This window comes from Clinocottus analis, unplaced genomic scaffold (assembly GCF_023055335.1).
Source record: "Clinocottus analis isolate CAN_PGR_092001 unplaced genomic scaffold, fCliAna1.0.p SCAF_7, whole genome shotgun sequence".
In the NCBI taxonomy this organism is placed as follows: domain Eukaryota; kingdom Metazoa; phylum Chordata; class Actinopteri; order Perciformes; family Cottidae; genus Clinocottus; species Clinocottus analis.
In genome coordinates, this window is record NW_027176229.1 from 5,341,078 (window position 1) to 5,461,077 (window position 120,000).

A 120,000-nucleotide genomic window follows, 5' to 3' on the forward strand; every position below is an offset into this window, starting at 1 on the left:
TTGGCGTGGGATTTTGTCGACGAGTGAGGGGGGACGATGACGAGAAATACGCGCCGCCGCACATCTGAGTGGCAGGAGGGCGTGACTTAAGACCGAAATGAGCTCAATGCGTGACACTTGAGAGCCCGGTACTTTCGTCTCTCTGCTCCTCCCGAGTTTCTCCCGCGGCTGTGTCTCTTTGGGGTAAACAGGATGTCAATGCAGCGAATAGGTTGACAGATGCGCTCCTTAGCGCCATCTATCGTCGGGGAGTTTGAAAAGAAACGAACGCGTCTCAGACTTTTTTTTTTGCCGTGAGATATTGGTTGTGTGGCGTGTGAAAACATGAAAAAGCGTTGTGTCACACGGCGAAAGCGTGAGAGTTGGTGGCTCTGTACCTTTTCGAGTTGTTTCAATTCAGGGGCCTGCAATTTATAATGCAATCGATTGCATTTATATTATATATCTTGAAGATATAAAATGCACATTTAGCTCATTTCTTAAAGATATAAATTGTCTGTCAGTATTTTCACTTTGAATGGAAGATATTGGATTGTTGAATTAATATGTGGACCCAGAATCGATGTACCTTTGTTTGAGTTTGGTTATTTACCTTAATTTGTAAAAAAAAAAGTATTTTCTAACTACTGAGGACACAAGACCAATGTTTAATGGGAGGTTTTCAGAGCCAGAGAAAAGGGAGTAGCCAGGTCAAGTGTGAGCAAAGACTCCACAGTAGTTTAATAAAGTTGAGCGTATAAAGAGAAATGTCCTAGAAAGAAATCGCTAAATCACTTCAAAAAGTGCTCCAGCAACAAGAACACAAGTACAGATTCTCTAATTTACCATTTCTCAGCTGGGCAAACCAGTATACACACATCTTATCTGCTCAGATTGACCTCGGGAGGCCGAGAAACTGTTTGCAGTGAAAGACGGATGAGTGAGAGCAGCACAGGGAGCCGTCTGATGTGTTCCTGTACAATTTGGAGATTAAGTCGAGGAGTTGGTCTAAAAATGTTACAATACTTTTCATTTTTACATTGGTATGAAATTGGCTGAAGATTTGCAATCAAACGAAGTTATGCTATTCAATTAAAACAGTTTTGAAGTGAAAAGGAGACTGTGGCCGTGTGGGTAAAATGTTGGGAGAGCTAAAATTAAGCACAATTTCATGGCCAACTTCGATATTTGAATATGTAATATGTATTTTATGTCTTTATCAAGCTGTCCTACACAATATGTTGTAATCTACACTGTCAGTATATCGTTTTATTTTAAAAGAGTAGTTCAACATAGTGAAGCGCTTGTCCACAAGCATGTATATTGTTGCATAACAATTCACCATAATTTGTGAATAACATATTTATTTCGACAGGGACAGTGTGAAGCCTGTTAGCTGTGTCAGTTAGCTTGCACATGTGCAGCAAGTGCTCATGGTCTTCTGAGACAATAATTGAAAATCATCTACCGCTGATCTTGTACTGTAATGAAAATATGTCAACGTAACATCTCTAATGTGGTTTGGCAGCATGATACAGCGAATCAATAAAACCCTGACGAGTCTCCATCTCCCCGTTATCTCCTTCTGCAGCCGGAGAGAAGACAAACTGAGGATCCCCAACGGCTGGCTGTGTCACCTGGCCCCAGAAATAATCCAGCATCTCTCTCCAGACACGGAGGAGGACAAGCTTCCCTTCTCCAAACAGTCAGATGTCTTTGCTTTCGGGTAGGTGTCATTCTTCCCTGATTCCCTCCCGTTTGTTTGTCCAGACGGTGCCGCAGCCTCAAGTTGGACAATCCCTCCCCACTGTTGACAAAGATGGTTTTGAAACCCCAACTGTATGTGTGAATTCAATAAATAGTTTCTTACTTTCCAGAGCAGTGTCCTAAAACTCACACGGTGAAGAGGCAACTCTCATTAACAGGCTTTCAGATCTCATTATAGATGTTCACCGCTTGCTGTAGAAAGGCGTAGATAATATGTCTAAATGACAACTTTGCTTCTGTTATTGTCAGACTTTAGGGATCCAACTTTTGACCGTTTAATGAAAGAAGGATTTTAAATTTGAAAACTTAATTGCTTAAGTGATATCTGATGTTGACATGGACCCCCACTTGGTTCCATATGTCTGATTGTGGGGAATATCCAATATCCTCAGCGACAGTGAAGACCCCTGACTTGACATATATCCTCATCCCATATAATGACGGTTCAGTGGGAAGTCAAGGGTCCTCAAATTAGCATTGGCAAAACCGCAATAAACCAGAAAAGCTGATCGGAGTAGATACAGAGCACGAGAGAGGGTTTGGAGGCTCAGTCGATCGCAAACCCAGAGAGAGTTACCTTCTTGAATTTGAAACTGATTGCATAGTTTCATAAATTGCAGGACGAGGGAAAGAAAATGTGTGAATGTTGAGGAGTCAGGAGACTTCACCCAATTGATCAGGCCGGAGGAGTGAATCAAAGAGTAGGAGAGGACAAATGAAGCTTTGCTAAACTTCGTCTCATGGAAGCTTTTACATTTGGGATCCAAACATCTGGCGTGCGGTGGTGTTAGCCACGTGAAAGCTGCACAGAAGGTGATGGGTGTTACGTTTGGCAGGCAAAAGTACAGGTTTTTTTTGTGTGAATTAAATAGAATAATTCAACCTTCAAACAGGATCTAAGGAGAGGAAAATGTAAACGTTCCAATATGTAAATATAGAAGAATAAAAAAAGAAGAAAAAAATCTGTCGTGACTGCAAAGAAAGACTCGCGGTTTTTACAGACTGCTGGAAGCCACATGTCCGAAAATGAAAAGGTAGCAGGGGGGAATGTTTCATAATTTTCTTTTTGATGTAGGAGGAGGTAGCCTAAATGTTTTGGGTCAGGGGACATCGCCTTGATGATTCAACATCCTATCACGTGTCATCTTAGAGAAGCCCCCCTTTACTTTATACTGTCACGGGAAGCAATATTTTTTTCCTCCTTGAAAAGACATGCGACGCCCTTCTCTGCCTCTGATTGGCTGAGCAAGTTAGTCAATCAGAGGCAGAGTAGGCAGGGTCATGCGCCTTTGCCAAAAGAGGATTTCTTCTCCATGGGAGGATTTAATATTTAGCAAACAGGACGTCCTTTTGTCGAGTGTGACAATGTTTGGGCAAGTGCTGATTCCACTTGTCTTGTGCACTTTGGCGGCTATGTGGACATTATAATATCAATAACTGTTCACATTAATAGTGCATTTTTAGTTATTGAAGGCAAAATGAATTGAACGAGAACACAGTGTTTATTATTTTTGAGATATTCTTAGGAGGGTGTCACAATTGAGAGCCAAGAGAAAAGGTATTAATAACGCAGCGGTGAGCCCCGCTGTTTAAGAGTGAAAACTAATGATCAGTTGTCTTGCAGTCACTAAAGAGAGGGTTAAATGCACTACTTAAATTTGACCAAATGATTGGAAATTGTGCATGTATTACGTTTCAGCTAAACTCCTCAGTGACTCCATCTTGGCTCTCAACTGCCGGACGTCCTTGTGCACCAGAAGGTTCACTAATTAACATGATACATCATGTTGGATTAACCTTATCTGAGTTGTAAGTGTTAGGAAAAGACAAATTGCGGTTCATTGGGAGGTGGTGCTGGACTATTTCTTATCCGGGAGCAGTAACTCCCCGAAGTCCTGTTGTCACTGTGCAGATTGAACGAACACACACACACACACACACACACACACACACACACACACACACACACACACTAATTTAAATTAGTGAGTTTCAGAGAAGCTCGAGGGCGAAAAATGTTATATTTAGAAAACAACATAATGGATGTTTCCCCTTCATTCCAGTCTTCACGCTAAGCTACATACAGTCAACATACAAACATGAGCGGGGTATCAATCTGCTCATCAAACACTCTGGGAGATGAAGAAGTCCTTTACTGTATTTTCTAAAATGTCAAACTTTTCTTTTAATACATAACACACAACCAGAGGGTGGGGCTTACCACAACAAAACCTCTGTGTATTGCATTCTGTGGTATTCGGATCTTTTTGCAAAACCACCCAAAATGTAACGAGCCTTGAATCATTTTGACACAAATCGTGTCACCAGCTAATTTTCTCCTTACATACACATTGCTTGTCGAGTGTCACACTGGTTTCCTCTCCCTTTCTCCTCCTAAATTGATTCAAAATCCCCACGGCTCCTGTTCTTCCTCCGCTGACATTACTGATATGTTTGCGGGGGAGGGGGAGGGAGGTTACCCTGCTTTGTTGACTCTTAGCACAATTGCATTTTCAGATGGTCCCCCATATGGAGCTTCTGACGCGACATCGTTCTAAAAGTAGAAATAGTGCAGCGCTGGCCCACAATGTCCAGCTGCTCTGTTAGCTCCTGTGTTACCTAGAGGTGACCCCCGCGACTATTTTACATATTCATCGACAAATAGACTTCATTTTCTCCCCCTACTCCTGGCGAAGAGCTATTTTTATGCGACTCAAACTTGACACGCGGGAGCAAAATGAGAAAGCAGGGAGGGTCAGTGTGTTCATTTTGCATGAGCAGTAAATAAAAGTGTCCTGTTTCTTTCACTTCCGGATTCAAACTTAAAGTTGACGACAAGATTCATCTAAAAACATCAACGTTTTCTCATGGACCCCACGATCCAGCTTCTCCTACAGCGGCACAGTTTAATGGTTTATAGTCGTGCGATAAACCTTGCGCGGGAGTGTTGGCACTGGGCGGGACGTAAACCCTCAAAGTGTGTTTTGAAGCTGTGGTGTCATTCTCTGGACCAGACAATCCAAAGCGCTGACGACCGCTCTACTCCTCTTCCCTCACAGCACCATCTGGTACGAGTTACACGCACGTGAGTGGCCTTACAAGAGTCAGCCAGCAGAGGTGATCATATGGCAGATTGGCAGCGGGATGAAGCCCAACCTCTCCCAAACTGGCATGGGGAAGGAGATATCGGTACGGGCTTTTTTTTCTTCTTCTCATTCATTTGTCACAAGGCTTGAGTGCATTGCTGCACAGTTTTCATGTTTTAACTTGTTTTGAGTCCTATGCTAAAAACACTAGTGCGTCGAACTGATTCGATTTGATCATCACTTTGAAATGATCTTACATGATTAAGTCATCGGGTATTTTTAAGTGTTTTTAAGATGACACCCAGGAACAAAGAAAGTTTTAGGAGAATGCTCACGAGAGATATTTCAACTGAAACGCGTCCCAGGATGGGTAAAAACATTTTAACCACCCTTAAGTATCTCGCGGTCTTGTTCACTTGTGAGGGTAAGACGGAGCGGGACACCAACAGGTGGGCGCGGTACTGGACCGTCTCATTTACTGGTCGGTCTCCGTCCCGATCCTCACCTATGGTCACAAACTCTGGGTCGTGACCGAAAGAACGAGGTCGCGGCTCCAAGCGGACAAGATGGGCTTCCTCCATTGGGCAGCCGGGCTCGGCCTTAGCGATGGGTAAGGAGCTCGGACATCAGGAGGAAACTTTGAGTTGAGGCGCTACTCCTTCGCGTTGAAAGGAGTCAGCTGAAGGGCATCCAATGAGGAATGCCTCCTGGGCACTTTCCCACCCCCGTGCAACTAGTAGGAGACCCCGGGGAAGACCCAGGACACGCTGGAGGGATCACACCTCCAAACTGCCTCGTGATCTCCCAGAATGAGTTAGAAAATGTTGCACGGGAGGAGGAAGTCTGGCTCAGCCCGCATGGCCGGCTGCCACCACGACCCGACCACGGATGAGCGGAAGCCATTGGATGGATGGATACAACTGAGCCATACGTTTTGAACAGAGCCGTCTCGAATTACAAAGTACATTATATCATGAATTGATTTGAGTTTATTATAAACTGACATTAGATTGTGTGCTTACAAATAACAAAGCATGTTCGGTCAGTGGTGGTTCACGCCAGGGGTTTGTCAGTCACCCTGTGGGTCCATCTGGGAAATTAACGCACCTGCACCTGTCGCGGGGGGGTGTTGGCCTTTCCTGTCTTTGGTAGTGCAATATGGTATCAGCCCTTGGTGGCCTTCACCTCGCTTTACACATTCAGAGCACCAACATGAACCCGGCCCTTTTACCTCATGCGGGATCTTTGCATCATATCTCTGCTTGCATTGAACTTCACAGTTTAAGAAATCTTTGAGGAAAGTGTATTTTGACTAAGGGGACGCTTGCTTGCACATTTATTCTGTCAGTATTTACTCAAAAGCTAAAAGCCCCTCTTTTCCCATGCATCCTTTCCAGGACATTCTGCTTCTGTGCTGGGCGTACAAGCAGGAAGAGCGGCCCAGCTTCTCCAAGCTGGTCGATTTACTGGAAAAGTTGCCAAAACGGAATCGTCGCCTTTCCCACCCAGGGCACTTCTGGAAGTCAGCTGAGTATGTCAAATGAGTTAGGGACACAACAACAGAAAACAATCAACAACTTTAGAAAAAATAAAAAAAATAAACAGCCGCCATAACTCTACATAAATAACCCGCCTCCTTAAAGAATGCACTGAATCCAAAAGCCAGCCCAGTGATGAAAACTGCCCGTGCTGTGTGTCTCTTCATGGCATGTGTGTGTACAGACACGGTGACTGTCCAGCTTCTCAGAGCAGTCGGGACTCATATTTTCTTTGGTTTGATTTAAACCATACTGGATATTTTTCCTTTTGTCTTTTTTTTTTTTTTTTGTCTTTTATTATTGACTCAATCCCTTCATAATATTTGATTTATTTCCTGGATGTATCCTGCTTGTAACTTTCGACTGATCACATCATTCTGGACTTAAAAAAAAAACAAAACATGTTTGAGAACAAGTGTCGATTTATTTTCTCCCTCATGTCTTATTCTTTTTGTTTTGAATGAAAGTCACTGTTGTACATCACACATTGTATATTTTCATTGCATTGTCTTGCCATTCCTTATGTCTGTCAACTGTGTAGACCATTTTGTCAGTGTTGCCTCATGGTCTCTCATGTGTGGATGTCTGTACAAAAGCTTTATTTAAATTAAAAGAAAAATGTCCTCCTATTTGCACCGTACCATTTGAATGTGAAGAAGCCAGTGTCCCTGTTTGTGTGGGGATGTGTTGGCACCGCTCTTTGATGGGAGAATGTTCTCTGATCATCAGCCTGCGCTTTTGAATATTGCCTGTGAACATAAGCGAGACGTTTGAACAATCACCTGCGGTGGGGGTAAGAAAGCCGCTGGTCAGACCACGACTCCCTCACTTGATGCTGTTCTGTGAAATCGCTGACACTTGAAATGTATATCGCCAACTGTCGGAGAACTAATTACTCTTCAGAAATGCTGTCACTGAGCCCCCCCCCTTTACCAGAAACACATGTAGTATATTGTCTTTAAATATCTAACAATAGGTACAGAGTATAGTGGATACAGACACAAATCTAAAGCTTGCAACTGTGTAATTCAATAGTTTCTCTTATTTTCTTCGATCGCCACATGAACATCATTGTTTTCACCAAGTGTTTGAGTTTGGGAACCTAAATGGATCCATGTCCTGTTGCCACTGGGCCTGGGCTGAGGACAGGACTGATCTGGATGCACAGTAGAAAGTATGTGACTGTTAGGCGCGTAAAGGGAAAGCACACAACCTTTAAAGAGGCAACACAAAAACTCAGAAGTCAAAGTAAAGAGTTTAACTTGTTCAACTTTGTTCGCAGTTGCTAAAAAAAAGCAGTGTTATAGTCACTTGTCTCAATTTGAAATTTCTTTTGTGCATATTTTCCTTCGTATCCTCGCTCTACTCATAAACACAATGTGGACCTTTTTTTAAAGATACAGTACGCTATGAAGTAATGATAAACTCTTCCAGATCAATCTCTTCCAACCATTGATAAATTACTTCAATTGATCATTTAAATATATTTATTAGTTAATTAGTTAAATTACCAGGTGTACAAAAGAGTTGTCAGACTAAAACTTTCGAGGCAGATTGGCTACATGCAAAGCCAATTAGAAGGATTTAATAAAACTATGTAACTAACAAGTGATAGTTATGAAACTACTGAACTACCATGGCTTTATGTCACATGGCTTATGAAATGCTTTAACACAAATTGTATCATGAATTGCTAGGATTAACATTTTCCCGTATTATTTAAACAAGGACCTCATCTTCGCATTAAATACGACTTTTTTATTGTTGCGTTTTCGCCTTTTATTTAAAAGGAACGTTCATAATGGTGGAAGAGACGGATATTACGTGCTGTAACCATCCGCTAGGCGCTCCGGATAGGCGACTCTTGACTATAACGCTGCTGAAAAACGTGACTGTGGAGGACAAATTTACGAAACTTAACAAGTAACTAACTTAAATCTGGCTGAACTTTCCCTTTAACATATCAGAAAAGACATATCAGGATGCTGAAGACCACCCCGGGCCATTTTTCTACTTCATGCTGTATATCACAAACTATTTTAACCGTGTGTTTTAGAGCTGTAGGAAACCAGAGTCATATCATCATGAATTGGAAGCCGTGGCGTCATTCGAGCTGTACACTGCTTTTGATTCTCTCTCTAGCCACGTGGGAATAGATGGAGTCAATCCAATCATGTTAAATAGCCATTTTCCACCTCATTATATACACATCTGCCAGTGTTGGAAAAAGCATACAAACAATCTGCTGCTGTTTTTTGGTGTCTGTCTATCTATTTTGGAATTGCTGGAATTCAAATATTGTAAGTGGATCATTTATATTTGTACTGTTTACAATTTTCAAGTGCATGAGATGGACTATCAAAGATTGAGTCTTGTTATGAAAAAATATCCTTCTACACCACACACACACACACACACACACACACACACACACACACACATATATATATATATATATATATATATATATATATATATATATATATATATATATATATATATATATATATATATATATATATATATATATATATACACACACACACACACATATATAGTTATGTGAGCATTTTTCTGGTAAACTGTTGTCTATTGAGCGGTTTGGTCTCAATACCTAATGAAGTTTTACGTCAGGCTTTGCAGAACTTTTCAACAGCTTTGTTTGAGAGAACGATTGTTTCGGGATATTTATAGACCATATAAATGATTAGACGAGCAGTTAAATGAAAAATAAACAAAAAAAGAGTTGCGACTTGTGCACATGCTAGTTGACAACAATCAAAGATCTAACATTAGTGCCAAGTGTACATAACAGATTGTAGACTATGTTTTATCGTCACTTTCCATATTATCAATATTCCTTGTGAATTTTTTGACTTCTTTCTTTTGTATGTATAAATTGTGTTGTGTTTTTCTGTTGTTTCTGTTTTCTGTTCATTTGAATTTATTTTCCTCCATTTCCTTCTAATTGCATAAGCATTGATGCTGTGTTGTTTCTTTTCCTTGATTGCGTCCTTGTATTGTAGATGGTAGCTCCAAAAAGCTTGTATTTAACGATGCCTTATGGTCCATGGCTTAGTGATGAGTAGATTTTGATCACAAGCTCTTTTATTTGCACTCATCCTTTACAAGTGTATAACAATAAAAAGATGTTTTCATTTTGGACGTTTTCTGTTTCTTTTATGTCATCTTTTATCTTAGTCAACCCTTATCCATATTTTACTTTGGTTGAATGTTTTTACTACATCTTTACAGAGTACAGAGTCTGTGCCGTTTAAGTAGTGCAAGTACTATGTGCTCTCTATTCCTAATTTATAAAATTCACACTTTGTATTCTTTAGTCAAGTCACTGCGCCAAGAACTCGCCGTAAAACCACAGCCTTTCACTTTTACACTTAGTTTTTTGGGACGGATAAAAATATATAATGTGTCTATCTTTTTAACATCAGAGGTGCCGGAAGGCAGATTTAGTTGCCTTTAGACAGAGCCGGGAGAAGCTCCCTGTCTTTATGCTAAGCTAACCTAGCTGGCTGCTGGCTGGAGCCTCATAGTTCCCAGATACCAATGTTCTCACTCAACTCTCACAGAGAAAGCAAATAAGCACATTGCCCCCAAAACGTTGAAGCAATCTTTTAAACTATTCTTGCAGCAAAATCCACTTCTCTCCTGTCGGTCCATGGACTGTTAAGCACTGCATGAGGAAAAGTACTGCTTCCACTTTCTGCTTGTGGAGTGAACACACGACACAGCAAGCAGACACTCTGCAGTCCACTTTGAGAGGAAAAAAAAGTGACCTAAAAAACGATTGTCCTCACCAGAAAAACTAACAATGTCTGTGGCGGATAAACAGTGGGTTCTCGTTGCAGGAAAATTGGTTTAAACTGGTTTCCCTTCACAAAAAAACCTTGTGATGAGAACAAGTAATCCTCAATGAGAGATCAAACTGTTGTGTTAAGGTCGAGGTTAGAGACGCTTATTTGAAGTTAACAGTTTCCTTTATTTCTCCTTTCCTGACTTTCTGTTTCCATGACATCCGTGAACTGAGCTTAGCTGGATTCATCATTGAGACAAACTTCAACCTACAGCCGGCAACAGTACAAAGACAACCATGAGTTTATCTCACTGAAAGCAGGACACGTACAACTCCCTTGAAACCGAATGATCCCTTTAGATAATGCACAGTATGAACGCATTGACCTTAGAGATGCCTCTGACACAACCCTCCACACCTTGGACTCTACTAACAGACTCCTCTTTAAATAAGTAACAGGGACGAACATGCAATTTTAAAGTAATATTACTAAAGTAAATGCATTTAATCAGAACAGAATCAAGAGAAATAGCTGGTAATATATCTTTGGCATGCAACATTTTGTAACACTTCTTTGCCATTTGCTTCTTTGGTTAAGAGGGAAGCTTTTCGGGCTTTCAGGCTGGGTTGTGATCCAAAACAACCCTGAGCCGAGAAAAGGGATCTCCGAGGCCTCATTTACACCAGACATTGACATGTACCCGGCGATAACTTCGGTATCTTTCAGCCATGAGTCTATTAACTATGTTTTTTATTTGGGAACAACAATTTTTGAAATCCGTCCAGTACTGAGCGAGAACGCTGCAGATGGCAGCCGCTAAATGGGCCGGGACAGATGTACCAGTGATGTACCATCATGTTGTCAGACATTTATATCAACAATCTGAGGCCTTTCGGCTGCAAAAACAAGCACTTTGGGTGGACGTACGTTGAGGGCGCCAAATCCCCCCGTACGGTTACATTATAGTCTGTTTAGCGGCTGCTGTCTGCCGCTTTCCAACTCAATACTGGACCAATTTTCCCTAATTGCTGTCGCCACGCAAAACAACATGTGGAAATAGGACCCAGGTTGAAAGATACCGAAGTTACCCTCAAACGCAAGGAGTCAATAAACATAGAAGGCAGACGCGTGAACAACTGTCCTTCCAACGTCCCCGAAAGAAAGTTGAGCGACTGATTTGATTTAGTAATAATCTAAATTATAATGTAGCTAGCACAACTATTAGTATAATTGGTAACATTAAAAAAAAAAAAGGTTTTATTTCGCTTATTTGCGGCACCCACATCGGGTGCCCTCGGCATTCGCCTACACCGCCTCTGCCTACGGCCGGCCCTGGTGATCTGGTGGCCTGTCTGTGATCCGATCTCAGCCAGGTGTAACATAGCCACACAGAAAAGACAAAAAAAACAGAGGTTATGTTCACAATTGTGTTATAAAACAATAGGCGGGTGCCGATACGGTTGTGCGAAAGGATTTTTCTCGCTGTAATCATTAGGTTCTAAATGTAGGGTGGCTTCAACATCTGATCTTTCTGTGTTTCATTCGTCTCAACTCCTCTGTGAACGAGTCGTTATCTGGACGACGGTGTGTGCTTTTGTGTGTGTGTGTGTGTGTGTGTTTGCGTGGCGTACAATCTCAGACCTGTGAGTCAGTGGTTGAAGAGAGAAAGGGAGTTAGTGAGGGCATGAAGTGGGGAAAAAGGAAAGATGAGTAAGTGGATGGATAGATAAGCGCTCTACCCGTCCGCACAGGCAGTCCTCCTCCTTTCTCTTCTCTACCTCCACCTCTGAAGTCCAGCCTCGGCCACTGAAGCGTAGAAAATCCACATCACCCAATCTCAGGGAGTCTGAAGCCTATCAGAGCGTGAATGTTTGGTTTCTGTGGAGTTTCTTAAAAGTGTGAAAACCTGATAAGGCTCAGTGCATTTCTTGTTAAAGTACATGCCGACTCGCAGAGCAAAAATAAAAACAATTTGGGATTCAAGAGACAAAACAGAAATTGAATTTACTGGCTGAGTTTATAATGGGTATTGACATGAATTTGAGTCATGAAATAATGTGAAATAGAATAGAATAAAATGTAATTTAGATGTTGACATGTTCCTTAGAAATAAGATCAGTGTCTCTCCCTAAGATATCCAAAAGGGATCAAAAGATTTGTTGGCTCAACAGCGTCACAAGCTCATGAACAAACAGAGCTGAGATGATTAAGCTCTATTTATAGTCACAGCTGTAATTGGACGTGAAATGAAATCAAAAGGAAAGAAATTTAACTAGAAAGTGGAGTGTGAGTCGAAATAAATTCATTTATGGGGCTCAAGAGGAATTAATATGTAACAATTCATTCAGACTATTTTCCTTTATGTGTGTTACCTTTTAGATTTTTCAATCTCTTTGTGATATTTTATTCATCTTCAGCTTTTTTCATTTTATCAATTATTTTTTTAAATTGTTGTTCCGTCTGACATGAAAGGAACTATGAAAGCAACAAAGCTGCGGGTAAGAAAACTTTGTTTCTGAATGTTTTTATTTAATATGAGGCAGACACACTGCAGGAATTATCCCTCGTGGCAGCACATAACAAAAACATACATTTGTTTTTGTTCTCACAAGAGAATAAAAGAAAACATTAGAGAACAGTCAGCGGTTAAAACATTGATTTGTATAATTCTACGTATTTGTCGCGGAAAGTAAACTGCTCAGTGATAAATGTTCATATTTCAAACCAAGTTGATTGGCATAGATGGAAAATCTGCTGTCCACAGTGGCCTCGGTTGACCAGAATGCATTGCTCCCATGTTGTTATTTTAGAGGAGCGACTACATTTGCTTTTTTCGAGACCTTGACACCACGTTACACGGTGGCACCCTTTTCTTTCAAATGAAAGTTGGTGTGTGAAAAAGTTGCCTTTCTCCCTGTTTCTCAACATTAACAGTGTTTTTGTGTCTGCTTAATTAATAATGTAAGTCAAATGTTTCAGTGAATGTGAACGATGATCAACTAAGGGGTATAACAGACACGCCTGTTTAGTTTGTTTCTTTTATGGGCCTATAGTTAAATATATATATATATATATATATATATATATATATATATATATATATATATATATATATATATATATATTTCATGGCGGTAGTTTAGCTGCTCAACAGCTCAATCAAGGGAAGTGTTACCAGGTGTGTGTAATGTGTCCTCTTAGCAGCTGGACACTGATGAGTGTAGGAGCGTCGGTAAGTCATTTCAGCAGAAAGTTGTATTTTGCTCTATTTGGTTATTTACGATGTAATATTTGCCCTTAGATTAATGGTGATGTCAGTTGCAACTTAGAAATCGTGTATTAATGCAAATGCAATTATTTGTGTGATTTAGAAGTCTGCTCTGTTGTGCTTACCTGGGCGGGTTGTAGGGTCCCGTAATGAGGCGGAGACGGTGAAATGCCGTTAGCATGAGTGAGAGGGAGCGCTGGCGGCTCGCTGTGAGGCCGCAGCTTTCTTTAGTTCGTTGTTCCTTTTTCTGGAGTTTTATTTTATTTGACTTAACTTCCTGGGTTTCATTTTTGTCAAACTTTTGTTCATAAGTTTTCACTTTTGTTGCACTACTGCTGCTTTCAACCTGATGCTTTGACATCCCTTTTTAAAGTTTTCCACTGCCAAAACACCTCATCTGCATTTATCCCGTGTCAGCGGCATACCGTGCAATAGCTAAACTCTTCAAAGACATATTTGCATCATTTCAACACTTGACATATTTTTTTACTGACATTGGTTTTATTGTAGCTTGAAGTAGATCATAATCTCAAGGGTTAAATTGCATGTGGGTGACAGCGTGTCAATAAATGGCCGTTTCATGCATAGCATATTTTCAAAATGAGCGTCCGCTCACAGGAAGTTAAGCCAACAAAATGCATTTGGATTTAAATTGCATAACATGCTGTATACACGATCAGGATGTGCCTACTAAATTTCTGACTTTATCTGCATACTAAAGTATGCTCAAGTGAGATGTATCGCATGACTGATGGCCGGGCTGGTCCCAAGGCATCCCCGTTAGCTAGCAGCTCCGTCACATCTCTGAAAATGTGGCACGACATTTCCAAACACCCGCTATTTAGATACTTTCTCAGCACTTTTTTCTTCTTCTTCAACTTAATGAAGTGACATGACAGCCTTCAGCCTTCACATGGTGCCCATCCACAATGTATTTTGGGGCGGTTGAATATGTGCAGCTAGCTCACTTTTTTTATACTCAGAAATTCTTGCTAATGTCGTGGACATCTGGGCATTTCTCGCAAACACTAAATCCAAATACTATGCCATGTGAACACATCATTCTTATTATTCCAGTATATGATTTTAATCACAGCCATAGCTTTGTTTTAGATATTGTTGAACTTGTTGTTGTTGTAGTACTGCATTTGGCCACTGGGCTAACTATCTCTATGTATACTACCCAATGATGAGACTCTCCATTTTCTCACGCTCTTATTTTGCTATTTTTTATTGCTCTCTCCACCTACATGTCTTGACAGTGTGCAAGCAGTTCTTATGATGTTTAATGAGGTACGAGATGTAGAGCTAGGCAAGACAGCTGGGAAAAAAAGAACAATCTAACCATGTGCATAACCTCTAGCATCACTTCTAGCATGTGTGTAACATCACACATGGAAGACGTACGAATTTTAGGGAGGTTTTGCTTCCTCTAGGACCTTGATGAGATCAGTGAAACAAATTAGACCAAACCATTGTTCACAAACACGATAGGTCTGCAAAAACACACACGGTATACGTCTTTTGAAAATAGCCAATTTAGAGCAGCAGATTAGCTCTGCCACATAGCCTCTTAGGACTGTGGGGTTCTCGTTGTTCATACAAAAAAACACCCACGTGGCTTATTATGCCGGAGATGTATTTTATTAGACCAAGGGTTTGGAAGACAGACAGCGCATATACGCACTAGAAAGTGTGGCATATAAGAGGGGATGCCCTACAGGTTCGGCTTTACTGAGCCCAAAGCCGTGCCAACGAGGACACACTTGTTAAGCCTCAAGGCTGAGGAACATGCTGGCAACACCTGTATGTGCATCGCAATAAATCCCACGCAGCTGTTGGCCTGATTTGGTGAGGAAATACATTTAACACCACTGCCAGTAATATTCTCGCTGTGAAATCATGTGGAAATGTCTTACTGGGTGAATAATCACAACCTGTCGGACATATTAAGGGGAAGAAGTTTTTGGCGGTCAAACTGTGCTGATTTCACTTCATGCTCAAGAGCTTGAGAGTGGTTGACTGTCTGACAACCACTTAGCAAACCCACACTGGTTTGAACTGTACGTCCCAAAAATAAATCTTACGTAATGCAAGAGGATGGAGGATATGACCCTGTCTTCCCCTCCAGCAGGCCCTATGCTGGCCCATCTGGCGGATAATGTGCAACGACAGTGCCACTCCGACTCGCAGAGATCCATTGTGGTTTTGCTGGATGCAAAGACTCTGGTCTGCAAGATGTGACAATAGAAACTGTGGACATTTTACAGCACTGTCTAGCTCTTTGATGTGTCATAGTCATAAATCTAGGGGCGTGTATGAGTGTGTGTACATGTTTAGTGTCTTAGTGCTGCAGGCCTCCTTGTTCTGATTCAGACAACGAGTTAATACAATACATTTTTGGAGTAGAAGTTCCTATTATAAAATAAAACCAAGATTTTTTTTTCTAAGAGTTTAAAGGAGCAGTTATGCTTGCTTTGAGATGTTTATTTGTTTACACGCTAAAACAAAACTGCAAAAACACAGCAATAAAATAAGTAGACTGGTTGTGTGAGATTAAAAAAGACCTGTTAGGGCGTTATGTCAGCAAACATTATAAACATATGTGTGTTATTTCTGAATCTAACATAGCAGATTTGGATTTATGTCTGCTTCCATATGCGATGGCCTCTTCCTCGGCCCGTGCTACTCTTCCACCAAGTGTCACGAAAATCAAGTGGGAAGTTTTTTTTGTAATTCTGCTGACATCTGACAAACATAATATATAGTTTTGACGGCCTTGTAAGGTTTTCTCGCAAGTTTGACGATGCATTTATTTTCTGTGACATTAAAACGCAGCGATAAGTTACAAATCCGTTTTTTCTTTGTAATTCATAGCGACAGATCCACAACATCTTCCACTCATGGTGCGTAACATAGTAATGCATTCATTTCCAGACTGTATAGCTTTTCACATCACTGCTGCTCGTGTCACTTTTCAGATTGGCGAAATTAAAAAAGAACACCTGAATTACAATTTCCGGTCCGTGTGTTTTAGCCTGTGCTCTGCGTTGTCGGCTGTCTGTGTGACTGTAGCCTGTTAACAGTGTGGTTTCCTGCAGGGCTGTGTGTCAAGACGGCTTCCGATTTAATGTTGTTTCTGTTTTCCTTCCCTCCCCCTTCCTGCTCCAGGCTGTAACGGAGGCATCGATGGGACTGTGTCTTTGCGTGAAGCTCGTCCACAGCTCAGCTCACATCTGCTCCACCGCCTGCCCCGTCACCCACCCCACCACCCTCTCTTGCCCCACCCTGCTTCCACAACCCCCACCTCTCCTGCTCTTCCTTCTCGTTCCAGCTCTGACACATACATGTTTCCCCTAAAGCCTGGTTGGACCCTTTAGCGGTCGGTATTGGCCCACTTTGCCAGAGTGGGTGACAAACACGCCGCAGACTTTGAAACAGAGAGGCCTTTCTCCGCTCTATGCCTGAAGCCCTTCCCCAAAAACGACACCTTAGTCTTTCTGTTGAGGAATTTCAACATGCATACAGCATCATTCATGCCATGCTGCAAGTCATCTTAAGCTGCAAATGTGTTTTTTAAAACCCATGATTGTGCAACATATCATTCTCTGCTTTTCCAGGGAGCCCCTGAGAGACATTTTTACAACCGCTAAGAAACTGTTAAGACAACATCGGGAGTGTGCAAATTATGCAAAGGAGTCATTTAGCACATCTTGAAGTCATAAAGTTAATTTAGTCTCCCCATCTCTTCACAAGGTTGATTTATGAGGATTTGAGCAGACAACTCGTTTTTAGGTTCGGTCACAATGCATTTTGGAATATTTACGCTATCCACAGTCTATTTTTTACAGATTTTATCTGTAGGGAACTTTCTTTCAACCCCCGAGAGCAACACTTTATCTTTTAGTTCATCCAAAAACGTAAAAGTCTCCAAATATGGAGATTCATTGTTTTTGCATTGGACAGCAAAGCATGGCCACTGTGCTTCAAATTTTTGTATTTCTGTGATGGCTGCACCACTGCTTTTTGTTGTGTCTTTCTTTCCTTCTTTATTAAGTGTGCCTGGAACCAAATAACAGTCCCACAGCTCAACATGTTACCCTGCCTTCTAGAAATTACGATCATGTACAGCTAATCTTCAACAGCCGTTGAGGCCCATATTTAGGCAACCTGAGTGATTTTAATGAACCACAAGCAGGACTCAAGACGCAAACTCCGGCATCACAACTCTGCGCTCTGTGTGCCAACAATCAACTGCGACGCTTCTGTCTGGTAGAAAAATGGAGCTCTTCATTGGCTTGAAATAACATCACCCGTAAACACAATCCAAGCATGTTTTTTGCATTTCATACAAAGACCGAAATGATGCATTTGTTTGTGGACGACTGTTTTTAAAACCTTGAGTTTGGCTGACGCCATCTTGGTTTTGGGCTGTACTGAAGGTTGAGATACTGACTACAAATATTACAAATAACTTTCATTGATTGTAAACAGTTGAAAGGCAACCGCAGACAACTCCGAGACCAGACGACGCTGTGGTGGCAACTTGTCAATCCCGAGGTAGCCATCTCTTAAAGCCCACCCTGCTTTATGATCTATTTTACTCTACACGATACCATGATTTCTTAAATGAACATCATGGTGTATCTTCTATTGAAGAACACTTGAAACTAGCGATTAAGACCATGACCTCATATTTACGAGGTTTACTGAGGTTACAAATCAAATGAGAAATTGGATCCTTTTTTTCATAGACTGAAGTAAAATCTGACTTCTTTTTTTTTTGTAACCAGAAGAGTCGGCCCCTGCTGGCCAGTAGAGGGAATGCAGTATATATGGCTTGAGGTTGCAGAGCCGGAGGTCGCCGCCTGGCCTCGCACAACAACGCAATCGTAAACAGAAGTTAGTGGTATATGAACGTAATTTCTAGACGGCAAAGTTAACAAGACCCAAAACGTTACAAGTTGTGCAATTGTGAATGCTTCACATCCAGCACAGACTTCTGTGCAGTCAAGAGGTTAAGTGCCTTGTTCAAGGGCACTTCAGCAGCAGCCGTTATTGAAGAAAAAGTGATTCTTACTTTTGTCATTTCATTTGTTTTGTTTTTTTCTGAATGCAAACAGATGTAATACTTTAAATGACTTCCACAATGCTCCCAACTGCTACAAGAAAAGTTGTTGTCTGTGCACACTGAAAGTCAGTCGCTTATTTCTGTTTTTCTTTTAAAGAGAAATAGTTTGACTGAAACTAACCTTATCTCCCGTCTACTTTATACTCTGAAACGAGCATCTCAACGGCACAAACTCAAGTCACCGCTTGTGAGAGAAGATGGAGGTGTAACAAACGCTGGTGGAGGGAATCAAACCTCCCGATGGGAAGATCCCAGTTTAATTGATTCTATTACATGGTCTGCTACCTTAGAAGTCTGCACAGCAATCTATTTGTCTGCACGTGCAAATTATTCTCCTTTTTTAGCGAGGGAGGAAGATGAAATTAATTCTCAAAACCCTGAAACCAGACAAATGTTAAAATGTCTCCATTGATATTCACATCCAATGGCGTGAATGTGACTTTTTTTTTTTTCTCTGAGGAATTTGCTTCCAAAATATTTACACTCCAGGTAACGAGAGATTTCTGCGTGAATTACAGTCTGCATGCCGTTGGAGCAAATTACACGGGCACTAAAATACAGATAACTGGACAGATTATCTACGTGTGTGTTTGTGAGAGACGGTGAGCTAATGGGTTATTCAAACTCTTCCCCCAACGACCAAGTGTCTCATGAGCTCCGGGCTATGCAATTAAGATTAAGACAACATACAGTTCAATATTTTGAACATATTTTTTACTAAAGTGCCAATTTGATAGACTAAACTTCTCAGTCCTGACAGTTTTGAGTATAAATATACAATTTAAGGGGTCATTTTTCTCTCTCTCTTTAAATACAACTAGGACTTTTACACAAATATGATTTATTTAGGAAACCCACCTTCCAATAAAATCCTGATGTGATAATTACGATTTGACATATTCAACCTCCCTGTACGTTCACTGGTGGGAGAAAATTTGACGAGGGTCAACAAATAAAATGGCTTAATGGCGGTTCAGAGTCGGTCTGCAGCCCTGAATTTAAAAACAGTCAGCACGTATTGTGTACATCTCCAAATTAAACATAAACATGTCAGTGCACGAACAAAATGAATCTTTAAAGCTCTGCTTTGCTGTTGCCCTCTTATCTTTAATCTTTAATCTAAGAATGGCTACTCTTACTTAAAATAATGCAACCATGTGGGGGAAAGCAGGAGTCTGAATGAACCTGTGTGGGTTCATGCTGTGGCAGCTCCCTTTAATTAATATTATCATTTTCCTTGTCATGTTTTTGATTGCCAAAGGATTGACGAGGGCTTTTCTTGTCCAAATGTTCACCTTGTCTTGCAGCTATTAGATTTCCCATTTCCCCCATGCCCAATGTTGAAATGCTCCATGTCGAGCGCATGCATTAAACCACAGGAGCAGTTTGCACTGTGTGCTCTGCCCGCGGCGTCACAGACTGCTGCTACACACCGCCTCGGGCTTCACAACTGCAGCCTGACCGCCGAGAATCACAACAACGCATGTTTCCCATGTGTTGTTGGCGTGATAAGGATAAGGCTGATGATATTCTATATTTTTCTTTCTTCCAACAAATCCCCAACACCTGTGTGGCTCCAAGCCCGTTGGTACCTACTGAAAACATACATCTCTAAAGAAAAGAAAAAAAGGGCTGCCGTCCACTCACACCAAGGTGTGGCTCACTGATTTGTCACGGAGAAATATGGTGTATTAATACTTAGTAGTAGGATAAATTCATTGCTGGTTTTGGTCTTTTCTTGGGAATTGGATTTCATGGTGTTTTTGTTGTTTTTGTTTTCCTGCACGCATACTTGTCTCATTCACATTTCTGATGTGCATATAAAAAAGTGCCCACGATGTTTGTGGTAGAGAGGAGAGGAAATGAAACAAAAGTTGTCCTTTTGTCCATGCTGCTTAATCTTTTGGATTATGACGGACATTATAAAGTGAACTTGGTACCCACACTGGAGGTAACCGTTTTGAAGTATTCTCCCCGTTAGCTTAAAACGACGCTCTGCATCCGATGATTAAACACAGTGTGGGCCGGGGATGAACCCTGTTAGACCCATTTATCTGCAATTCTTCTTAACCTCCCAACGTGCACTTGGCTAATAGGGCCCTGTTGAGATCAAACGCCGACAGGACATGAAACCCAAACTCAATTCACAGAAGAAGAAAGGCAGCTCTAGACTGCAGAATGAGTTGTTCTCAGCTCGCCTAAGTCCCTCTAGCTCAAGAAAAATATGTTTCAGGTGACACACGTATTGTAGCGCAGTTTGTTCGTTGGAAACCAGCCTTCCATGACAAATTCATATGAGTCCATGCAGACGAGTGGCGACAAAGATGTTTATTTTCCTACCTACAGATCTTCACTGCTCATTGTTTAACAGCCACAATACAGCAGCACACATGCCAGGCTGCAGCAATTGTATGCATACTTATGAGCTTGATCCATCGGCGCTAATGCATTTTCCCATAGCCTTTCATTTTATAGAAAACTGTACAACCGTGTCCTATGTAACTGACTTTGATGAATAGAAAAAAGTGCATCATGAAAACAGCAATGTTTAAAAAGATACAGTTTGAATAACCTGCATTTGTATTAGCATTGCAGCGATAGTGTAACGTTTTGGTAAATACACATTTCAGCCTTTTTTTGCTGAAAGTTAGATGAGAAGGTCGATGTCACTCGCGTTAAATAAAGGTTTACAGGAAAGAGTCCTAAAATATGAAAATTAACATTTTTGCACGTAATGGTTCCCTCGTCTTAACGTCAATGTATTTTTAGGGTTTTTTTGGTTGGATGCCTGAAATGTCTCTGTTTCTTAAAAGCTTAACATATATGGACCTTTTGTTAAATACATCAGTAAATACCCCTCCAGTGAATTAAAAAAACTAAGTTAAAGAAAGTAAAAACGAGGTCACATCGACTAGTCCGTCTTTAGCTCAGTGGCGGTGACGTTAGCTTTTTACTTCTGGTGATCGCATTAAGGTAAAAAAAATAAGTGGTGTGCTTTTGTGAAGATGATCTTGCTGAACAAAACATGCAAATACCGTAAAGGTTTGTTTGCCTCAGAGTCTATTTTAAAACGATAATTATAATACAATAATCCAAAACCCAATGGAAAAATCTGATTGCCATTTTGTTGAGGGGAACCCGTGTGATGCCAACTTCCTGTTTGGCCGAAATAAATCTCATCAATCTTCTCATCTAACTCTTGGTAGAAACAGAGAATAAGCATTTCTATTTTCCAAAACATCTGTTCCTTTACCGCCAGAGGGTCAGCGACCACACAGAAGTCTGTTGTGCCATAAGAAACACCATGAAATGGTTTCGACTGTTATCAGAATCAGAACCATTTATTGCCACGCGTGTTTTCACATACGAGGATTTTGCCGTGGCGAGGGAACGCACTGAAAGGGCTTCTCGCAACACTTTCGTCGGCGTGCTTAACGGCGCGATTCTGGAGTTTTGCTTCAAAAAAACAAAAAAAAAGGGTTTAAAAGTTGATTAATGCTGTCGTCACGTCGTAATCATGAAAACTTGAGAATGTACAGGATGATGTCAAATACAAGCCAATTTTTCTAAAAAGGGAAGCTCCGATATAAAGAGATTAGTCTAAATTTACAGTACATCCTCCTTTCTGACGACAACCGCTGTCTGCATTTTGATTCACGGTCATATTGCTGATTCAAATGTGCTCTGAATCTGCTTTCATCCTGGGGACGAGGGGAAGTATTTCTGTCCAGGACTCATCCCTCTGTTAATCATGTCAGTTTTCCCTCCTCCTTTGTTTGCTGCAACACAGTCACATTCAACGCCACGCTGCTTTACTAACTCTCAACCCCGTCATCAGCAAAATCCCTTCGTCATGAGCATCGGCATCCTCGCGATAGCATCGACCACGCACGATGCCGTCTTTGCTCCAGAGAGCATCGTGTCCGTCATTCAAGCTTGTAATGGATCTTCATTTGTATAATTTGTACAGTAAAGTTTATAAAAAAAAAAAGTTTTCTACCGTTCCAGAAATGATTTAGTTTCTGCTGTTCAACTGAATGTCAACGAATTTCAATTTGCAGGCCTTGTTATAAAGTTTGTGGGGTTTTTTTGTGCAACATTTTGGGTTTGTTCTATACTGTCCAGAAGAGAAGAAACATTGTCAATAAAAAACACTTTAAGTGAGACTTCATGTTGTTTGTGTGAAGCTTGTGACCCCTTTATTCTGCTGGTGTACTCCAAACGGTCCGACCCAAGAGAAACGACTACAAACGTAACCGAGGACACAACCGAAGATCAACTTGACCTCTTTCACTCAGGTCACGACTTTGTCTCTCTTCTGCCAGACATAGATAGATGTGTTTTTTTTCTTTTTTGTTAACAGCAGTCTGACTCATATTGTGGCCCCGAGACATCATTAATGTTGCAATTAATGGCTTGACATTAAATTTAGAAAGCTAATTTATTATTCTCTTGAAATTGACCAACTGAACTCATTTAATGCAAATACGTGTGTGTGTGTGTGTGAGAGAGAGAGAGAGAGAGAGAGAGAGAGAGAGAGAGAGAGAGAGAGAGAGAGAGCTAATCATCTCTTGAACTTGTACAATTGAAAGGTGACTTTCCAAAATGCCAGGCGTCCATGTTGATAAATCGAGACGCTCCGATGGAGAAGAGGCACAGCGCCGGTTGCCAGGCAATCACATGGCTCAGTCGTCACGTGTGCACTCAATTCAGAGTCTGCAGGTAACGCTATGAAATCTGAGTGAGAGGAAACGTACACACTCCATCTGAAACCATCAATTCCTTTGTATACACAGCGAGTAAAGCCACATGCAGAAATGAACACGCCCAAGTGTGAATACATGAACACGTTCTTTGTTGAATACTCTTTTCTGATTGGTCACTTCGAGCACTACGGTCATTTATTCCTGCACAGCAGACTGCCGCTCTTCAGTTCTGATCCATGAATTCGCGAAAGGACGATTTATTTTTGAACGAAAGCAACACAATTATTTTTAAATCAATAAAATGTTTATTAAGTCAGTCATTTTTCGGGGTTAATTATTGATTCTTTTAGGAAAAAGCGGGATAGTGTACAGCGATTGGGGCCTTGATGCAGACCTGTTATTAGTATTAAACACAAATTACAGTTGAGGCTGAAATCTCATATTGTTTGCTAATAAGCCAAACCATACCTGCATATTGTATGAATTACAAATGTAACCTGAGGATGAGATGAACAATTGATTTGCAAAGCTAAGACCATCCCAATCATCCTTAGCTGTACTTTGAGTTTAGGACTAATTAGTAAATGTTAGCATGCTAACACTAAGATGGAAAACATTACACATGTCAAACAAAAGCATGTTTTGCGCTGCTGTCGCTTTGCTGGAGATGCTTCGTCTTCTTACTGGCATAACAAAGTAATAATATATGTATTTATAAGTGGCTGCAATATTAATGTAAAGGTTAGAAACTGCACTTGTATAATTATTTAATATAACACATCTGACAACAAAGAGTTCTGCTCAAGCAAACTGATTAGCATATAAAAAGGAGCAAATCCAGGGTTTACATGATTTAATGGTACGCTAAATGGACTTCTTCTTGTATAGAACTTTTCTAGTCTTTGAAGCACTCAAACAGCTTTAACATAACATGTCATTCATCTGATGGCAGGAGCTATATGCGAGGTGCCCCCCGCCCGTCACGACTCTAATTAACCATTCATACACAGGAACCAGAAGGAAAAAAATCCAGAAAACCCCCCCCCACAATTTCCCTTTTCGTGCTGGGTCCAAAAACAAACCACCATGGTAGATGAAAAGATGCTGAAGTTTAAACGTGCTTTTCTCCATTAACCTTTTACCCCAGTCTTAAACATATAAACAACACCTTCAGCAGCTCTTTGATTATCTCCAGAGCTCGGATTCAACGCTGTACAATGAAGCGCTGCAGGTTTTCAGCTGGATCATTTAACCTCGGTCAGAAACTGACACCCAGAGAGGCGCGCGGCCACCGTCCCACTTATTCGAATGGCTGACGAGAACGTGTCAGCTGGAGATGCGTTTAACTCATTACACTCCCTGTTGGATGCAATTAGTGTAATTTCAGAGCTCAGAGGGGGAATGCAAATCAGTGGACATAAAAGAAAAACCTGAGTCAGCCTCCCTGCTCGTGTGGACTCTTTATGTGACTTTAAGTAAACCTCCATTTGCCTTTCTGACCACCAGCAACTGACACGTTTCTATATTATTTGCCCACGTATAAATAAGAAGTATATTACCATTGATTTAACATAAATGTAAATAATAAAAATGAGTACGTGACAGGTATAAAACAAACACTATAAGCCATGTTTACACTACTCTTAGTGTTATATTGTGTGCAGTAGGCTGCCCTGATAAAAGTGCTTCTTTTTAGGCCCAATACTCAAAATAACAGCAGTAGGTACTTTAAAATATGTATTTATTTGCAAGCAACTAGCAGAGGCCATTAGATATTCTTCTGCTCTGCCGGCCCGTGTGCTTTATTCTCCTGATGCTCCCATATTTGCAATCTTTTGTCTGTATGACTATTAGCATCCATTCTGTGGAAATGATGAGGAAATCAATATTAAGGAACTGCATTCCCTCCCACATGTCTATTAACTAAAAAAAAAAAGGAGCAAAACAAAGTCTGATGAAAATCAATCCAAAGGGTCGAGGTTTAAAAGCAGTTGTAGTTTGCAACAAATGCAATAATGATGAAGTGCGTGTGTGTGTGTGTGTGTGTGTGTGTGTGTGTGTGTGTGTGTGTGTGTGTGCGACTGTCACTGAGATTGAAACAGTAGAAACCAGCAGCTTTCAAAACTGTCCCCTTGATTACTGCTGGTTTTCTGTCCTTCCACTCAATTACCGTTAATTACCATTAATTACCATTAATTGCCATTAATTGCAGTTATTTGGGTTCACCTCGGGTTCACCTTGGACACATCACTCCCTTATGAGATGGTGAGAGTGAGAACCAGCGGGCCAAGTATCAGGGTTAAAAACCACTTCTAAAAATATCACCAACATTATTTATTCCAACAGTGACTCACAACACGGGTTGGAATGGAAAACACAATACATTCTTCTTTTTTTTTAGATTTATTGAAGGTGCTACTTTTTGAATAAGTATATGCGTCAGCGTGACGATACCTCTATGATTACATTTGACACACATTGTTATTGTTGAATATTATTAGATATTAAAGTGCTGTATCAATCCAAGTCTCGATGAAATATGGAAGAGAGAGCCCTGACTCGCACGCTTCAACGAAACAAGAGTCAAATTGTCCTCCAAGTTGCGGCAACACGTTTGAAGACACAAAATGCACTTAAGACATTGTGTTCTGCGGCATCGCACGGCTTGAACTCCTGCAGTAATTACTTTGCAGGGATCCTCTGAATCATGTGAGACGAAGCAGTGAAAAGGCTCCGCAGCTAATGGCAAGTTTGACCTTTTGGGGTGATGAAGTAACAGGAGTCTACGTTCTTCCCGGTGACATGCTTTTTCTTTTTTTTCTTTTTTTTAAAAGAAAGGCAGGAGGAGATGGGAACAAAAAAAAAAAAGAAGCCTGTTTTCAACTCTAACCGTCCACATTACCAGAGAAAAATGAAGCCTTTCCAGTGAGCTTTCTTTTTCGACGCAACGATGCGCTGGGGACGGACGTGGTCTTGCAAGCTATCAAGAAGTACAGCATCAAATTATGATGATGATGTGAAGCATTCACTGGATAATGACATCATTGTCTGAATCATTTCCGTTGCTGCGGTTGTTGTTTTCCCGTAGAGATTCTAACGTTTGTAGAAATGTTTGCAGGGGACATTAGGGTCGCTCGCCACGACCGCATCAATTGTTTAAGGTCGCTCCGACGCCACACAGAACTCACAGCCGCGCTCGTTTGGGGGGAAGTTTTTTTTTGTTGCAAAACTAATTTAAAGTTTAAGAGATCGATTGCACCAGTGGGCTCATCCTCTGACTTATAAATTATGAATTTGAAAATTGTTTGCCACTCCCTTGGAGCACATTATTGTGCTTCAGTGGAATTTGGGGAAGTCATTTCCGCACCTAATGCTAAACTTCTAAACTTCCCGGAGGTCAAAGCAGCCTCATGTGGAGGATAACGTAGCGGGCCATGTTGTGTTCATCGTCGTCGTCTCGGGGGGGGGGAAAGAACTCCATCTCGCTTCGTCATCAAGGACCGCAGTAAAAAGGCTTCTGTCCTAAGTTTTTTATCATGTTCAGTCAATTTCAAGAGAATTTCACAGTCTTCGCTCAGACCGGCTTTTGAATTTGTGAAAGGGCTCGAGAGGCAAATAAGTTCAGGCACAAGCTGCAGCTCTCGCTACCTATATGAAAGTGATATACGGATGTATGAACGTTCAGGTGGCCTCAACTTTTCTCCGCGCTCCAATGACGCGGTGAAGCTTCAACCAATCAAATGCTTTTGGTTTCCCATTTCTGCTCCGATGCTGATTTAATTACACCTGTGGCAGGCGGGACAATCCAAACAGTGGATGCTGTTTGTTTTTGCTGCTACAGTTTCAAGGTCCTGGTGTAGGGCTTCTTCCTCAGGGGACATTTTGACTGGCAGGGGAAAAGCGAAGGTGAAAATAAGGAAACAGTTTCAGCAGAATAAAATGCAGCTGCTTTGAGTTCCTGGTATTGTGCATGCTGAACAGTAACCATTGTTATTGTCACTAGTTACACCTGAGCGTTTTCTTCAATAGCAAAGCATCTGCAAGCGGATTGTGAGATGTGTTCCTTGAGGAAGTCTGAGTGAGATTAATACACCTTTACGTTGACTTATGTGCCATTGCAACATGCGCTGCCTTCACTTCCTGATTGTACACATTCCTCACTAATAACTATTATTGCATTTGCCTTCCACACCCCAAGCTCTCACCTGTTTTTATTGAAATATGTATGCCACACGCATAGAGCAGGTTTTCAACAATTTCAAACCTCTTAAACTCCTCAGCTGAATATGTAAAGCATGGCACAGCACTGAAAACAATGCCTGCTTGTCTTTGGAGAATCATTTATTCACAGGTGCATTTCCATAGCCTTCATTACACGAATACAAACAGAAATGCCATATTTACTTCCAGTGTTTAACATTGTTTTTCACAGTTTGAGGTTCAACTGGCCCGTAGCCAATTCCCTCCCCTCCAACACAGACTGGCCAATCGCAGCTCAGCACTGGGCAGCGCCCGCCAAGGTTTGACAGCTCATCATCTCGGCTTCTTTGACTCTTCAGCAATCACTTCAGATTTCCTTCATTTTCAGGCTGAGCGTCAGTTATGTCATCTTGAGGAGAGAGGTTAAAGTGCTAAAAAGGAAAAGGTTGCAACAACAATCCAACGCTGCAGGATGTAGATTAAATGTGCTGGGAAGTGAAATGATTGTAAAAGATTAAAACATATATCAAGAGGAGTACAGTACAATATAGGACATGGTTTGGATAAAAGGCTTCCCACTTGCATATCGCCCACAAGCATTTTGGGGCTGATGCCACACATGTTACCGTTATCTTTCTCAAAAGTCTGTTGTGAAGCTGAGGGAGAAAAGTGGAGCTCCTCTCTGTGTTGATCATGATTTTGCCCGATGACGTTGACAAAGTGCAAACGGCACATTTCCATGTGCTGCCTTGCCCGTGGCTCTTTGTGATCCTCTGTCTTTAGCTCTGCGTCTCTGATGACCCTTTTAGCTGTGCTCAATTTGTTGGTCTCAATGCCAACAAAGAGTGGGAGTTTTCTTTTCAAGTGAGACATTTTGCATAAAATGCCCCGGCCGCATGCTTGCCTCGCACTGACCCGCTGCTCTTTAAAGATTTTCCGTTTCACCCAGGAGGAGCTGCGGGGAATCAACATTGATGTTGCGTTTCGGATCACATCAAAAGGAACAAGTTCTCCACATCGTAGCCTGTGGGAAACTGCTGGCCTCGGATTGCATATATTTCCAGACCATCTCATTTTATCATCATTTTGCCTGCACTGCCCACTTCAGTTTGAATTCTCCAGGACGGCAACACAAGCTGTAAAGCTGACAACTTCTGAGCCCCAAACCCTCACGCTGGGCCTGAGGAGAGAATATATTCCAGGTCCTCTCTGAGAGTTGATGGAGTGTTTGTCTTTCACCTGTGATGAATCAGCGCATGAATGTAGGTTTCACTGTTTGCTTTTTTAAGACACGCACGCAAAGCATTTACTTACAAATTCCTACACAAATCTACACATCAAGCCTGTCTTTTAACTCTGACAAGTGAGCGATTCAGAAGCCTCAACACTGCCGTTACAAGAGGACCTTTCTGAAACGAGGGTGTCCGCTTTGATGATTTCGTGAGCAGAGCTGACACATTCCTTCTCTGCATGATGAATGGAGATATTTGTCTACACAATGCTCTTTTGCAAGTCGTCACATACTCCAGCTGAGGTTCAATAATATGCAAAATTGATGGAATTGTTTTTCTTCCCTGTGGGTCCCATTTCAGGGCTTGCCGGGTGATGTTTGTGGCCGGTTCTCTGAGCCTATGTGCAATCCAACGGCACTTTGTCCTGAGGATTTGCACGTCGATTGGATCCTGGCTTGTTCTTTTCCACCGGTCCACATTGCTCATTCTGTCTTTCCACCAGATGTCCATTTTCCTTCTGAGGCAACATTCATCACGATGGCGATGGACAAACAAATCTCAAAAAGTTTAAAAGTTGTAATTTTTAGCACCAAAGAGAATGTCTTTGCATGTTAACTTTTACTGTACATTACTTTCGATGAGCGAATGAATGTCTTGAATTATAAGTATGTAGTGATTAAAAAAAAAATCCTCCATATGTTTTCCTTTACGATGTCATGAAACCACACCCTGAAGGACTACATTTCTCCTCTTGTTTCTCTTCTTTAGTTGTGCTCTTTGATGCATTAGGAAGCATTACTACTTGTGACAAAGCTTAGCTTGGCAACAACCTGCAGTATCTTTTGGGAGAAAGCAGCCGAAGGCCAAATTATGGGATCAAAGAGAGGTTAAAAAGCAGATATACATTAAAGGGGCCATCTGCCAGTTCAGTCTCTTTGGTTTGTAATGCAATTCGACATTGATAAGCATACAGAAGTAACATATAGAAAGAGAGTGAGGTACATTTGCCTTGAGCCATGCACCTGTCAAGTCTGGAAGAAATTGAATAAACTCCTGATCTCTCTTGTGTTTGCAGGGGTGCAGGCACACGGTATACCTTCAAATGACAGACGCAAAACTGTCTTTAGTGGCAGACGCTTCCTCTTTAAATCTGAACCTTTCAAGTTGTTGTCCTCTTCATGTTTTTCTTAGTTCTTTTGCTACTGCTTCACACAAAATATACAAAAGGTAAAAAGATGCAAAATGGAAAAAAAATAACGGAAATATAGGCTACCATTTATACAATAAAATTTAAACAAACAATCCATAAAATGATTGATACGAGACACAAAACTGATGGCTTCGGTCCAGCCAGACTGGCTGGCTCTTTGAGGTTTAAGGTCCACGTGTCAGCGAGGCTCCCCTTCGCTCTGCGTGATGTCCTGCACACGCTCCGGTTTCATTCCACACCTCAGTGCAGTTGCTGCGGTATGCACCTCCAGATCGTTTGCAGAGGAGGAGGAGGAGAGGAAGACGAAGAGGAAGAAGACAGACGGACACCTGCCTCCAGGACTGCAACACCAGGTGTAAGGCCGACGACCCCTGAGCCCCTAACCCTGACGCTGGGCCCGAGGAGAGAATATGTTGCAGGTCCTCTCAGAGAGTTGATGGAGCCAAAATCTGAAAGGATTGTTTTTTGAAGAGTGAATGTTAGGACTCGACATGCGTACAATGTCTATCAAATTGTGGACATAAAACAAGTGCAAAAATATATACATCAAAAATAAATAATGGTTGATTTAGACAGTACAACACTCGTGTAGGTATGCCTAACAGTGTTTGTCTTTCAGCTGTCATGTACTCAGCTCGTGGATGTAGGTTTCACTCCGTGTTCCCTCTAAGCTGCGAGCAGGCCAGTCAAAGTGGCCGCCCAATAGATTTTCCAGACATATTTGACATGTTTTGTATAGTTTGTTGCAAACCCCTCCAGTTATTAAATTGTTTCTAAAGGCTACCTTTAGGAAAAATGACACCATGTAAATGTAATCGGCCTATAATTATTGTTAAGCACTGCATTAGCACTTTTAAATCAATGAAGTTCCACTTAAATGTTGTACCTGCTGAGAAATGACGAAACAACTTTGATAAAAAATAAGAGGGAACATTGGTTTCACTGTTTGCTATTGAAGACACGCATGCAAAGCATTTACTTACAAATACCTGCACAAATCTGCACATCAATCCTGTCTTTCAACTCTAACAAGTGAGCGATTCAAAAGTCTCAACGCTGCTGTCATCGGACGAGGGTGTCTGCTTTGATGATTTAGAGCTGACACATTCCTTCTCTGCATGAGGAATATAGATATTTGTCCACACAATGCTCTTTTGCAGGCTTGTGCGTACTCCAGCTGAGGCGCAATAATATGCATTGATGGAATAATCCACTGAATCTGGACTTCAGTATGATGTCTGAACAAACAAATCTTTAAAAGTTGTAATTTCTAGCACCAAAGAAAATGCCATTGCATGTAAATTTTTACTGTACGTTACTTTCGATGAGCGAATGAATGTCTTGAATTATATATATAGATATATATTTATATGATGTCATGAAACCACACCCTGAATTTCCAAAGGGACTACATTTCCCGTGCTCTAGCATGAGTTCAGGCAGGAAGAACAACCCCTCACGCTAGGCTGGTAGGCCTCTCACTCGTACCGTCCCTCACCAGCAGCTCACATTTCATACCGGATGTCAGAAGTGTCAGAAGTGTCGGACTCTATCAGCTGTTGAACATCTGGGCGCCCCAGACAACGATGCAGAGTCACACCGTCTTCATTAGCCTATCAGCTTGTTGCTGTCTCCTTTAAATGTTCTGTATTCCAGTTTCTAGCGTCCTGCTGCCACCGCATGCGATCCTCTGCCTCCTCAGCACCATCCGCCTTCTCAGACACAGCATCTCCAGCATCTCCAGCATCTCCAGCATCTCCAGCATCTCCAGCATCTCCAGCATCTCCAGCAAACTCCAGCAGGACCTCCCGCCCCCATCACCAGTGCCCGGACTCCTCGAGCGGGATCTACAGATCGCTGCCGCTCAGGGCAAACACAGCGAGATCTCGAATCTCCTCGTTGAGTTCAAGCTCCAAACTCATTCTGTGCAGCTCATGAATGCATCATCTGGCATAATAAACGTTGAGTACTAATCTCTGACTGTCTCTCCTGATTTAAACAGCGTTGAACTCCAGACAAACAATGTTTACGGTGCATTAACTGTAATGGACGGAGAATTGGCAGTTTATCATGTTAGCATGCTAACACTTGCAAATTAGATTGAAACACGAAGGATGGCGGGAAAATTATTCAATTTGTGGTGCAGGTGTTTAGTGCAAATCGATGCCAACCACAACGCAGACCAACAAAATAAACAAATATCTAAAAATCTGGAAAAGTATACAAGGATTATGTAATTTCTGTGTATTAGCTCTGAAAGGAGCGGGGATGTATGTAATCAAATCAGTGATCGTACATTCAGTCCTACAGGCAATCACTTCACACAAGTATTTCAGTGTTTTGTTTTCAATCATACATATTCATATTGGTCCATTTAGTCCACAATCGACACTACAGCGTGATTGTGTACAATCAAACTGTGCAAATATTGTCTTTAATCACGAGTATTTTAAATCATGATGCAGTCGTTGAGCGGACTGATTTTTAAAAGGCTGTTAAATAATCTCAATGATCCACCAAGAAGCAAGAGCACGATGGAAAATATTGAATTAAATGTTGCCATAGAAACAAAAGACAAAGCGCATGCCCTTAACATGACTGATTAGATGCTTCTCAAACTGTTGGGGAAAGATAAGCTGTGAACGCGCTGTAGAGGCACGTCATACGACATACGACAAAAATGCACAGATTTGCCTGCACGCCTGCTGTGATAATGTTAGTAATTCCTTTAAATATATTGCAAATACACTCCGATCCTTAAGCACCAGGCATGTGCCGCTGTATAATCATCTGTGGGTTCAACATGCTGCTGTAAAGGAGAACGTCGCATGGAAACGGCATGATGGGAATTATGGTCCTTCTGGATTACGTGTGCTGAGGAGTCGTTGGCGTACGACTTCACGCAGGCGTAAAAAAAACAGTCATGCGAAGAAAGCGTATCCTCCGGACACACGCGCGTGAGACACAGCTCGGTTCCTTTAATGTGAGTAGAAAGGGTTAAGGGTCAAACAGGAAGTGGGGAAGAAGTGCACAAAGAAAGCGACATGATTTTAACCAGGGAGCCTTAACTCTGAGCAATGTGCAACGTAACGGGGCTAAGCGGGGGCTTTGCACAGTGATCCACACGCTGTGTGGCTTTATGAGAGGGCAGATGGTACCACTCAAGCAGGAAGTGATTGACATAATGACATGGCCGACTGTGGAATATGGGTGTGTGTGTGTGTGTGTACTGAATGAGTGTATGCGTGTGTCTAAAGATACATCCTTAAAGTGGATTCTAAGAAATCTCTCTCTCTCTCTCTCTCTCTTTTTAAATGTTGTATTAAACCCTGCTATTTTTATGAGCACATGCGTGTGTGTGCATGTGTGCGGTGTCCAGAAATTGCACTCTGTTTCGTCCGCTTGTCGAGACGTGAAAGTGAAAGCGGATGCCGTCGTCACACTTTGAACTCTACCGGGCCACATCTCATGATCCTGCGGCTAAGTCAACTTAAACACTTCACTTGTTCGACAGCGGGCTCCATCTGTCTCCACGAACTAAATGTGTGCGCGTCTCCTGCTCGATAACAGAGAACACAAGGAGGAGGACTCCACTTTCGGGCGTTCTGATGAACGGAGGTCATTATTTTTCCTCTATTCTGGGGAGAACCTTAAGGAACCGCCGTGGAAAAAAAGGCTCACTAAGCGGTCGCACGCAGGGCTGTAATGCCCAGAATGGCGCCGTTTGTCATCACTTAGGTACCAAAGTGAGGAGGGCTGCGTAATGAAGACTTGAGCCACAATTTCATACTTGGTGATTAAGTCAAGAGGGAGGCTTCAGCCCCTTCAGGGGTTACGCAAAGTGTTCTGCAACCAAAAGGTCACACAACCTGAAATGGCCTGAAGTGCGTCCGTCAGCAGCTACAAGTCTAAGTGCCGTTGAGCCTGACATACAACCCTCCGTCAGTGCATTTTTAACAGATTGTCAATTCATTCCTGTCTTCTTTCCCGATATAAATTCCAATGGATGAATATCGGCCGATACCAACACTGTGTCTGTTCCCGAACGCTTTACGAAGTACACCGCATCACAGTGCACTGACATCTGTAGTGCACTCCGTCACTGATAAGCGCTGTATCAAATAAAACACTTCCATCAACCACTTGGTGGAGGTGACGGACGCAAATCCGCTCGCGAAACTGAAATTGACAAAATAAGCACACTTCCTGCCCTCTTTTTGTCCCTCGTGTTCCCCTTTCTCCAACCCGCGTGGAAACTGCAAGACCTCCGCAATCGCAGCAGGAGGATATAAATAAATTAATGAAAAGCTGGCGGGAAGGGCTCCTGATCTTCCGCTACGTAGCCAAGATGGCGCCCGTTTAGTGCGAGTAGTGTCCATCGTCTTACACTGCATTTTCTGACCGTTTGCAGTGCGCTGAATTCTGCTGGTTTTGTCAGTGTGAAGGACGGTGCTCGAAGTGCGCAAGTGTTCGCTATTTGAGAAAAATAAAGAGGTCACAACAGCCTCTCTAATATCTGTTTTAAACTGCTACGAAAACATCTTCTTTAAACGACTGAACAACGCAACAATAATCCTTTTTTTTTTTTTTTTTTCTTCTTTTTACAATTTTCTTGAATCTTTTGAAGGAAACATTCTGGAAAAGAGCAGCTTGATGCCTAAAATGAAATTTGAGTGGGGTTAGAGATGTGTTGCAGTTTGAGGATCACGGTCATCTGTTAAATATTCTAAAAATTGTCTGAGGATCCTCGTTAAAAGGAATTTCTCTTCAAACAGCGATTGGTACATTTAGTCTTGTGGGTGAAAAGTGTTTTTTCATACATCACATTCATCACGGCGTCATGAAACAATTCAGAAACAAATTAGAGATATTTAAAAAAAAAAGATATTTTTCACTTATTTTCACAAAGTGTGATGTCAATTAGGCTTGAGTTGTTCTGGAGGCATAAGACACGCTTTTAGGTACATTATCAACAAATGAAAGAGTTGATCATTTATCATAATAAACAAGACGGGAGTGTACGTTTTCTGCCTTTTCTGTCTGAGCTCGTAATGGATCAAAATGCCCCCTGAATTTCTCTGTGAAGTAATGAATGTGACTGTGTCTTGGTTACTCTCAATAATCACCAGTTATTTATCCTCTGGGTGCGTCCTAGAATATCTGAACAGTGTCTGTGTTCGACCACTCATTAAAACCTCCAGAGATACAGCGATTCACAGACCTGTTTCAAAACCACCTTTCATTGTACGCCTCCAAGAGTTGCATTGATATCAGAAATCAGTTACTAGACTCCAACGTTAGACTCCAAAGACAAATCAAGAAAATACATTTTAATGACGTTGCCCTGGTGGCCCATTTGTTTTTAGGATCGTTAAGACACGACCTGACCCCAGAACATCCATCTGAACTGTGTTATTGAGTCACAGAGGACTTTATTCTTGACCTTGAGGAATAAAGTACTCTGTCAATATTATCCCTGCCAGGAGAATCATGCCATCGCTCGTGTGTGTGCATCCGTGAGTGTCATGATATTTAAGGTGGCAAGTAATGGCCGCATGCTCAATGACCTCTCTTGGTTGACTCTTTCTCAACCAACCTTTTTATTGCCATTGACTGCTTTTTTACACCTAACTCACGGCCCCCGACTGGCCTCCGATGGGGTGGGGGTTTGTAGTGATATCATAGCTGAGTGTGTTGCCGATGTGTCCAAACACAGTGCGGAGAACACAGTTTGCTCACTTTGGGACGCTGTGTTTGGCTATGGGAACTAACCGTTTACACACCCGTTGATACGTGGGAGAAAAGCTTGGTGAGTTTAGGTTTTGGCAAGATTGTGTGACGCGTCTAATCAATGAGTTTGAGTCGATTGTCTGCACACAACGCCCCTTTGTTTTTGAGTTTCAACCAAGTGTGTTTTACGAAGCCTTCATGAGGGTTACATTCATCCAATCACACGATACGGCCGTGGTGGCTGCAGATCATCACATCTCATCCTATCATGATATAATGCCGCCATGATGAGGAGGAAAAGGTGTAAAATGAAGATTTTGAATACTGCAGCCATGATAGTTAAACACTTTTTTTTAATGTTGTTTGTTCTTTTAACATTTTTAAGTGGCTCTTAGCAATAACAACTAACTGTTGCTACTCATACGGTTGCTTTTGAAATCACAGCTTTTCAAAAATAGTCTCGGCAGTGTTCACCTTCCAGCAGGCAACAGGTGAGACGACAGAGACATCCAATTTGCAAACGAAGAAAGTAAAAACTTACAAAAGGAATAATAAGTGAGTGTTTTTTCCGTGACGTGGTGTTCTGCCTGACAGCAAAAGAGGAATGGATGGCTCACTGCGGGAGACGCTTGTCTTCCAACTGTTTTTATTCGGTCAAAAGAAACTTTATTTGAAAATTTAGAGCAAAACCGACTTAACCCAAACAAAGAATGATCAGATCAGGAGCACTGAGCCCATAAGAGATATGACAGAGTGACCTGTGGTCCCGGGGGAGCAATGTGTAGACTGTTGAAACACTATTTCACGACCCCTGTTCTTATAAAACAGAAAAGGAAAAACAGCATTACTGTTGTTTGTTACTGCTCCGTGTCGTAAACCTCCAAATACACAAATGTTGTTCTTCTGCTTTAATTTTGAAAGATTTGATTTTAGAGCTTTACAGAACAAAGTGCGTTTGTAAACGAAGCCTTACTGGCAGTATGGTCCTCTCTTCTCTCCTCCTACCATTATGCTCAGTTTCTTTTTCGTATTCATCCTTTTTTTCCTTCATTTTTGTTGCCATTCTATGCCTCAAAGGTATGCTGGAGCTGCTTTTTTACGTGCCTTGTTTCTAATGTAGAATATAGTTCACTTAAAGAGCTATTAACTTCCCTCCTCCTATTTGAGGATCCCTGCATAATTATGTAAAAAGAGATCACCTTGAGGGCACAATTCTAAGACCCTGTGAAGGTAAACGCTCAATAAACTGTCTTCTTTTTTTTGTCTGTTGTTCCGCACTTAGTCTTTCAAAGAAGGATTTCAATCTCAATGTGATGCTCTTGTATGGATGAAGGCTAAATGTATTGAATAAAATGAGTAAAAAGGCTGGCAGCTGATTACATTTGTGTTCAGCCTCTCTGCATTGTTGCTTTAAGGTCTTCTGGTGCTCTTTTTATACGAACAGGAGTATTGGACTGAATTCTTCTCATGAAGGTCCTTGCATGTTTGTTGTACTTGCATGTGTCAGGTGAGAAGAGATGTTTGGTGTGACACAAATCAAGAGTTGTTTTTTTTTTTAACCCCCTCAGTTGCCCTTTCAGTCAAATATCCTGCTCTCCAGTCTTTTTCGTCAATTACACTTGATTACAATGTTTAGGATCGACGTCTTTTCAACATCAACGTGTCATAAGAAATCGATATGTTTGAACGTGTTCGATGGTTTGGTCCAAAGAGAGTTGATATTGGCTACTTTGAACGTATTTCTCCAAAGTCATATTACACTGGTCGATGGAATAGTGTCGACACGAAGACGTGATATTAACACATTTAATGTTTTGTATAAAATGTCATGACTATGGAAATATACTGTATGCTGCCATCTAGAAGCTCCCATGACATCACCGTGTGAGCAGTCCGGGTACTTTGACTCAGAGGCCCAATCTCAATCTCCACACACACAAGCACACAGATTTTAAGGCGCTTTCCCAAAAATCTGTGAGGGTTTAGGGCTGTCCTGCTGTCAAATGTGTTCGAGGGCTTTCCCGCAGACATTTTAAACCCCTTGGGATCCTTTTCCGTTGCATTTTACTCCCGTGGGAATTACCCACATGTGTGTGTTCAGCCAGGCATTTTACATTTACGCAGAAACATTAAGGATTAAAGATGGAACAGGAAATCAGAGGAATGGGAGCAGAGATATTACACTGAATATATTACACTGATTTATTCATCAACCATGTAATGTTGTCATTGAAGCCGCATGTTGAGACTAAAACAAGCAAATTGATTATTTGTAATGACCTCTCGCCTTGTGAGGAAAGAGCCTATCAGACGTACATATCAGGGGGAATAAAGTTCAAATGAATACCCAGATATTGTTTTGCGGTGTCATGTGCTGCGACCCCTCCCTTCTCCTGGGCCTGTGTCCTGTTTGCTGTGTTTCAGGATGTTGATTGTCAGCTGATGAGCCACACCTCCGTGAGAAAGAAAGAAAGAATGATGGGGCCGGACTGCTTCTACAACTTTAGAGTATGCACCCGATGTGTGGAGCTGACGGAGCAAACGTGAGGCTTCACACTGACTACATCCTTACACGTGGAGGACCTCCAGGAGGTAGGTTTATATATATTAACATATATGAGCATGTATTCAAAATCCCTTAAAAAATGTAATTTAATAAATATTCAATAAAATTATAATGTAAGTTCATGAACTTTATTGTATATATTATTATATTGTATTCGATATTAAATCAGACACTATTGGCACAGTGATGTGTATTACATTTTTTTTTTTTTATCCAAAAATGTTGTGTGCTGATTCGGGGCTACTTGGCTGAAACACTATTTCACAGGGGCTACATCACTAAAAAAAAAAAAAAAAAGGTTGAGAACCACTGACGTAGGGGATGCAAAAAAAAAAAATAAAATATCACTATTGCAGCTCCCCAGGAAATATGATCTAAAGCTAAACGTTCAAAGTCGGTGAAAAAAAAAAAAAAAAACCTTGAAATTTTGAACCGCGAGTCGCTTTTTAAGCGTCTTCCCAGCGGGACAAATGCAAGTTCAAGAGCCGACGATCAAAAAGTCTCCATGCTGTGAAAGTGACACACCTTGCCCTTCCTCTTGCCCCGCTCATAAGGCCCGCAGCAGGCTGCGCGAGGAGAGGCAATGCGAGGAGAGGAGAGAGTCGGCTGTTGCATGCTGAGTGATGACGATGTCCGACACAACTAAAACCCACCCACAGTGTCATTTAAATGCCCGCGCATCTCTCTCTCTCTCTCTCTCTCTCTCTCTCTCTCTCTCTCTCTCTCTCTCTCTCTCTCTCTCTCTCTCTCTCTCTCTCTCTCTCTCTCTCTCTCTCTCTCTCTCTCTCTCTCTCTCTCTCTCTCTCCACCCCCCCCCCCTCCCTCCCTCCTAAAAAAAAGCTCGTCACCGTGTCTCCTGCTGCTCTGCATAAATATAAAGCGCCCCGGTGCGCGAGAAAAGGCACAAGCGTGCCTCGGTCTCCAGAGAGGCAGAGCGCGTCGCTGCGACTTGGAAACAGTTTCTTTTTTTTTTTTTTTTGCATGACAGACTCGTGCAGCCGCTGCTGAGGAAAGAGACGCAGGAGCGCGAGGAGTTTTAGCCCAAGTTCGTGGCAGCAGGTCGTTGAGACAGCACACCTTGTTCTCAGGGGGTGAGTTGTTCTTCTTCTTCTTCTTATCCACTCTGCTCCCTTTTTGTTTCTGTGGGAAATTCAGCTGCGCATTCCCCTGGTGGATGAGGATGTAGAAGAGCTGCCCTAATGACCATTTTGTCCCCCCACCTCCTTTTTTATTATAAACAGACGTTTTAAAGCTTGTTCCCGGCTGGAAAAGACGCTCACAATTGTTCAAAAAGTTAAAGTTTTGTGTTTTTTTTAGCGACTCTTTGAAGACGTTGATTGAACGTCCACATTCAGAGCATATCAGGTCGTATTTGCAATAGTGCCATTGTCCATCCTCTGGCTACATTGTGCTAATAATAGCACATCGACGTTTGGGAGCCTAAATGAGAAATAACATCAAAATTGCTCCTGTTGAATGCCGATAAGGCAACTCCCAGTGAAAAGATGGTCCAGGTGTGAACGTTTCATCTTCAAATCTTCAAATAATCGGTGGAAAAAACTTTCAATATTCAACGTGTTTTTAAACACTTAAAACGCTCTCTGTAAAATGAGTATAGTAATTGACATACTAACGTCCACAGTTTCCACCTAAAGGACAAATTAGACCACGTGACACACGCATGCTGATTCATTTGTATTCATTCAGCAACAATTAATGTTTAGCACAAACAATGTTCTCTGTTTGCAATAACAAGGAAATAGTACAACAAAATCTCCCTTTCTGAGTTCTTCAAATGTGTTTCCTCAGAGCCACATGAGCCTGTTTTAGATGGTCTGACACCTGTTAATAAACAATAATAAATATCATCATTAACAGTTTGTTACATCTTTGAGCTAAAGTGCAATTTGGGAGCCTCTTCACAGTGTCGTGCTACATGGTTTGTGTGTTGCTGTACAGCAGCCAACAATGTTTTGACCATCTTGTTTGTACATCACTTTGTTGTAATTCAGTCTCCTGTCGTCCAAACCAACTTCTTCTCTGTTGCTTTTGTTTCCGATGCAAAAATGGCCTAAAATATAGAAAACATGTGTTGTTATAGGCGACAGCAACAGCCCAATAAGCTGTAGTCACAAAAGACAGCCAACAATACACACAATAAAGTGGCAACAATAGTCTGGCAATATGTTTGGGCTTTGTTTACTGTTGGTCCAGGAACACCAATTCCCGACAAGCTAACATGCTAATGCTAATTCAAGCAGCTGGCATTGCAGATTAAACCAAAAGGTGATCAATTTCTGATGTCATGTTTTAAAAACGCAGTGAAACAAATAGTATCAATAGTATGTTGATTTTATTAGCTTGCACATCTCGCTCCACAAGTCCTGGTGCAAAGCGAGTCTCCTGGGAGGTGATATACCTTCAAATTAGAAGAAGTCCTGCGCATGCGCAGTACTGCAGTACGCGCACTTCTTTCACGTAAATGTATTGCAATGCTTCTAGTTGGCAGCACACAGTTTATGTAGTTCCATATTTAGAATTTTTATTTGAACGTAAAACATGAAATGTGTTGAAATTAAGTTTGTGGTGTTGTATTTGCATTTTAGCAAGACTAGAAAATAAGGTTCAGACCCATCTAATGTCTTAAACTAGGGTGCAAACCTGTGGCTCTGTGTTGTATCTCGTGGTCACGCGAAATATGTTGTTCAGCGTTATTGGCGATGGAATTTGGATTTGCTTTTTGCCACAAGTCGGCAGAACTTGTTGCTCTGGGAAATACCAATGAAACCCCATCTGGACGGGAACATCCTGTGCACTTTGGTCATTGCATTGCGCAGAGCAGTGCAGTGAGTCCCCCTGCGTGTTAGTGAAGTTCCGATGTGGTCCACAGTCGTGTATTCATGAGATCCAAACACTGTCAATCGGGTTTCTTTGCATTTCGTGATTGGTTAATGTGTTTTTCTACCGGCAGCGACGTGCACAGTTGTGTCTGCGCACATGCCGCGTGCGTGGACTCTTCAATGCAACATGTAGAGTGCTTTTGATTCACGGCGGTTGGATAATTAAATATTATTAACAACAAATCGAGCCCCACCTGCCAAGCCTGCGAGTGTAGTGCACGCCTTGGCTCAACAACTAATATTAAACGCATCTGTATCCTGAAATGCAAAGCGTGAGCAACACAAAGTAACAACAAAGCGGTTTAAAACTCAATTGTGTCCGTCCGACCACAAAACCATCCAACAGCGGGACCCCAACCTCTGGCCCTGCACGGATGCTCACTGCAGGATTATCAACCACACGTTTTACGAGACACGTCAGACATTTGTGGCATGTCGTTGGTATGTTTTTGCCTCCATTTGTGTGGGAAACTATAAAAAAAAACAATCGCAAGCTCTTTTACACGGACAACGAGTTCAAACTTTACAGTTAAAGGGAAGTCCTTAACAGCTGAGACAAACCGGGAATGAACTGATAACTACAGGTGGTTTCTGAACGACCATGTATGAGATGTAATGTACATATTCAGATAACCGATCATTCATATTTGCCTGCTCTTATTAACATCCTTGTAATTATGACATCATCTCACCAGGTCAAACACCGTCGGAAAAACATATATATATATTTTAACATTCATATTCAGAGCGCATTTCCATCAATGGTCACATCTGTTATTGGCAATTTCCGATCTTCGTAGGGTGCCGCTACAAAGAGTGAGGATTAAAGTGCCGCGTGCTTAACTTATTCCTGAGCCTCAGGTCGGTTCAGTCAGTATGTATGAACCTATCGACACGGACCCAAAACCCTCACCCCTTCAATTTATGTATTTTTTTTATTAGATTTCTTTTTTTTTTTTTTTTTAACTGATATTACAAAGTCGAGTTAATCCGGTTTGGGCTCTGTGGAAGTGGATTTCATATTGCGGCGGCGTCACACATTTAAGCTCCTCCCCCTCCCTCAAAGCTGGTAAAAGAAAACAAACCAAGCGGATGAAAGTAGACGATCTGTTGCAGAGGGACGAGCCGAGAGACGACACAAAGTGTGCAGTTGCGCACCGCGGGGCTGCTTCCAGAGCAGCTGCTGGCACGTGAAGGAGCGCTGACCTTGGTGCTGAACACTGCACGCGGCGGTGTTGCACGGAGCTCTAACACAATCAGAGACATGACACAGTGGCGTACAAGGTGCCTCCTCAAATACTGTGTTTTGCCAAGTTACGCAGACATGGCATGTGGCCGTGAAAGGGTGATTTGGTGTGTAACGGTACCATATTTGACAAGGTGGGTTGCGACACCCCGGGGTGCTGTGTTCAGACGTTTGAGACGGTAAAAGACACATCTTTAGAAGTAAAAAAAAAACCCACTATTGAACGCTCCCAGTTTTTAAATGACGGATGATGGAGAAATCACCCTCACGCCATTATGTCTTTTAAAAAGGTCCGATTATTAATCTGAATCAAACTTAAAAAAAATAACTTTCATTCGTTCCCAGTTATTTAAGATGATTTTGATGTCAAAGTTGGATATTTACTGCTTTTCTAAAGTGAAGCCATATGGACACTCCGCTCTCCTCTCTTTCTACTACTGTACTTGTTTCATTCATGCATTCATTCTTTTAAGCTTCATTTGTATTGCCATAACATTACATTTCTCAAAAGCCTGGTGGAACTGCACTACTGTTTTTGTGTGTGTGTGTGTGTGTGTTTTTTACGTAGCCTACTGTACATTCGTAGGCGAGGCCACCCACATGCCAGATGCTGCCACTTCATAGAAGAACTAACATGCTTTTCAGGCATCAAAGAAAGTAAAACATTTTATTGCAGCGTCTGGCAATCCTGGTTGTCTTGGGCGTGGCGAAAAGCAGAGGGAGAAAAAAGTAGCAATCCACCATTTAAAAATAAGTTATATCCCAATATGTTAAAATTCCAGCACTCAAACCAGCAAAATACCCATAAAAGTATAAAAAGGCGATACTATTGAAAAAATATCATGGTCCATGAATGTTTTCTCTATACTCTTGAGTAGTTGTATTTTTCTTTTTAAAAATCTTAATCTGCTGTAACTGTAGCTGTTAAACTGGTTTTTTTTTAAATTTATTTTAATGTTTGGTAATACAATGGAAAATCCACAAACACTACCAGACACTTCATCAGTAATTGGGTCCAAAGTCCATGAAACAGTTAACATTGTGAATCTTGCAGTTCAATTAATCTGAAACCAATATTTGCAATCAGAACATTACACTTTGACAGTGTTTAGTGAACACAACGTCAATATCTGCTCGAGGTTCGCGCAGGTCTAATAAGTTGGAAAATGGATGTTTTTTAATGTCCAAAGCGATATTTTGCATCCTCAACGGCGCCTAATGATCTGTGTAATATAACACTCTGCTTGAATGACTCATGCACCTTCTTTCACTCACGTTAAATCAACACTGTTACGTGTCGGCAATTTCCTCTAAAACTAATAGAACTTCTATTTCCCCTCTTCCTTCTTTTGCTTTTCAGAAACATCCCTGGGGACACACATATATTCTCTCTCACACACACACAACCACACACACACACACACGCAGGCACCATGCAGGAGTCAGAGCCCACAGTGTGCCAGCTGCAGCCCAACATCATCTCGGTGCGTCTCTTCAAGAGGAAGGTCGGCGGTCTGGGCTTCCTGGTGAAGCAGAGGGTGTCCAAGCCGCCTGTCATCGTGTCGGACCTCATCCGCGGCGGCGCCGCAGAGGAGTGCGGCCTGGTGCAGGTGGGCGACATCGTCTTGGCTGTCAACAACAAGCCCCTGGTGGACCTGTCCTACGAGCGGGCCCTGGAGACTCTGAAGAACGTGTCGCCCGAGAGCCACGCCGTGCTGATCCTCCGCGGGCCCGAGGGCTTCACCACCCACCTGGAGACCACCCTGTCCGCAGATGGCCGCCAACGCACGGTGAGGGTCACGCGCCCCGCCTTCCCACCTTCAAAGTCCTACGAGCACTGCTCCCCTCTCAGCCCGTTCAGCCCCGGGCAGCAGCAGCAGGTCAACAAGGAGCCCCAGCTCAGGGCCATCGAGAACCTGTCCTCCCCGTCCATCACCCAGTCCCTGCTGCAGAAGGGAGGCGTGCAGGCCCAGGACCCCCTGCTGATGAGGGACGGGAGCCGCGGGGGTCTCCTGTGCAACGGGCTGGAGGAGAACAACGAGCTGCTGAAGGAGATCGAACCAGTGCTGCGCCTCATCAAAAACAGCAAGAAGGAGATCAACGGAGAAGGCCAGAGGAATGCGGGGAGAAGAGATGCTGAGATCCAAGTGGCCTGGTAATTTGTGACGTGATACGACCTCGCCGATCCCTCCGTTAGCGTCTTTGTGCTTGTACGCCTCCAGGGTGCCAGTCGGGGGTTAGAGCCTTTGTAGAAAGATAATCACAATTTCAGTCAAGCGCTCGCCAAAAAGATGCTCAGTGGCTCACACAAGAAGAGCCTCCACCTGGTCCTCTGATGAAAAGGTAGCCTCCCCACTCACTTTGCCCTGCCCTCCCTAAACTACCTGACCCAGCTGCATTGCATTAGCAGCTGTCTGACTCAGTGCTCATTCACCTTAATATGACTCAGTGTTCAGTGCCAAGTCATTACTGTCACAACATGCATGGCCATCCAGGTGCACATTCTTCAATTACTGTGGCCGCTGCTTTACTCGGGTTCATATCAACTTTTTTAAACGAAAAGGAGAGTGGCTCGCCTATTGCTGTTTGTCGTGTGTGAAATAAAACTTCCTCTCAGGGATCAGGTTTCGAGGTTCCTCCGCTGCTTTTTTGGCCCGAGATTGGTTTTGAAAATGGTTTGCACGTACCGGAGCGTTATCGCAGTCTAACTGAGTTTGACGCCACAGTTCCCGCACGAATACGTCCGGATAGACAGTTGTGTTCGCTTCATTAGTGTTGATGTTGACTCTGATAATAATGTGACATGGCAGACCCCAATTAGTGGTTTGTAGCACAAAGCTTATCGCACACTTGTCATTAGACCGTTCATTATCAGCTCGCAATAGAACGATAACAGTCCCTCTTGGTTGTGCAGCAGGGTTTCAGCAAGCAAGTCGTTGGGGACGTGTGACATTGGCAATAGTTCTGTATTCAGCATGTCTCCTTTTCAACATTTAATGAGGAAGACTGACAAATGTTGTGCTTAGACTGCCTCGAGTTTGCCTGTAAGTATTAACCCTGGACAAGCTTTTCACAGGGCGCCGCAGTCTGAGTCAATATTCCATCCCTCGGCTCTAAATGCTCTGCAGTGTGCTGGTGATATTGGCGTCTCAGTTATCTGCCATTGTCCTCCCCGACCAAATGAAATCAGATTGAGGCCACCGTCTCCGTGAATCAATCTGTCATTCTTGACCTTGTCTTTCATGAAGACACTTTGAGATATTCATGGAATTCTCGATAGACGTGAGCTCAGAAAAGCATGAATGGTGAAGTCTTGCCAAAATGGATTTTCCAAGTCAAAAACATGCTGACATTTAGTCGGCACCAGGAAGGAGCTAACTTCATTTGTATCCCGTGTTGTAACTTTGTAAGAAGGCTTTCTGAAGAGCTGAAAAGAATAGCCAATAATATGTCGGTTCTCCTTTTTTATTCCTGGGGACAGTCATGAAATAAAATCTCTCAAATTATTTCTTGACTGTTAGTACGCCTGGAATCAAATGCACACTAGAACTGAGAGCTTCTTCTCAGAGCAGAAGCGTTTGCAATCTCACAATCCAGCATGAGGCCGACGAGCCTCCCCCCCCGTCGGCGCTAATGACGAACGACACATGCAACTTCTCTCCGTGTTTCTGCGCGTCTGAACTCCACCTCTGTATTCTGGGGGATAAATATGCTCGCGCAGATTGCAGCAATAAAAGAGATACGGCGTGACAGGGAGTGTGAAAGGGAGAGGGCATGCCTGTGAGGATTTACAATTTGCACGTGCTCATGAGAAAGATTGGGCGGCGGGGGAGTGCGAAAAATGGTTGATGGCTGTGTGTGTGTGTGTGTGTGTCTGTCTGTGTGTGTGTGTGTGTGTGTGTGTGGGCGTTTTGGATCGCGGGAATGCAAACTTGAAATCACACGCCGTCGAATTTGCCGTGTTTATGCATTCAGCAGCGTGGCGATCTCCCCTCCCCCTCCTCCTCCTTCAGAGTCGCTTCGTTCCGGCTCAGACTGACATCTCTCACACTTCCTGTCCTGTTTTATTTCTTTATTTCTTATTTTTTTTGCTGGGTGAGTGGCAGCTGCTGTATATTAAACACCTTTTTCAATTAACTTTAAAAGTACCTGCCTTACCCTTGTCTCTCACAAGTGGGAAAGTGGTGGCTGTGGTGGGAAATCACTGAGGCTGACATGTAGGACAAGTTGTCCCACTGCAGCACGGCAACAGGTGCAATCAGGAAACGCAGGATTGCCTGATGAACGCGGGCCAAGCGCCGTCTGCACACCCACGAAGGCTCGACTGGAGAAAACACCTGTGTGGGTGTGCAGACCCTTTAGCAATTGTGCCGGGATTCCTGATTAAATAGCATTTTGGAGGGTGTACAAGTCCGTGGTTTGTTTACTTGTGAAGATGGAAGAAAGGCGGCTTGTTTACTACCAGTGTGTTTGTTTGCATGCAAGAGTGTGTCCGCGGTTTGACTTTTTAACAAATGAAGGAGCTCTTTTGCACCAGATGTGAGCACACACACACACACCTGACAGAAAACTGTGTGTGACCTCTAGGGACCTCGGCGTGGGAAATGGCACGTCTCCCCAGCTGGCGTCAGATAACAACAGAATGCTGGAAAACATGCCGGTGGAGCTCCACAACGCTGACACTGACAAGGTAAAATGAAACCAATTGTTCAGCCCATGAAATTATTTTGCACGAGCAGAGATCATGTGTGAGCAAACGTTGGTGCTCCTCCACTCCTTTTTAGATCAATAACTCCAAATCCATGTGCCCGTGTGCGTGCATGTGTGTGCGAGTGCTCATGAGCCGGCCTGCTGACTGAGTCTGCAGCTGTATAATGAATGTGCATCCATGGCTGCGTTCCCCTCTCTGGCTTTTTAGCCTCGTACAATAATCCACGCTATTGGCACTTTTCCTGCTTTCCGAGACTGAGCACGCACATCTGTGTTGCTTCTTTGCACATAGTAGTAAAGCCTTTGCTTAAGATCCCATCACCTAGGCATTAGATCCTTCCGGGTTGGGGGGCGGGAGGGAGGGAGCTGGTGCCGCATTAAATCCAGCTTATGCCTTCTACGCAGAAGGATCTGGTCACAGGTCGGAGTGTCTGTGACAGGGATAGCGTCGTAATCTGCACATGGTCCACGTTATCCACCCACTTGTGACGTCGCCCCGGCCCCTGTCGACGGGACCGGATGGGGCGAAACGATTCCAGGAGGCCGAATGAATACGTGCAGCTGCTGATCCGTCTCTCTCGCCATGCAAATGCAGCCCGTGTAGAAACGACGCAGCCCCTCAGACCTGCAGAGAAGAGAGTGTTAGTGCGTGTTTTTAAAGAGAGGGAGAGGGCGATGCGTTCCTGACGGCGGCGAGAGATGATATGTGTGTGATGTGGTGAGGAGCCACGTCTCTTTCCTGGTAGTGTGTGCTCCGACTGAGGAAACGTGTGCGATGAGAAAAGAGTGTTTGGGAAGCGTAATCCGTGTGTGTGCGAGCAAGTGTGCGCATGTGTGTGCGTGTGTGTGTGTGTGTATCTGCCCAGTGCATGCATCTGCACTGACTCATGGAGCAAGAAAATCCCCTGCAGGCGTTTTCCCCCGACACTGATGCTAACTTTGATGGCTCATCGCTAAGTGGTTAATTCGATAGACTCAAGTCACACACTTAAGAAAATGTAAATTTGTACGATTTAAATACGGGGATTTCAAGTGACATGTTGATGGCCTGCAAATTAGTTGTTGGTTTTTTTTCAATTCGGTGCCAGATTTCCCAAGTGCCTTCAGTTTGAGCTTCCACTCGTCTGCCTGCAATTTCATGTCTAATAAGCCCGTTGAAAAGGAAAGCCGGCAAAATGTTCTGTTAAATTCCACCTGCGATGTGTTTTGATGATCCGTTGAATGCAAAAACATATACATGCAACGGCTTAATCACGACTGAATAAGGTGCCAGATGTCATACCACAAATGTACATGACTAAACCGCATACACATTTAACGAACATCATCTATTTCCATTTCTGAGGCGATCAGTCTCACTTTCTGGTTTTGATCTTTTCCCCCCGTGTCTTGCGCTTATTATCTCCATTTCCCATCAGAGGTTTTAATTGATGGGTGAATGAGGAACTTTTGCTGTGTAATTTAGCAGAAAGTCTTTGGTCATTACATCCGGTTATGAAATCAGATTAGCTTCAATTATCCTCATTCCAGCTCCGTGGATGCTATCTTCTGTTGCATCCACACCTCATTCCTGACATTCGCTTGGTGATTACGGAGATAAGGCAATAAGGAAGCATGATCGGTTCAATGTTGTCCTTGTGAAATCGACAATGAATCAAACAAATCTGTTTAGAAAACAAGTGTTGTAACTTATAATTGCTAACACATGCTACTGTTGCTATACCCGAGAGCTTTCTGCTCGCATTTACTTAGTGTAGCGGATTTACACTCGCAAGTTGTACTAATTTTAGAATCGAAATGACTCCTTGATTTCAGAGTAAAACAAAGTCCGGCTGAAATTTGTAGCTGGCGACCTGACCGCTTACTGCTGACTGAACTGATAGCTGTTGGTCGAACAGCATTTTATCAGCTGTAGCTAGCGAGCTAATTCCAGTAAGCTAACGTTGACTCCATGACCCGGGTTGATCATGTTTTACCACAGACTTTATATTTGTTTAAACTTCCCAAAATCCAAATGAAGATCGTAAATTGAGCGGCATTTTACAAATGTGAACGTTGTCATTGAGGAACTCTTCAGCAGTTTGTGATGATGGGAAAAGAGTCAATTTGATGTTGATTATTGAGTTAGTGAATGAGGGAACGAGGGAGTAATTTTGGACACAGACCCGCCCAATCCCAGCTGCAAGCTGGGATTGGGCAATCTGTTTGGGGGAGGAGTTTAGCAAAAGGTTAATTGTGCGTGCATCATTTAATAGCTGACCTCGTCACTTTTTACAGGAGCAAAAAAGCCGTCGTCCCTCCACAGTAACTCTGACATTTAAAATTCATGTTGGTACACATGAATAAAGAAAAAAGTAAACTGACATTTACGGACAGAGGCCTGTTCATATAACAGGCCTCTCTGAAAACTGGCCGTGGCATTAATAAAAAAGTGACTCTTCTTAAATATAAATGCCAGAGCTTCTGGTTCGTGAGCGACAAGCCATACATTCATATTCAAATACACAACTGCTCGGCTTCTTCTGACAGCAACCTTTAGCTCCTTGCATCTGTTTTTTTTTTGCCCGTTTGACTGAGAGCTCTTTCTGCTACAATGATCTTTCTTCCTGTCCACAACCTCAGCGATAATGTGTCATAATCTGAGGCGCGCAGCGGGCGTCACTGCTGTTGGAGCATGAACACACAGGGACTAAGCGCTTTACCCTCCATGTGTGCAAAATCAAATTCAATTCAATCCACCTCATTCTTCTCAGCGGTTTAAGACGATGCAAAATGACAATGAGACCCAACTGCCTCGACTCTGTCGGTATTCGTCTCCGCGGCGAGGATGATGATTGTGAGACTGCCGTTCAGGAGGAGCTCCGCTGTGCGATTAACAATGCTCCGGGAGATAATGGTCGGGCCTCCACGGTGTGGCATTGATTACTCTCTGCCATTTTCTCCGAAGAACACTTACAGTCGGCTTTGGGGTTAAATTGCAGCCTTTCACAAGTCAATAGCTACAATATTGGAAAACCCAGTGAGCCTGGAGTTGGCTTGCCATTAACCTGCTGTTAAATGTTGATTGCCTTTATCCTAGAGCGGGAAATAAAACAGAAATGGAACAGAGGTGGAGAGCGGAGACGATATAAGTAGTTGCTGAGCATATTCCCGCGCTAGAGAGACTTAAGTACAATGACAAAGGGATTTTCCGCAGAACGCGGCTCTCAATAGTTGGTAAACTCCTGTCGAAGTTCCTGTAGATATTACTTGAAATTGGCAATCAATGTCCATCGCTTGTGTGGTACTCGTATCCACTTCGCCGCTTTGAAAGTCCCACCACAGTATGACTCCCAGCCATGAGCGACTTACCCGCTCGAAAAGGTGTCTGAGAGGTCAGCGGCGTTTAGCCGGACGCAGTACGAAGGCGTGAAGTAAAGACTGGTGAGTAATTGTCTTTGTGCTCTTTCCAGCCGCCGGCTGAGGGCCAGACCTCCCTGCAGAACGGCAGCCCCTCCAAATGCCCCCGCTTCATCAAGATCAAGAACTGGGAGACCGGCACCGTCTACAGCGACACACTCCACCAGAGCTCCAGCAAGGTGAGGCGCGTGGAAACCCGCTCCAATTAATAGTTGGATGAAGCCGTCTGCTTGAAGCGTTTACGCTGTCCTGTCGAAGACGATAAGGATTTTGATGTCGTGACTCAAGTCATCTTCATAGCCAAGATTCTTCTGCTGGCGGGGAAGCTTAACAAGGCTGTGAGGCGCTATTGTTTCTTCAAGCCCTGACACCCTTCAAACTATGCGGGAAAAGGCTTAAAACTATTGATGCCAAGTGACGGGAAAAATGGAAACACCTGAATGATCCGAATGGGATGTGACGCAATACAGCAGCCGTGCAAAAACAAGTTCATTTCGAATTCTGTTGAGCCCTTTTTGGTTGTTTGTGCGTTGACTCTCGGGCTGCAACCGGCAATATTGTTTTAATATTAGCTCATCTGCCGCTCGTTTCCTCATTTCGGTGACGTCGAAAGAAAAAGTCATTCATAACAGGAATTTGTTCAATTGTCAAAATGTATAGTTTATGAATAATCGATACTTGTGAGGCTGCGCTTTCAATTGAGATTCTACATCCACCTCATTTGAATCGGATATCAATAATAGACATGTGTTAATAAAATGCAACCGGTTGAGTTGCATCTCAAAAGGCTCATTATCATATGAGATTATCATATCAGGTGGAACATAAACCTCCATCATCTGATGATCATCGAATGCGATGTATTAGTTGACTTGGAAAAACCTTCAGCCTGCAAATTCACCAACACAGAATTTGCAAGTCAAGTAGATTGAAGTACAATCGCACATTGTGATGTTCCTTTACTAACTGTACATACAGCAGAGAGCTCTTGGAAGGGGGGTTATGAAACAATAAATCGACAATTTCCTCTTGGGGAAACATGAATGTCTGCCCCAAATTTTGTGGCAATCCACCCAACACGTATCAAGACATTTCAGTCGAAACCCAGAATGCCGGCGACACAAGTCCTCTAGATAAACGGACAAAGTGGTCCATGCCTCCCGAACACTTTTTCAAAGGTAAGAGGACCTTCATCCTCATGTTTACGATAATAAACACTTGGTAAAGGGGTTGGAAATGATCGTGATCAAGAATCCAACATTGATTGTTAGTTGGAGGCAGGAAATAAACTGCTGTCTTCTATCTGAATAGTTATTTCACTTCATACCAAAAATGTCACCGCATGAAGGCAGTGAGACGCAGGGGGGACAGCGTTTTTTTTCGTTCCATTAATCCTTATGTTAATGGATTTTTTTCCGACAGTTGTTTTTGTCATGCACACTTACGCAGTATACAATAATATGCACAATATAGAGTCTGAGTTTGAGAGTCTGAGATCCACTCCTTCCGTTCGTGCCTTTCAAAACAAAATCCCTCAACTAATAAAATTCTCATTTTAATGTCCCTCATTTGTCGCGCGAGCTCCGGGCAAACGACTGGTGCATTGTTTGTTGGTTCCTCGGACAGTTTCCACCCGAGGTGGCTTCAAAAAGCAAACAATAAATTGGCTGCGCACAACAAAAAGCTCCAGCTCCATGCAAATAAGGGTTCTCTGTGATTGATTTCAATCCCCGTTCATCTTTCCATTTTATCATGCAGCCGAGGCGTCTCCCTCTCGTTAGTAAGCCGGCCTGCCGAGCACAAGGTGAGCCCCGCTGCTTACGCATTCACCCCCCAAAACACATTCGTGAACCGCAAACGCCGGGCCTAATTACTCGGGTGACATATCGGACACAGGCGGCGCATCCCAATGAATGGCCTGTAATGGCATCTTCAGATTTATTATATATCACAGACGCTGCTGTATTCGAGGATGATCCGTCTTTCTCCAAAAGGACAGCTGGCTGGCATGAATGCCCAGAGCGGTGTGATGAGCGGACGTGCTGGAGCACGAGTGATTCCTTTGTTTTATTTTTAACACTCCCCACTCATCCATTTCCCCTCTTTCACGCTGTCACCTCTTACGTTTCATGTTCTTTTGTCTCCTCTTTGTTGTCCTCTGGTATTGTCAATTATCCTTTCCTCGCTTCCTCTTTGGAAATATCCTTTTCTTTTTTTCCTTGTCTTCATTCACATATTCTGACTCGATATACTTTCTCATCTTTCTCGTTTTGACTGCCTGTGACGGCTGTGATTTTTTTTAAATTATTTTTTTGACCGAGTCAAGGTTGGATTTGTTGGAAGGGACACGAAGGGAAGTCTATTTTGGACGGACTGCAGGTCCACGGCTCGAGTGTTTGGACAGTGCAAGTGTGTGGTCCAGGCGTAGCGAGCCAATTTTAGCAGCGCTGGGGTCGGTGTCAAATTTCCTGTTCGCCTGCACGCCTGCGCTATCGTTTCCTGTCGTCCGCTCTTGCTCACTCATTCGATCTCTCTAAGCTGGTGAAGGCATTTAGGCAAACCGAAGTGACAGCTGACTTCAACTCTAATCATATTAAAGTGACCACACAAGGTCGCTCGCAGCCATGAGCAATTTTCCCCGTGCGTCTGTCTGTTTTCTTGCTTCCTGTGGTTCCTCCTCGCTCTTTCTGTCTTCCTGTCTCCGCTTAATAGGACGATACCAATCGTGACTCACTGACTTGCTCATTCATTAGCATGCGTGCCAGCCGCGTGTGAGCCGTATAATGGAAGAGACTGTCCAACAGATATTATGATCTCTTGTGTGCGTTCAATTCAGACTGTTTGTCCTTTTATCGCAACCCCGTGACACATATTATGTATCTGGAATTTGAAAACCTTTTCTGTGTGTGTGTGTGTGTGTGTGTGTGTGTGTGTGTGTGTGTGTGTGTGTGTGTGTGTGTGTGTGTGTGACAACAACAAAACTGACAATGCTGGCAAACAACCACAAACTAAAAAATTATATGTAGGTAGTAAAACATTTGATACAGCTGTTAAAAAAATAGTACAACCACTAAAAACAACAAAGTGTATAAAGTGAATGAGTAAATACAATAAAATGAAAATAACATATCCAGTATATTCAGATATTATGTTGCAAAGCCCTATTTGTTCTGTGCCGTCGGGTATTTCTTTTAAACTCTTTTTGAGAAACTGTTTTACTTATTAAATGAATGTGTTTGTCTGATGGCAAGGTATTGTCATTATATATATATATATATATATATATATATATATATATATATATATATATATATATATATATATATATATATATATATATATCATAACCCCGAGAAAAGTGTTAAAAAGGGCAAAAGAGCTGATCATAGAGGAGCTAAACAAAGTTCCAGAGGATTGGTTTTCTCTTTCTTTGAATATTCATATTTGCATGAAAGTTTAATTTAAGCTTTTCCGTCTGTTTCGTATCAAGCAGAACCAAGTCAGCTAATCCACAAATGCATCCAGAAGGAACGGTGATGCGATAGCGCTGCCTTTTGTCATTTAAGAGTTGGCCATGCGTCTTTCATTTTGCATTCACTGGCAGCACGGAGACGGACGCAGGAGCTCATGAGTGAATCCTGAAGGCCTGAGCGGCCGGCGAGCCAATGTGGAATATTTGCAGATACATTACTTCAGAGCTGCACCATCCGCCACGATCACCTGGCTCGTCATTTCAAATTTGGCAACGAAGAGAAAACCAACAGGCAGAGTGAAAGATATACATTTAAAAAAGCCTCCCCCCTCTTCTGCCACGATATTTGTCTTTTCAGCTGCCAATGTGCTCTGATAACGTGTGCCTGGGCTCCATGATGCTGCCCAGCCAGCCCGTCCGCAAACAGGACGAGGCCCGAACCAAAGAGGAGCTTCTTCCCCTGGCCACGGACTTCATAGACCAGTACTACACCTCCATCAAAAGGTAAGCGCGGCCTGAAACGCCCGCACAGTTGACCGTCGGGTTTATTTCTGCCCCAGACGACCATGAGCCATGTTACTATTTCCTTTGTATATGTTTCTATTGGCTTAGCTTTGCATATTACACTTCTACTCCCTGCATGTGTGTGTGCTGCATACTTGCGGAAGACGGCAGCGGCACAACATCGTGACATAGCGATGAATCTACCCGGCATTATATCAGCACAAGCAGGTGGAGCATACATTCCCACCGTGCTCACTTACATGAGGCACACCAGCTGTTTGGTTTTTCGTTCTCCACAAAAACAAATCACTTTTAAGGTATTTGTACCAAAAAAAAGATATTTGGAAAAAGCTAGATTTTTCCTGAAATATTTGGAGCATATTTGGCTCCACCCCCCGCCTGCTGTACGTAGGCCGACATGTTCCCTCATTGTGTTGGCGCCCGTGCATCTGTCCTGCCTGCAGGTTCGGCTCCAAGGCCCACGTGGACCGGCTGGAGGAGGTGACCAAGGAGATCGAAGCTTCAGAAACGTACCAGCTGAAAGACAACGAGCTCATTTACGGGGCCAAGCACGCCTGGAGGAACGCCGCCCGATGCGTCGGCAGGATCCAGTGGTCCAAACTACAGGTGATGCGCTGCAGGCCCACACTCACAGCGCGGGACTGTTTGCACTCTTTACGCGTTGGTTTGGACATTTTCACAAGTAGCGTGGATCAAGATGGATTCTGCGTATCGAAGGCGCTCAGAGACACAGTACAGCTGCTGTTCACTCATCTCACCGTCAGCGCCCACATAAAGAAACATGCATGGACGGGCCTTGTGTGTTCAAAGCCCTTCAACTGGCCGTGAACCTGCTCCTGACGCTTCATTCTCACCTTTCGCTTTCCAGGTTTTTGATGCTAGAGACTGCACAACAGCTCACGGGATGTACAACTCCATCTGCAACCACATCAAGTACGCCACCAACAAAGGCAACCTGAGGTAAGACAAAACAAGCACACAAACGCACACGGCTCAACTATGCGCCTCGCTTTCGATTGTTCAGCTCCGCTTTGCGTTCGTACACACGTTCTCTGCCACCATCTGTCACTCCGTGCATCTCACCCGCCCCCCCCCCCCCCCCCCCGCCTCCACCTCCGCCCCCTCCACCCTCTCCATCTCCGACTACCCTGACTTGACCCTCTGTCCCATCTGTCAGCGAGCGCTGCGTCTCTTTTCACTGTATCCGACACTCTCTGCCGCCTTGTCTTATCCGTCGGCGTCTCGGCACCGATCGACGCCCCCCCCCCCCCTCCTCCCCATACCCCTCCCGTTGCCGAGGTGACGGACCTGGCTAACGGGCGGCCATTTGTCAGACCTGCACGGCGCTCACTCACGTTCTGCCAAGTCCTAATCGCATGCGACGCCTCATATTTACTTCTTGGAAGATGGATAGCTTCTGACTCATTGCTGCTCTTAGAGGGGCGGCCCGGATACACATGTTGACGAGAGCCAGCAGCTCGGCCTGCCTCGGCCTGGCTGGCTGTAACGTAAATAAACACGGGCACACAAATGAGCGTGTTGCAACATGTTTGCAATATAAATATATTGTAAGGGAGGGTAAAATGATGCAACAAATACACAACGAGTCAGTTGTTTTAAGTCGTGGATTTCATGGGAAAATTGTGCAGTGCAGTGAATAAATGGGAGATTATAGTGTCAGGACAGTGTCAACATTTTAGTCGATTCCCTTTTTTAAATAGCTTTCATTTAAACTAAAAGACGATATAAGTTGTAATGTCACACTACCCTTTGTTTGAAAGCTCATTTTTATGTTTTAACGAGTTGCCTCACCGCTTGTAAACTAATAAATATCGCATACTTTATACGTGGTTCCTCATTTCTCAAATTATCCGTCAAAACTTGCCGTTAACAAATATTAATAAGTTAATAAATGGAATTTGGGCCAAACTGTCTGCAGTACTTTTTTTTATTTAGAAATAAATAGTAATGATGTGACAACTCAAAGGGATTCTCACATCACAACCCATATTTATAATGAATCGCAACCAATAAAGCATTATTATATTACTTTATAAACCAAAGTCATTGTTTGAGACGTGCGACTCCTTTGCAAAGGGTGCAATAAGGGAAAGTGGGAGCGATGTGGTTTTACTTTATAAAGGATACTAATACTGTTCAATAATGTGATACTTTACATTATTTACATTACATTAAGCTGACACTTTTATCCAAAGCAACTTACAATAAGTGCATTTAACCGTGAGAACAAATTCAGAATCAGGAAAGTACAATTTCTTCACTAAAGTCAAACTTCAAGGCGCTATCATAAGACACACTTAAGTGCTCGTACGGCGCCACCTTCCTCATTCAAGGTGTTGCCAAAAAAGATGATTTGCTCTTCATTCTCTTGTTTTGAAGTCGTCACATATTGCATGTCCCAGTACGTCGTCAGTCAAGTGCTTGACCTGCGTGTCAGAATGTGTTGCTTTCGCTGTATTTGAAAACATGAACACACACACGGCTCGCTGAATACAACATGTCCTACTCGTGTAAACGTCGTCCACAAGTGGCAGTTGTGAAATAAAACATCTGATCGTACAATGACTGTTGCTTTAGCAGACTGCTTCCTGCGGATGTAGACCGCCGGCACAACTGGCCCAGATTCACTCCAGCTGCTCTCCACAGTGACTTACAACCAGCTTAGCAGCATTAACACTTTTTTTTTTTTTTGACCCGGCCATCGCCTTAAAACAGGACCGGGATGTAGAACAGACTAAAGGTAGAGTCTACGAGTCCTTTGACATGATTGAGAACGCCTCGGGGCGGATTACATGCCAACCATCTGTTAGCGGCCGTGTTGATTGATGTACTTAAGTGTTCAAATGTGGGATTTAATGCTTTGTTGCACAGCGGCTTGCTCCTAAGGGGATACACTCCAGGTGAGCAGGGTAGGCATTTTAACTAATGTATAGCTCATTACTTGCATTAAGGCAATTATTTTTTGTATTACATTTTTGAAATGTTATGTTTAACTATGCAAATGAGTCATTATCTCATTAGATATCTGCTCATTTGCATATATTTCCAGAGCATCTGAACATTGAGTGAAGCCATGGCTCAATATTCATGTTTCATTTTGCTGACATCAACAGTTTCTTTTACTCTAAATCCGAAAATATTGTCATTTGTTTTTATGCCAGGTGTTGAGGATGGAAATGTTCTATGAAACAGACAAATATGTAAAAATAATAATAATAACAAAGTTTAGTCTATGTAAGTTCTCCTGAAGTGGAGATTACTGAAGAAAAACTGATTTTGAGAAAACGACCTAAAGATATATCATTTACAATTCCATACATTTCTCAAGAAACTACTAGGTGAGTAGGTTTAAAAATGTTTAACTAATGGAAATGATTAATATTTTGTATGTTTCCTTTTCAACGAGTCTGAAAGAAGACATCTTACAGAAGCAAAATAGCCCAAAATCTCATATGATCAGTGCATGTAAAGCTCCCCGTGGCTCTCCTGACGCGAGTGGAGACATCAACATGTAATTGCTGTGGCACAGCATCTCATTCCCAATGTTTTTTTTCCAGATATTATATTCTTACTAAAGGTAATTGTTATTAATATCTACATCACCCATTATTGAGATGTTTTTTTCACAGGTCGGCCATCACCATATTTCCTCAGAGGACCGATGGCAAACATGACTTTCGAGTGTGGAACAACCAGCTGATTCGTTACGCCGGCTACAGACAGCCTGATGACAACATCCACGGAGACCCCGCTAACGTTGAGTTCACTGAAGTACGCGAGAGGACCTGTATTCCTAAGTCTGCGGCGTAAACCTGCCCCAAAACTTGACAACAGGGTGTTTTATTTGCGCTCAGCCGTTGCCTTCTGTCACCAGATCTGCATGAAGCTCGGATGGAAAGCTCCCAAGGGTCGTTTCGATGTCCTGCCCCTCCTGCTTCAAGCCAGTGGGAACGACCCCGAGCTGTTTGAGATCCCCGAAGACCTCGTCCTGGAGGTGCCCTTCACTCACCCAAAGTGAGTGATGCCGTTCCCTCTTAAGTCTGCAAACAATGGACAGAGTAGAGCGAAACAAGAACAGTGGGGGCGACACACACACACACACACACACACACACACACAAAAAGAAGGAGAAAAAAAGACATCCACCTACTCGCACATCTCTTAACAACACTTCTCAAACAATGGGGTACTTTTCAGCCAAGACGTCTGATTGGGGTTATTGTCACAGTCCAACTGTGCTGAATATTCCCAGAAAGCACAGCGAGCCGTGCTTTCTGTTGCTATGCCGGCCTTTGTGGTAACCATGGGGCTTGTTAGTGACATTTCAATCTCCTTTTTCACTTCGAAGAGACCTTTTCTCACATCGGTTCCTACTGAATAAAGCCTGTGATGTCTTAAGCACTACGCTGCTGCACCTTGTGCCCATAATCAGCTTCCATAATTGGGTGTGACAGCTACACGAGTGTCCACGCGTACAGATGCACGCGTAGCGTCTCGACAGAGAGCATTTCAGACGCCCTTGACTCACGGATCTGCCTGCCAACCCCGCCGAAGAAATTGGCATCTCCTGCTCCACACCATGCAGCAACTGGTCCTCAGCTCTGGCAGCAGCTTGGCGCAGGCCGCGACCCCCAACAGCGCCTCCTCATTACACGATCAGACCCGTCTGACGCGCGACCAGCAGTGTTATCAACCCCTTCAGGGTGCGAGGAGGACTGAGCGCCGGGAGGGAGGGAGACGGAGGTCCCGTCTGCTCTGTCGAGCACTGAAACGCGATCAAAAGTGGTGTCCCTGTGTCGATGTTGATTTTGGCTGCATTATGTGTGTCTCAGGAATGAATATTTGCGCTGGAAAAGACCGCCACACACTGTTGTGGTTCACCACTGTGTGAATGGCGTGTTGCTGGCTCCAGTTGAGAGCTCAGTGAACTTGAAACGGTTCCACATCCCACAGACCAGCGGCCTGTTTGCTCTGTCCAGGTACGAGTGGTTCAAGGACCTGGACCTGAAGTGGTACAGCCTCCCGGCGGTCTCCAACATGCTGCTGGAGATCGGTGGCCTGGAGTTCACTTGCTGCCCCTTCAGCGGCTGGTACATGGGCACCGAGATTGGCGTGAGGGACTTCTGCGACGGCTCCCGCTACAACCTCCTGGAGGTAGAGGAGCAGCCACCAAAGGATGCAACCAGTATTGCATTCTTCTTCTTAAACGTGCACGCGGAGGGGAAAGCAACCTGAAGCCTCTCTTAACTCTTAACATGAATTTTACATTGTGGATTTTAATATTAAACGTGTACTTATTATCTAAGCATGTGTTTGTGCTATTATAAACTTTATGTTTATATGTATTTGGAGCGGCACAAATTCTGCAATTGTACTGGGAAAATGTGACTTACATTTAGGGCAATTAGATAAAGAGAGTATACTTTCTGTTAAGACTAGTGGGGCCCAGTTGTGAAGAGCATTCCCGAACCCTTAACTTAACCCAACAAAGTATTTTTAAAAATGAACAGCTACTATGAGTGAACCACACCTGATTGTCACACATTCAGGTACACACTGTAATATTACATGTTCTTTCTATGTCTCGTAGGAGGTTGCTACCAGGATGGCCTTAGACACCAGGAAGACTTCCTCCCTTTGGAAAGACCAGGCGCTGGTAGAGATCAACATTGCTGTTCTCTTCAGCTTCCAGGTAGGAGCATCTTTGCGCGGCGGCATTTTAAAAGGAAATACTTCACCAAAAACATCAACTTCCTTTCACCCATTTATCCGTCACAACATCTCCTCTTCACATGGACGTTGTCACAATTTTATTAAACGTCACCCGACTACAAATTCCTCCCATGTGTGATCGGAGGCGGCTTTTGGCTTCTTTTTTTTTTAAAAATTCCACATTATTTAAGATAATGAGACGGAAATTTTATTAACGTAAAGAAATTGTATGGGAGATGTCAACCGAAGGTTCCAAACATTCACATTGATGCTAAAATGTGACTAAATACGTGTGTCTCTGGTGCAGCCAGACACTTATGAGTGAAGGAGTCACTGTAATGTAAACGAAAACATTTGGATGGACCAACTTTGAGCTGGAAAACAAAAAATAAATGAGTCGACGTCCGTGTCCTCCTTTTCTAGACATGCAAGGTGACCATAGTCGACCACCACTCGGCCACAGAGTCCTTCATGAAGCACATGGAGAACGAGTACCGCGTGCGAGGTGGCTGTCCCGGGGACTGGGTGTGGATTGTGCCTCCCATGTCCGGAAGCATCACACCGGTTTTCCACCAAGAAATGCTCAACTACCACCTCACCCCGTCCTTTGAGTACCAGGTAAGAAAGTACAGGAAACATCAAGTGCTCGTAGCGCGCTGGAGCTTCACCTGCCTCCGGTTGAACTCACCATAAAACAGCGAGTGATAATAATATCTGCACTGGCATTAACTTAAATAGCCTGTAACGCAATTTACAGGCTGTTTGTCAGAGGACGCCACCACAATTATAGACACACACTTATGTTTACAAGCCGGTTGGCTGCTGAGCTATATTAAGGAAGGCATTAAGGTAAATTAAAGTTGGAACTCATTACCTCCTGGTACAGCACGTTAAGAGGAAAGTTTGTACAGCAAATTGTGAACTGCAGCTTCTTTACAGCGAGCCGCTGCGCGGATACAGTGAAAAAAATCACAGATGCCGCCTCAGTATCTTGGATGGGGATTTAAAGTTAAACAAAGACAACCTCTGAACTTTAATTTCCTGTCCCATATGCAACAGTCTGATCCCTGGAATACCCACGTGTGGAAAGGAGTCAATGGGACGCCCACAAAGAAAAGAGCCATCGGATTCAAGAAGCTTGCCAAGTGAGTGTGCAGTCACGCGGGCATATTCGAGGGAGACAGAGCTTGGGCTTTGTTACATTTGTGATTTGTGATTTCTTCTTCTCCTCTTCCTGCGTCTATAGCGTCAAGGTTAATGTGCAGCCCTTAAATGTCAGAGATAATTCACTGTCACATGTGCGCATGATAATCTAAGGCCAAACGAATAATCACTTTCCAAAGGCAAAAGTTAGACGCACGGGAAGGAAGCTGGTTTACTCGGCGGTGAAATCCATTCAATCAACCCCTCGGGGAGTAATCAAAGCTTTGCCGGTGTGTTTGTCTGTGTATGCGTGCACTCGCACACGCTCTGGTAATATAATTGCCTTCGAGGGTTTGACAAGCTAGGTAAACTATTGTCATCCAACCCCCACCTTGACATAATGTCAGCCGCCTGCTGGCGTGATCCACACAACACTCCAGGGTTCCCATGCCCTATAGAAAAGTCTTGAAATGTTTTAGTAATTACAAGGTCTGAATAAGTATGGGGAGGAAAAAAAAGAGAAAACACAGTGTTTCCAGACTATTGCCCACACTCTGTTTTTTTAAAATATAAAATTCCAAACTTTCTGAAACTAAATTGATCAAACAAGCAGAGCAGGCACTGCCAAATGTTTAGCACTATGTGTGTGTGTGTGTGTGTGTGTGTGTGAGAGAGAGAAAGCGGGCTTTAGACAAAATTAAAGCAAGAAGTTTGGCGTGTGACGCAAAGTCAATAGACTTTAGTTCTCGTTTAGTTCCTTGGTAATTCGCACATGAGCGTCTCCTCTGTGACTGTAGGGTCTGAAGGTACACAGTTTGTTACACGTACACAACACTTGTTCAGCACAACGTTAATAAAGTGCAGTGCATTACTCTTGTCATGGATTGGTGTTAATTAACACTACCTACCAACAACCATCTTGCAATTATTTGGCAACATGATGGCGCAGGTTGTGTAATCAGGATGTAACATCCATGTTAACAGTTGGATTTTAAAACCATTTATTTACAGATTAAATGTCACTTCCATGTCTGAAAAAGGACGTCATTTTGAAATGGAAGACTTGTTGGAGGAGACCTGAATAAGAAATGCTTCATTAGCCGTGAGGGAACCTTCTGGTCCTGGCAGAGCGTCGCAAACGTTGCTGCTTGAATCAATGGTTTTTTTTTAATTTCAACAATTGGTCCTTGTGTTTCCCCACATCTCATTCTCACCGGCTCTCTCTTCTCCTCTGCAGGGCTGTGAAGTTTTCGGCCAAGCTCATGGGCCAGGCCATGGCCAAGAGGGTGAAAGCCACCATCCTGTTTGCCACAGAGACGGGCAAATCGCAAGATTATGCCAAAACTCTCTGCGAAATCTTCCAGCACGCTTTTGACGCAAAGGTACGCTTGCTCCCACCTTGCATCATCTTATCCGAAAGTTAGACACAAGCTTAAAAAAAGGAAGAATTCAAACGACATCATTCCCATACCTCCTCCCCCTCGCGCCCTCTGAAGCCCGGCAGATGCCAGCTGACGAGAGGGTAGAAGAAGGAAGTGTGTCTTTTGTCACATTTTCTCCTTCTCTCATGCAGCAAAGTGCCGCGGGTTGGAGGCAAGCTTTAACCACCGAAGCGTTTGAGCGGTGCAGTAGTTTAAGACAAGATCCCCAAAGCACCCCTGGCTGTGCAAATCTGTTTGGAAAAATCGAGAGAGAGAGAGAGAGAGAGAGAGAGAGAGAGAGAGAGAGAGAGAGAGAGAGAGAGAGAGAGAGAGAGAGAGAGAGAGAAAAAACATGCTGCTCTCAATCATACACTGTATGCTCTTCCTCCGGGTCATATCTTGTGCTCCCTTCCTGTTTCCCCCAGTGTGATCAATCACACAAGAAGAGATCCCCGCATGCAAGTGTGTGTGTGGATGTGTGTGTGTGTGTGTGTTGTCACTGAGAGTGGGTGTCTGTAGATGGATCGCAGGGCAGATGCGAGTGCCCGGGGCAAATCTCCGTTGTCGTGGGGCTAAAGCCTGTTTCCTCTTCACGCCTGTGTGTCTGTGTGTGTGTGTCTGTGTGTGTGTGTGTGTGTGTGTGAGATACAAGCAAGTCCTGTGGCAGGCAAACGCGTTCATGCTGCGTGGTGTTCCTCATGGATGCTCGTCGTGTGGCAGCAGCGTGTCATCATCTTGTTAGAGGCGAGGACAGAGTGGTCATTACAACCTCGTCCCTCGCCAACGGCAGCGTGCTCAGCCTTGATTTGCACGCTCAGGTCATCTGTCGCGTGGCGCGCGCGTCTCGAGAGAAGGGAGCGAGATAAAAAGGCCGTGTAAATGGAAGCTAAGATCCCCTCTCCGCCCGATGCTCTTCTTCTGCGGCGTCTGCAGGTCATGTCGATGGATGAGTATGACGTGGTGGACCTGGAGCACGAGACGCTGGTGCTCATGGTGACCAGCACCTTCGGCAACGGGGACCCGCCGGAAAATGGAGAGGTACGTTAGGACTGGACCACTCCAGTTTATGAAGTGTAAATCACAGAGCAGGTTACTGACGGCCTTTCTCTGGCTGCTGTAGAAATTTGGAGCTGCCTTAATGGAGATACGCCACCCAACATCCAACACAGAAGACAGGAAGTGAGTTCAGACCTGCCTGCAGTCCTGTTCCCGCATGCCAATTCCCATCTTTCCCCTTGAGTTCTGCACACTGTGTCGATCTATATCTGAGTCTCGTCTCTCTGCTTTCGCCTCCTGTCCAGGAGCTACAAGGTCCGTTTCAACAGCGTGTCCTCCTCCTACTCTGACACTCGCAAGTCCTCCAGCGACGAGCCAGAAGTCAAGATTAACTTTGAGAGCACCGGACCTCTCGCCAATGTCAGGTAAACCAGACCAAACCAAAGAGACAGAACGTACGACCGCGATTACGCGTGTCTGATGAGTAGTGTCCTACGTAACAAAACATGCTGTCATGATTTGCTGTTTGATAATAATAATACTTTGATTTAATATAGCGCTATTCTGATTACTCAAAGACGCTTTACATAGGAATCATTCACAAAATGATGACAGGAGCAACCATGCAAGGTGCCACATCAGGACTATCTAACTTTCACACACCGTAGTCGCAGCTACAGGAGCAATTTAGGGTTATGTGTCTTGCTCAAGGACACATGGACGCGGGGCCGGGGACCAAACCGCCGATCCTCTGATTGAAGGACGACCCCTGCTCATCACTGCGCCACGGTCGCCCCAAAAGGAGTCAAGATAAAATGCAGATCATTTGTGTCATTAACATTCAACTCCCCTTATTCTTTGAAAGACTCTCGGTATAATGGCTTTACGGACCTCGATGTCTAAAACACATTCACTTTTCAGGTAAGTGAGGCAAACCAAAAAAAAAGTCTCCCCCAACAGTCTTTATAAAGGAGATTTTTGAATGACCTCAAATGCTGAAAACATGTCATCAACTATCGAAGATCTACAAATCTAACTTTTAATTTACTTTGAATCATTACCCAGATTGTTCTTCTACTATCTAAACCAGTTCAATTGACTTTTGGGGATGACAAATGTTATTGCAGTGGAGAGTCCGCTGACCTGTTAAAGACGAAGGAGCCACAAAAACTATCAAACAAAAACCTGAAGTGAGTCGAGCGCTTCCGAGTGAAGCCGAGGGAAAATTACTTTTCCGATCGCGGAAAAGTAATTTCCATTCACAAAAAGCTGACTGCTCAAGAAACCTTGAATATGTCCAATTTGTGATGCTTTTTGAAAGGGAAGAAGGGGCGGGCTGCTTACAAGGACTCGGTGGCGGTGCTTTGCGGATATCTGACTGGGTTTTGCATTGTCGCCACTACCTGGCTCTCACGCTCTTTCTTCGTGCGCGGGTGTGTTTAGGTTTTCAGTGTTTGGCCTTGGCTCCAGGGCCTACCCACACTTCTGCGCCTTTGCCCACGCTATGGACACGCTGTTTGAAGAGCTTGGAGGGGAGCGCATCCTACGCATGGGGGAAGGAGATGAGCTGTGCGGCCAGGAGGAGTCATTCAGAACCTGGGCCAAGAAGGTTTTTAAGGTCTGTTTCTTGGGCTGAGGCCCTTTTGCCTTTCTTTGGTTCATTTTGTCGATTCAAAAAAAACGTATTTTTTAAGCTGCTTTATTCAAAATTCACACCGCAGAACCTCCACGCAGCTCAAAACGTAGCGTAGGCCGAGCCGAAGACTAGCAGCTGACAGTGTTTACCTGAGGGGGAACCAGAAGGGTGGGCGCTATGGGTGCTATGGGCGGCTTCATCAGCTGTAATGGCCGTATTGGCAAAGTGCAGAGTGGCAGTCACGAGCTAGCCAGTGGGACACGCTCACATGCACTAATTGGCATGCAAGGCTCTGTTAACAAAGCACTGCGAAGCACGAATTAACGCACACAGAGGGAGAACGATGCCAATACTCAATTATATCTTTTACATGAAAAAAATAGCTGTTTGCTGCTATATGTTAATGCTCTGAATGTCAAACAAAGAACCTTGAATCTATGATTGGCTACTCACCGAGGTTTCGAGTTTTCTATGCAACCGCAACAACATGAATTAAAACACGAGGGCCTCTCATCACTTGAGAGTTCAAGAGATCTTTTTTCCCCAACCCTTTGTTACTTCCTTGTGAAGAGACGCTTTGATTAACGGGCCTGTTCTTTCCCGTGGCTGCGTTGTTGCGTGTCTAGGCTGCCTGTGACGTGTTCTGTGTTGGCGACGATGTGAACATCGAGAAGGCCAACGACTCCCTGATCAGCAACGACCGCAGCTGGAAGAAGAGCAAGTTCCGCTTGACGTACACGGCCGAGGCCCCGGGCCTCACGGAAGGTAAATAATAATCCTGGATCTTGATCTTAAAAAGGGGAAAATGTCTGCAGAGGGGTGGTAAGGTGTTTGATCAAGAGCAGTGAGCCATTGTCTCACCTGGAGCTAAGATGTGGTCATTTTGCAGGACGCAGTTTGCGGCGCTGTAATGCGGGGATGTGTTTCTGTTTGTTAGATTTCCCTCATTGATGTATAAGGGTAGACAACATAATAGAAACAAAGTACAAGGAATCCTATACAACTGATTTTCCAAAATGTTAAATTTCTCCTTTAATATATTCATGTCTATAGATGCATAGATTTCTTAAGACAAGTCCCTAAATGAAGGAAATGTCATTGTTTCTGTCCGCCAATAGCATTGAACACTATTCACAAGAAGAAGGTCTTCGGCGCAAAGATGCTAGAATCTCAAAACTTGCAAAGTCCCAAATCCAAGTGAGTATGAAAGAAACTGGAATATGATGAGTTGCATATTTGTCTGTTCTGGTAAACTTGTGAAATGATGTGTAACTGAATGAAGGAGGACACCAGAAGAGTCTGTAAACTCGATGGAACAGACTGAAAATTGTGCAGCGTTGTTCCCTAAATCTCTGATCTCTTTTACAGTCGCTCCACCATATTTGTGCGGCTCCACACAAACAACAACGACAAGCTGAGCTACCAGCCCGGCGACCATCTGGGCATCTTCCCTGGCAACCACGAGGACCTTGTGACCGCTCTCATAGACAAACTGGAGGATGCTCCACCTGTCAATCAAATTGTGAAAGTGGAGTTCCTGGAGGAGAGGAACACTGCCCTAGGTGGGTGATGCTCTTAGCAACGTCGCGCTGCTTTACGGATACGGTAGGCGTGCAACCAGGATGTCAGACTCAAAACATGAAGAGGACACAATTCTCTCTTGCCACAGCAGACAACATGAAGTCACACTTTAGGGAGGTATCTAATGTATGCCCAGAAATGTTTCAGTGAAGATGCGTATTGGTAAACAGTTGTTGTGACACTGGGCGACATAAGTGTGATTTTCACTGTGACTGTGAAGCAAGGTGTTTCTTCAACACAGTATGTGAGCCTAATCAAACTTAACACGATGCATAAAAAACGTTGTTTGGTGGTGGCTTATTATACTTCCTGTGTTCCTCGAAGGCCCTAGAATATATTGTCTTGTCAAACTAGATCATCTGCATAGGAAATGTGTGTCTGTGGTCCTCTAAATTTGATTTAAAGGGGTTGAATTTCATCAGCGGCTCACAATTCCAACAGTGCAAAGAAAGAGTTTGAAACTGGGGCGTTGATAGGTAGTGAATTTATGGCACAATAGCAAACATTACAACATAGATTGGACACTTTAAACATCTGCCTGCTGCCCCTGGGAATGGAGTCGGTGAAAATTTGCAGCCTTAAAAAGCTAAACAAAAAGCTAAAAGTGGCTATGAAGCTCTGTTGACTTGAGGAGGAAATGTAGAGTCGGGTGACGGTAATCTGTGAATTTTATTACCATGTTACACATATTCCTTTGATCCACTGTTAATGTTCAAGCTTTAACCGTCTTCCTCTCTGCAGGTGCAATCAGTAACTGGACAAACGAGACTCGCATCCCTCCCTGCACCATCTACCAGGCCTTCCAGTACTTCCTGGACATCACCACCCCACCGAGCCCTGTGCTGCTGCAGCAGTTTGCTGCTCTGGCAACCAACGACAAACAGAAAAAGAAACTCGAGCTCCTTAGTAAGGTAAATTCACTTCGACTTCGCCGTTACCACTAACATTGACCTTTAGAATTATTGAGCTGCTGCTGCACTGAGCGCTTGGCTTAGTTTGTGACTAGACACATAAGGGATGTGCGGTGTATGTGCGTAGGCTCTATCCCAAAATACACCCTTTTTTTCTTTTTCATTTGAGAGCCAAATGTATGCAGCTATTCTTTCCCTTTTTATGAGAACGCTGTCTTAAGTATGGTTCTATAAAAAGTCGCCATGTACCTTATAAACCCCAAGGCAAAAATAAACCCACACAGCCTGACCTTACAAGAACATTGCACATGTTTATAACACAATTCAACCATAAATATTAACATAAACCATAAATATGACTTGAAGGCCTCAAAAGTGACTCAAACATGATTTGATATTCACCAAATTATGAAAATATCAATTTCTCTAGCTTGATGCTACACAAGATTGGCGCCAAAACCACTGTCAGACAAAGCCTCAGCAAGATATCAACCACATTGCATCCAGCCAAAAAAACTGAAATATGACATACACATGGATTGAACGACTTGCTTGGTATGTGATGGTGCATCTGCTCGAGCAGAGCCCCTCTGTTGTGGAACCAGAGGTGTTCAAGGTCCAGGAAGAAAGTCACAGCATTTTGGCTCTCCGCAAACCTAAACTTACGGTCCACGAAATCTCCACTAAATTAATTACCAAAAATATTTAACTTCATTAAATCAATGTCAAATTTTCGCAGGGATACTTTTAACACAAAGAAATATTTTATAGTAGAAAAAAAAACGGTATGCATAATTAAAAAGAGGAAATACATCCTGGAAGGTTTTTTTTTTAAAATCTGAATCTTTGAGCAGAATGGCTGGGGCTCTCCCGGGGTTAAAGAAGTGTTGAGGCACAAGAATAATCAACACATTCATCATGTTTGCCATCACAATATGGAAGATACTTTTCTGTGTCGGAAATCCAAGACTTTGCACTGATATATGTACAGCAGGAGTGAGCTGGCGCCAAATTAAAGCCGTTGAACACTCTAACCTGGAGCATTTCCCCTTGCAGTGCCTCCCACAATTCACTCTCCATTTTTGTCAATGTGTGGAAAAGGCTGGCTGAGGCCAAGCAGTGACTCACATGCTCATACATCTAATTATTGTCACCAAAGCAAGAGGAAACGTTGGAAGGCTTCTGAATTTAGAAAAAGAAACAGTAGATTCAGCTCTGCAGATCATATTATATAATATTTATATACATATTCAAATGTCCCGCTCATTTCAGGACTTTCTAATACGAGAATAGTAAACGGCTATTTTGTGATATTCGTGCGTTTTGAAAAGCAGGAATTTCTTGAATTTGAATCCCAAAGTTACGAATAATACCTCAATAACAATGAGTAAACAAACTATTGTATACCAATCTCTGAAAAGCTGCAGGACCCCATATGCGCATCATGGTGAAAAGAAAAAAGCCCCAAAGAACAATGTTGCTAATTGTACACACGAGCTTCAGGCTCTGCATGGACCCCCACCAGGCTTCTTCACTGTGTTACTCGTTAGCAGCTTGAGAACAAAGCAAAAGTTGGGAACTTATGAACGTTTTTGTTTTTTCCTTTATTTTTTCATTTTAAAGCCTGGTGGCAGTGCTCTAAATTCATCACATTCAAATGTCAGCGATGACACACGAAAACAGTTGGGCAGTGAATGGAGAATGGCTCCGCTCGTGGCTGCCTCCTGCTCTCCGAGTCAGAAGTGTTGGCGGATCCCACCGAGACGCAAATTAAATCCAATGCATATCTCCCTGTATTTTTGTCCCACCTTTTCTTTCTCCGTGTGACATCACAGGGCTTGCAGGAGTACGAGGAGTGGAAGTGGTACAACAATCCAACAATGGTGGAGGTGCTGGAGGAGTTCCCCTCCATCCAGATGCCCTCCACTCTGCTGCTCACCCAGCTGGCCCTGCTTCAGCCCCGCTACTACTCCATTAGCTCCTCTACAGACCTGCACCCAGGAGAGATCCACCTCACCGTCGCTGTGGTCTCTTACCGTGCCAGAAGTAAGGGCCTACAAATCATGTGGGGCTCTCTGGGCATTAGCTAATGTCTCTCTAAGGATCTGAAGGCTGCGTGGGTTTAGCTGCAGGTGCTTTGGTATTTTTCTGCCGACAGTGAGGATGAACTTTTATGCTCCCAATTATGCGTTTGAGGGTCAGAAATGGTTCTTTTTCTGTTACCGGCACGGAGGCATTTTGTTTTTGTGTTTTCAGTTTTCTTCTTTGATATCTCAGGAACACCTGGAGTGAATTTCTGCAAATTTGGCACAAACGTCCACTTGGACTCAAGCATGAAGCGATAAAAATGTTGTGGTCAAAAGTCAAGGTCACTGTAATCTCATGAAACCCACTGTTTAAAATGACATGTTGCGCAGACATGGATGTAAATTTGCAACATGGCTGGTTGGCCGAGGCGCCTTTCTTGACATTTAGAAAATATGCAAGATAAACTGGTTTCCAGTCAGCAGTAGCAGTTTTAAATCGGAACGAACCAATGAGTGCATACGACGTGCATGTATATTTTGCATCGGGTTCAGTTTGGGCCATCCATAAAAAGGACTGCGCTGTGCCTCTTTCAAGGTTGCTGCAAAGGCTCGAGAAGTCAAATGACTCAGCCTCTCCGAGAGCCATCCGATGGCTCAAAGGAAATTGATCGGAAGTTATCTCGGGAGCTAGTCTGCTCCGTAGGGCAACCAGACCACGGGTGCAATTACAAGAAACATAGACGTAGAAACACCTGGAAGAGTCTATATCTTTAAACTGATTCTATTTAAAGATACGGACACAAATGTGTTTCAGCTGAAGTGTTTGAGCACAGCATATCACATGGCTTTGAAATCTCTATACCTTTGTGATTAGCATCAATACGCTTAGTCTGTCAAGTAGTTACTAACGCGATACTATTTGTTCTGGCACTCGCAACGTGTACTTGTGCAAACATATTACTATGATTATAAAGGCAGCAGTTAAATTACCGTAATTTTCCTTCAGAGAGAGCTGGAGGAGAAAGTGGGGAGAGAGAAAGACGGCCCTAGACTTGGTTAGGGCCGTCTCTCCGTTTCTGTTTTCTTCTCCTGTTAGTTTCTGCACTTAAAGAGAGTGGAAGGCAAAGAAAAAAAGGTAAAGTGGCCGCTTTAATAATCATCCCTTTCAGATGGAGAGGGGCCTATCCACCATGGAGTGTGCTCGTCGTGGCTCAACAGGATAGAGAAGGGGGAGATGGTGCCGTGTTTTGTCCGGGGGTAAATATCACAATGCTTTTTCTCTTTTTTTTTTTTTCGGTTTTCTTTTGAGGTACTTCAGAAAATGTTGTGTGGCAGGAAGGTTTGACACCATTGGGGATAATAAGAAATTGCTTTCTAGTCAAAGATTGATACTCTCTAATGTCTGCATGCTACATATGAAGCTGGCAGCGTTTCAGGAATTTACCTCATTTTTCAATTCTTCGCTCACCACAGAGGCATGCAAGAAAAAAGTGTTTTTTCAATGAATTTAATGTAACACAAATGGCCGTTTCGTGGATTAAGTATTCTTTTAATCCAAACAAAAACCTAAAAGGGGATTACGGGTCCGCCTAATGCTCAGATGAGACCAGTAACTTCCCTGATTATCGAGAATACCCCCACATAACCCTATTAAAACAGCAATTTAGCACTTTTACACTAAACAAATGAACATAATGTGTTGATTAGTAAGTTTAAGAGGTGGTGCAGAAGTTTTTTGTTACTGTTGGTCGTTTATTTCAGGCTCGCTCTAAGCAAAGTTAGTCAGCTGTGGGATGTATAGCTTCATAATGAGCATACAGACGAAAGAGCGTTAAAAGTCTTCTCAATATAACGCTCGCAAGAAAGAGAATAAGCATTTTGAAAGACTACTTGAAGTAAACATTTCTTTGTGGTGACTTTTAGCACATTAGTACTTTTTTAATGCTTTTTTTTTGGGTCTATTTCCATACTTTAGTGCACCATCATTCCGACTTCCCAAAGACAACCAAGCCCCCTGTATCCTGGTGGGACCAGGAACAGGTATCGCCCCATTCAGAAGCTTCTGGCAACAGAGATTATATGACCTTGAACACAACGGTTGGTTGTTTTTTCTCTTGTTACCTATAGATGTATTTATTACTACTTTATCGGAAGTCTTCGCAGTGGATTTGCAGAAGGATTCAAAGAATATCAAAGGCCGAGCTGATAAATGTGCTCTTGCAGTTCCAACATTCAGAGCAACAAAGCAACACCGCCTCTCACCTTTTTTTTTTTTAGGCATCGAGTCGTGCCCCATGACCCTGGTGTTTGGTTGCCGGCAGTCCGAGATGGACCACATCTACAAGGAGGAGACGATGCAGGCCAAGAACAAGGAAGTGTTCAAGGAGCTCTACACGGCCTATTCCAGAGAACCCGACAAACCAAAGGTACGAGCGCTAAACTGTGCAAAGCTGCGGCACAGTCAGCTCGTCGCAACTCTTTCGACCGCTGTCTCGATTTAAAAATAAATCAGAGTAGTGAAACAGCTGAGGACAACCCGCTGTGGTTATTTACTGTTCATCAGGTACAATAACAAAAAGAATGCAAAATGCAGGGTATAAAATAATATCCTCTCCATATGTATCCAACAGTCTTTCGTCTTGTTGTTTGCAATTTCTATTTCATTTAACTTGATTCTCTCTCCGTTCCCATTTCCCGGCGGTTTTTCTACACGCATTTCCTGTCCTTACCTTTCTCACGCCTGACTTCTCGATGCGCACTCGTCATTCCTCCTCTGCCTCTCTTAGAAATATGTACAGGATGTACTGCGCGAGCAGCTGTCGGAGATTGTGTACCAGTGCCTGAGGGAGGAGGGGGGACACATCTACGTGTGTGGGGATGTTACGATGGCCGGGGACGTTCTCAAGACTATCCAGCATATCATCAAGCAGCAGGCCAACATGACGCTGGAGGACGCCGGCTTCTTCATCAGCAAGCTGCGGGTAAGAGGGAGGGAAACAGGCCCGCCGAACCGCCCGGGGTGACGATAGTGTCGGGGAGGATGGGGTCAAAAGTTTGAATCCTCCGTGAGCTTTGAAAACAGTGAACAGGAAGCGCTGTCCCTCATTACAGAGGTGCCCTTTAGCAATGCAATCAGCACGCAGTTGAATGGGCGAGGTTGTACAGGGCGGCTTCTTCACATGCATGTACGTAGTGCTGAGCATGGAGCTGCTGAGAGGCAGAAGGCGTGTTGAGTCACTGCTTCCTGTGGTAAAAACAAGATTAAAAAACACCCCCACTTCTTTTCATTTGTGAACTCAAGGGTAAAAAGGCTATAAAAAGAAGAACGACACGTGTCGCCGAGCCCACTATTATCACAGTTACCTGTGACGAATACAAATGGACTGAAGCGAATCTGTCAAACGCAACGACTGCAGGCACGAAGACACAGTGGCTCTGTTCGTCGACAGTCGTTTCCTCATAATGTAAAGGAAAAAGGAAACGCTTGCGAAAAATTCTAAATGCTATCTAGTGAGATCTCCATGGTGCACAAAGAAATCATCTGAAACCATGATGTGTTTTAATTGCATACCCTTACGGAGGAAAGCCAATCTGTCTGTTAACGATTTGACTAAATTCACGTATCTTTCTGTCATTCACTGTTGAACAATATCCATCTCATATGTTGGTCCCCTTATCACCGTATCTAGGATGAGAACCGCTACCACGAGGACATCTTTGGGGTCACCCTGCGCACCTATGAGGTCACCAACCGGCTTCGTTCAGAGTCCATCGCCTACATTGAGGAGAGCAAAAAGGATTCAGATGAGTAAGTATGTTTTCCAGCATTTGTCATTTTACCAAAGTCCATTAAAAAAAAATGTTTTTCTATTGCCAATATTAATGTGCAATAGTCTGCGTACATTCGGGACTACCACATACTAATAGATTAATAGACCACTGCTACTACATATCATAACATTTTGCTGTCTCATTAAAAAGTGAATATCTGCAGATGGCCCCAATGCAACGAGCATATTGTGTCCGTTACCACAACCCACGTTACCTTTGGGCCAACAGAACCTCTGACATGATTGTGACACATCGTCCATCAATCTGTCATGAAGCAGTCACTTCTCTCGGGGCACGACGAGCGCGTGTATCCGTTTGTTTATCGCTGCGAAACAAGTCTTCAATATTTTGGCAGAAAAGGATTATGAAGGGATCCTTGGAAAAAGTTCTCCGAAAGGTTTCAGAACTTCTTGATTGAGAGATATTTTGTACGCATTGTGTTATTTTGGCTTTGGCATGGCACAAAAACACTTTTTATTGTGACCTGCCCAGTAGATTTTGACATTTCTTTGCTCTACAAATGGATGTTTTTTGGGTGATGGGGTTCAAGAAAAGTTCAGAAATGGGAGTCATCCCATCAGAGGCATCAGCATCAATTTCTATTAAAATTCTCCCATTAGTTATTGTGTTATATTTCCATGAATTATAGGCCGACTTCCCATTTTTATAGGGTGTGGGTGCTCGATACGCAGAAGTCCCCTCGGACACCAGAATTAGGAGGAAGAGCAGAAAGTTTGGCTCTTCCTTTCACAAGCTTCTCCTAACCGGGCAACGTTTATAATGTTGCTATTTTGTTTCCTTGGTGTGTCAGGAGACGGTCCAACTTCTGGTCCAATGCGTTTATGGGCTTCATTATTTTCTAATTTCTTGTTTAATGGAACAGGATTGTTTTAGGATTTCAGCTGTGAATAAAATCCTTGGACGAGTATCCAAACAGCCACTTGGTAATTTAAGTTTAAGACCTTAAAGTAGCTGAACTGGCATTTAATTCAGTTGGTAAACTGCTTTAGGTTGACTGTAAGCTCTTTAGTGAGATGTCTTTTTTCGACTTTTAACGCAGGCCTAAGTAATTAGCAGGCACTAACTTTCAAAGTATCAAAAAACTCAATGCATGGATCCACGTATTCAGAAACTGTGCCTTTTTTTTCAATTTGAGATTAATTGAAAAGCCTTTTTCAACCGTGTTAGATCTCGTCCCCCGTCATATACAGTACATCTATTAAACAATATATTCAAAAATGTTCATCAATTTCTTAGTATTTAAATCCCGTGATCTTGTTTTCCTGTGAAACAAAAAACAAAGTGGCTCACATAAGCTAGTTCAACCAATTTCAAACAGCTATATCATAAAATTCATTCATGCATTAATTTGCAACTTTTAATGAAGGCACTTTTAATGTGTGTAATGAACTTTTAATGTGTGTGTCCTGTGTAGCTCCTTATCGCCTCACACTCTAGGCCCGCCCACTTTCAAGCCGCCCAATCAAATGCGAAGGATTTGATTAAAATCTGCAAAAAAAACACAGCTTGAATATTAATTTTTCACTTGTGGAATACGTCATCACGACACAGAGGCCAACTGGGACGTTAAAACGAGTGTTCAGGACTTTCGTAAAGTTTCAATGTCACAAATGAATCACTCGAACGATCCCAGAAAAATAACCCACACTAATTTATTCCTTCCTCCATTCATACATAATTTATTTCCTCCTTCGTGGGTTCATTGTTAGTCTATTTGTGTCAGAGTGGATTTTATGAGGCAAGGTAATGTCTAGTCTGTACACACAACACATCAAACCAGGATCACTCACTTGACTCGTCTGCTACCGCTCTGAACTGCGTGGGACGCTAAAGATCTATGATGTGTTTTCTTATTTATTCATCCTTTTATCTTTTTTTTTTTTTTCCCTTCCAGCCAGCTGTTAAGCTCATATTTTAGATAAGGCACAGGCCATTCAGATTTATCTCAGCCGGTGGGATTACACGAGCATCTCTATCTCCGAGAGGCGCGTTGTATAAGTAACTCTAATCTGCAACCTGTAGTTGTTGGTGACGCCGATGTGCTATCACCCCTGAGATGAAAACAGAGTGGGTAACCATAGAAACCCGGTGCGAGGGGCCTTTACGCTAACAGGATTAGAGTGAAAGCAAGTGGGTCTGTCCCATTTTCTGTTTTTGTTTCCGTTGTCAATTGTGCACATTCAAGATTAGACACTTCATATACCCTTGCTATGAGAGCAAAACAAGGGCCCTACATATCCACTATAGCTCATTAAGCACCAACATAATGCATCACAGACGATGGCTCCTGTGTGGATTGTCACTTGAATTTCACATTTGGCCATCAAAGCCCCTGTTCGCTGGATGAGTAATGACTGTAACATCTCTATTTCCATGTCTCTGTTGCTCCCTCTGTCCGTCTTTCTGTCTCTCCTTCTGTCTCCCCTCTCTCAGGGTTTTCTGCTCGTAGGTCTGTGAATCGAGGGGCTTTCTGACAACGACCAGTTCGAAGGACACGGCAAAGCTGTTTAAAAAATACTGTGCCAATTTTTGTACTGTAAAAAAAATAAGAAGTGTTTCTTTCTTTTATTTTTCATTCTTTTTTTTCTACCACTTTATTGTTTCTGTTCGGCTCCGCAATTTTGGCTGTAGCAAGTTGGAAATGTTCTGTTCTCTTGTTGATGATACTTCCAAAAATTATAAATTGATCATTTTGATTCATAATGTGTGCACCCAGTGTAATGACCTGCCTCATTGTGAATGCATGACCAAGACGAGAATATACTCAAGAAATATAATATACTCTGTGTTATTGTACCAGTGAAATGGCTTTCATTGAGGTTTTATATCGGCGAGGGAAAGTGTGGCATTGGTGACAAACTCAGACATCTCTGAAGCACGGGTTGAGCCGACTTTACGTTTCAGAAAAGAATCAGGGCCGGTCGAACATATTTGGGCTGTACTTTTCTTTTTCAACAATTAAAGGCTGCAGTTTCCAGGGAAAGTTGAAAGAGGGAGAGATAATTGAAAGATGTACAGGCATGCGAAAAGAACAACTGAAAAACTGATTTTCTGCACGCGAATTTGCTGTGTTGACAGGTCGCCCTGAATTATGAAAACAGCGATTCTGTCAGCCTGAACTAACATAGTATCTAGCTCTTCACTGGCAGTTCATCAAAATGCATCAGCCTCTGTGCCAGCTCTCTTCGTAGTGGCCGGTCCATACTCTCCCCAACATCACAATGTTGTCACGTGTCCCAGCTGGTGCTCGCCCAACCCACAGCAGCTGCGTAGGAATGTGCAGGGCGGCCATTGAGGAAGAAGTCTGAACCGGAGTCGATACATATTTAAAGGAACTCCTAAGTAATGACACATATTATAACTTTAAACTTCTTCAGGGCTCTCAGATTTTAATATATCTTAGTATTGATGTGTTGACTATAATGAAGGACAATGTAATGTGTCAAATCATATATTCATTGTGAAGGGACATTGTTTTGATATGTTTTCTTTTTTATTATTGTAATGATTATTCAACGATTGAATCAGTAGATGAAGTTTTTTTTATTTTTTTTTTGCTGAGAGTTAGAGCCGGTTAGCAGGCTTTCAAATGGAAATGAGGTAGGTGTTAGTGGGGTTGGCGTTGTTTTAGGTATCAGTCTGACTGCAGCCTTAGCTTAGCATAATGAAACTAGTAAAAGAGGGAAATGCGACGATATCTCCCGACCAGCATACTAAATATTAACATGTTATATCTCGTTTGTTTAGGCCGTGCAAAAACCAAAGTCCAAGTGAGCTTTAGAAGTGCTGGTAAGAAGATTCAGTTACATTTGGATAGAGCCAAGCTAACTTTGCCCCCCGTTTCCACTCTTTATGCTAAGCTAAGCCAGGCCTTCTGGCTTTAGCGTCATATTCACTGTACCAGCGATGGCGGTATCAATTTTCTCATCACATCCTGTCAAACTATTCCATAAAAAAAAAAAATGGCATATCTGTGTTACAAAACACTTGGTGACGCAAAATAATTAAAAAAAAAAAAAAAATACTTTCACACCCTGTGGTGCCCAGATCTTATCCGACAGCTATTGAGCTTTTTTAAATTTGCATTTATCAGCGTCACAACTCCTCTGCCTCTTGCCTTACATTAACTCCTCTGCCTCTGCCCACACACGGTCATTCTTTCTTGTGTCTCTCTCTGCATGATTGTGCGCAACCCCACGGCTCACACGCCACCCTCTCACTGTGACCTGACACCTGCTCAGTAGCATCAGCATGCATGTGTGTTTGCGCGTGTGTGACTGTGTGTGTGCCACAGAGATCATCATAAGTGTGCGCCTCTTTATATGCGTGGGTGTAAAACATGCATGTGCTCAGGTGTATGTTTTTCTCGACATGATTACTCTGCTTGTCGTCTGTTACCTTGTCGAACTAGTCGGATTTTAAAATAAGCATGAATTCGTTGCTCTGTGAGTCACACAGGCCTGAAAATGTAGTCTTACAGATGGTGTTTTGGTAACAGGAAACTGCCCACGTGGCGTTTAGTTCCTGATCTCGGCAGTTCAGCTCTATCGTATTAAGTTCCAGTGAAGTTTTCCATTCAGGGACGAGAGGCAGTCGCGCTGCCGCTTTGGTCATTCGCTGCTTTCCAATGAGTCAGGGTTGTAATTTGAATATATTGGTGCAGGGGGTCACGTTGCTTATTGATCACCCCCCCTGCAGTAACCCGTGGCTTTTCTTGTCAGCTTCTGAGTCTTGTTTGTTCCCCTTTTCTCTGTCTATGATTCAAAATTAAAGATAACTGTTAGCATGATTAACGGATCTCAATGTTCCTCACAGCTGCCGAGAAAACGTGTTTGTTCTTTTCTTTTCTTTTTTCTTCTTTCGGAATCAACTATTTTTGACTGCTGGGGGGAGAAATGGGGGATTCCCTATGTCGCCATTGTTGCTCATTCTGGATGAATGTCGCCACTGTGTAATTTGCTTAAACAAGATTTAGTTCAATTGGAATGAGAGCCGTCGAGAAAATGTCTGTGGTGTAAAATGTGCAGCAGGAAAGCAATTGATACAAGACATAGCTTCTATATATAGCTTCTATAGATATATATTCAAAGACAAAGTATACGATATTAAAGAATACCACTTCGATCTTTTCTAAGAATGTATTTTGATTATGTAAAAGAGCACTATGATTCTGCTTGATTTTAAAAAGGACAAAAAAAGGCCTGTTCCACGGTGTCTCTCATATCCTTTAGGTATGGGGATGAAACGGCAGCGGCATTAAATACATGCATGGTGATCTTCTCTCTCCTGTTCATTATTTTAAAAAAGCTCTGTCTATTTACCAGCACTGTGTCAGTCAGTGAGACTGTATTGTGAGGTCGTCCGGCCTTTCTCACGAGGCTTTGGATGGTAAAAAAAAAAAAGAAGAAAAAAAAAGAGTTTCCTTTTCTGTGTTTGCATATCACTGCTGCTATGAACAACTCTGATCCGATCAGCCTCTGCTATAATGACCTTTGTTGTAATTGATTGAGGATATTCCATTTTAATGCATCAACTGCAAGGACTTTGCATTTACTTACAAAATAAAGAGAAACATTTACAGAATATGTCAACACACTTGCTTGGTTTTGTTGTTCTTGTTTGTATATAAGAAAGAAGCCGGACGGGGAAGGTTTATTCCCGCAGCCGGGCTCGTTTCAGGGCCGAGCATCTTTCAGCTTGAAGGTCAGATTTCGATGTTGAAATGACAAACACACTCGCGGCAAACAAGCCATCAGCTACCCCTCCCCTCCCCGCCTCTGCAAGTGTCTGTCGTCTAGTCGGCACACTCGGCGCCATGGAAACGTGTCAACACAACAAGAGAGACAAACTTTTCCCGAGGACGCCCGATTGGTGGTCTGCTATCGGGGAAGAGAAGCAGCGGCCTTTCTAATTAGCCCAAAGACTTTGACCCTCCCATTGAGCAAGATAGGTTGCATGAGCACATACCTTGCTGCTCAAGTGCAGTGCAGTGATTTCCCTCGCGGCACACGCATCAGAACACCCCCACTGAGTCTGAAAACAAAGGAATCAAATATATATATATATATATCTACACATATATTCCTCGGTATCACCATTACTCAGCGTCAAAGTCATGGTTCATGGGAAGAAGTTGGCCACGGACCCGCCGCTGCTGCCTTCTGTGCTGGAGGACGATGACGCAGAAGCAGAAAGTGAGAAGCTGCAGCTGGGAGAGGTAGGAAGCGGAGCAAGTTCTGCACACGCCTGAGCAAAGGGAAGTGTGAACGAGCAGGTAGGCAGCTGGAGACTTGTCGAGCCAGCCGGGCAGATTCTCACGAAGGCCGACATTGATTAAGATGTAGGAGACTTGGTGAGAATCCAAAGTATGTTCTTGACCTGCAAGTGTATAATACGAGACATTTAAGGCATAACGCCATCTCCAGACACATCTCAGCACTTTCCTTGAGAAATACAAGCTTGGGGAAAAAAAAAAAAAAAAAGCTGCTATTTTCTTTTCGTAGATTGCTCTTTTCACCCGTGTACGTGCACGAATTTATTCAACAGAGGGGACTCGGGAGTGTCACCCTGAAAGTCTTTCCTCATTTACTCTTTCATGTCTAATCACAGGGCTGCACGCTCTACAGCGAGTCCCAGAAATGCATTTGTAAAAGCTGCCTATTTAGTCCTGAAAATAACAATAGATGGCAAGGCCGACTGTAGAGAAATGTGTACAGAACACACGTCATAGGCCTGGAAATAAAAGGGGAGTGAGAGAGACGTGCAAAAGCTGGAGAAAGAGGTTCAAGGGAGGTGTGAAGAAAGGAGTAGGAGGGAAGGTAAGTGGTTACAAAGAGAGAGAGGGATGCGAGCTGAAAGAGACGCATTGGACGCTCGCTTGTCCAACGTGTAGATATCAGTTCTGTTCCCCTGAGAGCAGATGCATCCACTCTCCTCGCTCCGGCTGCCAACAACAGCCAGCTTTGAGGAGTCATGATGTCTTGCTTTCTCATTCTCCATCCAGCGAAGAGTGAGCCGGACAGGGGTCGATGTGCGTGGGCCAAAGGACCAACGCTCGAGTCCTGGCAGCAATGCGCTAGACGGAGGTGAACGCGAGGGTGAAGAGGAGGAGGAGGAGGAGGAGGATGAGGAGGAGGAGGAACAGCTCGGAGGAGAAGAGCGTGAGATCTCAGATGAGGACTACGACACAGACTTGGAGCTCGGCGGTAAAGAGGGGAGACACAACAAAAAAAAAGGGTGGGGAAGTTGTCAAATGTGAAGACATGAAGACAGAGGGTGTGATGTTCCCTCTTATGTTTGAAATGAATGATTGTGTTATTTTCTGTCTGAAGTAATATTCCACAGGAGGCTCCAGCACTAGTCTGTTTCCAGTATGTTGACGGTGAGTCTTCATTTGATCCCGAGCAGAACCTGCATCGATAAAGCCAGAGCCCTCCGGTCGCCCCGCGGGTTCAACTTTTATCCCTCTTTCGCCTCTCCACCTTCTCAATCTCTGAGTGATTTCCGAAAAAAAAAAAAAGAAAAGAAGAAAAAGTAACTCCTACGTGCGCCTGTGCCCACACATGTGAAGCCCTATTCTGCATCTTAATGATTTCATCCAAATCTTTTGTGTCGGCTTCCTTTTCACCAGAAGTGAAAACCATCTGGTATGAATGAGCTCCCCCTGACAGGGTGAGATGAGCCACGAGGGAGTTTTTCAATATCGCACTCAAAAGGTCCTCCTCTAGGGGGCGGAGGGGGGGAGTGCCACATCTCTCCTTTTACCAAGAGGTATTGATAGCGAACAATTCAGACAGCTATTGTCATTATTCATGTTGCAGATAAGGAGGAGGCGTATGACCCGACCGGGCAGACGTGCTACATGGAGGCGTGCGGAGCGCTACAGGTGGCGCCTGCCTCTTACTTCCTGCGGCACATGCAAAGCAGCGAGCTGTCCATGATGCATCGGGGTCTGGGGCCTCAGGTACTTTCATCAGGAGTTAGGGATTGTATGAAAATTAGTAGAGGTTAAGGATCAGAGGAGGCTGTTTATTTACATATTTACGCGTCTTTTTTTTAGCCCAAATGTACATTTTATTACTATTTCTATTTATTTTGTGTTTTATTTGGAATCCAGGTACAGGAAACACTATTTCAGTGTCTATCAGCTGAGCTGCTATCTGTGGCCGGTTCTTTCATTCAATAACACTCACTCACTGTCATACACTTATAAATATATATATATATATATATATATATATATATATATATATATATATATATATATATATATATATATTTTTATGTATATATATATATATATTTATTTATATATATATATATATATATATATATATATATATATATATATATATATATATATATATATATATATATATATATATATATATATATATATATCAGTGAAAAAGCTCTAAAAATCTAATCTGCTCAGCACAGACTTAACAGAAAGAGATAAAGTTATCAACTGCCTGGAGAACGCAGCGAAGCGCTGAGCAGTTAAATAACCAGATATATTAGTGAATATAGTGATATAAGTGAATATTGGATTAGTTTTCCCTGAAACGTAATTGGCAATTCAGTTCCACTTTTTATGAACTCAATTCTTAGGAGATCAGGTTGGCTTTTGCCAGGTGGCAACAAACACGACTCCGAAGAAGTAAATAAGCAACTGTCTGTTAAGCTCACTTTATCACTCAGGCCATTACGTGCCAATAATGCGCTCACAAATTGTTTCTGCTGCCCCCTAGTGGCCCTCCGCTTCACCTGGGGAAAGGTGTTCCAATTAAACCTGCCCTCTTGAAAATATTTGATCTCCCTCTCCCTCTCCCTCTCTCTCTCTCTCTCTCTCTCTCTCTCTCTCTCTCCCTCTCTCTCCCTCTCTCTCCCTCTCTCTCCCTCCCTCTCTCTCTCCCTCTCCCTCTCTCTCCCTCCCTCTCTCTCTCCCTCTCCCTCTCTCTCTCTCTCTCTCTCCCTCTCTCCCTCTCTCCCTCTCTCTCTCTCTCTCTCTAACATTATTTCTGACCTATATGTTCAGTCTCACTCATTAATTCCAAGTCACATTCCCCCCCGAGGGGCCGCAGCGATCGTGGCAAAGTCTGGGTCGCACTGTGTCAAGTTTAATGCAGCCAAGCTTCAAGGAGTTATCTTTTTTTCTCTCTTCTTTTTCTCCAATAAATAGATCGTGCATGTACATATCTTTGCAATAGACTTTACATATAAAAGTACATAATTTGAGTCCATGATAGATCTTAGCAGTACACATTCAAGTGGGGAGACCTTCACAGGAGGAGAGGGAAGGCTGTTGGCATTGATTTGGATGAAGCAAGAGCTCATAACTTCATTCTGAATTTAAATTTACCTCTCAGGGGGACGGTCTAATCTTTGATCCTAAATGACAGCTAATGCGTTTCAACTTGTGACCCATGTAAATGTGCACCTATTATTTGGTCCTGAGCATTGGACCCCACGTCAATATTGTGTCTCCATGATTTTGCTCTCATACAACCCAAAATACACACACACACACACACACACACATATATATATATATATATATATATATATATATATATATATATATATATATTTCTTTTGGCAGGTATAGACCAAACAGGAAATCCATTAATACTTGTTGAATTTAACTAATGGAGGTGATTAAGTGCATGTGTACACGACAATGCTTTATTTTCTTGTTTTTCCACATATGCCAGAAAAAAATAAATAAATAAGCATCCATCATTTTTCTATAGTTTTCTTTTACAATTTAACCTTTAACAGCTTAAATTCAGCCCACAACCCAATCACCATCACATGTTTATTTCACAATAAATCTGTGTAGAATTGTTTATACATTTCTGACTACATCTTCTGCAAATGTGAAAAATTCTTTGCCTGGAGCTCTTAGCTACCACGGCGTGACATTTACAGGCTTCCACTGGTCCGTAACACTGCAAATGAAAGTTGATAAAGTCAATCCATTCCTTAACAAGCCATTTCCCAAGGTTTCAGCTTCAGTAGCATCATTCACACAGATTGAATTGGATTTTAAGTCTTCACCTGTCAATCACGGAGAGTAAAAGTAAAGCAACAAAGTGCAGCTGCCAACGGTTATTTGTACAATGTCTTGCAGGTTGATGGGCTTCTCATATCTTCGAGAAATATTCCTCCGCAGGCATTTAAACACACTATTCTTCTGCTCGTCTTCATTTTTTCAGCTCACATTAACATATGGCTTCATGTAGCCTACTTTCTCATTAGCCGTGCTAGAAACTCTAATTTTCATATTCTGCAAGCTTCATTTCTGACCCACGCCTCCACACAGCTCCCTTCTGCTTCATTTGTCTCACGCAGGTTTAATATGCCTCTCTCTTTCTCTCGCTCGCTCGCTCTCTGCCCACCTGCATCAGTGCATCTACTTTTTTGAAACTGGAATACAGATAAGAAAAATATACTGCAGTGAGCGAAACAGAAGAAATTCACTTTGGTTGTGTGTTTGCAGGGCACCAAAGCACTGGCAGTTCCCCTGGTAACCAACACTTCAATACTCAGGCTGAACCTGCGAGATAATTGGATGGAAGGAATGGGCGGAGCTGCCATAGCCAAGATGTTAAAAGAAAATTGTTACATTACAGGTGGTTTTACTGCACTAAAGCGTGCACACTCTTTCTCTTCCTTTTTCTTTCACTACGTCACTACGTCCCATCTCCCACTTGTTCGCCCCAATTACACGTCATACATTTCTGGGGGTCGTTTTTTTTTTTATGTTTGTGCAGTTCGGGGAAGCTATGGAGGGATGTTTGCTCACAGAATGGCTCCTGTGAGTCCTGGCATGGCAACTAGAGGCACCGCTATTCAGCTTTCAGGGGCTGTCCCATTTTTATGAAGATACAGTAAAACAGAATATTCGCCTACGTATATTTCGCTGATGCTGCAGCCGAGAATAAGCCGACGCAGCATTTCTGATTTCAAATAAACAAATATCCCAAAATGAAAACTCTGAAAGGTTAGAAATGAGTCGTCATTAGTTTTGCGTGAACCATATTGGATGAAACAAAAGTTTCTGATGATGGTGCTTTATGAAACGCTTTTGAACCACTAAAATAATGTGTAAAATAAACACTTAAGATGACATTTGATGTGAGAATTACCGTAAAAGTCGGGTTACAAGCCGCTACTACCTTCGGTAGGTGTCCTCGCTAGCTCCCCGCTGTAGCCAGCTCGTGCTGCTGCTAGCTCTTCGCTAATGCTGCTGTTAGTTCCCCACTAGCTCCCTGCTAAGCTCTTTGCTAGCTCCCTGCTAGCTCCCTGCTAGCTCCCTGCTAGCTTGCTACAGCGGGGACAACCACTAAAGGTAGAAGCGGCTTCTAACCCGACTTTTACATGATTAGTGCGACATTCACTGCATACAAAATCAATAAAACATCTTTCTGATCATGTAAAACTCACTCAGTCAGCTTCTCCTGCCACATCATGTTAATTTCACCGGCCTCTTTTCTCCAAACACAACCTGTGTACCTGTGTGTTAATCACAGAGGTGGACCTGTCCGACAACAATCTCGGGGATGATGGGGCCAGAAGTGTCGCCAGTATGCTGAAGGAGAACAGCACCCTGTTGAGCCTCAATCTGTCCGGAAACCAGTTCACAGACCAGTCGGCCGAGCACCTCGGCCCAGCGCTGATCGCCAACTCCAAACTACGGCACCTCGACCTCAGCCACAACTCTCTGGGAGAGCGTGCAGGTAGCGAAGCAACTAGTTAGAGAGATTAAAGGTCACATATTTTTTCTGAGGCCTTACCCTTTCAAAGAATTAAACAGTACCCATGGGTCCCATGTGTATTAGGTTGATATTAAATATTTACACATGGAGATACATATTTTCACATACTTTGCATGAGCAGCATCAGAAAACTGAACTTCAGGACCCAGAAATCAGAGATATGAGGGATGATAATGACGTAATATCTTTGTACAGTGATCTCTCTCTCTCTCTCTCTCTCTCTCTCTCTCTCTCTCTCTCTCTCTCTCTCTCTCTCTCTCTCTCTCTCTCTCTCTCTCTCTCTCTCTCTCTCTCTCTCTCTCTCTCTCTCTCTCTCTCTCTCTCTCTCTCTCTCTCTCTCTCTCTGCTTTGATAACTGATGGTTTGCTTTTCGCTCTTCAATTTAATTTGAACCGTGTAAAAAACTATGAGGCCAAAAGTAAATAGACACTTGCTAAAACTCATGCAGTCTTTGTTGAACATCTCGGGCCAGACTAACATTTGGCGTTCCAGTTGATGGCAAAAATGTCGCATGGACCTGAGGTCAGTGCTCAAATTTGAAATTCATAGCAATGATATTGCAGAAAACAAGTATCGCAATGTTTTGATATTTTGGAGTAATCTGAGATTCTTCGTGCTTTGGTAACTCTGCCGGGCCGGCCAGACATGTATGTTGGTGCTTGTCAGTCTTTTTGTTGTACGCAATTGGCGAGTAAATGTCTGAAATATTAATTATTCATTTCCATTTTAAAAAGCATTAATTGAAAGATGTTCACTTTTCAAGTTATTTTTATCGTTTTCTTTGAACTTTTTTACCGAATAAAAAATCATAAACGTCTCATGTATTCAAGATGGATATTCAAAGAAAAGAAAATAAATCCATTTCAGTTTAGCATTATCTTTAAAATGTCTTTAATGACATAATAACGTAAAACCCAAACTATTTTACTTATGTTCTTTTGTTTGCACATGAATAAAGACCATTTTAGTAAGATGCTAAAAGTAGCTGTGTAAGTGAATGCAAAGTTATCTTTTCTGCCATTATAATGATAAATAAAGATGACTAAATGTGCATTAAAGCCCTCTAAAACTGACCAAATACTATAATGAGGGCAGAAATATGTTCTATATGCGGTTATAGGTACCTACTATCATTAGATTTTTGGAAAACCATTAGCCTTATCGCTAAGCAGTCACAGGCCAGCAGGCAGCAGCAGACTGTGGCATTCAAAGGTCAAGAACATTTCGCCTTCATTAAACCTCTTTCAATTATCATGTGGATGAGCTTTCCAACAGGCAGGAGAATGGCAGACCCGGATGTAATGAGCATCAGATGTGGTAATTCAAAAATAACTGTCTCTAGGAAAGGGGACACCGGTGTGTCACGGTGTCATGTGTGCGGCTATGATTTATACCCTCATTTTCAATTTTATTTTCCTCCTCCGCTGAAATATCAAAGGACATCCTTGTGCTTGTCGAGCGCACTCTTCCATACAGTAGAGAGAGAAACACTCTGGCATTCATGCTATGGTTTTATTGCTTTTTCCATCAAGCATGGTAGCACAGTGTTTTGTTTTTTTTTCCTTCTATTGTCATGAACCACTGAGTTGTGTGCACATTCTTATCCTCCAGATAAAGTGGGTGAGATGATGATGGGAAGATTCTCTTTGGGTTTCTGCCTCTCTGGCCCTCACTCACTTGAGCTTTTAGATTGTGATAACACACATTCACACCATCTAAAATCTACTGTCAACGAGATAGATGTGTCCCAGAGAGTGTAGAAGTGGGTATTTGATTTTAGGAAATACTCTGAGACTTTCTTACCACTAAGACATCTTTCATTTGAGTTTTCTTTTCTTACGCGAGTCTGAATGTGAATAATTTTCTAAAATCAGATTTATACTATTTGAGAAATTGTCACAAACACTTACACACTGACTAATAATCATGGTTTATGTTACTGCAATTTACTGAGAATATACAACTTTTTGTGGGGGTCTAACTATGAAATCATCTTTACTTTAATACTTCTATATATTTTGGTCATGATTCTTTCTTTCTTATTTGTTTCTATCCCAAGGCAAACACCTAGGAGACTCTCTGTCAGAGAACACAGGGTTGAGATCACTAAGTCTGGCCTGGAACGGCATTCGAGGAAGAGGAGCTGCCATGTTGGCCAATGGCCTCGGGGTAATACATCCTGAAATCAATATTTGAAAACATTACATTACTTTTTTAACTCAGGCAAGACAAAATACCTACAAATCTACAGATCTAAAGTAAAGAAAGTCAAATTCAGAACATTGCTTATGTCAGATTTAATACCAATGTGTTTAAACCAAATGCGTCATATAGTGCAAAAAGCCAGTAAACCCCTTTACACATTTATTTTATGGGCATCAATATCTTGCTAGAACAGCCTCCACTCTTCTGGGAAGGCTTTTATATCATCAGTGGGGTTGGACACGGATGCTGTCACGCCGGGCTCACAGTCCAGTTCATCCCAAATATTGGATGGAGTTGGCATCAGGGCTATTTGCTGGGCAGGTCAAATCCTTTAACACCAAACTGTGAAAAACGTTTATGTCTAAAACTTTGAAATGGCCTAACCTGAACTGTTTCCACAAAGCTGCACTATATTGTCTGAAACAACAAGATTTCCCGTTACGAGAACTATATTCTCGTGACACTGTTTTGAGTTTGAAAACAAAACTTGCACATTAGGTTTAATGATGGAGGAAGATAGGTTATTGTATGTCCTAACATGGCTAACTTGCTTATCCCGGTGGTCAGGTATTCATTACCCATCTCACAGCAGAGATAGAGTAGAAGCAGTCTACTTTAATGACCGAGATGATGAAGAGGACGCTAATCAGTAAGCTGCACTGACTCTTCTGATTGATCGCGGTTTGAGAGGCTGATTACATCACGACCGATTCTGCTGCCCTCTCACTTTGAATCAAGGTCTTACTTTGGGACAAAGTTAATCATGTTCGATAACTTGTTCAAGTTATACTTGTAATTGCATCAGACTTTTTTTTACGAAAAGGCTAATGATTTTTGTTTCTTTTTTTTCCAGGAAAACATTTTCCTCAGAACAGTGGATCTGACGTTTAATGGCTTCAGTAAAGAAGGAGCCATTGCTTTAGGACAGGCTTTGAAAGAGAACGCCATTTTAGAGGAGTTGAACGTGAGGTACGAGCCTTTGTAAACTTTGTGTTGGGTAATCACATTATTGTACTGTTTGGCACTAACTGGGAGGCAAAACTAACAGATAATAACACAATATCACTAATACATCTTAAATGGTGGTAACCTTTTTTGCAAAAACCATAAACAAAGTCAAGTCAGTTTTTTCAGCCTGACTCTCAAGCAAAACAAAGCTTGCCTCACAAATTCCCAGACAATTGTGCTAAATGGATGAATAATACCGTTTACAAAGATAACACTTTATGATTGCTTCTCCCACACTCCGACACACTTTCTTTTTTTTTGTTCTCTCCATTTGTATCTCTCCACAGTTGCAACCGAATCCCCCCTGAAGGAGCTATCCACCTGGCCATGGGCCTCAAAGTAAACAAGACAATGAAATCCCTGAAGGTAAGCTGTTGAAAAGATTGGTTCTTCCTTCAAATACAACGGGGGAAGTGAATAAAATGAGATAAATAAATGGATCATTGTAGTTTGTTTTGATGTCAGTTGCCCTCACAGGTTTCTCATGAGCTTGTCTTACTGGCCTCAAACAAATTGATGGAAAATAAGTTATTAAGTGTGTCAATTACCAAACACTTTACGAAGTGCACTGCAATACAGTGCACTGCAATAGTGTGCACTAACATCTGTAGTGCACTCCACCCCTGATAAGCACTGCATCAAATGAAACACTTACATTCACCACTTGGCGGAAGTGAATGTTACGCAAATCTGTTCGTGAAACCCGCGAAACTAAAAGCTGGCGAAAGGGCTCCTTCTCTTCAAGATGGCGCCTGTTTAGTGCAAGTAGTGTCCATCGTTTTACATTACATTTTTCGACCGTTTGCAGTGCGCCATCCGGGTACTTTCAGTGCACTGAATTCTGCTGGGTTTGTCAGTGTGGCGCCCTAAGCACTGAAAGTCAGTGCTAGAAGTGCTCTAGTGTCCGATAGTAGACCCACCCAGATGTACACTGAAATTGAGTGACGGCTTGAGCTTTTCCAATGTATTAAATTAGCACTCCTGGATTAAAAATAGAGTTTGGATCTTTGGTAAAAGATAAAAGTCTGAAAACTTACGATGATCTGTAAAAACTAGACAAGTTAAGGTTGAAATCAGTTAGTGAAAAGTACAGATCAAAAAAAGTTCAAAGATTTGCATCTGCATAAATGATAGCTAATTACTTACTTTTTCTTTTTCCTCTGCATCTAGTCTACTGATAAGTTTGATTTATTTGATATCGACAGTAGCCTATCATTGTTTGCTCGATAGCTGCTGGTCAGTTCTTAAAAGAATAGTTTGCCATTTTGGGAATATCCGCTTACTTGCTTTCTGAAACATGCTCACTTGCCATGATGTAAAAGAAGGTATGAAGCTACTGCTAACGGTCAGTTAGCTTAGCTTAACAACCAACAATGGAGTCTCTGCAGGAATGAGTCCTACAACTTGGAGATTAGTCAGCATTTCAGCAGTTCTGGATCTGTCCAGCTTGTACAGATGTCGGTCCCACATTATGACATTTGAGCCACCAACTCTCACGCTTTCGCCGTGTGACACAACGCTTTTTCATGTTTTCACACGCCACACAACCAATATCTCACGCCAAAAAAAAAAAAGTCTGGGGCGCGTTCGTTCCTTTTCAAACTCCCCGACGATAGATGGCGCTGAAGAGCGCATCTGTAAACCTATTCGCTGCATAGACATCCTGTTTACCTCAAATAGACAGTCGCGGGTCTGTGTCAGCAACTGGAGGACCGTCGGCAGAGAGGAGCAGAGAGATGGAGGTATCGGGGCTCTCAAGTCTCACGCATTGACGTGACTGTCACTCAATGGACTTAAGTCACGCCCTCCCGACACACAGCTGTTCGCTGCGGCGCGTGTTTCTCGTCGTCTCACCCCCCATCCCGTCAACAACATCTCACGCCAACGTTTTTTGAAAAGTTGGCAGCTCTGTTATGATTGGCTGAATGTAGGAGGGACCAAACTGATTCGCTGGTCGCCCCTGAGAGCATCTGATTGGTTGCCCTTTCAGGCCGTTGGTAAACGCTAACGTTAGCCGAGCTATTATGCTATCCGGCGTTACATCCTAGCTTAGCCCAGGAAGAGAGCTGTTGTTTCCGTAGTGTGAAGGGAGGCTACCTGGTCGAACTGCAGGACTTTTTTTTCTTTTCTGTTTTTACGATGTTTTAAATCAAATGTTGTCACTGAATGCACTTCTGGGTATTTCTTTAGCGAGAAATCAACTCTGTCGATTTTGAGTAATGGCAGATATGCGCCAGATTTTTGGGCTCTTATCAGTTGCCAGGCAACCAGAGAAGGACGCCAGGAAGGTCTTAGTCCCAGCGAGGAAATAATCCAGCCAACAAATCCTTTTAAAAAAGTAAATTTTATTCTTTTCACTAAATAAAGGAAGTTCAATTTGTTATTTGTGAGCTTTATTTGTTAGGTGGATTTTGCAACAACTGGACGGAGCCAGTTTCCCTCCATTTCCTGTCTTTATTTACATCAACTCTCTGCCAGAACGACCATTAGTGTGTTTCCCAAAATGCTGAACCAATAAATATGGCTATGTCTAATATGAGGCTTATTTTTGTTGACATAACGAGAGGGAATCCAATTTAAAACACCATAAAATCCTAAAACATTATTTCATAATAATCCTAACAGCAGGAGAACCAAAGTAAAGAACCCAATCAGTGCAATCTGGACATATGCCTCCATAATGTTTGTCTTTAACTAGGTGGGGAGGAACCCCATCCAGAACGCTGGGTGCTATGGGATCCTCCAGTCTCTACAGGAAAACCCAGATTCAGCCATGGAGAAGTTAGACTTTTCGGTAACTCACATACTTCACCTCTCTATAAGACTTTCTGTGACTCTTCTTTTTTTCAAAGGTATTCATGCTCTTTTCTGTTTCACTCAAGGACATCACAGTGAACCAGGATTTTGAAGATTTGTACAAGGCAGTGAAAGAAATGTTCCCTGCGCTTACAGTAAATCATGGGGGCAGAATTGGCGCATTCAGGAAAGCAAAAGCTTGAAAAGTGTTACTGTAATTGCTGTACTTTCATGCCAGGAAAGATGGAAGGAGTCTCGTCAAAGCCCTATGGACGACAAATGAACCAAAGGATGGATGCAAGCAAGGATATCATTTTTAAAAGACGTAAAAAAAAATAAATAAAACATGTAAAGTCATGAAAGCATATTCCTCTGAATAAAATGCATTTATATCAAATACAACTTGTTAAATACCCAATCAATTTAAAATGAAGTTTATTTAGAGATAGTTTGTTCAATTTCCCAAAGAAGCAGTACTGCCTGTGTGCATGCCTGAAATATAGCGTTGTTAAAGTCATTGAACACGGGCATACAATACAGGTATTGAGTATGAATCTTTTTAGATATGATCTGATTTGATGTTACATAATGTCAGTGGGTAGAATGATGGAGAGGATCAGAGTGCACTGCATTGTGTATGAAAAGATGTGAAAGTGGGTTGCACAAAAAGGATTTAAGTACTGCATGACTAGTCTAATAGAGAAACCTGCTTTGAAAGAATGATCCACTGTTAGATAAGAGATGTTTACTGCAGCGGGACGGCTCAAACAGTGTTGGATACGATACGCTGTCATTTGGAGACATGTATTCCTCCTACATTCACCCCAAAATGATCTGCCATGACCGAGAAAAGTCATGTTTTTGCATATTATTAAATGGAAAAAAGTAATAGCAGATTATGTATATCTATTTGTATAACATACTAATACATATGTGTATACTTTGCATTGGTTTATTTGTCGTATTTGAAATACAATTTGCATTGTTTTTAAGTGCAATGTTTATGTAATTAATGTTGCCTCTACTTCACTTGATTACGTGCAATGATTGGATCGTAAGGATTTTCAGTAAAAAATTATTTACTAATAAAAAAAAGAAACAAATGGAGCAGTTGCTAAACTATACAACAATTAGATATACTTTCAGTAATTTTATTTAGGTCTCTGAAAGGTGGTATCAGTCATATTGTATAGTAATATTAATAGTTTACTATACCTTTATGGGCGTAAATGACTAGTTATTGCTTCATTATTAATGCTGTTTTGTGACATAACACTTATATCTATACGATAATAATCACACAGATATCCAAAGTAGTAAGGATGCAAATAATTACAAACAAAAAAGTATTTTTTTATTTTTATTTTTTAACTTTGAAGTATTGATCCCTGGTTAGTGCGTCACAGAGTCACGCGCATGTTTGAATTTCCGGCGGGCCGGAAATTCATGTTCATGTTGGGCCGGTAAACATTAACCAGCCTCGGTGTGTTCAGAAGACGTCGGCACTCCTGAACATGGCGACGGCGCACGTAACTTCTGCGTGGTCGAAAGGACAGAAGCTGTTCAGGTATTCTGTGAACCTGAACCACGCGACCAGGTAAAAAAGCATTTACAGTAACGTGACCGGCGTTTTGTTAAAGGGTCGTTGTGACGCGGAGACGACGAGTAACGAGCTGCTCACGGTGCGTTTGAAACTTGGGAAATAATATCATTTTCTAAATATAACTCCTAGCCAGCACGTCATTGACTTCATATTAATATCTGTCTTCGCTCAGGTGTAACGCATTATATTGGCTGCTTGAGACGGTGAATTATTGCGTGCATATTACATAATGCTCGTTAATAACAAAACAAGCAGAAAGCTTGCCAAACCAACTTTCTTTTTTCTTTTTTTTTTGCTGGACCTTTGAACTTCGCCCCGTGGAGCTGACTCTAAATGTAAAAGAGCCTCGACACTGGATGCATTTCCTCTAGCTGGCTGTTTAAAACCAACAAAAAAACTCATTTCTGTTTTGAATGCTGGGTCCTTGCTTGTGTTATTTTTGAGAGGGAGCCATGGGAAATGCATTTCTAATTATAGTTCCCAATTAAAGTCACTGGCCCTTAAGGATATTAATAACGCAGAAATATCGCTGACCTTGAAAAGTTTGTGGGTTTTAGAATAATGAATAAAGCCTTTAGAAAATGTTTGTGCATCAAAAGACGGCCTTGAAAGTGACACATATGAGTAAATATATTTACACAGTAGAGCTCCCACAAGCCGTAAGAATAACAAACCAGCTATTCTCTTTGGGCTGTACTTGGTTCAACACTTCACACCCTGTGAAAAAAATTAACAAATTGAGATTAACGTCGACATTGAAACAACTTTAAAATGATTTTTAAAAAGCATAATGAGTTTATAAGTAGCTATGAAAGTCATAACGAAGAATCGGATTTGATATCCAGATGAATTTCTGAGCTATTTTTAACACTATATATTTCTGTATATAATATTTAACTAATTTTAACATGTTTTTGTGATTATGAGCCATGAATAATACAATTACACCTTCATGTGAGTGTATAACCGCTAGGTTCGGCCCTGTTTGCTTTAATGCCACTATAATAGTCTTTTCCTGTTCACTAATTTTGGGACAGTTACTTTAAAGTCTTACATTTTTTGCTCTCTATGACTTAGACAGACAGTTATTCATGTCGAAATTCAGATTGAAGCATCTTGGATTAAAGTGAATGCTAGTCCCCTTTCATTTCACTCCAGAGTGGGTGAGTAGTTTTATGCTGAAGACACAAGTCAATGCATTCAGCCCACTCACTCAAACTGTATGTATGTTTTTTTTTCTTCTTTTTTTAAATATGTATCAAAGGATATTAGCATGACTATCTTTTAGCCCATATGTTACGCATATCTCCACAATCCTTTTAAGTTTTTTTCTTTTTTATTATCAACAACTTGTCCGTTTTAATGTCGTTGCTTTGAGCCCTTTGTGAAACTTTCTTTTATCTTGTTTCTGTGTAGGAGGTTTTCAGAGAAAGGCTGGTTCCGCTCCCCGATTGTGAAGAAAGCCGATGCCAGGAAAGATGCCCACTCCAACCTGCTGTCAAAGAAAGAGACCAGCAACCTGTATAAAATTCAATGTAAGCACAAAATCTTTCTGTTACTTTCAAGTGGCGTTTTCAAGTGAGGTCGCAAGGTGCCCGAACACAAGGGAATGTGATGCAGTTTTGGGGGATAAATACATAATGTTCATTAACTTCAATCCGGACTGGCCTCAGTGACCTCAGAGAAACAACTGAAAGTAACATGAGAAACAAGCACTGGACTGCAATGTAACACGTCATTACCGCTCACGTAAATATATAAAATATATATACGTATAAACATGCAGGCGGCAACAAGTTATTTCATAATAGTTAACTGGGAGGTTTTTAAGGGGACATCCCACTGCTTTTTTTTGCTCTGGCTTTTCTTTCGAGTCTGTGGTGATAACTGTGAACTGTGTCTGTCTCTTGCAGAGAAATCTATCATTCTTCCCAGGGCTTTGATCTTTTTTTTTTTGTGGCGTACATCACACCATGTAGGGATTTCAATTTGAACACTTCATCAGCCGTAGCCTATAACCTATTGAGAGTGAATCAGTTTTGTATATAGAAGTCTTTGCTGAATCGGAGTGTGAAATTACTTTGTTGAAGAATTTGATGGTTGCTTGTATTTAAAAATGGGAAAGGAGCAAAAGAAAAACGCACCCATTTCTGCAAAGTCTGTCTCTTCTTTTTTAGTTCACAACGTCAAACCAGAACGCCTGGAAGACTACAACAACCTAGAGTGAGTGTGTTTGCTGCTATAAAACATTCTCTGAATTAAATGCACCAGTCACGTTACTATTTTTAATAAGTTCTGTCAGTACTACCTGGAAAGAAACTGTATATACTTCCATACAATCTGAAATATTAGGTTAATTATGCTTTGAGTCAAGGAGCAGCAAGAAAGTTTCCCACATTTACAATATGGACATTATTACAAAGTATTCTTCAGAGTAATTTAGCCTAAAAATGAAGTAAGTATACAGCAAGTTGGACAATCGTGGCCTTCCCGCTCTCTGCGGGTTCTCCAGTTGGTCATTGTGGTGACGTATCTGTATATTTATAACTGCTTCTGTCGCACAATCAGTGTGTGAAGAATTTCTTTCTTCTATTCTTTCACACTGCCCCTTTTTTTAGGGCTGAGGTGCAAAACCGGCTCCACGAGGACCAGGATTACCCATGCGAGGTGGTGGGAAGCTGGAATACCTGGTACGGAGAACAGGACCAAGCTGGTAAGCGAAAAAAAAAACAAGCATCAAAAAGTGGCGGGAAGAGTCTTTTTCTGTTTCTTCGGTCTCGAGGCCTCCTGAACGACACCATTTCATTCTAGTATGAAATAAATTGTTTGGCAGAGCATCACAGAAGAATGTACACACGCTACCAGATGACTCACCGCCAACAGCTCTCATCCACATATGATCATTTACAGTGTATACTATACATTAACAGCACGGTGACAACAGAAGCGCTCACATATCGATGGAGGCTCTTCTGATGCGTCGTGCGGGTGGCATCAGTCCCCGCACGGCGCGACAGTGACATCTGCTGGTTTGTTCCCCGCAGTGCATCTCTGGCGGTACAGAGGAGGCTACCCAGCGTTGACCGAGTGCCTGAAGAAGTTGAACAACAACAAGGTTGTTTTTGTCTTTGTCAGACGCAATAGGAAATTCAGTAAAATGCCGATATTATAAGTGCAACACAGACGGATGTTTTATATCAACTTTGTGCAATTTAATTTCACACTGAAGCACTGTAGTATATCTTTGTATTTTCTTAATATACAAACTTCTTTAGGAATATGGAGAGTTTCGAAAAGAGAGGGCTAAAATGTTGGTTTCGAGGCGAAATCAGCTCCTCCTGGAGTTCAGTTTCTGGAATGAACCCGACCCCAGACCAGGACCCAACATCTATGAATTGCGAACCTATCACCTCAAGGTATCCACATATATTCCACGCATTAGGATTGCATGACATGTGACATGTATTTAAGTATTGCTCCATTGATTTAATTTGAGACTCTTCACAGTTAATCAGTCAGGTCCCTCAGCTGTGTCACATGTATTTTCACTAACAATTAAATCCATATGTAACGCTTCTCTACATAAAAAGACAACAGGATCAGTTGCAATCTAATTATTCAACTCTAATGGTTTACAAATGTTTTCTGAAGATCTTTATTTGTTGTATAAATCAAGAGACACGATGAAGTTGATAATGACAATGTGTAACGTAACAGCCAGGGAAAAACCTAAATATGTCTTGTTTTAAGGTCGAACATTTTCTGCAAATCAGGCTGTGAATGATATATGAACAATCCCCTCTGTAAAAACCTTCCTAACATGATTTACTTAGATTTTTTAATACGTTTTCGGAAATTGTATGTTTTGAATGTGCAAATTAGGCATTAACTTATAATAGTTAGACAAAGTAGTATTAGACAAAGTAGTAAACTTGGATATTTTCTTTCCAGTATACATTTATGGAAGCAAAGTAGCACAAAATCTCAAAATGGACCAGTGCATTAAAACAAATCCTCGCTTTGAAACTTAAAAAACTGAATTCCTGAAGCTTATTGCTGTTTTTTTGTCTACACACTTTTACGCATTTTCACTTATTGTTATATTCACATCGCTGCCATTTCACTTATTCTCAATATGTTATATATTCACATTCTTTTGGGCTGCCTGCTATCTAGAAGGAGTGATGCAATCGTCATCTTATCCCTCTTTATCAGCGAGGCGTGTTTCAGCCTTCAGATCAGCTACTGACCGGATGCATTTTGACTGCATTATTATTATTATTTTTTAAAACCAAGACGTCATACAATTATTACATCCCGCGGTACTATTTCGCCCCTCCAAAAGGCCGCTCTTCCTGCCCGTGCGGCTCACACGTAGCATCGAGTTGGTCGATCTGTGTGAAATAAACTATGAACGAGCTGTCGGTGTGACTGCGCCTGTTCATATCGCAGCACTTTGGCTGATTAGGATGTGTGTGTATGTCAAATAAGTGTCCCGTGTGAAGGGCGTCGTGGGGCCATTTATTTAATGTCCAGTTTGAAGCTGTGTGAACATTTCACCTCCTCGTGTGTTTCAGCCGGGAACTATGATTGAATGGGGAAACCACTGGTAAGGCTCAACACGCTTCAGTTTGCTTCAAATATATAACCTTTTCCATTGTGAACATGAAGCATTACAGGTGATTGTTACACTTCTGAAAATAAAATAAATGTCCTACAACAGGGCGAGGGCAATCAAATACAGACAGGAAAACAACGAAGCAGTGGGCGGCTTCTTCTCCCAGATCGGCGACCTTTACGTGGTTCATCATTTGTGGGGTGAGTGTGTCATGTTTGTTCATCGCCTCCGAGATATTGGGTCGGGTGTTTAGGGACTATGGGCGAGCTTTAAAGGCGATGGGAGCTAAACAAACTATGATTCTGTACAAGCAGGAGTTCAAACGGATGGAACATGGTCTCGTGTGATTTTTTTTTTTTTTTTTGGGGTTGATCATTAAAAGCAGGAATCACTGAAGTAGAACCACTGCATCTATTGTCCTCTACATGTTCCCATTGTATAATTTTGGCGTGCTGATTTACATTGTTGTTGTTTTTCAGGAACTCAAGACATCTATTTCATGTCTGACCTTGAGGCAAATTTGTGATTTTTGAGATGAATATGATTGATTTGACTCGTGCTAAATTGCAGACAGCACGGATAAAGTGTTTTACACTTGGCCGATTGTTTTGTATTTTTATGATATGCAACCATGTTAATATGTGATCCGTATTTCTGTGTTGTTGTAATCAAGACAACACACTACCACAGTGAGATGCGGATGTTGATATAATATGAGTGTCAGCATGACTGGCCTCTTTCATGAATGACAGCCTCTGACATATTAAAAAAGCAAATAAAATACCCCTAACTACATAACGTGTTATCTAGATGTAGGCAGTTTTAAAGGGATTTGTATAACTTTGCAAAATTAGTTTGTTTATTGCTATATCTCATCAAATTGAGGTTTAACTCAGTTGAAAATGATTTATGTCGCTAGAACAACAGCTAGCCTGACATCAATTTCTTCAGAATATTAAAGCTAAATGTTTTCTTTGAGAATGGCATGACTTTATTCACAACTAATGTCATATATATGCGGTTTGATCAACTGTGTTTACAGCTTATGAAAGCCTCCAGTCCCGGGAGGAGACCAGGAACTCTGCGTGGCTGAAGGAGGGATGGGATTCAAATGTGTATTATACAGGTAGGAGATGCAAACCAACCGCACATATGACGTGTAGCGCATTTCAACCAGGAGAGACCAGTCAAATAAAGAAAGGTTAATTGTTTCTTGTTGAGAGATATTTGACGATAAAGTCTCAGAGTCTTCGGCGCTTAGACTCGACAGGGAGACAGTTATATTTTTAAACGCGAAGATGATAGGCTGATAGGCTAGCGATGTAATTGAGGAGACCAGCCGATCTACACAACTGGTGTCGTGATTGACGCCTCAAACAATGACAGCGAGTGAATCGTGAGTGAGCATCCGTGAGAAGTGATTCGCCGAGTCATTTACAAGCCAATATTTGTCGTGGATTAGTATGTTTTGCAAGAAGGATTTAGATCAATCACTGAGTGAAGTTTTGCTTTAAACTTCATTTGGTGCTAAAATGATCGAGATCGGAAGGCAGATAGGAGCGACGACTACATGTGAGAGAAGTATAACTGAAACAAGATGGAGATCACATATTGAGGTTGACAGAATCAGTGGGTCACCGGTTCAAAAAGACAACTTTGGTATTGAAGTTCTGGGAGTTTCCTGGGAAGTGTAATGAAAAACAGACGAGAGCTCAGGCAGAGATCAGAGCAGACTTTCCTCAGGGACTGTGGAGAGGAGCGCCCACAGGTGGACAATGAGGCAAACACAAATATTAGTCATGTTTTATAGCAGCAAAGTGAACAGGTCGGCACAGGTTGTACGTACAATGTCAGTTGGCATATTATAGGAAGGGCTTGGCTTTACATTACATTTCATTTAGCTGACGCTTTTATCCAAAGCGACTTACAATAAGTGCATTCAACTATAAACAACAATTTCTTCGAGAAAGTTGAACTCCAAAGTGCTATAAGTAAGTGCCATTGAAGTGCTACTAAAGTACTACTATGGCTTTATTTAAGTAAGTTTGACAGTATTTTCTCTGTACTCGTGCCTCAACTCCTTCAGACACATTCATAGCGAGATAGAGATTATCTGGTGGAAAAAAACGAGGTGACAACAATGAACATGGTGTGATGACGGCATCCTATTGAACACACAGCACATGTCCTGACCTGTAACACTGTGAAATAATGTGAATATCCTGCTTCACTTTGAATCATATCATGACGCTGTTCTTTGAGTCTAAATGAAACTCTATAACGTTTGTTTCTCTCCGTCTGTCCTCAGTGCCTCTGATCAGAAACATGGAGTCTAGAATAATGATTCCCACCAAGAGCTCGCCTTTACAATAAGAAGATGACTGAAGCTGAGAACATCTCGAACAAAAACTCATCCACCAACTGCCAGAGCTACATCTACACCTATATTTGCACGGCAGCCAGCTGGTCATGAAAGGCAGCGAGGCCGTATTTGTGTGCATACATTTTGCCTTGATTTCGGTGAAATAATTAGAAAAAAAGGAAACTGGCACAATGAAATGCCAAATGATATGCTTTACATTAGTTGCATGCATTTTACATTATATATTGAAAATTACATAATTGTGTAGAGTTATTTAACTTTCCTGCCTTTTGTTTTTATCGAGAGTTATAATGAAGGGCTGTGTGTATTTATTTCTCACAATGAAGGAAGAGTCTCCACCCAGCGTTTTATGAATGCCCTTTTATGACTGTGAATCCCACAGATTGAGATCACACTGAGCTTCACAGCTGTGGCTTTGATCAAATAAAACATGTCAGATTTGAAATGCTTAAAATAGCTGGTCCTTTCACTGATTTAAAAACAGAAAGTTGTGCAAAGAGCTTCGCAGAGCAAATGTGTAACTTCTGGTATGAGGTGGTCAGTTGTAATCCCCCCGGGACCAATGCTATTAGGACAAATAAAGTTTTGAAGAGGACAACTGGAACTTGGGAGTATTACTGCTATAAAAGAAAAGCATAAAAACATTGAATCAAAGCTATACAAAATTTGAGTATGCCAAACTATTTTGATGGGTAAAACATGTTTTAAGCTAATCTTGTGATAGTAATTCAAGTTGTGCTTATTATTATAATACCGATCTATAGGTGTGAAGCCAGCAGCTGGTTATGTTAGCTTAGCATAAAGATAGGAAAGGAGGGCTGGCACGGTCCAAAGATGACAAACTCCAATGAACATGTCATTTATTATTTTTTTTCTAATCCAAACAAAGACCAAAGTGTCACACCTTCAATAATAACCTGTAGCTTTAAGAGAAGGGGGCGTGTCCCTTCTGGGGCTGTCCCTGTGTTTGAATATACAGTAGTTCAGCGGGGCTGGAGTCGGATTGCGTCGGATGTTTTTTTCGCCTTGAAAGACGAGCACAGCCGGGTGTGGGTTGCATTAGTCGGCTGCGCTCCTCGTCCAGGCCCCGGACTGTGTTTGTGTGCGTCGGACATTTAAATGACATCACGCATTGAAGGGAAAGAGTTCTGCTGAGCCGCGTGCACACTCGCAGCAGACTGACTGCGCAGCTCGCGACCCGACTCTAAAATATGGACTTGCACATATTGGACCACAGGCTCCGGGTCATCAGCATATCCAAGAACGGGCTGGTGCACTTCACACACCCCCTGATCAAACTGATCTTCCTCCGGAACAGGACACGGTAAGAAAGCTCCGTGGTGTCGCGCCGGTGTGAACCCCCCCCTCCTCCTCCTCTTCCTCCGGTAATCTAAGCACGGACACGGCTAACCCACAGCGCCTCTTCGTGCCCTGGGTGGCCGAGCCATTAGTGGGTTGTTTGCCCGAGCATGCCCTGCTCTGCCTCCACGCAGGATCTCCTGCGATGCATGTAGGCTGCTGGGAACTGTAGTAGTTTGAGACCGATATTTACGCTTTGGGAAACAGCACAACGGCCAAAAAAATATATATAATTATATAGGATTGTAAATGCATTGATTTATTTATTTCATTTCACATTCTAGGTGGTTCGTTATACATTTGCACAACACCTTCAGCAGTGTATTCAGCGCAGTGCATATGTGCTATGTGAACGTGGATTTGTTTTAATTCTGTAAAATGCATCAAAGCTCTCAAAAAAAGCATCCTCTGTACCTTGGAGGGGACCTTGTTTCTCCAGCACCAACTCGACCTTTGACCTCTTTTGTCCCAACCCAGCAACTCTAGTTTCTGAATTATCCGTTGGCAGTTTTCAGCTAATCCCATGGATATCCTTTTCTGTTATGCAATTGTTTATTGCTCTGGCTGCCCCACATATGCAATGGCGAGAAGAAAAGCTTCAACATCTGTCTTTGAGCTGCCTGTGACACGTCGGACGGGCTCAGTGGGCTCAACCACTGCTCCCGTGTCGAGCTGCAATAGAAGTTGCAAACAAATGTCAGGGAAGATTTGCTATTTTTCCCCTCCGTCTGATTGCCTCTGTGCCCTGTGATGTCTGGATACGACTCACTGTCTGCCAGGATTTGCTCATCGAAAGCATCCTACTGGTATCAGCATCACAAGGGCTCTTTTTTAATAAGGTGTTTACCAGGAAACATGACTGGGCCATGTGTGCACAAGTGGCTCAGGATCCTCATGCTTTGTCGACTGATGCGGAGGAATGAGATTTATATCATGTCCTTTCAGGCACGCCACATCAGTGCACGCTGGCTGCATCCATCAGCACTCATTTGTCTCCGAGTATTGGGTCGGCTTCTGACAAGTCACGCTCGGATGGACTGATCCGAGGATGTGCTGTGATCGAGTCGGTGTTTCTGAGGCACGGGCCGGTGGGTTCCCGAGCAGTCTTTCTAAATGACCAGTGAATCATCAATAAAGTCAGTGTTCTGTCTCATGAGCCCACACTTTCATTTCAGCCGACAGTGTTGCTTTCAGTGTCCGGAGTGGAAGAAAAAGTCTGCTGAGCCCAGAATGGACCAGAAAAACACAGCATGCATGGTGCCCTTCCTTTTGGATTAGGAGGCCTGTCTGTTTTTCAGTGTGTTGTTGTGCATGCCTCGGAGTTATGTCATCGGTATACTGTGGTGTGACCGTGTTTTGGCCGGTTTTTCCTGTTTATTCTTCTATAGCCGAGTTTTGCGGCCCCCCACCCTTCTCCGATCAAACTATAGACGATGCAGACGGGGAAGAGGTGGAGATTGAATTCATAGCAACTCGAAACAATGGAGCAAAAACAAGCCCGATGGCCTCTGTTGGTTTTAGCCATCTCCCTCTTTCAGGCCTCTGCTATTCATGAGAGAGCAACTCCCAGAGCGTGCGCGCAAAGTGGTTCTGAAAGCGGTCCTGAGCAGAATTTTAAGGAGGTTATCGCTTCTATGAGCCAGGCGCATCTCAAATTGTACGAAGGTGGATTTGTCTGTCTCTGTCATCCAACACAACTGAGGCACACCTGTGGTTCAGAGGATGGAAGTCGCCTTTGAGACTTTTGCCTCGTCTAGAAAGGGAGAACCCCTTGTTTGATGACGCCCAGCGACGTCGGCTGCCCCGTTTAATCCGCGAAGGTTGCCTTCGTGTTGTCTAGAGGGTTAATGTGTGAGGAAAAGTGGGGGCATATGATTTAGGTCCGGTCTTGAATTTGGTCTGATGTTCAGTCTGCAAATCAGGCGAAATGTGTGCTTGTGTTTTGCGTCACAGGCAAGATGATTAGTGTCTTATCTTCATGCATTCTTGGTAAAAGTATGAAATTAATGTATTATACGCTTCAATTGAGCACTGAATGAATACCACCATTAAGGGGGGATACAATATGGGCCTGCATGCTGTCCGTTTGTAGTCTGCTAGTGTCCATCAGTTGTTGTTTGGAGTTTATGGGCGTGGTAATAATCAAAGCCCAGTGTCAACCTTAGATATTGCTCTTTAGTGTACTGTGGATGCATCTCTGCAGGCTCCACAGAGTCCTCCTTTCTAGTCTTTGGCGGCTCACTAACAGAGCCCCAGTTGGAACAATGCGTCTGCTGAGCCAGAAACACGAGGGGTGAGGGGTGTGGGGGGGTTCCCACTTGTCTGCTTTAGCGGCCTGTTAAGGTTGGGGCTCTCTCTCGTTCCCCCTTGTTTACACAAAGCTGCCCCCTCTACTCTTGATAACATGCAGGGATTTCAATAAAGAGAAAGGGGGGAAAAAAAAACCTTTCCCATTGTTCTGATAAAAAAATAATAATTGAGGAGGCCGTGAGAACGCTGCAGATCAGTTTGTGGGAAGCTACGAAGGTAGCGGACAGCGTGGACGTCCTCTGACTGCTTGTGGAAGGGGGGCTCACTCCCAATACACCACGACATCAGCTCGCTCTTATCATGTTTCCTCAGCTGGAGCATCAGTTGCGGGACCGCCACCTTCCCCTCGCTCCCTCAGCACCAGCTGACCGGCCCGGATCAAAGGGCTGACCCGCGTGCATTCGGTTTTCATCTTACCCGCTCGGCCGCTCCCTCGCTACCTGTTGCTTCCTTATCCCGTTTGGGTATTTATTTCTCCTCCTCTTTCTTCTCCTCCTTTGTGTCACTTCAATAAGAAGGAACTTGTTTTTTTTATTATTGCAAACTCGCTATCATCAGCGATCACACGCCAGCTATGTGTCACTGTTACGGAGTGCTGCACAAACATGTTTGAGTACTCAAGTACTCGTTGAATCTAAAGTTTCCCCACAGGCCAAACCAGCCAACCATCTGAAATCAAACAAATCAGTGATATGAAACCTAGAAAAGTAGCACATTTTATTGTTGGAAGATGAGACTTCTATTTTATGATGATAATAAAAAATTTGATTTTTAGTGGCAGATCGATCAATTTACGTTGATGCAAAATGGTGGTAGTCTGTGTTTGTCTGAATTTTTACAGTGGGCGTTTTTTGGGGGTAAAGCATTATTTTCTTCTTTCCTTTTTGGAAAGATGGCCGTTGAGGACAAATCTTGTCATTTAAAGCTGAACAAGCATCTTTAGTTTTAAGTAGTGTGTCTATCAAAGGTGGTTCAGACTTGAGCTTCCAGAAGAGCTCATCTGATGTTTGATAAAGCAAATCCTCCCATACTGTGTTTCTTTTGGGCTCCTATTTGCCCTCTACTTGTCTTGTCTTTTTGTGTTGATATGGAGTCAAGTGTACATGTAACAAGCAGAACAATTTGGGAGCATTAGTGAGGTTGCTGGCCCTCCTTTTTTGTCAAACCATAAAATGAATTCACCTTACAAAGTTCTGCCAAGCGATAGAACAACATCTTACCTTATTTCACATTCCCGCAATAAAAGATATCAAGTTGTATCCCCCTTTTTCATGAGCAGTACACAGGCATACTGTTTAAAGTCATCTCCACTAGAATGTGAGGATTCAATAGTCCAATAGGTCTCGGTGGCAGCAGGCCCAGCGGGCCGACCGAGGCTTCCTTTTCACCCGCAACATTTTCCAGCTCATTCTGGGGGACCCCGAGGCGTTCCCAGGCCAGCCAGAAGATATAATCCCTCCAGCATGTCCTGGGTCTTCCCCGGGGCTGAGCCCGGCCACCCTGCAGAAGAAGCTCATTTTGGCCGCTTGTATCCGCAACCTTGTTCTTTTGGTCACGACCTAGAGTTCGTAACCATGAGTGAGGGTCGGAACGGAGACCGACCAGTAAATGAAAAGCTTCGCCTTCAATAGCGATTGCAACAACAACAAAAAACAACGCTCCTAATCGGTCTGGTCTGTACGGAGAAACCAAAGCACGCAGGATGCCTCACAGACAGGATTCCCCTCGGGTGGCTCGACGCAACAACTTCAAACACGCATGAGAAAAAGCTCCACACACTCGGATCAGTGTCCCTGGCAGAGTAGATGCTTGGCACCCGCTACCTGCAGGAAACTGCGAGCGGAGGAAGGTGAGGGGTCAACAGGAAATAAGGGGGGGGCAGTGTATTACAAAACAATGGTCTGGCGGAGCTCGCGAGCACAGCTGTTAGTTACTGTTACAGTGTTCTCTCACTTTGTGTCTCTGTGGGGTGATTGTCCCATCTCCTGACGGGGATTACTTTTTTGCTGAGTCAGGAGTATTGCTGTCTCACTCCAGGCTTCTGCTGTAATGGCCTCCGCTTGACTGATAAGCAGAGGAAGGGGAAGATGTATTTCCAAGTGAGAAGTTTCTTTTGGAAAACAGGAAAATGCATCTTTTCTATTTTTTGAGGGGAGCGGGGGGGTGCTTCAAAGAAAACAAAGGGGGTCATCCATGTAGAAATTGCCCATTGCGTCTCTCTCACACAAATGAATGTCAAACTAATCCTTAAAAAATTCCACAAACTCGCTCCTTCATAGCTGCAACGTTTTCTTTCAGTGGTATTCTCCGTATTACTCATTATAGGAACAGGAACATCCCATGGATGATTGATTAACACTAAAACTACTATGTTTATTGAAGTTTTTGCTCAGTATGGAGGTGGACGGATGGCTCTAAAGTACTACAGTGCCCAACAAGAGAAAATAACGGGTGCTTGAGTACGTCAATTCAATCTCCGTGTTTTTGCACTTCCCAAAGGTATTTATTTGGTTGATGGAACGAGAGGTTCAGAGTACAGTAGAGTCGTCTTAAAGGCGGATGTTATCCAAGAAAATGTTTGTTTTCGCTGCCCAGTTCTGTCCTCAATCCTTACCGAATCCCACGGCTCTATTCACTTTTTTTTGTTTCCTTTTCACAAAGGCAACATTCAATAGAACTGAACACTGTGGCTCCGGCCAACCAGCGGCCTTTTGAAAGCAAATGCTTTTTGGCCCCGAGCCTGATGAATGTACGCAAATACCAAACTGGAGATGGCGAGAAGTAGAGTGCATTGTAGTCTGGGATCCTGAAGGTTTGGTCTTGTGGAGCGCCCAAACAGTGATGGTGCTCGCTGATGCGTGTGTTGTGGAAGCCCTGAAACCAGCGTGGAACTTCATTGACTTTATCCCTAAAGCTGTTATGACAATCTGACGCCCGTAAGTAAATAACCCTGTTCTTCCGCTCTCTCTCTTTCTACCACCCCTCTCTTCAATATCCTCCCGTCCCTCTCCCCATCTGCACCTCCTGCTCCCAGATGCAAGTTTTTCAGTCTGACGGAGACGCCCGAGAACTACACCGTCGTCCTCGACGAAGAAGGATTTAAAGGTAAAGCACGTCTCTCGTCAGGCGAGGGTTGGTCCTCCTTCACTCAAACGCCATAAAGTGAGAGCATGAAGCATACGCCGTCCTTATCTTTCTGGTTACGTTATGAGATCGGTTTACTGCTCACAGGCACTCTTATGTGAAAACAGTTGTATAATTTCTTTTGTGGCTTTCGGGTGGCCCGGGCGATGTCATCATCAGGGTTATAGCACCACCGACCGTACACAAGCATCTAATCATATTCAGGAAATCAAAAAAACAAGATCAGAAAACTTTAAATAGCCTCATGTTTCATTAATTATATTCAACTGCAAAAACAAAAGAAGCTATTACATACGGTCCACTAATTATATTACAAAAAGAAGCTTGCTAATAATAATAATACTAATGGCTGCCGAGACCAGCGCATAATGTCCCTTCCTTCTTTGTTCTCGTCACAGAACTCATGAGGTAAGATGTGTGTATACGACCACATAATCTGGAAAATAAATAGTTTTTCTTGTCCCAAAGAGAGACGGTTGGTGGACACTCTGCGTGAGCGTGTTAGCTGTTGCTGCTATTCGGTGTTTCTGACTTACAGCTCAACAGAAACCTTTTCTCTTCTTTGAGCTACACTTGTGGTCCAAACCATATTTACTGTAAATGTCGGGTTACAAGCCGCTACTACCTTTTTGGTAGGTGTCCCAGCTAGCTCCCCTCTGTTGCCAGCTAACGCCGCTGCTAGCGCCCTGCTAGCGCCCTGCTAGCTCCCAGCTAGCAGCCACCGACAGTAGAGAGACCAGCTCGACGCCCGACGTGGGCAGTAGCAGCAGCACCAACGGGGAGCTAGCAGTAGCAGCGGGAAGCTAGCAGCAGTGCTAGCTTGCAACAGCGGTAAGCCCACCGAACGTAAGAGCGGCTTGTAACCCGACTTTTACAGTAAATCATTTGTTACATAACATATATTTGACAGAAAAAGGGCAGTCCCATTCCTCATGGATGTAAATTACTCTGAAACGAAAGTCAACCAAAGGTGAGCTCAATCATTTTTATTCCGGGTTTCTTTTAAATATTCAAGCTCCTCAAATGTCAGCGGTTATATATATTTTTTATTTGAAAAGTTCTTCCAAACCAACCGATAATGGAGATGCATCATTCATATTCGTTACTGAAGCCTCTTATGTACCCGCCGCTCCGGGGGGAATGCTGGGTTTCTTTTTAAATTATTGAGTGCGCATATAAAAAAATGTCATGAGATAACTTCTGTTATGATTTGGCGCTATATGAATAAAATAAATCCACCTCACCTCTGATTGACCACACTCTGGGGACACTAGTCCACTGTATAATTTACTGTGTACATGTTACAGTCCCATCCGCTCTTCAACCAGCCCATTTCTGTTGGGTCGTTTTACGCGGATATGGCTGTTTAAAGGCACATATTGCCTCCGGGTGCTCCGTTTCTTTCAGCCTCCTCTGCCCTCCTTCGAACTGAGAGCCTATTTTAAGAGGTGAACGCTGGTGTAGCCGAGCCACTCGGGGCCGTCTGAGACAAATTATGCCAACCAGAAAGAACAGTAGCTCTTTGAAGGAGAGTAAGGGAAAGTATACGTTTTTTTTTTTAAATTTTGCTCAATGATGCCATGACCACTCTGTTTTCTGCCCCCTCTGGAGGTTTTGGAGACTCAACTCAAATGCACAAAGAAAGTTTTCTCTCCTTCCGAGCTTTCTGTTGCTGTAAGTCGAGCCGCGTACGCAGAGCTGTGATTCTTCGTGTCGACGTGGTATTTAGGTAACGCTCTTAAAAAGGTTTGTGCGCACATTTCCCAAAGTCAACCGAACCAATATCTCGTTCCTTCAGCGTCTCGTTCACTCCCTGGATAGGCACCTGTTTCTCAGGTAGCCTCCAGCTTCCACTCCTGCTTTTAAATTTTGGCCGTACCGGGCTCGCGGGTTGTCACAGCTCTGACTGACGGGTCGCCATGTTCGACCCTTCCTCGCCACCAACTAGGATGGTTTAACTTGTGGCTGTGCTGGTATAAATAGCAGGGGTGTTTTAGGTCTCCACAGTAAAGTGTGTGTGTGTGTGTGTGTGTGTGTGTGTGTGTGTGTGTGTGTGTGTGTGTGTGTGTGTGTGTGTGTGTGTGTGTGTGTGTGTGTGTGTGTGTCGTGAAGATGTTTAACACTTTTCTTTAAAGTTTTTTAAATCCTTGTTGTAATTGTTTTTGAAAAGTGTGGCTGCATGACAGTTGGACATGCATCTTTTACATCCCTGGTGGTTTGTTTTAGCTCCTAACTGCTGTTCCTCTTCCTGTTCCTACTAACACCCTTGAGATTTGAGTATTATCTGTTATTCTAAATTGGATGAAAGTGCATTTCTGACTCCTTTTTAGAGCTCTGTTGTCTGAATTGGCTCTGAAATACTTGCATATGATGTAAACCTGACACCAGCAGTGTTTGCAGCTGTGGTTTCAAAGAACTCCATTGATGGAGCAGAGGGCAAGGTACCCTGCTTTGTTTCAAAAGCATCCTACATTTCTCATGAAGTGACTTTTGTGCATTTAATCCCTGCTAACTGATCATGTTCGCTAACAGCCGTTAGTGGCGGATATTGTGCCGATGGCCACTGATTCACTGAGCAGCTTCTTTCTCCTCTCGGCCCCCCGTGCAGAGCTCCAGCCCTCCGAGCATCTCAAGGTCGAAAGCTCCATCTGGCTGCCGCTCAACGTGGTCTCCAACGGCAACGCCTCCAGCAGCTCGCAGGCCGTCGGCGTGACCAAGATCGCCAAGTCGGTCATCGCCCCTCTGGCCCAGCAGCACGTCTCCGTCTTCATGCTCTCCACGTATCAGACGGACTTCATCCTGGCGAGTCCCGTCCACTTCTGTCTTTGTCCCGCCAGCGCTCGCCAGAGCCCTGTGTAAACGTTCAGGGCTCTGTAAGACATAAGGATTATTTAGGGACTTCTGTGGCAATTTTTCAGAATCTCTAAATGTACAAAATACCTTTTTAAACTCACAGTGAGACCTTTTCACCTCCTGAGCTCTGCCTGACAAAAATAATCCACAGTGTCGGCATTTTGTCAGGAATTCCCTCCCAACAGAGCTGAAGGCGCTAAAACATTAGTTGATGTATTACATGAGGAAACGTTCAGTAGGCAAAAATAGATAACACCTTGACAGACGCTTTGTGTCAGCAGATGTGTTAATGGTCGACATGCTGGTTGAGCTCGAGTGTTTCCTTCTTCTTTTTTTTTTAAATGAGCCGCTGTGATGTAATCTGACCTTGTACGTAATGCTGATGTTCCACATCTGCGCTGGGCAGGTGAAAGAGAAAGACCTGTCCGTGGTCATCAGCACTCTGGAGGAGGAGTTCAACATCTACAAGGAGGAGGGAGGAGAGTCGGTCCCGATGCTTTGTCAGGACTTTGCCAACGGCTTCCAGAAGAACGGCAAAGAAGGTAGAGGAACGTTTTGACTACTAAGAGGAGGACGTTAAGATCCTCTAGCGCCACCTTCTTGTTGCAAAGTGTATAGATGTGTCACGGGTCACAAGGTGAACGTGAGTGCATCATTACATCATTGCCATTTCTCCAGAATTGAAGTTCCTCGAGAAACGTGGGATGGTCTAAACATAAATATGATTCATGTACATATGACAGTATTGAATGCACAACTGCAGCTGCCTTTGTCAGACAGCAGTGGTGTAATTCACATCTACACTTGAAAATAAAAGCTGTTTATTGCATTATAAAACAAACTTTTATTCCTTCATGATGAAACAATAAACTGAAAGGTAACATTGTAATCCATAAACATAATTCATTATATGCATGGGATTTCAAATTGCAGAAACGAGAGTGCTTATCATGAGTTGTATCATGTTTAAGCCTGGCTTCGTCTCACTAATACCCTGTGAGCCAATATGAAGGGTGAAATTAATAAGTATAAGTATTTATAGAGAGAGGACCTTGCTGTTGAAGGACACCTGTTGTACTTCACAAAGCCATGTTTGACTTCACCAAACATTGCAGTTTATGACATTATATGAAGAAACAAATGCAAATCTACAGCCTTCTTTCACAGGAAGGTTTTGTATGCCACCATGAGGTACAGAACATGCTGAAAAACAATATTTCATATTTTTCAGTCTCTAAGATGCCGGCTTCATGTCAACCTCTAAGACCAAACGTGCTGAATACAGTCTCGATTAAAAAAAAATAAATAGACATCTTTAACCGTTGAATGAGTTAAGATGACGGACGATCCCGTCATGGGAGTGTGAGTATAAGACAGAGGGGTTGTTACAGTCTGCATTTATAGGAATCTCTTGTATTTTACAGTTTTAATAAGCGCTGCAGAATCTGCTGCTCTCCCAATCTAACACCGTCTTTGCTCCTCCAGCCATCCAGCCGACACTTCACCCGGTGCTGATTCCGCAAAATCACTTCTGCGTCATGTCTCTGGACCCGGACACGCTGCCGTCCATCGCCACCACGCTCATCGACGTCCTCTTTTATTCCAACGGGTGAGACTAGCGCTCGCTCACACCGCCGCAGTACCTCTCTAAAGACACAAGGTGGCAGCACGCGACGCCAACTAGACGTCTGCTTGCTGGCTTTTTTTGTTTTTTTTAATAAATACATTAAACTTGACAGATGGCCACGCAGGGAGTGCTGAGTCATGACATGATGAGTGAAAACTTAAATATGAGACACACTGACCATATTGTAAGCGTAGAAGCTGTTTGTGCAGGCAAATTTCCATACACAGCTTTTCTTTTTATTGTATTGCTTGCTTTTCTTTTCCTAGACTTGTGAAAGTCTTATGCAGGAAAACACTATACGAACAAAACAAAATTAAACAGAATTCACCCTTTTTTCCCTCTGTTTTGACGTGTGACTTCAATAAATCACCTTTTGAATGCTAGTGGCCAACTTTAGCCACTTTAATGTCTCACCAAATGCCTGCTTTCCTCCGCAGCCCTAAAGAGGATGCACAGTCGTCTCTCAGCCAGGACTTGGACTGTATCAAGTTCTTCTCCTTCTCCCTCATCGACGGCTACATCTCCCTGGTGATGGACACCGAGGCTCAGAGACTGTAAGGAACCAAATCCACCTTTGGTAATGCACATTAAAATGCTGGAACGGCACAAACCGTGGCGCAAAACAGCATCCAGCAGAGAGCTGAATGTTTAAAAATAAATCTAATTGTAATAATTTCTGATCTGGTGTTTCGGGCGTCTGTATTTGCGAGCTTTTATCTGGCGATTGCTGCGAGAGGGGATTACTCTGAAATGTTCTTGTGTATGTTTTCACTCGGTTGCTCGGTGGAAATCAATGCTCGATCTTTGTGCTTTAGGTTTCCTGCTGATCTTCTCTTCACAAGCTCATCCGGGGAGCTGTGGAGAATGGTGCGTATCGGGGGACAGCCGCTGGGCTTTGGTAAGGCCACTTTGTGTCTTTCAAACACGTCGACATGTTTTAATTTACTCCACGCGCAGACCAGATGCTGAGATACTGTACCAAAATAAATCCTTCAATGTTCTGTCAATTAGGTTAAATATAGGCAGACACATTGATTGACATGTGACTGGAATACACTGTGAGGTAACATACAATGACCCTCTGTGGCTCTGAAAAAATACTTCTTAAACAGGAGTCTTCATTTCTCTGAAATGTAATTGCAGGTGTGATTACTACCTTTTTTCTTGTTTTTGACCTTTACGTTTTTGACCTTATGAAGTTTAAAATAAATGTGAGCTCTATTTTTCCCTTTTTAATTAATTTATTGTTGTGTAAGTTGAGGTAGAAACTATGCAGTTATTGGGTAGTTTTTGCAAAAAAATATGTGACTGTGACTACTATTAGTATTCATTCTATGATTGTATTACATTTCTGTTACTTAAAGTCAAGTGCATGTCAGCTTTTAAAAGAATAGCAACACTACGACACCTGTAAGAGAATCACGTTATAAATCCATGCAGTTTATGATTGTGATAATGACATCGGTGTATATTTTCTCCACACTCTCTATTTTCAGATGAATGTGGTATTGTTGCTCAGATATCTCAGCCTTTGGCTGACAGCGACATCTCTGCCTATTACATCAGCACCTTCAGCTTCGACCACGCTCTGGTGAGTCCAACGTCTTCACGTCACTATTCAGGACACCGCCGCCGCTGTCATGGAAGTCCAGATGTTGACACATTCATGACTAAGAATAAATTTCTCTCACCGCAGGTATTTTAGGGTTTGGTTCTTGTTTCTTAATGTGAGTGATTTAGACAGAAAAAGACCAGGAATGTGTCACGTTTACTGGCATTCCTGTGCGGCTTACACACGAGGAGCGCTCGAGGCAGCTGATTCCAGATCAGACAGGCTATAAATCTGAGAAAAACAACGAAATGGAAAAAATATTCTAATGAAGTATTTGATTTGTCCAACTTAAAGTGTGAACACTATAGTATCTTTTAAAGATGCTTTTAATTGTGGACATTATTTCCACATTATTAACTATTATTTCTATTGTATCTTCATTACAATGTGTGTGTGGAATGTATAGATTTATTGACATGTTTAGACAATATTATAGTTTCTTCGATGACATTTTCTCCTTGATGTTACGACACGTTAGGTCAAGGTAAACGTGTTTATTGCTCGTGTAAAAGTATTTTTCAGCCTGAACTAACTAACTTACCTTATAACTGATCTTCAGTATTGGTTTGGGTTTCCTTTTAACACCACAGTTTTTTTTTTTGATTGTATCTAATCCTGCCACCTACGTTATCTTAACATTACCAGTAAAAGTTTATCTGGGTTATTCATTTGCTGTTACCCAGAAATGTTTTGCAGAACGTCTGCCAACTTAAGCCAAAAGTCCCTCCCACATCAATGCAAGTGCATTATTGACAAGTCCGCCCTCTTTTCAAAGGCCGATCACATCTGGCTCATGGAGTCGGTTTTGTGGTTGCTGTTAGTTTCACCTCGAATTTTTAATCATCAACGCAAATTACGCTGAAAGTTTTTACCAAATAAATTACGTTAAACTATAAAACCCTTCTGCAGCGAGTGATGAATGACGATGACAACGTCTCCTGTTACTGCTTTCATAAGTTTTGGAGTTTGAGATCAGTCTGTAGAGAAAAGCTAAAACCATGACCTCCAAATTCAGTTTTGACTTTGTGAACAACACAATACAAAATAGTTAACATTCCATGCAATGACTAAGCCGTTTGAGGTATTTATATACTGCCGGCCAACAAGCTTTATCTTTGGGTATTACGCCATACAGTGTTCAATTGGGTTGTATACACTCCTCCCTTGAGAATGCACTGTTCTCGCATGCCATGAGCTTAACATAGTAACTTAGTCATAGAGGGTCATTGCAGTCAATCATCATCATGGAATTAAATTCTCAGTCAAACCTAGTAAACCTCAGTGGTGTCACTGCGTACCAAAGAACGGGAAAAAAACTACGACATGGTAGTAATGATAATATCAGTTTTTTTTGCTGCCTGTTACAGTGTTAATCTGAAGGGGTTTTTTTTGGTGGTTATTCTTTTCATAATGCAGATTTGTGTTGAAATAGTCAGCAGACCTACAATTTATATGGTTCGATTGACACAGAAAGGAATTATCTTTATGTTGTAATGTTGAGATTTTAGCATTTGGAAATCAGTATTGTAAAAGCACTTCTCAAACCCTCACACCCAATCACAACCAAGTTTCAGTGTTTCATAAGCCAACATTAAGCAAGAACAAGCAAAGTGTACCCTTTTGACAGGTGGAAAAAGAGAGACGTAAGAAAGCTTTTATACAGATCACAAACAGTGACCCCTTCTTGGCTCTTCCCGTAGGAAAATGCAAGATAGCCAAGCATTTCTGTTTCTTCTACCTGGATGATAATTTGGTGATATATTGGATTGTGTTGCACTCATCTCATGTTGACAAAAATACATGTTTTGTATTGTGGCTTTAAGGAGTTTAATCCAGTGTTGGTATTACACTAATTAAACATTCCACATGGATTCCCACCAGGCTTCATTCAGGGTCCGTTACCATCTTGAATTGTCATTGTTATGCAGACGACACCAAACTCTACATGTATCTGTTACTCCTGAGCATCCCCATGCTGGGGGGGAGGAACTTTCGGCTCATGGTTTTGGTTTTATGGCCACAACTGTACTGTTTTGGTTCCCTCTCACAGCTCCTATTAGCTTTGTTGTAGGTTGAACATGCAGCAACAACTACCTGGAGAACGTAGGAAGCCTAGCAGCTGAATAATCAGATATTTTGGCTAAAGTTGGTCGAGACCAAGAGAGCGACCCACATGTCTGTCGGATGTGTAAATGGGCAGCGTCTGTTAACACGTTCATCAGAGTAAATTGAGAATATGTTGTGCTTCATTTTGCTCTTTCTCTAGGTCCCCGAGGAGGACATAGTGATCGTGACGGACATGCTCCAGCATCAGAGGAAGGAACCAGCCGCTAGTTGATTTCTGAAGTCCAGCCTGAGCCGAGCCTGAGAAGTCCCGCCCCCTTCACTCCAGCGCCAGTGGCGCTGGGGTGGCGGGCCAGCAGGACGAGATTCTAACCCCGTGCCTAGACTAGCACTGCATCGCCAGCAGTATTAACGACTACGAACTTGCCATGAACACCAGAAGCGCTTCTCTATGGTGTGCATGCACAGTTCTTCTGTGAGGCCTCCCCGTCTTACCTATCGAAGGCAGAATGCACTGAGTCCCAGGGGGCCCACAAGCTCACGCATGCACACAGACACACACACACACACAGACATCCAGACACACAAACTCACAAGCACAAAGTCCGATATATGATCGACTCTTTCTCTCTAATGCAGGTGGTCTGAAGTTGAATTGTTCACATTATTTTGCTGCAAACGGCGGTTCACACATACATTTCAGCAGCGCTATAAACACACAACTTAGTCTTCCAGCAATGTTTATATCATGAGGCCATGTGTTGACTCGAGCCTTCTTTCCTAATTGAGGGCTTCCTTTCTTTCCACTGAAAGCGTGAAACTTGAAAGCAAATGCTGTTGTGAGGATGTTGATCTTACAATCATTTTCATGCAAAAGAAAACTGAGAATTTATATTTTTTGACAACAAGGCTCACTCATTTTGGTTTAAGAGGAATGTGCAGATGGTTCTTATGTATTAAAACTACTACAAATTGGGTCAAGCAGGATAGTGGGCTTTGTCAGGGCTTTTTCTTAAGAGGTCAGCATTTCTTAACTGTAGTATTACCTAAGCTCAGTAACACGATGTCTTATTTTTTTGTTATTTGCACAATACACTTTTGATTTCGCTAATATCCCTCAGATGTTTTCTTTGGTTCAACTGTTGTACAATTTGAAGTAAAAGTATTCTTTAAACATTTGTAATTTTTGTGCCGCTTCATTCAATAAAATATTGAAAAAAAAATAGCCACTCTTTGTTGAATTCCTGGCATGAGCCAGTTAAATTATTAAGACTTAAATATATTCCATATTCCAACTAACGCTGACTTCCTTGTGACGGAGTGATTCCACAAATTCTGTCATTCATCACTCATGAGTCAATGATGTTCTAATACAGTGATGATCAGGACTTTCCAGGACCATCCCTGAAGTCTGACAGCCACCAGTTCAAACCATTGCTTTTGAGTCACGGGTGAGTATAACAGGAAGTACAAACCACAACAACAAACTCTCCATCCCAGCTGGACACAGCGGGGCTCCGATCAGTGAGATTCTTTAAATCGTAACAACTGGGGCAAACGGGTCACTCACTGGTCGAAAGCGAAGGCCTGGTCCTGGAGTTTGAAGCTGGACTTAACTGAAGATGAAACGAACTCGATGCATTCCTCCAGCTTTGGAAAGAGGCTGATGGGCAAAATCTAAAATTAGTTTCACAGGTTTATCTTCAGTAAATTAGTGGACGACTGAGTCTTGGAGTTTAAAAAAAAAAAAAATCCATTTGTTCATATCCTGCAAATTAGAAGTGTAATTGAATGTGTCATCTGCATAGACGTCAGATTTACCCTTTTAACCCTCCTATGGTGTTCATTTTTTTGATACTCAGCAGGTGTTTTGGGTCTGTTGGACTTTTGGGTTTTTAACTCGACACAATCGAACAATTTTACATTAAAATACTCAATAGATATTTTCTTCATCCCAATTAGAAGCAATACAAACAGCAAATATGGTTAATAATTTGCACACTTGTATTAGCCCGGGTCCAGTGGACCCGAACACCCTGTATGTAAGATAAATGTGTAGGAGGGGTTACGGTGCGCCGTCGAGGAACATTTTGTCTGACATATATATTCTTCTCAGAAAATGAGCCAAGGCCAACGATTCTGAGTATGAAAAAAATAATGAATCATATTATTTTTGCTTTGATGAAAAATGTAAACGGGTCCCACGGACCCGAACACCATCCAACTGATGATCTGTCAAAATGGATGTATGCATGTTCTCTCCGCAGGTTTGATCCCCTCATTGTGATTCAATAATTAACAAGGTACATGTTCAGATGGTGGGGGGACACAATCCTAAATCTATTATGTATTAAGTGACAGTGAAACATTACGTGAACTTTTTTTTCCACAACACCTTGAGACTTACCTACGTTTTAACATTCAAGCATCCACTGAAACAGCAATGTCTACTTATCTTATCTTAGGTTTATTTATTTGTCTGAAAAATGATTCCTTCCATCCATCCTACCATCTCATGACCGTTGCTCATTACTTTGTCATCTTGGTTGATATTTGTAAGAGATCTAAGGTTTTTACATTATATTCAGGATATAATCTCTGTCTGAAATGTAGATGCAAACTCTTTTCATATCCCTTTTTTCAGTGTAAGTCACACCCTTGTTGATTCGAGCTGCACGCACACTGTCATAACATGAGAAATGAGTGTCCTTTCTTGGAGCGTGTGAAATTGTTGTGTGTGGGTGGGTGGGATGTAGATGACCAAACACCTTAAATACAGTGTGTGTGTATATATAGGCCAGATTACCAGTGAAAAGTGTATTTTTGCAGAGTTGCTGTTTTCACGTAGTTTAAAACAAGAGCCGCCGGACATTAAGCAGATCACTGACGGCTGTCACTATGGATTACACACTCAATGGATTTCTAAGGCTCTATGGTAAATATTGTTGTCATTTTAATGCTCCTTTTAAAAGTAGTACTTTGAATAATATTGCCAATTCAAATGTTCATGCTTTAAGTTTTCTCTTTTTACCTGCAGCTCAAGTTCACAACATTATTGGCTTGTGACCCTTTAAAACGGAATTAATGCCAGCTTCCTTTCCTCAATATTTAGGACCATATCACTGGATAAAAAGGCCACTTCAATGTTTTTTTGTTTTTTTTAAATTTTAAACGATGAATATAAAGATGTTTTTGCTTGTACTTTGCCGATAGCCCTACCGGTAATTTACTTTGTAAAATTTCTTATAACAGTACATAGTTAGGCCTCTAAATATATCACACACACTTACGATATTCAAGATGCATCGTAGTCCCTATAACTCTCAGAAATGTTACTTGTTAAATTATTTTGTCTTGTGTTGAGGGTTATAAGATCATTTTATTAGCAATAAGTCAAATACACCTGGAAACATTTTGTGTTTTTGCAGTTCTTGACCTTGTATTGTGTGTTACATTTTAAGTCACGTGTATCCACACACTCTCTTCTTAGTTCTTGTCTTGATGCTCCAGTGGAGGCCAGTGTTTCCAGCTCCAACTCCTCCCAGCTTAACCAGAACTATGTCTCTTACACGCCTTCTGATACTGGAAGTAGATGATCTACTGGAAGAATATGTAAGTACCACCCAGTACTTCTGTCATGCTGGCCTTTTTCTTGGGATGATATTTTGTCCTGTACATATCTGTAAGCATGCACAACGCGCAGGCCACCAAGTACAGTTTGGTGCAAAACATTTCAATTTATCCACTGGTCCAAAACCACTTCGTCATTGTATCAGACCTCATATTTGCTCTTTATATCATCATGCACAGATCTGTGACATAATGTCTGAATTAATTTGCAGACAAAGGGATCTTACAGCTATTTCCGTATGAATTTCATCATCCCCTGCTGCCTTCTGCTTCTGCTTAGTGTAAATGTCACTCATTCATAGTATAAGAGCATCACATATATAGATGTACATGTAATCCCCTGTGATTGATTAGAATCGCCATATGTGAGCAGTAGTTTCATCTGGCATTGATGTAAAGAGTCAGTTTGAAGCTGCACTAAACGGTCTTGATTGATTTGGTGACACCCGTATTGACCGTTATGACAGCGAGTGCTGATTTGCAATACTGCAAACACTCCATGCAAACACTATGTGGTCAGAAATTTAACAAAAAGAGCAACTGGAGTTTTCGATTATATTGTTGCTAAAAAAAGAAGACAAAAATAAAGCACTTTGTTTGAATAAAATGTTGCACCCCAGAACAGCATAGGCAGTAAAAGAGGTTGGTTGACCCGCACGCAACCGCGTTAACGCCTCATTGTGGCTCGTCCCTCTTGTTCCATTAGTCTCTGTAATATTTCAAACTCTTCCATTGTCAAGTGTTTTATTGATGCATTTCTAATGGGCCAGATTAATCATGTTACCCTGATCATCTTCGATACACACTGAATTCCTTTTTTTAATTCCTTTTTTTCACCTTCTGTTCTTTCCAGATAAAATTTCACGACTCGGTGGATCTTTCAGTTGTAGCTGATGTTCTCAACCCCACAGTATCTGGCACCACCATTGATGAGCAGCTGCAGGACATCTACATCAAGGATGTGCTTTTTAATCAGCATATTTCCAAGGTAGAAGAATATCAGAAGGGTTCCTGGGGACAGAGCCAGTCTGTTTTGGGGCCATTGTTGCACGTCAAGGGAGCCCTCTTCAACCATTTAGCTACAATCAGGGATATACTCGTAAATATCAACTCTTTGCCGACAACACCAGCCCCACCGCAGTGGTCCGACAATCATGACTATGCAAAAAAAGTATATGGAGGGGGTGTCATTGTTGCACTGAAGGAATGGCTCGCACAAGTGTTGCGGGCA

At 42.7% G+C, this 120,000-nt stretch overlaps 5 protein-coding genes across 7 annotated transcripts in view; all 5 read left to right on the plus strand.

Moving 5' to 3' along the window:
- Positions 1-22,740, plus strand: part of ksr2 (kinase suppressor of ras 2) — a 102,163-nt gene extending 79,423 nt beyond the window's left edge. For 2 of the 3 annotated variants that reach the window (XM_068604600.1, XM_068604602.1), the window contains 3 exons: positions 1,571-1,705; positions 4,806-4,935; positions 6,230-8,793. In XM_068604600.1, the coding sequence (XP_068460701.1) occupies positions 1,571-1,705; positions 4,806-4,935; positions 6,230-6,376 (412 nt within the window). In that variant the 3' untranslated portion in view covers positions 6,377-8,793. Of the gene's footprint in view, positions 1-1,570; positions 1,706-4,805; positions 4,936-6,229; positions 8,794-16,621 lie in introns of those variants that run through there. The other variant, XM_068604601.1, reaches the window with a different exon arrangement.
- A 16,369-nt stretch (positions 22,741-39,109) lies between these two features.
- nos1 (nitric oxide synthase 1 (neuronal)) lies at positions 39,110-79,370 on the plus strand. The gene is made up of 29 exons (XM_068604737.1): positions 39,110-39,316; positions 43,732-44,526; positions 46,959-47,061; positions 50,534-50,659; positions 54,311-54,456; positions 54,921-55,083; positions 55,346-55,437; positions 58,128-58,269; positions 58,373-58,512; positions 59,478-59,652; positions 60,089-60,190; positions 60,634-60,828; positions 61,270-61,355; positions 62,591-62,735; positions 63,708-63,812; positions 63,895-63,953; positions 64,076-64,195; positions 65,214-65,388; positions 66,033-66,171; positions 66,525-66,603; positions 66,775-66,968; positions 67,729-67,898; positions 69,734-69,944; positions 71,095-71,182; positions 71,901-72,022; positions 72,203-72,351; positions 72,712-72,906; positions 73,615-73,733; positions 76,211-79,370. The coding sequence occupies exons 2-29, from the start codon at positions 43,805-43,807 to the stop codon at positions 76,224-76,226; spliced, it is 4,278 nt and encodes a 1,425-aa protein (XP_068460838.1). The 5' UTR covers positions 39,110-39,316; positions 43,732-43,804; the 3' UTR covers positions 76,227-79,370.
- A 386-nt stretch (positions 79,371-79,756) lies between these two features.
- On the plus strand, positions 79,757-91,784 carry lrrc74b (leucine rich repeat containing 74B). The gene is given in 10 exon segments (XM_068604960.1): positions 79,757-79,994; positions 80,781-80,982; positions 81,598-81,740; positions 84,279-84,411; positions 85,312-85,518; positions 87,617-87,726; positions 88,616-88,731; positions 89,058-89,136; positions 91,469-91,564; positions 91,653-91,784. Coding segments are annotated over 10 exon segments (1,320 nt in total). The 5' UTR covers positions 79,757-79,892.
- A 1,226-nt stretch (positions 91,785-93,010) lies between these two features.
- On the plus strand, positions 93,011-100,291 carry nipsnap1 (nipsnap homolog 1 (C. elegans)). The gene is made up of 10 exons (XM_068605265.1): positions 93,011-93,163; positions 94,586-94,704; positions 95,347-95,392; positions 95,788-95,882; positions 96,214-96,284; positions 96,445-96,585; positions 97,747-97,778; positions 97,893-97,987; positions 98,830-98,913; positions 100,096-100,291. Exons 1-10 carry the CDS (start codon positions 93,081-93,083, stop codon positions 100,158-100,160), a joined length of 831 nt encoding a protein of 276 aa, XP_068461366.1. The 5' UTR covers positions 93,011-93,080; the 3' UTR covers positions 100,161-100,291.
- Positions 100,292-101,147: 856 nt separating this feature from the next.
- On the plus strand, positions 101,148-116,329 carry castor1 (cytosolic arginine sensor for mTORC1 subunit 1). Its single transcript, XM_068566875.1, has 9 exons — positions 101,148-101,494; positions 106,874-106,944; positions 109,592-109,785; positions 110,243-110,378; positions 111,322-111,445; positions 111,901-112,017; positions 112,279-112,361; positions 112,960-113,054; positions 115,342-116,329. The coding sequence occupies exons 1-9, from the start codon at positions 101,382-101,384 to the stop codon at positions 115,411-115,413; spliced, it is 1,005 nt and encodes a 334-aa protein (XP_068422976.1). The 5' UTR covers positions 101,148-101,381; the 3' UTR covers positions 115,414-116,329.
- The last annotated feature ends 3,671 nt before the right edge of the window (positions 116,330-120,000 follow it).

What these genes read in the sequence shown, in the direction of transcription:
- nos1 (XM_068604737.1), top strand. Translation starts at nt 43,805, where the DNA reads ATGCAGGAGTCAGAGCCCACAGTGTGCCAGCTGCAGCCCAACATCATC. An exon ending in TCCAACACAGAAGACAGGAA is followed by an intron (nt 63,954 to 64,075) that starts GTGAGTTCAGAC and finishes CCTCCTGTCCAG; the next exon opens with GAGCTACAAGGTCCGTTTCA. An exon ending in GTGCCGTGTTTTGTCCGGGG is followed by an intron (nt 71,183 to 71,900) that starts GTAAATATCACA and finishes TCCATACTTTAG; the next exon opens with TGCACCATCATTCCGACTTC.
- nipsnap1 (XM_068605265.1), top strand. Translation starts at nt 93,081, where the DNA reads ATGGCGACGGCGCACGTAACTTCTGCGTGGTCGAAAGGACAGAAGCTG. An exon ending in AACCTGAACCACGCGACCAG is followed by an intron (nt 93,164 to 94,585) that starts GTAAAAAAGCAT and finishes GTTTCTGTGTAG; the next exon opens with GAGGTTTTCAGAGAAAGGCT. An exon ending in AGAAGTTGAACAACAACAAG is followed by an intron (nt 96,285 to 96,444) that starts GTTGTTTTTGTC and finishes AAACTTCTTTAG; the next exon opens with GAATATGGAGAGTTTCGAAA.
- castor1 (XM_068566875.1), top strand. Translation starts at nt 101,382, where the DNA reads ATGGACTTGCACATATTGGACCACAGGCTCCGGGTCATCAGCATATCC. An exon ending in TTCCTCCGGAACAGGACACG is followed by an intron (nt 101,495 to 106,873) that starts GTAAGAAAGCTC and finishes TCCTGCTCCCAG; the next exon opens with ATGCAAGTTTTTCAGTCTGA. An exon ending in GTCCTCTTTTATTCCAACGG is followed by an intron (nt 111,446 to 111,900) that starts GTGAGACTAGCG and finishes TTTCCTCCGCAG; the next exon opens with CCCTAAAGAGGATGCACAGT.